The sequence below is a fragment of the Hyperolius riggenbachi genome, chromosome 10, assembly GCF_040937935.1.
Source record: "Hyperolius riggenbachi isolate aHypRig1 chromosome 10, aHypRig1.pri, whole genome shotgun sequence".
NCBI classification, from domain to species: domain Eukaryota; kingdom Metazoa; phylum Chordata; class Amphibia; order Anura; family Hyperoliidae; genus Hyperolius; species Hyperolius riggenbachi.
In genome coordinates, this window is record NC_090655.1 from 52,805,889 (window position 1) to 52,950,067 (window position 144,179).

Genomic DNA, 144,179 nt, shown 5'->3' on the forward strand with positions numbered 1-144,179 from the left:
GTCTTCCTCTTCCATCTTCCTCTTCCGTCTTCCTCTTCCGTCTTGTGTCTTCCTCTCCTGTCTTCCTCTTCCATCTTCCGTCTTTCTCTTCCGTCTTCCTCTTCCGTCTTGCGTCTTACGTCTTACGTCTTCCTTTTCCGTCTTGCGTCTTCCTCTTCCATCTTCCTCTTCCGTCTTGCTTCTTCCTCTTCCGTCTTCCTCTTCCGTCTTGCGTCTTACTCTTCCGTCTTCGTCTTCCATCTTCCTCTTCCGTCTTGCGTCTTCCTCTTCCGTCTTGCGTCTTCCTCTTGCGTCTTCCTCTTGCGTCTTCCTCTTCCGTCTTCCCCTTCCGTCTTGCGTTTTCCGTCTTCCTCTTCCATCTTGCGTCTTCCGTCTTCTTCTTCCATCTTCCTCTTGTGTCTTCCGTCTTCCTCTTCCGTCTTGTGTCTTCCGTCTTCCTCTTCCGTCTTGCGTCTTCCTCTTCCGTCTTTCTCTTCCGTCTTGCGTCTTCCTCTTCCGTCTTCCTCTTCCGTCTTCCATCGCCTTTTTCTGTCTTCTGTCTTCCGTCTCCCGTCTTGCGTCTTCCGTCTTCCTTTTCCTTCTTCCTTTTCTTTCTTCCTCTTCCTCTTCCGTCTTGCGTCTTCCTCTTCTGTCTTCCTCTTCCGTCTTCCTCTTCCATCTTGCATCTTCCACCTTCCTCTTCTGTCTTCCTCTTGCATCTTGCATCTTCCACCTTCCTCTTCTGTCTTCCTCTTCTGTCTTCCGTCTTCCTCTTTCGTCTTGCGTCTTCTGTCTTCCTCTTCGTCTTCCATCTTGCGTCGTCTTCCTCTTCAGTCTTCCTCTTCCGTCTTGCATCTTCCACCTTCCTCTTCCGTCTTCCGTCTTCCTCTTCCGTCTTGCGTCTTCCGTCTTCCATCTTGCGTCGTCCGTCTTTCTCTTCTGTCTTGCGTCTTCCTCTTCCGTCTTCCTCTTCCATCTTGCGTCTTCCTCGTCCGTCTTGTGTCTTCCTTCTTGCGTCTTCCGTCTTCCTCTTCCGTCTTCCTCTTCCGTCTTGCGTCTTCCTTTTCCGTCTTCTTCTTGCGTCTTCCTCTTCCGTCTTCCTCTTCCGTCTTGCGTCTTCCTCTTCCGTCTTCCCCTTCCGTCTTGCGTTTTCCGTCTTCCTCTTCCATCTTGCGTCTTCCATCTTCCTCTTCCGTCTTGCGTCTTGTGTCTTCCGTCTTCCTCTTCCGTCTTGTGTCTTCCGTCTTCCTCTTCCGTCTTGTGTCTTCCATCTTGCGTCTTCCTCTTTAGTCTTCTGTCTTGTGGCTTCCGTCTTCCTCTTCAGTCTTCCGTCTTGTCTTCCTCTTCCGTCTTCCTCTTCCGTCTTCTGTCTTCCTCTTCCGTCTCCCGTCTTGCGTCTTCCTTTTCCTTCTTCGTTTTCCGTCTTCCTCTTCCGTCTTCCTCTTCCGTCTTCATCTTCTGTCTTCGTCTTGCGTCTTCCTCTTCTGTCTTGTGTCTTCCTCTTCCGTCTTGCGTCTTCCTCTTCCGTCTTGCGTCTTCCTCTTCCGTCTTGCGTCTTCCTCTTCCGTCTTGCGTCTTCCTCTTCTGCCTTCCTCTTCCACCTTCCTCTTCCGTCTTCCGTCTTGCGTCTTCCGTCTTCCTCTTCCGTCTTCCGTCTTCCTCTTCCATCTTGCGTCGTCCGTCTTCCTCTTCTGTCTCGCGTCTTCCTCTTCAGTCTTCCTCTTCAGTCTTCCTCTTCCGTCTTGCATCTTCCACCTTCCTCTTGCGTCTTCCTCTTGCGTCTTCCTCTTGCGTCGTCCGTCTTCTGTCTTCCTCTTCCGTCTTCCGTCTTGCGTCTTCCGTCTTTCTCTTCCGTCTTGCGTCTTCCGTCTTTCTCTTCCGTCTTCCTCTTCCGTCTTCCTCTTCCGTCTTGCGCCGTCCGTCTTCCTCTTCTGTCTTGCGTCTTCCTCTTCCGTCTTTCATCTTCCGTCTTTCTATTCCGTCTTCCTTCTTGCGTCTTCCGTCTTCCTCTTCCTCTTCCATCTTGCGTCTTCCTTTTCCGTCTTCTTCTTCCGTCTTGCGTCTTCCTCTTCCGTCTTCCATCTTCCTCTTCCGTCTTCCTCTTCCGTCTTGCGTCTTCCTCTTGCGTCTTCCTCTTCCGTCTTGCGTCTTCCTCTTCCGTCTTGCGTCTTCCTCTTCCGTCTTGCGTCTTCCTCTTCCGTCTTCCTCTTCCATCTTCCTCTTCCGTCTTCCGTCTTGCGTCTTCGTCTTCCGTCTTCCGTCTTCCTCTTCCGTCTTCCTCTTCCGTCTTCCTCTTCCGTCTTCCTCTTCCGTCTTCCTCTTCCGTCTTCCTCTTCCGTCTTCCTCTTCCGTCTTCCTCTTCCGTCTTCGTCTTGCGTCTTCGTCTTCCGTCTTCCTCTTCCGTCTTCCTCTTCCGTCTTCCTCTTCCGTCTTGCGTCTTCCTCTTGCGTCTTCCTCTTGCGTCTTCCTCTTCCGTCTTGCGTCTTCCTCTTCCGTCTTCCTCTTCCGTCTTCCTCTTCCGTCTTCCTCTTCCGTCTTGCGCCGTCCGTCTTCCTCTTCTGTCTTGCGTCTTCCTCTTCCGTCTTTCATCTTCCGTCTTCCTCTTCCGTCTTGCGTCTTCCTTTTCCGTCTTCTTCTTCCGTCTTGCATCTTCCTCTTCCGTCTTCCATCTTCCTCTTCCGTCTTCCTCTTCCGTCTTGTGTCTTCGTCTTGCGTCTTCCTCTTCCGTCTTGCGTCTTCCTCTTCCGTCTTGCGTCTTCCTCTTCCGTCTTCCGTCTTCCTCTTCTGTCTTGCGTCTTCCTCTTCCGTCTTCCGTCTTCCTCTTCCGTCTTCCTCTTCCGTCTTCCTCTTCCGTCTTGCGTCTTCCTCTTGCGTCTTCCTCTTCCGTCTTCCTCTTCCGTCTTCCTCTTCCATCTTGCGTCTTCCTCTTCCGTCTTCCTCTTCCGTCTTCCTCTTCCGTCTTCCTCTTCCGTCTTCCTCTTCCGTCTTGCGTCTTCCTCTTGCGTCTTCCTCTTGCGTCTTCCTCTTCCGTCTTGCGTCTTCCTCTTCCGTCTAACTCTTCCGTCTTCCTCTTGCGTCTTCCTCTTGCGTCTTCCTCTTGCGTCTTCCTCTTGCGTCTTTCATCTTCCGTCTTCCTCTTCCGTCTTGCGTCTTCCTTTTCCGTCTTCTTCTTCCGTCTTGCATCTTCCTCTTCCGTCTTCCATCTTCCTCTTCCGTCTTCCTCTTCCGTCTTGTGTCTTCCTCTTGCTTCTTCCTCTTCCGTCTTGCGTCTTCCTCTTCCGTCTTGCGTCTTCCTCTTCCGTCTTGCGTCTTCCTCTTCCGTCTTCCTCTTCCATCTTCCTCTTCCGTCTTGCGTCTTCCTCTTCTGTCTTGCGTCTTCCTCTTCCGTCTTCCGTCTTCCTCTTCCGTCTTCCTCTTCCGTCTTCCTCTTCCGTCTTCCTCTTCCGTCTTCCTCTTCCGTCTTGCGTCTTCCTCTTGCGTCTTCCTCTTGCGTCTTCCTCTTCCGTCTTCCTCTTCCGTCTTCCTCTTCCGTCTTGCGTCTTCCTCTTCCGTCTTCCTCTTCCGTCTTCCTCTTCCGTCTTGCGTCTTCCTCTTGCGTCTTCCTCTTGCGTCTTCCTCTTCCGTCTTGCGTCTTCCTCTTCCGTCTTCCTCTTCCGTCTTCCTCTTGCGTCTTCCTCTTCCGTCTTCCTCTTCCGTCTTCCTCTTCCGTCTTCCTCTTGCGTCTTCCTCTTCCGTCTTCCTCTTCCGTCTTCCTCTTGCGTCTTCCGTCTTGCGTCTTCCGTCTTGCGTCTTCCGTCTTCCTCTTCCGTCTTCCTCTTCCGTCTTGCGTCTTCCGTCTTGTGTCTTCCTCTTCCTCTTCCGTCTTCCTCTTCCGTCTTCCTCTTCCGTCTTCCTCTTCCGTCTTCCTCTTCCGTCTTGCGTCTTCCTCTTCTGTCTTCCGTCTTCTTCTTCCGTCTTGCGTCTTCCACCTTCCTCTTCCGTCTTCCTCTTCCGTCTTCTTCTTCCGTCTTCCGTCTTGCGTCTTGTGTCTTCCGTCTTCCTCTTCCGTCTTCCGTCTTGTGTCTTCCGTCTTCCTCTTCCGTCTTGTCTTCCTCTTTCATCTTCCTCTTTCATCTTCCTCTTCCGTCTTACGTCTTCCTTTTCCGTCTTACTTTTCTGTCTTGCGTCTTCCTCTTGCGTCTTCCTCTTGCGTCTTCCTCTTGCGTCTTCCTCTTCCGTCTTCCTCTTCCGTCTTGCGTCTTCAATCTTGCGTCTTCCGTCTTCCTCTTGTGTCTTCCGTCTTCCTCTTTCGTCTTCCTCTTCTGTCTTCCATCTTGCGTCGTCCGTCTTCCTCTTCTGTCTTGCGTCTTCCTCTTCCGTCTTGCGTCTTCCGTCTTTCTATTCCGTCTTCCTTCTTGCGTCTTCCGTCTTCCTCTTCCTCTTCCATCTTGCGTCTTCTTCTTCCGTCTTGCGTCTTCCTCTTCCGTCTTCCATCTTCCGTCTTGCGTCTTCCTCTTGCGTCTTCCGTCTTGCGTCTTCCTCTTCCGTCTTGCGTCTTCCTCTTCCGTCTTGCGTCTTCCTCTTCCATCTTCCTCTTCCATCTTCCGTCTTGCGTCTTCCTCTTCCGTCTTCCGTCTTCCTCTTCTGTCTTCTGTCTTCCTCTTCCGTCTTCCTCTTCCGTCTTCCTCTTCCGTCTTCCGTCTTCCTCTTCCGTCTTCCTCTTCCGTCTTCCTCTTCCGTCTTGCGTCTTCCTCTTGCGTCTTCCTCTTGCGTCTTCCTCTTCCGTCTTGCGTCTTCCTCTTCCGTCTTCCTCTTCCGTCTTCCTCTTCCGTCTTGCGTCTTCCTCTTGCGTCTTCCTCTTGCGTCTTCCTCTTGCGTCTTCCTCTTGCGTCTTCCTCTTGCGTCTTCCTCTTGCGTCTTCCTCTTCCGTCTTCCTCTTCCGTCTTCCTCTTGCGTCTTCCTCTTCCGTCTTGCGTCTTCAATCTTGCGTCTTCCGTCTTCCTCTTGTGTCTTCCGTCTTCCTCTTTCGTCTTCCTCTTCTGTCTTCCATCTTGCGTCGTCCGTCTTCCTCTTCTGTCTTGCGTCTTCCTCTTCCGTCTTGCGTCTTCCGTCTTTCTATTCCGTCTTCCTTCTTGCGTCTTCCGTCTTCCTCTTCCTCTTCCATCTTGCGTCTTCCTTTTCCGTCTTCTTCTTCCGTCTTGCGTCTTCCTCTTCCGTCTTCCATCTTCCGTCTTGCGTCTTCCTCTTGCGTCTTCCTCTTCCGTCTTGCGTCTTCCTCTTCCGTCTTGCGTCTTCCTCTTCCGTCTTGCGTCTTCCTCTTCCGTCTTGCGTCTTCCTCTTCCGTCTTGCGTCTTCCTCTTCCATCTTCCTCTTCCGTCTTCCGTCTTGCGTCTTCCTCTTCCGTCTTCCGTCTTCCTCTTCTGTCTTCTGTCTTCCTCTTCCGTCTTCCTCTTCCGTCTTCCTCTTCCGTCTTCCTCTTCCGTCTTCCTCTTCCGTCTTGCGTCTTCCTCTTGCGTCTTCCTCTTCCGTCTTCCTCTTCCGTCTTCCTCTTCCGTCTTGCGTCTTCCTCTTCCGTCTTCCTCTTCCGTCTTGCGTCTTCCTCTTGCGTCTTCCTCTTGCGTCTTCCTCTTGCGTCTTCCTCTTGCGTCTTCCTCTTGCGTCTTCCTCTTGCGTCTTCCTCTTGCGTCTTCCTCTTGCGTCTTCCTCTTGCGTCTTCCTCTTCCGTCTTGCGTCTTCCGTCTTGCGTCTTCCGTCTTGCGTCTTCCGTCTTCCTCTTCCTCTTCCGTCTTCCTCTTCCGTCTTCCTCTTCCGTCTTCCTCTTCCGTCTTCCTCTTCCGTCTTGCGTCTTCCGTCTTGCGTCTTCCTCTTCCGTCTTCCTCTTCCGTCTTCCTCTTCCGTCTTCCTCTTCCGTCTTCCTCTTCCGTCTTCCTCTTCCGTCTTCCTCTTCCGTCTTGCGTCTTCCTCTTCTGTCTTCCGTCTTCTTCTTCCGTCTTGCGTCTTCCACCTTCCTCTTCCGTCTTCCTCTTCCGTCTTCTTCTTCCGTCTTCCGTCTTGCGTCTTGTGTCTTCCGTCTTCCTCTTCCGTCTTCCGTCTTGTGTCTTCCGTCTTCCTCTTCCGTCTTGTCTTCCTCTTTCATCTTCCTCTTTCATCTTCCTCTTCCGTCTTACGTCTTCCTTTTCCGTCTTACTTTTCTGTCTTGCGTCTTCCTCTTGCGTCTTCCTCTTGCGTCTTCCTCTTGCGTCTTCCTCTTCCGTCTTCCTCTTCCGTCTTGCGTCTTCAATCTTGCGTCTTCCTTCTTCCTCTTGTGTCTTCCGTCTTCCTCTTTCGTCTTCCTCTTCTGTCTTCCATCTTGCGTCGTCCGTCTTCCTCTTCTGTCTTGCGTCTTCCTCTTCCGTCTTCCGTCTTTCTATTCCGTCTTCCTTCTTGCGTCTTCCGTCTTCCTCTTCCTCTTCCATCTTGCGTCTTCCTTTTCTGTCTTCTTCTTCCGTCTTGCGTCTTCCTCTTCCGTCTTCCGTCTTGCGTCTTCCTCTTGCGTCTTCCTCTTCCGTCTTGCGTCTTCCTCTTCCGTCTTGCGTCTTCCTCTTCCGTCTTGCGTCTTCCTCTTCCGTCTTGCGTCTTCCTCTTCCGTCTTGCGTCTTCCTCTTCCATCTTCCTCTTCCGTCTTCCGTCTTGCGTCTTCCTCTTCCGTCTTCCGTCTTCCTCTTCTGTCTTCCGTCTTCCTCTTCCGTCTTCCTCTTCCGTCTTGCGTCTTCCTCTTGCGTCTTCCTCTTCCGTCTTCCTCTTCCGTCTTCCTCTTCCGTCTTGCGTCTTCCTCTTGCGTCTTCCTCTTCCGTCTTCCTCTTCCGTCTTCCTCTTCCGTCTTGCGTCTTCCTCTTCCGTCTTCCTCTTCCGTCTTCCTCTTCCTCTTGCGTCTTCCTCTTCCTCTTGCGTCTTCCTCTTGCGTCTTCCTCTTGCGTCTTCCTCTTGCGTCTTCCTCTTGCGTCTTCCTCTTGCGTCTTCCTCTTGCGTCTTCCTCTTGCGTCTTCCTCTTGCGTCTTCCTCTTCCGTCTTCCTCTTCCGTCTTCCTCTTGCGTCTTCCTCTTCCGTCTTCCTCTTCCGTCTTCCTCTTCCGTCTTCCTCTTCCGTCTTGCGTCTTCCGTCTTGCGTCTTCCGTCTTGCGTCTTCCGTCTTGCGTCTTCCTCTTCCTCTTCAGTCTTCCTCTTCCGTCTTCCTCTTCCGTCTTCCTCTTCCGTATTCCTCTTCCGTCTTGCGTCTTCCTCTTCTGTCTTCCGTCTTCTTCTTCCGTCTTGCGTCTTCCACCTTCCTCTTCCGTCTTCCTCTTCCGTCTTCCTCTTCCGTCTTCTTCTTCCGTCTTCCGTCTTGCGTCTTGTGTCTTCCGTCTTCCTCTTCCGTCTTGCGTCTTCCACCTTCCTCTTCCGTCTTCCTCTTCCGTCTTCCTCTTCCGTCTTCTTCTTCCGTCTTCCGTCTTGCGTCTTGTGTCTTCCGTCTTCCGTCTTGTGTCTTCCGTCTTCCTCTTCCGTCTTGTCTTCCTCTTTCATCTTCCTCTTTCATCTTCCTCTTCCGTCTTACGTCTTCCTTTTCCTTTTCCGTCTTACTTTTCTGTCTTGCGTCTTCCTCTTGCGTCTTCCTCTTGCGTCTTCCTCTTCCGTCTTGCGTCTTCAATCTTGCGTCTTCCGTCTTCCTCTTGTGTCTTCCGTCTTCCTCTTTCGTCTTCCTCTTCTGTCTTCCATCTTGCGTCGTCCGTCTTCCTCTTCTGTCTTGCGTCTTCCTCTTCCGTCTTGCGTCTTCCGTCTTTCTATTCCGTCTTCCTTCTTGCGTCTTCCGTCTTCCTCTTCCTCTTCCATCTTGCGTCTTCCTTTTCCGTCTTCTTCTTCCGTCTTGCGTCTTCCTCTTCCGTCTTCCTCTTCCGTCTTGCGTCTTCCTCTTCCGTCTTGCGTCTTCCTCTTCCGTCTTGCGTCTTCCTCTTCCGTCTTGCGTCTTCCTCTTCCATCTTCCTCTTCCGTCTTCCGTCTTGCGTCTTCCTCTTCCGTCTTCCGTCTTCCTCTTCTGTCTTCTGTCTTCCTCTTCCGTCTTCCTCTTCCGTCTTCCTCTTCCGTCTTCCTCTTCCGTCTTGCTCTTGCGTCTTCCTCTTCCGTCTTCCTCTTCCGTCTTCCTCTTCCGTCTTGCGTCTTCCTCTTCCGTCTTCCTCTTGCGTCTTCCTCTTGCGTCTTCCTCTTGCGTCTTCCTCTTGCGTCTTCCTCTTGCGTCTTCCTCTTGCGTCTTCCTCTTGCGTCTTCCTCTTGCGTCTTCCTCTTGCGTCTTCCTCTTGCGTCTTCCTCTTCCGTCTTCCTCTTCCGTCTTCCTCTTCCGTCTTCCGTCTTCCGTCTTCCGTCTTGCGTCTTCCGTCTTGCGTCTTCCTCTTCCGTCTTCCTCTTCCGTCTTGCGTCTTCCGTCTTGCGTCTTCCTCTTCCTCTTCCGTCTTCCTCTTCCGTCTTCCTCTTCCGTCTTCCTCTTCCGTCTTCTTCTTCCGTCTTGCGTCTTCCACCTTCCTCTTCCGTCTTCCTCTTCCGTCTTCTTCTTCCGTCTTCCGTCTTGCGTCTTGTGTCTTCCGTCTTCCTCTTCCGTCTTCCGTCTTCCTCTTCCGTCTTGTCTTCCTCTTTCATCTTCCTCTTTCATCTTCCTCTTCCGTCTTACGTCTTCCTTTTCCGTCTTACTTTTCTGTCTTGCGTCTTCCTCTTGCGTCTTCCTCTTGCGTCTTCCTCTTGCGTCTTCCTCTTCCGTCTTGCGTCTTCCGTCTTCCTCTTCTGTCTTCCTTTTCCGTCTTCCTCTTCCATCTTGCATCTTCCACCTTCCTCTTCCGTCTTCCTCTTGCGTCTTCCACCTTCCTCTTCCGTCTTCCTCTTCCGTCTTCCGTCTTCCATCTTGCGTCGTCCGTCTTCCTCTTCTGTCTTGCGTCTTCCTCTTCAGTCTTCCTCTTCCGTCTTGCATCTTCCACCTTCTTCTTCCGTCTTGCGTCTTCCTCTTCCTTCTTGCCTCTTCCGTCTTCCTCTTCCGTCTTGCGTCTTCCTCTTCCGTCTTCTTCTTCCGTCTTGCGTCTTCCTATTCCGTCTTCTTCTTCCGTCTTACGTCTTCCTCTTCCGTCTTGCGTCTTCCGTCTTCTTCCATCTTATTCTTCCGTCTTCCTCTTCCGTCTTCCTCTTCCGTCTTCTTCCGTCTTCCTCTTCCGTCTTCCTCTTCCGTCTTCCTCTTCCGTCTTCCTCTTCCGTCTTCTTCCATCTTATTCTTCCGTCTTCCTCTTCCGTCTTCCTCTTCCGTCTTCATTGGCATCTAGCCCCAGCTTCTGATGAGTCAATTGTGACGAAACATGTCAGGCGGGGCCTAGATGCGGAAGACGCTACGCTTCATACAAACATGGTAGGCGTGATCCCGGGCGAGGAGGACACGGAGACCGAGCGCGCGGCGGTCAGAAATCCTTAGCTGTGAAGGGACGTGCATGTCAGCCGGCCAACAATACGGGGGGAAGCCCGTGTGGAAAAACTCCGTGCCATAGACATATCAAAAAGATTGTAAGTGCCATTGTGTTTTATACGGTTTTATTAAAAATACAGTATTACGCTATGTTGAGGCGTTTTTATTGAGTTGCATATAAAGAAGAATTGGAACACCGGAAGTGAAGGGGAATCGATCGTGAGTGGTGGGGGACGACCTGTAACGGTCCCAAAGACGGCATCTGACCTGACAGTGGGTCTTAGCACACGGTGAGTGTTGTCTCACTGGGGTGTGGTGACGGCTATCTCTATCTATGTGCCTGATGTGATTCCTGGTAGAGCAGGAAGAAGTCCAGTGTAGATGTGAATAAGACTTTTTTCATCCAGTGGAACTGTGTGGACTTTAATGTAGTGAATTACTTCATGCATATTGCTTATTGTGTATTATTCATATAGGAGAACACATTGAGTATTCAGCTGTGTACTGTGAAAGATCTTGAGCGCCAGCCTCTTATTTAATATAATTCTAAATTTTTTAAAGAGGTGGCGAACCGGCAAAACAGTTATTGGAAGAGTGTGATTTGAATCAACCCCATATCAGCGCGACGTGTGTTTTTTAAGTAAGATATTATTGTATCGCCCAGGAGGTTAAAAGGAAATAAATAAATATAGCAGCCTCCATTTCCCTCTTACTGCAGTTTTCCTTTAATTATCCTGCATGATGTCCCCCAAGAACTTGAATTGAGAGGTGTAGGCTGCCATATTTATTTCCTTTTAAACAATAACCGTTGCCTAGCAGTCCTCTTGATCCTGTGTCTTTAATACAGTAAGGCATAGACCCTGAACAAGCATGCAGCAGGTCAAATACTCTGACTCAGCTGACTCAGGTTTTACTGAATTAGCCATATGCTTGTTCCAGGGTTTTGACTCAGACACCAGCCTTGCTCTCCACGGATTAATCACGAGTAACCACGGTGGTTACGCGTGATTCAAATTAGCTCTAATTACAGCAGCTGAGCGGCTAGATGCGGCAGGGTTAATTACCCCTAATGCCGCTCTTCGTTCAGCGTTTCAATGAGGTGCAAGCGTCCGAATGGACACGTTGCAAGCCTCGCTATGGAGCAATTTCCTCTTCCATAGAGAGGCTTGCAATGCATCCAATAGTGTAATAGTGTGGCAGCGGGCTCAGGGGCCTTCAGCTTTCCCATATGGAAATGCCGGCTCTGGGTTTGTGAGGCTGAACCTGAACTTTGCAGAAGCTAAACAGATATGGGAGCTGTAGAGTTACACTGCCGGCAGATAATGCATCTTAATTGATCAGTTGTTCTGCGCTCTTGTTAGCAACCCTTAGTTGCTGTGCATTTTCATGCACATTTGTATGTACTGGGCCATAAAAAATACATGCAGTAGCGCCTTGTGAAAAGCTTTTATTTAAAGGGAATCTGAGCAGTCGTTAAAAAATGATGGTGGGTGGGCTTCCTTCAGCCCACCATAGGCTGCGAGGTCCCCTGGCTCCTCTCCCGGTCTCGCTGGTGGCTCCGTTAGCGGCGACTTTCGGGCTGAAAGTAGTCCGTATACTTCCAGGAAGTAGACACTCCGTGTCATTACACCGGCTGGCGTTTCAGTCCTGTGCATGCGAAGCTAAGAGTTAGAAACCGCGCATGCATAGGACTGTCATGCTGGCCGTCGTGATGACGCGGAGTGTGGACTTCCTGGAAGTATACGGACCACTTTCAGCCCGAAAGTCGCCGTTAATGGAGCTGCCAGCAGGACCGGGAGAGGAGCCAGGAGGACGCCGGGGGATATCGCAGCCTACGCTGGGCTGGTGGAAGCCCCACTTGAGTACCAATTTCATTTTTAATGACTGTTCAGGGTCCCTGGTTTGCACAGAATCAGCTGCTTTCAGCTATATCGCAATGTACAGCTGATGTCCAGCGCAGGTGAAGGTATTTTCCATCTTTCCCTAAAGCCCGGTAAACACTTTCAATTTTGATTGGCCAATCACTGACCAAATTTATCACCTCCATGTAGTATGAGTTTCAACAGATATTGAATTCTATGAACAGATTGCATAGGTAATCTCTCATTTCTACACCGAGATGGTAAAATTGGTCAGTGATTGGCCAATCATAATTGAAAGTCTGGCTTAAAGGGAACCTGAACTGAGTAAAATTATTTAAAATAAACACATGATGTAGCTGCAAATGAATATTACATACTTACCTCACCATCAGTTCCTCTCAGAAGCTCACCATTTTCTTCTTACAGTGATCCCTTCCAGTTCTGACAAGATTAAGTCAGAAATGAAATATACCAGTTGCTGTCAATTATATATCAGCTGCTGTCAGTTACAACTAAATGTGCAAGGTAATGTCCATGTTTCCCTATGGCTCAAGGTAATGTCCATGTTTCCCTATGGCTCAAGTGGGCAATATAACAGTTTAACAGTGTGCTGACGAGGAAGCTGTTATGGGGTAATGGCCATTTTCAAAATGGAGGACAGAGAATTCCATCGATCACAGTGGACAAACAGGACGTCACGCAGGAGAGGAGAAAGAGATTGATGAGTAGACCTCATGTGAGGTACTGTAAGTATGACCTGTGTATGTTTATAATTACTTTTTATTTTCAATTCAGGTTCTCTTTAAGGTTTAGCTTACATATATGCATTATAACTGCTGCATGCAATGCAATTGTCAATACAAAAGTGCATGAAAATGCACAGCATCTGGAAGAGAGAGCACAGAACTGATCAGTTAAAGCGTGTCAATTGTAATCAGCTGCCAGTGTAAACCCAGCCATAAAGTGAACCTAAGGGCTGGGACCCGCTATGGCATTTTTGGCATCATCAGGGCCGGCCCGCTCATGAGGCGGGGTGAAACATTTGCCTCAGGCGGCAGATGTGGGGGAGCGGCACCCGGCCGTCCATGCATGCTGGGCCGGCCGGCCCGCCCGCCCGCCGAGCTGGAGGGGTAGCTGGCAGAAAGGGGGTATTGGGCCTAGCGGTGGGGAGGGGGGTCGGACCCCCCCCCTCCCTCGCCTGGGTCCCCCGATCTGCGCTCCTCCTCCAGCGTTACTAGCCTGCATATAATGAAGAGGCAACGGGCGGGGGAATCACTCACCTCTTCCGCGTTCCATCGTGGCTCCACTGACGTCACTTCCGGCAATGCCGCCCACTGTATTGTAAGTGGACGGCCTTGCAGGAAGTGACGTCAGTGGAACGCACGATGGAACGCGGAAGAGGTGAGTGATTCCCCCGCCCATTGCCTCTTCATTATATGCAGGCTAGTAACGCTGGAGGAGGAGCGCAGATCGGGGGACCCAGGCGAGGGAGGGGGGGGGTCCGACCCCCCTCCCCACCGCTAGGCCCAATACCCCCTTTCTGCCAGCTACCCCTCCAGCTTGGCGCCTCCCCCCCCCGCGGGGGGGGGGGGAGGGCGGCGGCGGCGATTTTTTTCTCATTTTGCCTCAGGCGGCAAAAAGTCTAGGGCCGGCCCTGGGCATCATTGACAATCGCCAGCGATTCCCAAAAACTTTGCCAATGTATCTAAATAGGGCTGAACCCACTAGTGCGATTGTGAGTAGGGTTAATCGCAATCGCAGGGCATGCAGCATTTTGAGTGTGTTTGCGTTCAAGGCTAAGTATAGAAACACTGCAAAATCGCTTTGAAAGTCAATTTTGTAGAGATTTGGGGGCGAGCATTTGTAAATTTAAATGAAAGGTTTTCATCCGTAGCCCTGCCCCCTAATGGAAGAGGTCATAGGTGTTTCTCTAGGACCAATCAGAGAAGCTTCTGTGACCTCTTCTGCTAGGGGGCGGGGCTATGGGAAGAAGCCGGTAAGTATAATTAGCTTTATTTAAAATTCAAAACGCTCAGCCCCTAAATCACTGCAAAATTGCTTTTTGAAAACGGTTTCTATACATGGCATTGGGTGCCCAAAATGCTGCATGGCATGCGATTGTGATTAACCCTAATCGCAATCGCACTAGTGGGTTCCCCACTATTTAAATACATTGGCAAAGAGTTTTTTTCTTTTAATTCGCCGGCGATCTAAAAACATTGCCAAAATCCGAGCTTGGTGCACACACCTAATTTTCAATTAACCAGCCACCCTCTAATAGGATTAGCACTGTCCAAAGATCTCATTGAGGGTTGGGAACACACTAGGCGATGCGTGAAAGGTTGCGTTTTGCTGCATATGTGTTAATGCGTTTTATTAGCATTTTGAGTGCGTTTTATTTGCATTAGTGTTTACATTTTGCGCGTGAGGTTTTTTTGCATTTTACTTTGCTTGCATAGAAAAGTGCGTAACTTGAACTGCAGGTGGTCCTGTGAAGTAGTGTTACCGCGATACTTCACTTGCGGCCGCTACTATGTTCATTTACATAGTTGTAACTATGTAAGTTAACATAGTAGCAGCTGCAAGTGAAGTATCGCGATAACGTTACTTCACAGGACCACCTGCAGTTAGTTATGCGCGGTAGGCAAAGCGGGCGCTCCTTCACATTAAGCTGCGCTGCTAAGGAGCGCAGCTTGATGAATCAGGCCCAAGGGTACACAGAGCTTGTGCCAAAGTAAGTGCTTAGCTTCTGATTGGAGGAAGCTAGCGGAGGTGGGGAGAGCCTGTAATGGAGGAGAACGATCATTGACAAGCTGCAGGAAAATGCAGGTCCTATTAAGATTTAATAATTCTGCCTCGGGTTTTCTTTAAAAATGGATTTTGAAAATGTAGTGCCACTTTCATGCTTTCCCCTGCACTGACTGATATAAGTGACGCGGTTGCTATAGGCAGCATCTCTTCACTGACTAATATAACTGATGCGGTTGCTATGGGCAGCATCTCTGCACTAGCACTGAGTGATGCGGTTGCTATGGGCACCATCTCTGCACTGGCACTGACTGATACTGCGCCACCCACATGCATCATGTTACCATATAGTAGATTAGATAAAGTAGTACCAGTATGAGCTGCTGGCTGGCGGGGAGAGCACACCTGTCTGCTCAGTGGGAGGGCCCTGCAGCCATACTACAGAGGCAGTACAGGAAGCTTGGGAGGCTCCTATCACCTGTAGTGTCGGGGTTGGTATGAGCAGCACAGGCAGCCTGCGGTGGACAGTACTTCTTCCCCGCAGTGACCCACCCCACCAACACAGGCCTACCCTGCAGTCTCTGATGTACCCAGCAGCAGGGCCGGGCCGAGGCATAGGCTGGAGAGGCTCCAGCCTCAGGGCGCAGTGTAGGAGGGGGCGCACAATTCATTCAGCTGTCATTCCTAATTGTGTATGAAGCAGAAAGAAATAAAAGGGGATATATAGCAGTGACTGCAAGCCATAAAACTAGATATTAAGGTGTTGGGGAGGTTGTAGGCCCTGTGGCCCTCTTAGTCTAATAGCAATAAGTGTGTGACAGCTGAGGGGGGAGGGATAGAGGGGCGCACTTTGGTGTCTCAGCCTTGGGTGCTGGAGGACCTTGTCCCGACTCTGCCCAGCAGTCACCTTGCTTTGATGAGTAAACCCCCTATTGCACTGTTACCTAAGTAGCCTGCCATGTGCAGCAGCAGCGGCCCTGATCACGTGCAGCTCAGTCTGCAGCCACCTGTATCCATTTACAGCAGCCCTGTCCCTTCCAGCAGCCTAGCCACCTGCATCCATTTACAACAGCCTTGTCCCTTCCAGCAGCCTAACTATGGCATTACAGAGACCACCAATATACACATACAGGTTCTCGCAGCCCTCCCATAGAACTGGCTCCTAACCGCATCTATTTACATCAAGACATTCTATAGCGGCCACACGGGGGAGCTCCACACACGAGTGCAATGGACATTTTACAGTACCGGCCACAAGAGGGAGCTCCGAAAACAATGCTGCCGGCTTACATACGGGCTCCTGGATCCTGGCTGCTCAGTGTGATGCCTCCAGAGAGCGGACTCTCTTCCTCTTCAGCTGTGCAGAGCGGAGACTCCTCCTTCTCCTCCGGCTGGGAATCGCTCGAGCGTGCTGTGTCCGCGGAGGTCTGTGTGTCCCGTGCCGCTACTGCTGCTGTAGATGCCTCGCGCTGGTGACGTAGAGTTGTGAATCTCGCTCTCCTATATGTAATGCATACAATAACATTGCGTACTACAGTAATCGATGCTATATACTAGGCATAGCATACAGTATATTGCCTGTCTTTGTAAATGGGAATCTCAGCTTTATATTTGTTTCTGCAACTAGGTGTACAATACGTTTATGCTGTTACTGGGGGCTTCTCATTCTGCTGGACTAGCCTTACACTGATAACACAGTCCACTGCAGCTTATAGGAGGGCTATCTAACTCTGAGCTCACCTCCATCTCTACTGGGCTTTTATTTTCCCTGTTCCCCAGTTATCAATGCTGGTTCAGCTGTACCACAATGCAGCCCTCAGATCCCATTTGTATAGCTGCTGAGCCATAAGATATCAGCAATTCTTTTTAGCAAGGCGTGATATGCTGTGGACAGGGGCGTCTCTAGCCATTTTGTCTCTCCAGGCGAGAAAATCTGTGGTGCCCCCCCCCCCCCCCCAATCTTTCACCATAAAATAATCATAACGCAGCAATGATTCACCAGAAAATAATCGTCTGTGGCCAGTGTTCACCAGAAAATAACCGTAATGTGGCCAGAGTTCACTAGAAAATAACCGTAATGTGGCCAGCGCTCACCAGAAAATAATCGTAATGTGGCCAGCGTTTCACTAAAAATGTATAATTACCTGTAAAAAGAAAAGCATTTACTCACCTGTAGAAGACTCCTCTCCCTGGGCGAAGCTCCCCCGACTATCTTCCTGCAGCAGCGCAGCCAGCCTCCGAAAGTTCCACGCTGATGGGCAGAGCAGGGCTACAAGAAGATGGCGTCTGAAGCCCTGTACTGGAGACACAAATAGTCTCCAGTACATGGCTTCAGATGCCATCTTCCCGTAGCCCTGCTCTGCCTGCCGGAAGAGAACTATGCAGGCTGTAACAGTGAGCTGCGGGGATGAACTGGTGCGGAGTTTAGTAGACGCCGCAGCCAGTTCACCACAGGGGTCGCACAGTCTGGGGGGGGGGGAAGGTGGGCACTTCCCCTCGTCCCCCCACCCGGCGCTCCAGGCCACCGTTTGCCCTCGCCTGGTGGCTGGGATGCCTCTGGCTGGGGATATTCTGTTTAAAGAATACGAGAGCCCAAGAGAAGATGAGAAACAGGGAGGGGGATGGAAGCTGGCGAGTTTGGTGAAATTGGATGTGTGTATGCACCCTTATTAGGCCTGTTTTTCACAGGCGGCTTAAGTTCTCATTTGTCGCACAGTTCAGCCTCCTGGCTGCTGGACACAAGTGCCATTTGGTTGCAATTACATGCAGCTGGATGGAAGCGTTTGTGAACGCCACACACGTCACATTTGACATGCGATGGTGTTACCCGTCAGCCAAAATCTATCTCATTTCACCACCACCACCATGCTTATATGCGACTCCATGGGGTGCACCTCGACATGCAATAGGTGGCACAGAGGGGGACACTGTGGTTAAAGGGGGCACCGGTGACAGAGGGGGAACAGTGTTTCGACTTAAGTAGGGGTTCAGGTTAAAAATGAAGGTGTGGGTCCTAATGAAGCACATAGCTGGAAATAGTCTGCATTGTAGACTAGAGATGGTCAATGAGGTGCAATAATTGCTAGTTGATGTAGGCTTATGCAAAGTGTGAATCAATTGTAAATATATGCAGCTTGAAAAAAAATGGGCCAATCCAATCTCATGAAGGTGGAATTTGATTGGTCCACTTTCAGGCACCATGCACCTGCCCTGCCAGCACATTCATCCTCCTCCTGTCCAGTCACTGCACCATGGCAATGCTCCCAGAATGCACCTGCCTTGCCAGTGCATTCATCTTTCTTCCTGTCCAGTCACTGCACCATGGCAATGCTGTCAGCATGTAACATTGATTTCAACATGCCAATGGGAAATAATTATGTTGTGTCATCTCATTACAGCTGGAAATATTGGGAGGCTCAAACACATGACTGAACAAGTCGAGCACACTCTGCCTGCTGTTTACTTTGCAATGACTGGAAGAACGTCATTCTCAAGGGGCAAATGACTTCTTACTTCTAAGGCACGTGACTACTGAACTCGGCTACTTAGATGTGGTATCAGGTGGGGAGGTGGATACCTAAATACTGCATCTGGGGCACATAGTTCCTTCATTCTGATACCTGGGGGCACATGGCTAGTTTATTTTGGTGTCTGGGGACTGGGAAACAAAGCTGCTCAATTGTAATGTCTGGGATGTATGGCTGCTGTATTCTGGTATTGTTGGGGTGTATAGCTACCTCATTCTAGTATCTGGCAGCACATGGCTGCATATATTGTGAAAAAGAGAAAAGCACTGTTTACTTTGGGGGCTGCTTTCCTTTTTCCTGCTGCATAGTTAATACTAAGGCCTCTTTCCCACCAAGAAGTTGCGTTTTAGGGGACGTTAAGGTCGCATAAGGTGCCCCTAACGCAACGCGTGGTGGTGTTGAAGTTGGACGTCAGATTGAGCCGCGTTATGTGGCTCTCAAAGCAGCCGCTCCAGGATAGTGATGGGAAGTCCAGATCTTTTTAAGGATTCGGATCATTCAAATCAGATCATTGAAAAGATCTAGATCTGTGAACCGAATCATTTCCCTGCACTGTACATTCTGTATGTTCCTGTTTCTTCCAGACAGACATCCACTGTGAACCGAATCTTTCATTGTGATGATCCGGATGATTCGACTCACAAAAAAAGATCCGGATCAAATGAACTAATCGTTCATGATCCGGACAACACTACAAGTCCCACCAGGAGTCACCACAGTGCAGTGAATATTAATTAGCCATGTGGCTAGTCACTGATCATGTGCAAGCAGTCTAACGGGTATAATGTACAGCATGCTGTACTTTCATTTAATGTGCAGTGTTATACCCTAACACAAGGTGTGCACTTAAACAGCACATTGATTTTACAGTGCTGTGAGTTAGGCTGCGTTACTGGCTGCTGTAACATGGGATTTTAACGTCCCACTGTGAAACCAGCCTAAACATTTGTTAAAACTGTGCATTCAGGAACATCTCCAATATTTCATATATTTTTGGTTTTCAGCACTGGAACAGTTAAATGAAAAAAGATATATTTACTAGGAGTACTCCATAATTGTGAAATAATACTTTTCTATCATTCTCCCAGTCTAAAGCCTCATACACACGGGCTACAACTGTCGCCGCAACCACGTGGCACACACGTGTTGCGGCGGCAGGTCGCCCGTGTGTATGAGGCGCGCACCACGAACCGTCGCTTGTCATAGCTGTCGCCAGGCGATTGACTTGGCCAATCGCCTGGCGACCTCTGTCGCCGCAACTTCAACGCAACTGTCGCTAGTCCGTCGTGTGTATGCGGACTAGCGACAGCAACTCCATACACAATGTATGGAGCTTCCGGCGGGGGGAACAGCGGGGAGGAGGAACCTTCGGCGACAGCTTCTGCTGAATCTGTGTACCTCTGTGCGCCGTGTGTACGGCTGTTGCACAGAGGGACCTGGCGACGAGCTGTTGCTGGCTTTTTTTTTTTTAAATTATTTTTTATTATGGCTCTTGCCACAGCGGTGGCTCGTGTGTATGAGCCATTAGACTGTTTCTGGCATTGCTTGATGATTTTTAATTCACTATTAATACTAGTTCAGATGTATTTGTATATTATCATTTTTAAGCCTCACAAATTCTTATACCGTACACCCGGGGGTACACGTACCACGTGTTCAGAAAAGTTCTGCAACATTTATCTGGGATCACAGTAAGTATTGCTAAAGGATGAATGAAATAGCGTGTGTGCAGTTGCTGCAGCATACCGTACATGTAAGGAATCACCGACACTTTGTAAAAATGTACTGTATATGGCTACAGTTACAAGACTGCTATATGACAAAACATCACTGCAACCTCAACCATTATTATAATTTCTGATTATCTTCCACCCTTATTTTTTGCTCAAATAGGAAAAAAATGCCTAGCACCACTAGAGATGCTAAGTAGGGCCCTGCCCAGCCATGATGGATAGAGGTCAGCAGGAATAGTGACCTGTGAGAGGGATTACCCCCCCCCCCCCCCAACCTCCTCACTAACCAATCCACATGGTAATGATTCTGGGAATGATGAGGTGCGTTGCAAGAGATGCTAGGAAAATCTACCCCTTCCTTGAGCACGACTTACATACTTACAAAAATACACGAAAACGCATGCGAATTTGCATCTGCATTAATTTATGCATTTTTCGCAAAGAAATCTCACCGCACTAGTGGAAACGGGCCCTAAAGGACAAGATGATCTTAAAAAGTACAGCACCACTCACGAATATCTAATTAGAACACGAATCGGTCTTTATTAATACAAACAAAAGCACATAAACACTTTAAAAGCCAGGTACATGAAAAGTAGCACTGAAAACGAGTATCAACAAATAATGATAATTCCAATAAATACAGATAAATGTGATACATGGTCCTATGACTCCATGGTAGCCAACATATGGTTCAAACCCTATTGAAAGTACAATGCAATGGGCAGCACTGTGGCGTAGTGGTTAGCGTTCTTGCCTTGCAGCGCTGGGTCCCCGGTTTGAATCCCAGCCAGGTCAACATCTGCAAGGAGCTTGTATGTTCTCCCCGTGTCTGTGTGGGTTTCCTCCGGGCCCTCCGGTTTCCTCTCACATCCCAAAAAATACAGATAAGTTAATTGGCTTCCCCCAAAATTGGTCCTAGACTACAACACATATACTACATACATAGACATATGTCTATGGTAGGGACTAGATAGTGAGCTCCTCCGAGGGACAGTTAATGACACGCGCACACACACACACACACACACACTGACACACTCTTCTTTACTATGTACAGCGCTGCGTAAGATGTCGGCGTTATATAAATACTAAATAATAATACTGTATATGCGTAATTTATGCCAGCAACTTCCATATAAAGTGCAATGTGCTAAGAATATATATAGGATGAGAATGAATCCCAAAAGTATAAGTGAAATATAAATGGCAAGAAAACAAACCAAGGATCCAAAAGGGACATGAATAGTGAAGAGTGTGGGCAGCAGTGAGGGAAGTGAAGGAAACAAGGCGCACACAAGCACCGTGAGAGCAGAGCGCAAGCACCGCAACCAGATGTAGAAGCTGGGTGGAGGTGTGAGGGAGCTTATTGAGGAGAGCTAGGCGAGGCTCCTGACCGCCACACAAGAGCAATGTAAGTCTATGGGGACTTGCACACTATAGCGACACGATGCAGTGCGACGGAAGTAACTAAATTTGACACAAGGCTGCCGCAAACCCTGCAGTGCATTGCCGCATGATCCGTGCTTACCGCATGGATTACGCAACAGTGCAAGTCTATGGTGACGTGGCAAGTGTGAATCTGATTGCAGCAGTGGTGCGGCACATAGGCAGAGCGATGACATTTCAGTGACGTACTTCCTGTCCAGCAGGGAGTACATCACTGCGTGGGGGAAGCACTACACATATTACCCTGTTGGTGCACTTTGCCGCAGTGTAATATACCTGGGGAAATGGTGCACCCTGAGCTCTCCTGCTGCAGGATGACTGCACTGCACAATGGCCTTGATTCACTAAAGCTACTGCCCACAAACAGCGCGGGTTATTAGCACACAGGTGCTACGCGCAGTCCTGTCAGCAAAGCGTGTGCGCTTAACTTACGCGAGATGCTTCTAACTGCCGCGCGATGTGCTTGTAGTGCGACTGCGATACTCCGCTAGTATCTAGTATCGCAGTACCACAAATAGAAGCGTATTCATGACATAAAAAAGATAATGAGAGTGATTATGTCGGTTGTGCTACAAGCACATCGTGCAGAAGTTAAAAGCATTGCACATAAGTTGAGAACGCACGCTACGCTGACGGGACCTCGTGCTAATATTAACTGGGACTGTTTGTCCGCGGTAGCTTTAGTGAATCAAGGCCTGTATGTCAAATTGGCCTTAAAGGGTCCCTGAGATGGGGGATAGAAGAAATTCATACATACCTGGGGCCTTCTCCAGCCCCATTTGGCCTGATCCGTCCCTCGCTGCCATCCTCCGCCTTCGGAATTTACCGTGAAGGCTCCCATAAGTTTGGCCACGCACACACCCCTATTGCGCTCATATAGCTGGGAGCGTTCTGTGCCTGTGCAGTACCATGCAGTCGCAGAACACTCTCAGCCACGAGTGCAATGGGGGAGCACGCGCAACCGCACTGCACATGCGCAACTGGCCGTACTTACGGAAGCACTTAGAGGATCCAGAAGACGTAGGATGGCAGAGAGGAAGCAATCACGTTTAAGAGGGCTGGAGGAAGCCCCAGGTATGTATGAATGTTCTCTATCCCCCGGTCTCAGGTACGCTTTAAGGAACTATCTTCTAAACTGTACAGTTTCAATACTGTGTAAGTACTCAGTGGGCCTGATTTGTCAAGACCAGCACAAGGAAAACTGATGCAAAAGTGTTGCAGTTGTCCTGAGCAATCAGTCAGAATTTCTATTTTATTTGACAGTTAATCCCTGATTGGTTGCTCTCGGCGGCATAATTACTCTACTTTATATTGCATTTGTGTAATAAATCAGCCGCAATACAGTCCTACACAGCACTTCATAGGTCAGGTGCATACAGGTTATTAAGCAGTAGAAGTATGCATCAGCCTATAAGAAGGTGCCCTGGTGTATTATAGCTTTGGCTATGCCACCAGTCATAAAGGTATTGGAGCAGTATGTTACAATGTAATGCACAGCAAGTCTCAGTGTGAACCAGCCCTTAGGTAGCATCTCCAGGTAGCACCACGGAATATGCTGGCGCTTTATAAATCAATAACCCTGGACGTGTTTACATCCAGACTGAAAACCCACCTGTTCAGTTTGGTATTTGCAGAAATATAACTTTTGTTGTGTGAAAACTTCATCCTACTACCAATTAGGCCTCTTGCACACTGCAAGTGATTCCAATTCAGATTCCGCTTCTTAATCAGTTTTTACATCCGATTCAGATTCCGATTTGCAGTTTTCTCCCTGCACACTGCAAATCGGAATCGGATGTAAAAGCTGATTAAAAAGCGGAATCGGAATCGCTTGCAGTGTGCAAGAGGCCTTACTGAGTCTGAGAGAGCCTAAGCGCTTTGAGTCATATGGGAGAAAAGCGCTATGGAAATGTTATTATATTGTATTATACGTTACCTGTCCTGTAGCAGCCTCTGCGCTGTGTCCGTAACCTTCCATGTGGCCTCTGTCAGACGTTATGCACCAGTTGCGTGTATGGAGAGCCTCCCGGGGGTTACAGGCATCACGCGGAGGCTGCTACAGGACAGGTAATGTATAAATGCTCACACGGGGGGGTACACATTTATATATTAGGGGGGCAGCGGCGGGCACAGAAGATTCCCTTAAAAGGACTACTGTAGGGGGGTAGGGGACAAAACGTTGAACTTACCTGGGGCTTCTAATGGTCCCCTGCAGACATCCTGTGACTGCACAGCCACTCACCGATGCTCCGGTCCCCGCCGCCGGTTCACTTCCAGAATTTGCAACTTTAAAGTCAGAAAGCCACTGCGCCTGTGTGGCCGCATCCTCGCTCCTGCTGACATCACCGGGAGTGTAATGCGGAGGCCCAGTACTGTCTGCATCTGTGCAGTGCACTCTCGGTGGCGGGAGCCAGGACGGGACTGCGCAGGCGCAGTGGTTTTCTGACTCTAAAGTGGTAAATTCTGGAAGTGAACCGGAGGCGGGGCCCAGAGCATTGGTGAGTGGCTGCGCAGGCACAGGATGTCTGCGGGGGACCATCAGAAGCCCCAGGTAGGTTCAACTCTCTTTCTGCCTACTCCCCTACAGTAGTCCTTTAAGATTTCATGCTGAAATCGGGCGGGACTTGGCCTGCAGTATATGGGCAGCTTCAATGAACAGACACATTTATCTCTAATCAGATTTGATTAGAGTTAAATTTGTCTTTGTCGAATCTGCCCATGATCTCCTGATGTATGGGAACCTTAACAGGTTTTTTTCCAGTCAGGACCCAGTGAGACTACTGATAAGGAATTACAGCCATAAACTACTTAACTTTACTCTAGGAAGCCCAGTTCTCTGCCAGGAGAGGATAGCTATAAAAAAGGGCAATAGTTCATATGCTGTATTCTAGAACTCTGAAGGTGCGTACACATGCACTACCACCGGTAACGACGGGTCCGCCGGACCCTCCTGCTGGGCGGACGTTCCAGCCACAGTAGTGCGTGTGTACAGTCTTTCAGGCAGACTGATGAGGCTGTTTCTGAACGATACTGTCGGCTGAAGATCCGCCCAGCGGGAGGATTCGGTGGACCTGTCGTTGCCAGTGGTAGTGCGTATGTACACACCTTGAGACACAGGGACAGACTGTTAGTCAGCTGAGACAAAACAATAATTCTGCTTTTTTTTAAGTTTTTAAAATAAAACTGGGATATCTAAGTCATTTTTTTAGGAGTAGGAGGATATATACATTTGTTTACCTCTTCACTTAAAGAGGTACTCCAGTGAAAATAATGTAATAAAAAAAAAGTGCTTCATTTTTACAATAATTATGTATAAATATCTTCTTCATCGGGCTGTAGTTATACGCTATAGCAGCATAGAGGGTGATATAGCGGCTGGGAACGCGGAAAATCACTCGCGGTCCTAGCTGTCGCTGAGCCCGGAAGTAGCCGCCGGCGGGAACAGGAGAAACTGAGCGAGGCTGCGAGGGCACCATACAGCTTCAGGGGGCTGAGGGATGCCCCAGGTGAGTAAAAATCATTTTTTATTTTTGACTTAAGTATCCCTTTAAGTGTCACTTTAAATGACAGGCAGCATGTCCCCTGAATAACATCAGTATGTCTTCCAAATCAGGTGATTAAAGCGGACCTGAACCCAGAAGTCCTCTCTGCTCTAAAAGATACACAACTGCATAATAACCTTTAAACATAAAAACATTTTTCTTACAGCTGATACAAATCTCAGAATAAATCTGCATTGTTTCTACTTCCTGATTCATGGAGGCAGACATATTGTTAAGCCCCATACGCACGCTCAACAGCGTTTTTTTTATGCAGTGCTGCATAAAAGACCACTGTTCAGCATGTGTATGGTGCTTTAACATCCAGGGCTTTCAAATGGGCTTATCTGCAATCTCTGCTAATAGGCAGTCATGTGACACAGGGGAGAGATTAGATTACATCTTGTGATTATACACAAATGAGGGGGAATTAGACAGGCTAAACTCTCTAAATACATACAGGGTGCATTTCTCTGTTTTCCTTCTGTCCTGTGCAAGAGTTCAGGGCCCATTTAAGGGCCCTTTTCTACGAGCAGCTGATAGGCTGTGAAAAGGCTGTCAAACTCTCACAACTGCATGCCGCTGTGTGCTGCTGCCTGGCAACTGCTTACTAGCTGCCTGGTAACTGCTCACTGAGCGCACAGTTCAACCGCCTGTGGAAAAGGGCCCTAAAGAAAACCTAAGGCAAAAAAACAGTTTCACTTCCCTGGGGCTTCAGCCAGCCCCTGCAGCTGTCCTGTGCTCATGCCGTGATCCTGCTATGCTCCAGTCACCCACAGCCCCCTCTTTCAGCTGGATGCACAGCCCCAGTCTACGCACCTCCTTATCGCACCCCCGTGGACGGGAACTCTCTGCACATGTGTAGTGCGGGAAAATCTATACTTATGCACAGAACGCTCCTGGCAACGGAGCGCTATCGAGGATGTGAGCGGCCGGCACCGGGCATGCGCAGGGGCCACTGACTCGCTAGGTTGTCTGACTGAAAGAGGTGCATGCGGGTGACTGGAGCATCGCACAATCACAGTGCGGGCACACGGCGGCTGCAGGGGGCCGGTGGAAGCCCCAGGGAAGTTAAACTTTTTTTTATTTTCGCTTTAGGTTTACTTTAAACAGCTATATTATGTAACTATATTCTCAAAATAAAAATTTGCAATTACGTGATCACAAATGACATCACTCGGCAACATGTCCACAAATAACCTAATTAACCACCTTAGTGGTATGGATGAGCTCAGCTCGTCCATGACCGGCGCGGTGGATTGCTCAGGCCCTGGTGGGCAGATTTTTCATACGGTTTGCTTTTACACGCAGCTAGCACTTTTGCTAGCTGCGTGTACAAGCCAATCGCCGCCGCTCCGTGCCACGTTAGAGGGCGACACCGCCCCCCCCCCGCCGAGACCCCTTGCGCAGCCTGGCCGATCAACGCCAGGCTGTGCTATGGGGTGGATCGGGACTCCCCCAGACGCCATGACTTCATCCCGATCGTCGCCATGGCGACGGGGGAAGCCAAACAGGAAATGCCATTCTGAACGGGATTTCCTGTTTGCTCTGATTGCCGGAGGCGATCGGAAGGGGTGGGGGGATGCCGCTGCACAGCGGCTGTCATGTAGCTAGCGCTAGGCTAGCTACATGATTTAAAAAACATTTTTTTAAAAAGTGCTGCGCCGCCACCCTGGCGGATTTAATAGAACGCTAGGGTGGTTAAAGGACAACTTAAGTGAGGGATTTAGAGGCTGGCTCATTTGGGTCCAGTCTGGGTCTTCTGCGCATGCGCGGACCTCCCATACATGCGTAGTAGACCCGGACTGACGCGACTGAGACAGTTACCGGGGCTGAAAGCTGCTGAATGGCAGACCGCGGGAGGATGGCAAGGGCCTCAGACGACCTTATGGGGCTGGAGGAAGCCCTGGGTAAGTATCTACGCTTTAGAATGTGACGTCTCTGCTTTACTTTAAACACTCTCTCAAAACTCACTTTTTCCGTCAAGCATATGCTCTACCTTAGGCCATTTCACCTTTTGACCACCTTTTGTACTGCCTGGAGGCCTATCTTTAAATTGATATATTACTAAATTTAAAATGGTAATATGAAGGTAAATGAACCGGCAGTGGTTGCGGCAGTGGTGAGCATGCGTTGGCTCGGTAGCACACCTCCATAAACACGTGGCCGGAAGCTCTCTGCGAATTTACTCTACGTAGTCAGGACTAGAGATGGCCCGAGCGGTTCGACCACGAACTTATTCACGCAAACTTGGGTGGTTCGCGTTCGCGGCGCACCGTGAACTTTATGCGAGTTTGACCCGCCCCCTATACTACATCATTAGGCTCAACTTTGACCCTCAACATCACAGTCAGCAGACACAGGGCAGCCAATAAGGCTACACTCCTTCCTGGAGCCCCCCCCCCCCCCCCCTTATATAAGGCAGCTGCGTCGGCCATTATTTCACTCGGCGTGGCTGCAGTAATTAGAGAAGGGAGAGGAACCTGCTGTAGACATAGGGAAAGCTTAGTTAGGCTGTTGTTAGGCTTGTTAGCTTGCTCCTTGCTGATACTTATTGCTAAGAAGCACCCCAAAACAGCTCTTTTGAGAGCTAATGTTCTTTTGATGTGATTTTTTTTTGTGTGTGGCGCCCACTGACACTTGCATGTACAGCCCTGTCAGTCGCAGCTAGCCCTTGGTAATTGCTATTAGGGTTGCCGCGATATACCGGTATTACGATATATCGCGGTATGATTGTGCACGGTAACCATACCGTGCACAATCTCGGTTTATCGGTTTTAGGGGGCGGGGCGACCGGGAGGGCGGGGCGATGTAGTGGCGGGGATGCGACGCAGCGACGAGCCCACGAATAGCGGCAGGGATACAAATACTCACTTGCGAGAAGCCAGCTCTGTCCTTCACGATGTACCCGGGCTTCATTGTACTTCCTGTTCTTGCATCACATTTCCTTGAAACAGCGCCCCCTGCGTGCTATTACAAGATGATGCAAGAACATGAAGTACAATGAAAGCCCGTACATCGGTGAAAGATCTGGCTGCCGGCATGTGAGTATTTATCCCTGCTGCTGCATCCCCTCTCCCTCCCCCCGGCTCTCTGTGCTGCAGCCACCTGTTTCTGGCTACACCTATCTCTGGCTACCTATGCTGCGAGCACCTTCTACTGACTACACCCATCCCTGGCTACCTATGCTGCGAGCACCTACTGCTGGCTACACTTAACCCTGGCTACCTATCCTGCAAGCACCTACTACTGGCTACACCCTGTCCCTGGCTACCTATCCTGCGAGCACCTACTACTGACTACACCTGTCCCTGGCTACCTATCCTGCGAGCACCTACTGCTGGCTACACCTAACCCTGGCTACCCATCCTGCGAGCACCTACTACTGACTACACCTGTCCCTGGCTACCTATCCTGCGAGCACCAACTACTGGCTACACCCTGTCCCTGGCTACCTATCCTGCGAGCACCTACTACTGACTACACCTATCTCTGGCTACCTATGCTGCGAGCACCTACTACTGGCTACACTTAACCCTGGCTACCTATCCTGCGAGCACCTACTACTGACTACACCTGTCCCTGGCTACCTATCCTGCGAGCACCTACTACTAGCTACACCTAACCCTGGCTACCTATCCTGCTAGCACCTACTACTGACTACACCTGTCCCTGGCTACCTATCCTGCGAGCACCTACTACTAGCTACACCTAACCCTGGCTACCTATCCTGCGAGCAACCTACTACTGGCTACACCCTGTCCCTGGCTACCTATCCTGCGAGCACCTACTACTGACTACATCTGTCCCTGGCTACCTATCCTGCGAGCACCTACTACTGACTACACCTGACACTGGCTACCTATGCTGCAAGCACCTACTACTGGCTACATCCATCACTGGCTACCTATCCTGCGAGCACCAACTACTGGCTACACCCTGTCCCTGGCTACCTATCCTGCGAGTACCTACTACTGACTACACCTATCTCTGGCTACCTATCCTCCGAGCACCTACTACTGGCTACACCTAACCCTGGCTACCCATCCTGCGAGCACCTACTACTGACTACACCTGTCCCTACCTATCCTGCGAGCACCAACTACTGGCTACACCCTAACCCTGGCTACCTATCCTGCGAGCACCTACTACTGACTACACCTGTCCCTGGCTACCTATCCTGCGAGCACCTACTACTAGCTACACCTAACCCTGGCTACCTATCCTGCGAGCACCTACTACTGGCTACACCCTGTCCCTGGCTACCTATCCTGCGAGCACCTACTACTGGCTACACCTAACCCTGGCTACCTATGCTGCGAGCACCTACTACTGACTACACCTATCTCCTGCTACCTATGCTGCGAGCACCTACTACTGACTACACCTATCTCTGGTTACCTATGCTGCAAGCACCTACTACTGGCTACACCTATCTCTGGCTACCTATGCTGCAAGCACCTTCTACTGACTACACCCTGTCCCTGGCTACCTATCCTGCGAGCACCTACTACTGACTACACCCTGTCCCTGGCTACCTATCCTGCGAGCACCTACTACTGGCTACACCTAACCCTGGCTACCTATGCTGCGAGCACCTACTACTGACTACACCAATCTCTGGCTACCTATGCTGCGAGCACCTACTACTGACTGCACCTGACACTGGCTACCTATGCTGCAAGCACCTACTACTGGCTACATCCATCACTGGCTACCTATGCTGCGAGCACCTACTACTGACTACACTTGTCCCTGGCTACCTATGCTGCGAGCACCTACTACTGACTACACCTATCACTGACTACCTATACTGCGGCCACCTATTGCTGGCTACCTATACTGCGGTTACCTATTACTGGCTACACCTATCCCTGGCTACCTATGCTGCGGCCACCTACTACTGGCTACAGGGGGGCCCCGGGTCCAAATAATTGTACAATACCGTAATACCGTGGTATTTTTTTTGCCGGTTTTCATACCGTGGAATTTTATACCGTTGCAACCCTAATTGCTATACTGTGCAAGGTCCAGCACATTCAGTGACTACCTTTTCACTGCACCTGTGTGGGACAGCTACATATTTGTAATACCAGTCATTGCATAACTGTTCATGTTTACTGCACCTGAGTGACAGCAGCACGCAGTGTTATATATACCAGTCACTGCATACCTGTTCATGGTACCTGTGTGTGTGACAGCTGCACATTTGTAATACTATGTTCGGTAGGGTTAAGAGGCGCCTGGTCAAGGTGATGATATAAATACACTCTATATGACCCCACGCTTCTCTATACTACAATACTAGTCCAGCCCGGCCCCCCACCCAGATCCTTCCCCTCTGTGAACCCAAATACCCCCCCCCCCTTATATTACCCAACCCACACCCACAGCATAGGAGACAATCTTTCTCCTCTCTCTGCCAACATACAGCAGGAGAAAGATAATCAGATTTATCCCCTATTTTACACATTGGCAATATACCATTAGGAAGATCTATGTGCATAATTAACTCTATGCTCACCCGGGGTACACACACTTGTGTGCGCATATACAGTGGTTTGCAAAAGTATTTGGCCCCCTTGAAGTTTTCCACATTTTGTCATATTACTGCCACAAACATGAATCAATTTTATTGGAATTCCACGTGAAAACACAAAGTGGTGTACACGTGAGAAGTGGAACAAAAATCATACAGTACATGATTCCAAACATTTTTTACAAATAAATAACTGCAAAGTGGGGTGTGCGTAATTATTCAGCAGCCCTTCCTGCTGGAAGGTGAACCTCCGCCCCAGTCTCAAGTCTTTTGCAGACTCCAAGAGGTTTTCTTCCAAGATTGCCCTGTATTTGGCTCCATCCATCTTCCCATCAACTCTGACCAGCTTCCCTGTCCCTGCTGAAGAGAAGCACCCCCAGATCATGATACTGCCACCACCATATTTGGCAGTGGGGATGGTGTGTTCAGAGTGATGTGCAGTGTTAGTTTTCCACCACACATAGCGTTTTGCATTTTGACCAAAATGTTTCGTTTTGGTCCCATCTGATCAGAGCATCTTCTTCCACATGTTTGCTGTGTCCCCCACATGGCTTGTGGCAATCTGCATATGGGACTTCTTATGCTTTTCTGTTAACAATGGCTTTCTTCTTGCCATGTTCAACACTGGGATCGCAAAAGACAAATTACAATCGCCTATGGAATGTGATTGCATTTTTAACAAGCAAATGTGGCTCCATGTTGCAGTGATTGCATTTTTCGAGTCTCATTCCAGAGAATGAGAATTGCATTCTAACTGCCACCAACATGTTGCATGCAGTGCACCGTTGCTACATATGCACACCGCAGGCACTGCAAGGATTTACCACAGTGCTTTGTTGGATACCGGCTATCGGCAAAGAGCAAAAACGCACCCCAACAAAAGCACACCAAGTGTGAACTGGCCCTAGAGAGAATTTGATTAGGGATTACAAATTGTTGCAACCTGCAGTGTAATGGCAATGCAATTTACATGTTCATCGCCGTGCTGTTGCTATTGGCAAAATGGGCACGATACAATTTTTGAATCGTAACGTGCCTAATACAAAAGGCCTCTAATTAGTTGATCTCCCTCTAAGATCGTTTATTATTTTTTTGGGCAGAGTACTTTGGCTAATCCAATTGGCTAAAAGTAAATCGCATTTTGGCCAATAGGATTGTAAGCCGGCCCACCATGGCAAGGTAGACTCTTAGGGCAGGTTGGGGTAAGGGAGTAAGAGAGGTATAGGGGATGGCAGTTTTGAAGAGGGATAAGGGGGATAGATGGTCATCATGGGTAACACTCTTACACCTTCAAGTGTAAAGTCTGGAAACACGACGACCACCTGATAAATAATTGGGATCCAGTTGGTCCCCCTTAGACCTGGTTCAACATTGGGATCGCAAAAGGCAAACCACAATCGCCTATGGAGTGTGATTGCATTTTTACCAAGCAATTGTGGCTCCATGTTGCAGTGATTGCGTTTTTCGAGTCTCATTCCAGAGAATGAGAATGGCATCATAACTGCCACCGAAATGTTGCATGCAGTGCACCTTTGCGACATATGCACACTGCAGGCACTGCAAGGATTTACCACATTGCTTTGCTGAATACCGGTTATCAGCAAAGAGCAGAAACACTCCCCACCAAAAGCACTCCAAGCACCAACAAATGACTGTGCACGATACAAAGTAAGTAAAAACATGGGGTGTATTGTAATACAGAAAAATGTATATACCAAGTATAAACACACTGGCTCAAAATTCAGACTTGGTAGACAAAGTAATTACAGTGACAAATGTTACATGATGAATATAACATATAACACATTTCAAGACGCAACATGTTGAGAGAGCCTTGTCCTTGTGAGCTTACAATCTATGGGAATTGGGGGGATGGGGTAGTAAACAACATGTATACCAAGAGGTGATGTGTTTTTTGGTTTCCTAGTGAGGAGCACAACTTGGCCAGAGGCTGATGTGGGAGTGGCCTAAGTTGGAGTGCGTATGCTTGTTGGAAAATGTATCTATCAAGTGTGATGATTTTTAAGGAACATATACTAGCACAGAGTAATAATTCATAGCAGCAATTCATAGCTGTTGCATGAACTGGAGAATTGTTGCCACCCTGTCATCCTATAAATTCTAACACCAGATTACTATCAAGTGTGACCATGTTTCAGGGCGGTATACAGTCACGCTCTGTCAGTCAGTTGTAAATGGTGGAGAGAAATGACTTTTGGGTACCTCTCCCATTTGTAGAGCTGCAGGACTGTCTTACAGGATGTATTCTCTGCAGAATCCGGCACCCGGCCTCCAGTACTGCAGAGTGGCCAGGATCTGCTTTCCTTTCCGTCCTCTTCCCCAATGTGCATCCATACTAGAACAGCAGAGAAAAGCACCACCTGAGAGGGCGTGTGCCAGAGGCTCCCAGCATCCTCTCTCTATACCCAGCTGAGTATTGTGAGGTCATCAGGTAATCCTGACCAGGGCAGTTTCTAGGCAAAAATACACCCAGGGCGGGGGGGGGGGGGGGGGGTGAAAAGTGCCCCCCCCCCCCCACGTGGAGCCAGGTATAGGTGCCCGCAGTATAGGTTAGCAAGGTCTAGTTGCACTCAGTATAGGTAGGCAGCTATAAGTCCCCCCAGTATAGGTAGCCAGCTATAGGTCCCTACAGTATAGGTTAGCCAGGTAGGTGCCTCCAGTATAGGTATGCAGTATAGTTGTCCCGGCATAGGTTAGATAGGCAAGTGTTGCCGCTATAGGTTAGATAGGTAGGTGCCCCCAGTACAGGTTAGCTAGGTGGGTGGCTCCAATATAGGTAGCCAGAATAGTTGCCCCCAGTATAGCTAGCTAGGTAGGTGCCGCCAGTATAGGCTAGATAGGTAGGTGCCTGCAGTATAGGCTAGATAGGTAGGTGCCTGCAGTATAGGCTAGATAGGTAGGTGCCCGCAGTATAGGCTAGATAGGTAGCTGCCCCCAATAAAGGCTAGATAGGTAGGTGCCCCCAGTGCAGGTTAGATAGGTAGGAACCTCCAGTACAGGTTATATAGGTAGGTACCTCCAGTACAGGTTAGAAAGGTAGGTGCCCCCAGTTATAGGTTAGATAGGTAGGTATGACAAAAAGGTTAGTCAGGAGCCTCATATACAACGTATCAAAAATATTTTTGTATTCCGAAAGCATAGTGTGAACAAACCCCCCCCTCCCATTTAAAACCATAAAAATGGCTGCAGTTCCCATAGAGGATGTTAGGCCTAGCGCTAGATGAATTTGGAGTGCACTCCAATTATTCAATCATAAACAACAGTTACCAATAGCGTATTTGTTTGGGGGCCCCCTTTATGTAAACTCAGGATGCTATTAATCCTTGTGATGTTCTCTATAGGTATCCGGGTCATGTGCCATATGTCATGGATAGCATATGCTGAATAGACTTCAGCCTCTTACTTTAGCTCCACTTTTTATATGCAGAACATACCCAGCATATTTTCTAAGCAGACCGGCACTCGCCGGGACTCACCTGTCCTTTTCTATAAGCGTATTACGCTATAATGGTGGGTACTTCCGGCATTAGCAACATCCACATGCCAGGTTCCCTAGCGTGCCACTCGTCTGCCGCCGTCCGTTTATGTGCACCGGCTACTTCTGACGTTTCTGGCGTTTTGAAGCAGGAACTAGGATGCTGGGGGGAGAGAGCGAGGCCGTACACAGAGATCCGTCACATGATCGCAGCCTCACGTGACGCGTTTCACCCGGCGTCTGGTTTCTTCAGACAGGTAGGTACCTGCAATATAGGTTAGATAGGTAGCTGCCCCCAGTTAGGTTAGATAGGTAGGTACCAGCAATATAGGTTAGATAGGAAGCTGACCCCAGTATAGGTTAGATAGGTAGGTACCTGCAATATAGGTTACATAGGAAGCTGACCCCAGTATAGGTAAGATAGGTAGGTACCTGCAATATAGGTTAGATAGGAAGCTGACCCCAGTATAGGTTAGATAGGTAGGTACCTGCAATATAGGTTAGATAGGAAGCTGACCCCAGTATAGGTTAGATAGGTAGGTACCTGCAATATAGGTTAGATAGGTAGTAGAGATGGCCCGAACAGTTCACCGGCAAACGGTTCCAGGCAAACTTTCGGTGGTTCGCGTTTGCCAGCAAAGGCGAACTTTTGCGGAAGTTCAGTTCGCCCCATAGTGCAGCATTATGGTCAACTTTGACCCTCTACATCAGTCAGCAGGCACATTGTAGCCAATTAGGCTACACTCTCTCCTGGAGCCACTCTCCCCCTTATAAAAGGCAGGCAGCGCTGGCTATTACACTCACTCGTGTACCTGCAGTAATTAGTGAAGGGACAGCTGCTGGCAGACTCTCATAGTGAAAGATTAGTTAGGCTCTTGTAGGTTTGTTAGCCATATGCGTTTTGTATGCGCTTTTCAATTGCGTTTTATGCTAATCCCTAGGAAGACAACAGGAAGTGGAAATGCATCAAATTTTTTTTTTAAATAAAACATATAAAAACGCATGTAAAACGCAAACATAAAAATTGCATACCATTGCGTTCCCATTGACTTTCATTATGTGCGTTTTTTAATATTATGCAAAAAACATGCATTTTAAAAATGCAGGCTTGTAAACACATATGCGTTTTTATATGCATTTTTTCCTGCGGCCCATCAGCTTCCATTAGCGACAAAAACGCAGCGTTTGTTCTGCAACGTTAGCGTTTCTGCTAAGTGTTCACCTAGCCTGTATGTTCTCTATTCCATATACTTATTCCTCCTATATGCATCCTCTATGTATAACCAGCTGAGTACTGTGAGGTCATCAGGTAATCCCAGCATCCTCTATACCCAGCTGAGTATTGTGAGGTCATCAGGTGGGGAAAAAACAGCTGTAACTGATCAGTCAAGTTTTCATTTGGAAAGACAATTTACAGCATGTCAGGACTATTTGCATGTAATTGATAATATATTCTGTACTAGGGATTTGATTATATTTACTTCTTTTCATAATTCACACTGATGTAATGCTTCCTGAGTGAGGTTTGTTGGCCTTTTTGTATATATGGACTTTGCTTACCCTTACCCTTGCACGCACGCACGCACGCACGCACGCACGCACGCACGCACGCACGCACGCACACACACACACACACACACATACACATATATACACACACACACACCTTTTGTTAGATATTTGACAGATATATATATATATATATATATATATATATATATAGCCAGAGCCGGGACAAGGTCCGCCAGCACCCAAGGCTGAGACACCAAAGTGCGCCCCTCCATCCCTGCCACCGCAGCCGTCACACACTGATTGCTATTAGACTAAGAGGTCCCCATGGGCCCACAACCTCCCCAACACCTTAATATCTAGTTATCTGGCTTGCAGTCACTGCCATGTATCCCCTTTTCTTATTTCTTTCTGCTTCAAACACAATTAGGAATGACAGCTGAATGAATTCTGCGCCCCCTCCTACACTGCGCCCTGAGGCTGGAGCCTCTCCAGCCTATGCCTCGGCCCGGCCCTGTATATAGCCATCATTTCTGATATCATTTGGTATATCTGCTTACATTACTTTTTCTCTGGCTACTAATAAATATATATATATATATCTTTCATTACCATAATTGCTGTATTGAAATTCTTATGTGACTATGATTGTTGTTTAAATAATTAAGTACTAAAACATTCCTTCCTTCGGTTTGCGGCATCGGAGCTGCGATCAGCGGCAGAGGAGCCCTGCTCGGCTCGGCGGTCTCTAGGCGAATGCCTCGCTCCCGCACCAGAGCTTCCTTTTAAAGCCACAGAGCGGACCACGTTGAGAACAGACACAGACCCCGCGCGCCGCTGCGCCACACTTGTGCTTCTTCTCCCGCCTCTTCGCGGGGTTTTCAGGCGATCGGCGACCCCAAAATCCGGGACCACCCACATATCTCCATCTCCGGACTCCCCACCAAAGAACCGAACAGGAATCTCAGAGAAATGCCGGCGCTTTCATGTGGAAATCCCCCGATCCATGGGCGCCCCCTGGCGGTCACAGCGCTAGCGGTGGGGAGACAGCTGTTCGGGGGCAGATTGCGGTGGTGAGAGGGGGCAGAGAGGGGAGATCGCTGCTGGGGGTGGACGAAGGGTCTCTGGCAGACACGTGTAATGTTATTTGGGGCCTCCAGGGGGCGGTGATGGGGAGCTATGAGCAGTGTAGTGTGATTGAAGAAGCACAGAGGCTGTCACGTGACCCCGGAGCTGTCGGCACTGGAGGTTCAGATGCGGCTCCTCACGTGCAGAGGGGAGGGGCTCTGGCACATCCCCCTGACCCCCCCCCCCCTTGCCTTTTTTACATACAGCAAAGAAGGCTGCAAGAAGCCACGCCCCCGGCGCCGAGAAGCTCCGCCCCCCAATCTGGGACACTTTGGAGAGGCAGCCCTGACAGGAATTTGGGAGCAGGTGAGAATGTGCATCCCCCAAAGCAGCACCCACAATGACCCCCCCCCCGCCAATCACCCTCACTGACCCCTCCCCCCCCCCCCAGCACCCACAGTAGCTTCTCCTTCATCCACACACCCACACTGACCTCTTCCCCAATCACCCACACTGACCCCTCCCCCCAGCACCCACAGTAACTTCTTCCTCACCCACCCACACTGACCTCTCCCTCCACCAATCACCCACACTGCCCCCCCCCAGAACCCACAGTAACATCTTCCTCACCCACCCACACTGACCTCTCCCTCCACCAATTACCCACACGGACCCCTCACCCCCCCCCCCCCCCCCCAGAACCCACAGTAACTTCTCCCTCATCCCCCTCTCCACACACTGACCTCTCCCAACACCGATCACCAACACTGACCCTCCCCCCCCCCTCCAGAACCCACAGTAACTTCTCCCTCATCCCCCCCCACCCCCACACTGACCTCTCCCTCCACCATTCACCTACACTGACCCATCACCTCTCCCCCCCCACACACACACACACTGACCTCTCCCTCCACCCACCTTAACCTCTCCATCACCCACACTGACCTTTCCCTCCCAACAGCACCCACACTGACCTCTGCCTCTCCCACCCCCCACACTAACCTCTCCCACCCCCCACAATCCACACTAACCTCTCCCTTCCCTGACAACCACACTGACCTCTCCATTCCCCCACCACTCACACTAACCTCTCCCACCCCACAGAACCCACTCTTACTTCTCCCTGACCCGACATTGGGTATCATTCATAAAGCATTTCCCAGAAGTCTAAAATACCGACAGCTGTGTTTTCCTGCACTGATTCTCATTACCGACAACACTTATGAATGATACCCAATCACACTGATTGATGAAGTTCCCCCTGTTGGTGTCTTTTGAAGCATGCACTTTACTTAACATTGTTTGTGTCTTGTTACCTCCCTCTTGGCAACCAAACAACAAAAAATCCCCCTCCTCTCTCTTTCTGAGTATACATAAATAATGGACGCTATGCTTGTGGCGCATACCACATTTCAAACATTGAATTGGGTAGGACATGTACGCTATGCTTAGTGCCTCTTACCTGATTGGCTATATCCATATAGCTTTGCATTTACTTATTGTTTGAGTCAAACAGTAACGTCCCTTACTTGGGATGTCTCTGCTCTGCATTTCGTGCCGATTTTCCTGCTGTATTTTCAATATTATTATTTTGTTCATCACTTTATTTACATGTATATTATCCCTTGTGTAATATTGTGTGACACTTTGTGAAAAAACTGTTGTTTTTAATTTAGGGACATTGTATTCAGCCCTGGTAACTATTTGCGTTCCAAGCCGGCATAGCACTTCCTGAAGTGACGCACCTCCGTTTGACGGTGACGCACTTCCGGCTGCCGGGCTTGGTTACCCATGTGCGCTTGCCATTGATGGGCATAGACCAGCACACAGCGACATAATGGATGCGCTACAGGGAAGGGAATCACGTGGACTCTTGCGCTCCATGACTCATTTTCAACACAGCTTGGAAGGCAGATATATTTGCGCTCCAGCTGATGACGTTCTTCACTCGGACAGCTTGTCCTATCAGAGCGCTCCATCCACGAAAGTCCCCAGCTCTTAAAGGGATACTTAAGTCAAAAATAAAAAATGATTTTTACTCACCTGGGGCATCCCTCAGCCCCCTGAAACTGTATGGTGCCCTCGCAGCCTCGCTCCGATCCACCTGTCCCCGCCGGCGGCTACTTCCGGGTTCGGCGACAGCCGCTGACAGGCTGGGAACGCGAGTGATTCTCCGCGTTCCCAGCCGCTATATCATCCTCTATGTTGCTATAGCGTATAACATATACGCTTTTGCTGCATAGAGGGTGATATAGCGGCTGGGAACGCAGAATCACTCACGTTCCCAGCCTGTCAGCGGCTGTCGCCGAACCCGGAAGTAGCCGCCGGCGGGGACAGGAGGATCGGAGCGAGGCTGCGAGGGCACCATACAGTTTCAGGGGGCTGAGGGATGCCCCAGGTGAGTAAAAATCATTTTATATTTTTGACTTAAGTATCCCTTTAAGCAACTCCTTTTCTTATGATACACTGCTCCTGAGGAAGTGGTTATCTTTAACCACGACACGTGTGGAGCGTCTGGCCCTCATCTGAATGCTGCTATCAATTCTAGGACCCCCCAGTATCGGTATATGTATGCTACAACCCCATAAATAACTTTTTGAATTGCATTACTGATCCCTATATGCACTGTTCATGCACTTTTACCTGAACACTCATGTTCTTTGAACATTATATCTATCCTTATTTCCCACAGAAATAAGGAGGGCTTATTACTGTAGGGCTTATTACTGTAGCATGTCATTTTCAGGTCTTGACCCGGGTCTGGGATTGCCTTACATTGGGCTCAAGCATTGAACCCAATTTTTGACAATTTAAGCAGTTACAGGGCTGATTGTTTACATAGGTGGTGAGACACTTATTGATCATTGGTCCGCAATTGATGTATTATGGTGAGTTGCTGCTTGTTAGCTGTAGCTTTTTAAATTATTTTATGTGTTCTTTGCATGGTGTCCAATAAAGATTGTTTACATTTGGAATGGTGGTGCAGCCTGTATTTCCAAGACCTCTTTTTTCTTTTTTATGGTTAAGGTATGATGCTTTTTGTCCTGGTAGCTGCACACCAGTACTATTGAGGAGTGCGGATTATTTCTATTGCATATCAATCCCAGTCACACAGTGACCAATTGGGCAAAGTTTGAGAACCCTTCCATTAACAGTGTAAGAATGGCTGCAGTTTACATTTTCCCAGTGAATGTTGTATTTGTCTCCGCCCACTTTTTGGTTATGGGGATAAAAAGTATCCTATATGTTATTTCAGGTAATGTACTATGTGTGTGCCAAATTTCATTCAAATTCCTTCAGCCATTTTTGCGTGATCAAGTAACAAACATCCGCACTTCCCCTTTTATAATATTAGTAGGATATGCTGCATTTTATATATTAACTGCATTTTCTATATGGGCTAATGTGCTTTATTTTCTGTATGGGCTAATGTGCTGCAATTCATATATAGGCTGCTGTTTCTATATGGATTAACCTGCTTATTTTCTATATGGGCTAACATGCTGCATTTTATTAATGGACTGCATTTTGTATATGGGCCAATGTGCTGCATTTTATAGATGGACTGCATTTTCTACATGGGCTAAAGTGCTGCATTTTCTATATGGGCTAAAGTGCTGCATTTTCTACATGGGCTAATGTGCTGCATTTTATTAATGGACTGCATTTTCTACATTGGCTAACAAGCTGCATTTTCCATATGGGCTAAAGTGCTGCATTTTCTATATGGGCTAAACGTGCTGCATTTTCCATATGGGCCAATGTGATGCATTTTATATATGGACTGCATTCGGAGCAGTGCTTTTCAGCGCTGCTAGATGTGGGCGCAGCCGGCGCCACCATAGACTATTATAGGAATCACATCACACAGCGCTCAGTGAGTAACGTTGGGGCCGTCAAAAGACGGAGCTGAAGTTGCTTAAAAAACACAATAATTCGGCTTCCAGCAATCGCTGGAAGCCAAATTATATCATTCCCCCCCCCCCCCCCCTTTATCCATGGCGGCCTGGAGGGGGAATAGTAATTAACATGGCCCGGACTTGTGCAGAAGCAGGATCAGCCATGTACTGGCTGTGTCCTGCGCCCAAGTCTACCGGCGCAGATTTCACATGTATGCACTGCATTTTCTATACTGGCTAACGTGCTGCATTTTCTGATATGTGAGATGGGCCCCTGTATCGGGGGAGGGGGGTGGTTAGAAGCTGTGCCCCCACAGCTCTGGAACCCCCTGCAGTCACTGGGGCTGCTCTCTGTGGTTACACCTCTGGTGAACAGTGTGTCCTTTAGCCTTTGCCATAAACAAACACTAGTAACAGAGTATGGTATAGATATTGTGGGGACTGCTTGAGTGTCCTGAACGTAACTGCAGAACACTTATAAAGCATATACAGTATATTAGAATCTTGCTGCTTAAATACATTGTTCAAGTAGTCTGAAGTGTGTGTCCAGGTGCCCCAAATGTTCCTGGCATTCCCTTCAGCCATTGCACACTTTAGATCAGCTTTGTCTGACAGTTATCTTCTATTGTTCTTCCTACACCTCCAGCTCACCCCTTTTCCCCTTCCCTTTCCGTACAACTGAACAGGCTGCTCAGCAGATAGCCCGCTAGCCTGTCTATACAGAAATCATTCCTAAATTACCACAAAACAAGTGCACTTACCAGATTCTATCAGACCTTAATTACAGGGTCTGAAACAGGGCAATCGTACGACCAGCGGCCAATATCTTCCCAGCTGGTCTTCTAATTACTGGGCTAAGATGTCCACGCTCACTCAAATAGTAGTACCCACGGTGGTTGCATGCAAAGAATATATGAGAACTCATCTAAGCAAATCTCTCTTAAAAGCATTTATTTCAGTAAAACTCCCAATAAAGCATTTATTTCAATAAAACTCTACCCGACCGGTTTCACTGTTAAGTTTCATCAGGGGCTAAAAGAGCAAACGGCTGAAACGGCATATTTATACCTTCTAAAACTCATGCCGGTCGGGTGAGGCGGACATTTGGCTGAATGGCGTCCTGTGAGTTTATATGCTGTATATCGTCCCTGTCACAAGGGCCCTGATGTGAGTGATTGTTCAATAATGTTTATTGGGAGTTTTATTGAAATAAATGCTTTTAAGAGAGATACGCTTAGATGAGTTCTCATATATTCTTTGCATGCAACCACCGTGGGTACTACTATTTGAGTGAGCGTGGACATCTTAGCCCAGTAATTAGAAGACTAGCTGGGAAGATACTGGCCGCTGGTCGTATGATGCCCTGTTTCACAACCTGTAATTAAGGTCTGATAGAATCTGGTAAGCGCACTTGTTTTGTGGTGCAATATTGGTGGAGGAATTTGAGACTAGCGCCGAAGTTATACATCTTATTTATTGGAAGGACACTGAACTGGAGTGTTTTGAACTGTGGCAGCTTATCTCAATGAGAATTTTCTAACTGTTCAGAGTTTATTTATATGATTGCGCTGATATAGTTTATATATTCCTAAATTACCACCTTGAACTAATGTTTTTATGTGAATGGAGTAATTCATATTTTAATATCAATCAACATTTATAACAGTATTTAACAGTATTTATAAATTAAATGTACTGTTTCCATAACTCCACAGGCCTTTGTCGAATAAGTTCTGGATCGGTGGGATCAAGGAGGATTGAGAAGACTCTGAACTCTCCAGAGGCTTCCCACTACTGAGGTAAGTATTCAATTATCTTTTTTCGCTTCAGGTACCCTTGAAAGGATACATGAGGTGACATGATGAGATACAGTGACTTGCAAAAGTATTTGGCTCCCTTGAAGTTTTCCACATTTTGTCACATTACTGCCAGAAACATGAATCCATTTTATTGGAATTTCACATGAAAGACCAATACAAAATACTGTACACGTGAGAAGTGGAATGAAAATCATATATGATTCCAAACATTTTTTACAAAAAAATAACTGCAAAGTGGGGTGGGGCGTAATTATTCAGCCCCTTTTGGTCTGAGTGCAGTCAGTTGCCCATAGACATTGCCTGATGAGTGCTAATGACTAAATAGAGTGCACCTGTGTGTAATCTAATGTCAGTACAAATACAGCTGCTCTGTGACGGCCTCAGAGGTTGTCTAAGAGAATCTTGGGAGCAACAACACCATGAAGTCCAAAGAAAACACCAGACAGGTCAGGGATAAGGTTATTGAGAAATTTAAAGCAGGCTTAGGCTACAAAATGATTTCCAAAGCCTTGAACATCCCACGGAGCACTGTTCAAGCGATCATTCAGAAATGGAAGGAGTATGGCGCAACTGTAAACCTACCAAGACAAGGCCGTCCACCTAAACTCACAGGCCAAACAAGGAGAGCGCTGATCAGAAATGCAATCAAGAGGCCCATGGTGACTCTGGACGAGCTGCAGAGATCTACAGCTCAGGTGGGGGAATCTGTCCATAGGACAACTATTAGTTGTGCACTGCACACAGTTGGCCTTAATGGAAGAGTGGCGGTGCTTCTCTTCAGCAGGGACAGGGAAGCTGGTCAGAGTTGATGGGAAGATGGATGGAGCCAAATACAGGGAAATCATGGAAGAAAACCTCTTGGAGTCTGCAAAAGACTTGAGACTGGGGTGGAGGTTTACCTTCCAGCAGGACAACGACCCTAAACTTAAAGCCAGGGCAACAATGGAATGGTTTAAAACAAAACATATCCATGTGTTAGAATGGCCCAGCCAAAGTCCAGATCTAAATCCAATCGAGAATCTGTAGCAAGATCTGAAAACTGCTGTTCACAAACGCTGTCCATCTAATCTGACTGAGCTGGAGCTGTTTTGCAAAGAAGAATGGGCAATGATTTCAGTCTCTAGATGTGCAAAGCTGGCAGAGACATACCCTAAAAGACTGGCAGCTGTAATTGCAGCAAAAGGTGGTTCTACAAAGTATTGACTCAGGGGGCTGAATAATTATGCACACCCCACTTTGTAATTATTTATTTGTAAAAAATGTTTGGAATCATGTATGATTTTCGTTCCACTTCTCACGTGTACACCACTTTGTAATGGTCTTTCATGTGGAATTCCAATAAAATTGATTCATGTTTGTGGCAGTAATGTGACAAAATGTGGAAAACTTCAAGGGGGCCAAATACTTTTGCAAGCCACTGTAGACATGTCTATGTACAGCGCCAAATATACAAATAACTATGCTGTGTTCCTTTTTTTCTTTCCCTGCCTGAAAGAGTTAAACATCAGGAATGCAAGTGACTGGCTTGGGACTGGATGGGACCACAGCGTAACCCTCAGTGATAAGGAATTACAGCCATAATACAGAAAATGGCTTCTGAGATCAGAAAATAGATTAAAAATGGTCAACAGTTCATAGACTTTAGCTCTGGCATACTTCAATGAAGGGTTATTGAGCAGAGACAACGAAACAGTAAAAACTTAAAAAGTAGATTTAAATATAAAATAAAACTTCTGCCGCTGAGGGAGTCATCAGATACTCACTTTGCCCATGCGCTGCAGCTACAAACTTCTTCCTGCTCTTGTGTTCCATCTCACATTAAGAGTGCTTCCTAGGGGACGCTCTTGCTGTGAGATGGAACACAAGAACAGGAAGAAGATTGTAGCTGCAGCGCATGGAGCATGGCCGAAGTGAGTATCTAATGACTGCTGAGCAGCTGCTGCTGCGTCCCCCCTGATCCTGACTACCTATACAGAGGCATCTAATACTGACTATCTATACAGCGGCATCTAATACTGACTATCTATACAGAGGCATCTAGTACTGACTATCTATACTGAGGCATCTAATCCTGACTATCTATACCACGTGTCAAACTCTGGCCCATGGGCCAAATTTGGCCCGCAGCGCCAGAAAACTTGGCCCGCAAGTGCTTTCCTGATTTTACATTGATTTTGGCCCGTGGCCATGCTCCCGGCTCCGCTCCCTCCCACAGTAAGTTTGCGCTGCCCTCCTTCCTTGTATGAGTGATAGAGCGTGATTACGCTCAAACACTCGCTTGCTCCGCCTAACTAATAACATGAGGGGTTTTACTTCCTGGCGGCCGCTTCTTTACCTCCTGGAGTCGGCGACCCGTCCTGCACAGAAGTCTATTCCCCTGATGCTCTTCACATGCCCGGCGCCATGGCATGCAGCAGTGATGTAAACACAGCAGGGCGGCTCCCCCAGTAACATCGCGTATACAGGAAGTACTTCCTGTATGTGCGCCTTCTGTGTCGGAGCCGCTCTGCTGTGTTCACATCACTGCTGCATGCCATGGCGCTGGGCATGCGAAGAGCATCAGGGGAGCGGACTTCTGTGCAGGATGGGCCGCCGACTCAAGGAGGTAATGGAGCGGCGGCCAGGGAAAAAGGGGCGGCAGGCTGGCTACCTACAGGGAACAGCTACCTATCTAATCTATACTGGGGGACAGCTACCTAATCTATACAGGGGGAAAGCTACCTATCTAATCTATACTGGGGGACAGCTACCTATCTAATCTATACTGGGGGACAGCTACCTATCTAATCTATACTGGGGACAGCTACCTATCTAATCTATAATGTGTACAGCTACCTATCTAATCTATAATGTGTACAGCTGCCTATCTATCTAATCTATACAGAGGACAGCTACCTATCTAATCTATACAGGGGACAGCTACCTATCTAATTATACTGGGGGACAGCTGCCTATCTATCTAATCTATACAGGGGACAGCTACCTATCTAATCTATACAGGGGACAGCTACCTATCTAATCTATACAGGGGACAGCTACCTATCTAATCTATACTGGGGACAGCTGCCTATCTATCTAATCTATACTGGGGACAGCTACCTATCTAATCTATACTGGGGACAGCTGCCTATCTAATCTATACAGGGGACAGCTACCTATCTAATCTATACAGGGGGCAGCTGCCTATGTAATCTATACAGGGGACAGCTACCTATCTAATCTATACAGGGGAGAGCTGCCTATCTAATCTATAAAGGGGATAGCTACCTATCTACTCTATACAGGGCCAGGGACAGCTACCTATCTACTCTAAATTACAAGGGACAGCTACCTATCTAATCTGTACAGGAGACAGCTGCCTATCTAATCTATACAGTGGACAGCTGCCTATCTAATCAATACAGGGGACAGCTACCTATCTAGTCTATACAGGGAACAGCTGCCTATCTAATGTATACAGGGGACAGCTGCCTATCTAATCTATACTGGGGGGCAGCTACCTAGCTAATCTATACTGGGGACAGCTACCTATCTAATCTATACTGGGGGCAGCTGCCTATCTAATCTATACAGGGGACAGCTACCTATCTAATCTATAAAGGGGACAGCTGCCTATCTAATCTATACTGGGGACAGCTACCTAGCTAATCTATACAGGGGACCGCTGCCTATATAATCTATACTGGGGGACAGCTGCCTATCTAATCTATAAAGGGGACAGCTGCTTATCTAATCTATACAGGGGACAGCTACCTATCTAATCTACTGGGGACAGCTACCTATCTAATTTATACAGGGGTCAGCTGCCTATCTAATCTATAAAGGGGACAGCTGCCTATCTAATCTATAAAGGGGATAGCTACCAGGGACAGCTACCTATCTACTCTAAATTACAAGGGACAGCTACCTATCTAATCTGTACAGGGGACAGCTGCCTATCTAATCTATACAGTGGACAGCTGCCTATCTAATCAATACAGGGGACAGCTACCTATCTAGTCTATACAGGGGACAGCTGCCTATCTAATGTATACAGGGGACAGCTGCCTATCTAATCTATACTGGGGGGGGGCAGCTACCTAGCTAATCTATACTGGGGACACCTACCTATCTAGTCTATACAGGGGACAGCTACCTATCTAATCTATACAGGGGACAGCTACCTATCTAATCTATACAGGGGACAGCTACCTATCTAATCTATACTGGGGACAGCTACCTATCTAATCTATACAGGGGACAGCTACCTATCTAATCTATACTGGGGACAGCTGCCTATCTAATCTATACTGGGGACAGCTGCCTATCTAATCTATACTGGGGACAGCTACCTATCTAATATATACAGGGGACAGCTGCCTATCTAATCTATAAAGGGGACAGCTGCCTATCTAATCTATACTGGGGACAGCTACCTATCTAATCTATACTGGGGACAGCTACCTATCTAATCTATACTGGGGACAGCTACCTATCTAATCTATACTGGGGACAGCTACCTATCTAATCTATACAGGGGACAGCTGCCTATCTAATCTATACTGGGGACAGCTGCCTATCTAATCTATACTGGGGACAGCTGCCTATCTAATCTATACTGGGGGCAGCTACCTATCTAATCTATACAGGGGACAGCTGCCTATCTAATCTATAAAGGGGACAACTGCCTATCTAATCTATACAGGGGACAGCTGCCTATCTAATCTATAAAGGGGACAACTGCCTATCTAATCTATACTGGGGGCAGCTACCTATCTAATCAATACAGGGGACAGCTGCCTATCTAATCTATACTGGGGACAGCTACCTATCTAATCAATACAGGGGACAGCTGCCTATCTAATCTATACTGGGGACAGCTACCTATCTAATCTATACAGGGGACAGCTACCTATCTAATCTATACTGGGGACAGCTGCCTATCTAATCTATACAGGGGACAGCTACCTATCTAATCTATAAAGGGGAGAGCTGCCTATCTAATCTATACAGGGGACAGCTGCCTATCTAATCTATACTGGGGGGCAGCTACCTAGCTAATTTATACTGGGGACAGCTACCTATCTAACCTATACTGAGGACAGCTACCTATCTAACCTATACAGAGGTCAGCTACCTATCTAATCTATACAGGGGACAGCTACCTATCTAATCTATACTGGGTCAGCTACCTAGCTAACCTATGCTGGGGAAACCTACCTAGCTAATCTATACTGGACGCACCTACCTAGCTAATCTATACTGGGGAAACCTACCTAGCTAATCTATACTGGAGGTACCTACCTACCTAGCTAATCTGTATTGGGGACAACTACCTAGCTATCCTATACTGGGTGCACCTATGCGTGACTAACCTATACTGGGTGCACCTATGCTGGTCTACCTATACTGGGCCACCTACCTGACTAACCCATACTGGGGGCACCTACTTAGCTAACCTATACTGGGGGCACCTATGCCTTACTAACCTATACGGGTTGCACCTACCTAGCTAACCTATACTGGATGCACCTATGTCTACCTGAACTGGGAGTACTTACCTGGCTAACCTATACATGGGGCACCTATGCCTGAATAAACTATACTGGGGGCACCTATACCTGGCTTCCTATACACTCCAGCTGTACCTGTCTACCTACCTATACTGAGGGTGTTTTTTTTTTCTTATTGTCTCACCATAGCTATAACATGCGGTACACTGTCAGGTCTGTGCGATCATTCCAAATGGGAAAGGAAGGGGGGGGGGGGGGGGGGGGTAAATATGACTGTTGGCCCTCGACCTGGTCTAAGTTCTAAATTTCCGCCCTCTGTCTATTTGAGTTTGACACCCCTGATCTATACAGAGGCATCTAATCCTGACTATCTATACAGAGGCATCTAATCCTGACTATCTATACGGAGGCATCTAATCCTGACTATCTATACAGAGGCATCTAATCCGGACTATCTATACAGAGGCATCTAATCCTGACTACCTATACAGAGGCATCTAATCCTGACTATCTATACGGAGGCATCTAATCCTGACTATCTATACAGAAGCATCTAATCCTGACTACCTATACAGAGGCATCTAATCCTGACTTTCTATACAGAGGCATCTAATCCTGACTACCTATACAGAGGCATCAAATCCTGACTACCTATACAGAGGCATCAAATCCTGACTACCTATACAGAGCCATCTAATCCAGACTATCTATACGGCTCTGAGCTTAAGCCCTGTGTTATGGATTTAGCAGCATCTTGAGACCAGATAGGAAGTGGTTGTCCAGCGGATGGGTGAGAGACTTCTGCTGTACAACGGTAGCTTTGTCTCTGGACCACAATGTCTTGTGTTTATACATGCTGCATCGCTTGCTTTTGTACACTCTTCATGGTGGCATATTCCATACTCAAGAGTTCTAACTGATTCAACAACTGCGATTGAGTTGTGATCTGGACACTCTGCTGGAATAGTGTGGACACTGCTGGAATTATTGCAATGGCAATTGTTTGAGGAATGAGCGCATCAGTTTAAGGCGCCAAGCATCATTGCTTTTCCATTATGAATTGTGCTTGATGCTATTACCAAATTAATATCTGGGAATTGCAACCAGGGATACCTGTTCTCTGAACTGTTGCTCATAGCTAGTAGGTGTAGTCCAGCGGACCATTCCTGGCAGGTAGTTGTAGATAGTGTGTGAATGTCATTACAGCATGGGCCGACCATATTGTTTTTAATATTTTGACAAATCTGTCAGATATTTTACTAGATGTTCGTCTGACTATGCACTTTAACTTTTTCTAATGCAGTAATAAAGTGACAACACAGTGGTGGACATACACGCTCATTAGAGTGTTATTTTTTCCCCTTACCTTTTTCAATTACCTATACAGAAGCATCTATTACTAGCTACCTATACAGAGGCATCTAATCTGGGCTATTTGTACAGAAGCATCTAATCCTGGCTACTTATAAAGAGGCATCTAATCCTTGCTACCTATACAGAGCCATCTAATCCTGACTATCTATACAGAGGCATCTAATCCTTGCTACCTATACAGAGCCATCTAATCCTGACTATCTATACAGAGGCATCTAATCCTTGCTACCTATACAGAGCCATCTAATCCTGACTATCTATACAGAGCCATCTAATCCTTGCTACCTATACAGAGCCATCTAATCCTGACTATCTATACAGAGCCATCTAATCCTTGCTACCTATACAGAGCCATCTAATCCTGACTATCTATACAGAGCCATCTAATCCTTGCTACCTATACAGAGCCATCTAATCCTGGCTACCTATACAGAGCCATCTAATCCTGGCTACCTATACAGAGCCATCTAATCCTGGCTACCTATACAGAGGCATCTAATCCTGGCTACCTATACAGAGGCATCTAATCCTGGCTACCTATACAGAGGCATCTAATCCTGGCTACCTATACAGAGGCATCTAATCCTGGCTACCGATACAGAGGCATCTAATCCTGGCTACCTATACAGAGGCATCTAATCCGGACTATCTATACAGAGGCACCTAATCCTGACTATATATACAGAGGCATCTAATCCTGACTATCTATACAGAGGCATATAATCCTAGCTCCCTATACAGAGGCATCTAATCCGGACTCCCTATACAGAGGCATCTAATCCTGACTATACAGAGGCATCTAATCTCGGCTACCTATTCAGAGACATCTAATCCGGACTATCTGTACAGAGGCATCTAATCCTGACTATCTACACAGAAGCATCTAATCCTGACTATCTATACAGAGGCATCTAATCCTGGCTACCTATACAGAGGCATATAATCCTAGCTCCCTATACAGAGGCATCTAATCCTGGCTACCTATACAGAGGCATCTAATCCTGGCTACCTATACAGAGGCACCTAATCCTGACTATAAATACAGAGGCATCTAATACTAGCTCCCTATACAGAGGCATCTAATCCTAGCTCCCTATACAGAGGCATCTAATCCTTGCTACCTATACAGAGGCATCTAATCCTGACTACCTATACAGAGCCATCTAATCCTGGCTACCTATACAGAGGCATCTAATCCAGACTATCTATACAGAGGCAGAGGACTATCTATACAGAGCGGTTGTCCAGCGGATGGGTGAGCGACTTCTGCTTTACAACGGTAGCTTCATTTGTCTCTGGGCCGCAATGTCTTGTGCTTACACATGCTACATCGCTTGCTTTTGTACACGCTTCATGGTGGCATATTCCATACTCAGTTCTAACTGATTCAACAACTGCGATTGAGTTGTGATCTGGACACCACAAGTTTTCGCACCGGGTGCCACCAACCCTAGTAACGCCTCTGATACCAGGCATGGGCAAACTTGGCCCTCCAGCTGTTAAGGGAACTTCAAATCCCACAATGCATTGCAGAAGTGTGACAGCCACAGTCATGACTCATAAAGGCAAATGCATTGTGGGACTTGTAGTTCCTTAACAGCTGGAGGGCCAAGTTTGCCCATGCCTGATCTATACAGAGGCATCTAATCCTGACTATATATACTGAGGTACCTATTGCTAACTATCTATACAGAAGCATCTAATCCTGGCTACCTGTGCAGAGGCATCTAATCTGGGCTATCTGTACAGAGGCATCTAATCCTGGCTACCTATAAAGATGAATCTAATCCTGACTAACTATACAGAGCCATCTAATCCTGGCTACCTATACAGAGGCATCTAATCCAGACTATCTATACAGAGGCATCTAATCCGGACTATCTATACAGAGGCATCTAACCCGGACTATCTATACAGAGGCATCTAATCCGGACTATCTATACAGAGGCATCTAATCCTGACTATCTATACAGAGGCATCTAATCCTGACTATACAGAGGCATCTAATCCTGGCTACCTATACAGAGACATCTAATCCGGACTATCTATACAGAGGCATCTAATCCTGACTACCTATACAGAGGCATCTAATCCTGACTACCTATACAGAAGCATATAATCCTGACTATCTATACAGTGGCATCTAATCCTGGCTACCTATGCAGAGGCATCTAATCCTGGCTACCTATACAGAGGCATCTAATCCTGGCTACCTATACAGAGGCATTTAATCCTGGCTACCTATACAGAGGCACCTAATCCTGACTATCTATACAGAGGCATCTAATCCTAGCTCCCTATACAGAGGCATCTAATCCGGACTCCCTATACAGAGGCATATAATCCTAGCTCCCTATACAGAGGCATCTAATCCTGACTATACAGAGGCATCTAATTTTGGCTACCTATACAGAGACATCTAATCTGGACTATCTGTACAGAGGCATCTAATCCTAGCTCCCTATACAGAGCCATCTAATCCTGGCTACCGATACAGAGGCATCTAATCCAGACTATCTATACAGAGCGGTTGTCCAGCGGATGGGTGAGCGACTTCTGCTTTACAACGGTAGTTTCGTTTGTCTCTGGGCCGCAGTGTCTTGTGCTTACACATGCTGCATCGCTTGCTTTTGTACACGCTTCATGGTGGCATATTCCATACTCAGTTCTAACTGATTCAACAACTGCGATTGAGTTGTGATCTGGACACCACAAGTTTTCGCACCGGGTGCCACCAACCCTAGTAACGCCTCTGATACCAGGCATGGGCAAACTTGGCCCTCCAGCTGTTAAAGAGGAACTGTAACGACAAAACGGCCCCTGGGGGGTACTCACCTCGGGTGGGGGAAGCCTCAGGATCCTAATGAGGCTTCCCACGCCGTCCTGCGTCCCTCGGGGGTCTCGCTGTAGCCCTCCGTACAGCGGTGACGCAATATTTACCTTCCTGGCTCCTGCGCAGGCGGTCTGATGGCTGTCGGCGCCGAAGTAGGCGGAAATACCCGATCGCCGTCGGGTCTGCTCTACTGCGCAGGCGCAAGTTTCCGGCGCCTGCGCAGTAGAGCGGACCCGACGGAGATCGGGTATTTCCGTCTATTTCCGTGCTGAAAGTCGCCACAGCGCCCCCGCTGGAGCCAGCAAAGGTAAATATTGAACTGACAGTCGGCACAGTCGCCGGCTGTTCGGAGGGCTGCGGCGAGACCCCCGTGGGACAGAGGACGGCGTGGGAAGCCTCATTAGGATCCCGAGGCTTCCCCCACCCGAGGTGAGTACCCCCCAGGGGATGTTTTTCATGTTACAGAGTCTCTTTAAGGGAACTTCAAATCCCACAATGCATTGCAGAAGTGTGACAGCCACAGTCATGACTCATAAAGGCAAATGCATTGTGGGACTTGTAGTTCCTTAACAGCTGGAAGGCCAAGTTTGCCCATGCCTGATCTATACAGAGGCATCTAATCCTGACTATATATAGAGAGGCATCTAATCCTGACTATATATAGAGAGGCATCTAATCCTGACTATACAGAGGCATCTAATCCTGATTATACAGAGGCATCTAATCCTGGCTACCTATACAGAGACATCTAATCCGGACTATCTATACAGAGGCATCTAATCCTGACTACCTATACAGAGGCATCTAATCCTGACTATCTATACAGTGGCATCTAATCCTGGCTACCTATACAGAGGCATCTAATCCTGACTACCTATACAGAAGCATCTAATCCTGACTATCTATACAGTGGCATCTAATCCTGGCTACCTATACAGAGGCATCTAATCCTGGCTACCTATACAGAGGCATTTAATCCTGGCTACCTATACAGAGGCACTTAATCCTGACTATCTATACAGCGGCATCTAATCCTAGATCCCTATACAGAGGCATCTAATCCGGACTACCTATACAGAGGCATCTAATTCTAGCTCCCTATATAGAGGCATCTAATCCTGACTATACAGACGCATCTAATCCTGACTACCTATACAGAGGCATCTAATCCTGACTATCTATACAGAGGCATCTAATCCTGGCTACCTATACAGAAACATCTAATCCTGACTATCTATACAGAAACATCTAATCCTGACTATCTATACAGAGGCATCTAATCCTGGCTACCTATACAGAGGCACCTAATCCTGACTATCTATACAGAGGCATCTAATCCTGGCTACCTATACAGAGGCATCTAATCCTAGCTCCCTATACAGAGGCATCTAATCCTTGCTACCTATACAGAGCCATCTAATCCTGGCTACCGATACAGAGGCATCTAATCCAGACTATCTATACAGAGCGGTTGTCCAGCGGATGGGTGAGCGACTTCTGCTTTACAACCGTTGCTTCATTTGTCTCTGGGCCGCAATGTCTTGTGCTTAAACATGCTGCATCGCTTGCTTTTGTACACGCTTCATGGTGACATATTGCATACTCAGTTCTAACTGATTCAACAACTGCGATTGAGTTGTGATCTGGACACCACAAGTTTTCGCACCGGGTGCCACCAACCCTAGTAACGCCTCTGATACCAGGCATGGGCAAACTTGGCCCTCCAGCTGTTAAGGGAACTTCAAATCCCACAATGCATTGCAGAAGTGTGACAGCCACAGTCATGACTCATAAAGGCAAATGCATTGTGGGACTTGTAGTTCCTTAACAGCTGGAGGGCCAAGTTTGCCCATGCCTGATCTATACAGAGGCATCTAATCCTGACTATATATACTGAGGTACCTATTGCTAACTATCTATACAGAAGCATCTAATCCTGGCTACCTATACAGAGGCGTTTCCTTCCGGGTACCATGTGACAATGACGTCCATGCCACCTGAATCAGCGTGTAGCTGCATACGGAGGTCCACCGTGTTTCATCCACCCAGTGCTCACTGCGGATGGGTGAGAGACTTCTGCTTTACAACAATAGCTCTGTTTGTCTCTGGGCCGCAATGCCTTGTGCTTACATATGCTGCATCGCTTGCATTTGTACACGCTTCATGGTGGCATATTCCATACTCAAGAGTTCTAACTGATTCAACAACTGCGATTGAGTTGTGATCTGGACACTCTGCTGGAATAGTGTGGACACTGCTGGAATTATTGCGTTGGGAATTGTCTGAAGAATTAAAGTATCAGTTTAAGGCACAAAGCATCATTGTTTTTGCATCATGAATTGTGCTTGATTCTATTAACATTCAAATGAATATCTGGGGATTGCGACCAGGGATACCTGCTCTCTGAACTGTTGCTCAAACCTAGTAGGTGAAGTCCAGCAGACCATTCCTAGCACTGCCATGGCATGCAAGTCCCGAGGTAGTGACCAAAAATAACAATACAGGATGACTTCCGAGGCCCTGCTGTATGAAACTGATAGACTGTACTACCTTTAACGAGAATCTGTTATGGAGGGCAAGTCTGCCATCCATTCAAGTGAAAGGTATGCACTGACTGCAAACAGCTGTTTGTGTAGTGACGGCCGTGCTGGACTGGTGCGCACCATGACGAGAGTGCAGGTGATGACGGCTTTCCAGCCCATATGGTCGCCGGGCTGAGGTAGCTGGAATGACAGAACAGTGACTGTCCAGCTGATCAAATTTGGTCTGTCCACAATGTATCAACGACCTTATTATCGTTTGTGTGCCACCCCTCGAGACACTCCTATAGCTGGCGGTCATTGCTTCATTGTGATATGCAAGCCCCTTCACTGCGGCAAGGTAATGATCACGAAGGGAAATGGGCACATGTTCATGCCTTTTGTTTTGTTGTTGCAGCTGCAGTGCAGCCAGAAAAATTAGGCAGGCATGTACACGCACCAGAAAAAGTATTCTAGCTGCCGCTGCTAGCAGCAGCCTTAAAAATTCAGGAATCCGCCTGGAGTCCTGGACACTGTTGGTGGTGGCGGAGAAGGCAGTCAAGCGGCCTGTGGGCAGAGGTGCTGTGTGGGGAGTGACTTAGTCTTGGGGCAGGCAGTCACACGGCGTGCAGGCAGAGATGCTGTGAGTGGGGACTGACTTAGTCTTTGGGTGGACAGTAGCCCTCCGGCATCCATGCCTCATTCATTTTGATAAAGGTGAGGTACTGAACACTTTTGTGACTTAGGTGACTTCTCTTCTCAGTGACAATGCCTCCACCTGAAGGTCCTTTCTGACAGGATGCTTGAGGCAGGGCAAGACAGAAGTTGGATGGCAAATTGGGACAGCTCTGGCCACAGGTCGAGTCTGTGCACCCAGTAGTCCAAGGGTTCTCCGCTGCTCACAGTGTCTACATCCACACTTAAGACCAGGTAGTCGACTACCTGCTAGTCCAGGCGTTGGTGGAGGGTGGATCCGGAAGGGCTAAGGCGAGGCGTTGGAGTAAAGAATGTCCGCATGTCCAACATCACCATGAGATCGCTGGAGCGCCCTGTCCTTGCCTGCGTGGACATGGGAGGAGGATTACTGGCAGTGGTACCTTTATTGTGTTGTGCTGTGACATCACCCTTAAACGCATTGTAAAGCATAGTTGCCAGCTTGTTCTGCATGTGCTGCATCCTTTCTGCCTTCAGGTGAGTTGGTAACATGTCCGCCGCTTTGTGCCTATACCGAGGGTCTAGTAGTGTGGCCACCCAGTACAGCTCATTCCCCCTGAGGTTTTTTTATACGGGGGTCCATCAATAGGCTGGACAGCATGAAAGACACCATCTGCACAAAGTTGGATCCAGACGTACTATCCATCTCCTCTTGCTCTTCCTCAGTGACATCAGGTAAGTCCTCCTCCTCCTGGAACCTTGCAGAGGGACAGAGGAGAGAGAGTTGTGTGAAACGTCACCCTGGGATACCGTAGAAGCGCTAACACCTTTGGACTTATATAAAGTCCTCCTCCTCCCCCCAGCCACGAACAATACCACGGGAACGTCGAGCAGCACAAGCCCCCTGCGACTACTGCTGCGGTTGTTCTTTTGCCGACACCTCCTCCTCCAAAGAAACACCTTCCTCATCATCCGAGTCTGACTCCTCTTCCCCACACGACTCTTCCTCCTCAACCCCCTGTGCTGCCGCAGGCGTTGAGGAAATATCTTGTTTTGATGAAAATTGCTCCCACAACTGCTCCTCCCATAACTGTTCCTGTTCACGCTCCACCACAGCTTTATCCACCACCCTACGCATGGCACGTTCCAGGAAGTAAGCGTACGGGATCAAGTCGCTGATGGTGCCTTCACTGTGACTCACCAGGTTGGTCACCTCCTCAAACGGCCGCATGAGCCTGCATGCATTTTGCATCAGTGTCCAGTTGTTGGGCCAGAACATCCCCATCTCCCCAGATTGTGTACTTTTACTGTAATTGTACAGGTACTGGGTGACGGCTTTCTCCTGTTCTAGCTGGCAAGAGAGCATGACCAGGGTCGAATTCCAGCGAGTCAGGCTATCACGTATCGAGCATCTCACCGGCAAGTTGTTTCACCGCTGAATGTCCACAAATCGTGCCACTCCACAAGGGAGTGGCTACAATGTGCCTGCTGACTGTGATGTAGAGGGTCAAAGTTGACCCTATTGGTGCACTATGGGGGCGAACCACCGAAAGTTCGCCTGGAACCATTCGCCGGCGAACCGTTCGGGCCATCTTTAGCCATACATAGTGACGGTTGTATGAAAAATCACGTGGCAACATACAGGAAATTGCACTTAGAAATCACTGCGAATCGTGATCAGATTTACAGCATATTTATTAATCGAAAAATGTTCACAGTGGAAAGGGGCTATAAGAGGGTACCCACCTTCTGACAACCATTGGAAACTTTATTTTTTTTTTACATTTGTGGTATTTTTTTCATGTCACATTGTAAGCTCTGCTTATTTCAATGTCTGTGTTGTGTCCTCAGGTCTACAATGCTCCAAAGCCAAAAATGGAGCCAGGTATCTGGAAGAAGATTGCAGAACTGGGGTTAGTATTATCTACCAAGCCTCTACACTTAACATTTGGTGCTCGGGCCTTTTTCTATGCAGCCCCTACTCTATGGAACTCACTTCCACAATCAGTACGAGAGGCTCCTTCTCTGGACAGCTTTAAAAAAAGGCTAAAAACTCACCTCTTTTCCCGAGCCTTTGAGACTGCATAATGCAGGGTCACAGCGCTTTGAGTCCCCAGGGAGAAAAGCGCTATATAAATATTATTGTTATTGTTACATACAATTACATTGTGCACCTCTTCGTTTGTCCAGATTACATACTGGTTAATGAAGGAATACGAACATCTTTATAACTCTGAGTATTCTGACATCTTTATAACAAAACTGAGAACACCCTCCTTTTTTTTTTATAAAATATTTTATGAAATCTTTTTATGGGACGATACTGAAGATATGGCACTTTGATTTAATGTAGTCAGTGTACAGCATGTATAATGGTGTAAATATGCCGTTCCATCAAAATAACTCAACACGCAGCCATTCATGTCCAAACCACTGGCAACAAAAGTTGAGCACACCCCTAAGTGAAGAATGTGACAATTGTGCCCAATGTGTCAGTATTTTGTATATATTTTTATATATTTTGCATTATATTTCAGCACTGCCTTAAAGGATACTCGAAGTGACGTGTGACATGAGACAGACATGGGTATGTACAGTGCCTAGCATACAAATAACTATGCTGCATTCCTTTTTTTTTCATTCTCTGCCTGAAAGAGTTAAATATCAGGTATGTAAGTGACTGACTCCGTCCTGACTCAGACAGGAAGTGACTACAGTATGACCCTCACTGATAGGAAATTCCAACTATAAAACCCCTTCCTAGCAGAAAATGGCTTCTGAGAGCAGGAAAGAGATACAAAGGGTCAATAGCTCATAGATTTTAGCTTTGGCATACTTCAATGAATGTGTCATTGAAGAAAAAACATAACAGTCAAATTTAAAAAATAAATTTAAACATAAATAAAACTGTAAAATATATCTTAAGTCATTTTTATATGAAGGAAGATAGATACAATAGTTGTTTTCATTCGTTTATTTTCGCTTCGGGTGTCCTTTAACTCTCTTGGGCATGGAGTGGGGAGATGGTGGACTGGTCTGGAAGGCAGTGGTGGAGACTGGCTGGAGAGCTCTATGCAGTCGTCGTCCTCTTCATTCTTTCTCTTGTCATTCTGGTTGTGCTGTCCCTCTGCACGTCTCTCAATGGACTCAACTTCTTCACTCACAGCTCAGCTCCTCCTACACCCCAGCAGCCCACATACGGGGACAGCACTGGTTGCTACTCTGATTGGCTGGCAAGGGAAGTGTTCAGGCGGGAGTGATGAAAATAACAGCAAACGGTCTGCTAGGTTATCACACTGTGTGGTCCTTTCTTGTGGCCGGTCTCTCTTTTGTGCTCCTCCTCCACATGGCCGTGCATAGCAACCACTGCCGGGAACATACTGGGCATGCGTGGTTACTAATGACTCGGAATCATGCATGCTCACGATGCACTTAGCCATGGCTGCTGTGCAAAGCTGTTTGGGGACATGATCCATGGGGGTGCATGTTGTGGACAGGGCATGCGTCCTGCTATGACTAGAACCAGTCAGATATGTGAATGGGAGGGGAGGGGGGGGGGTGGACAGCTGCAGTACAGAGGGGAGACCGGTCACAAGGAGGGCCACCAAGTGTCTGATAATATAAAGAATAAGCAGGTAGCTATAACTAAAACACACTAGTTTCCAGTTTTCAATGAACTGACTGATTAGTTTTAGCTGGTTTTCTCAAATTGCTTTTTTCCCCATCACTCCATCTGGGATTAAGAAAGGCAACCCACCCTCATATTCATCTCGGTGACCCCTTTACTTTGTGGGCCATGACCTCCCCCCCCCCCCTTTTCCCAACCACTGAACAGAATGGGAGGAGGGGTGGTAAGTGGCTGCAACAACCATCACCCCACAAATAGGCCACAGAGGGTAGGAGGTGGTGGGTGGGGAATAATGAGTGTAGATTAGAGTACAAGGCTGCAGCCAATGCTGGATGCTTCATGTAGCGTTCAAGACGAGACAACACCACCAAAAGCTGCCACTGTTTAAAAAACACTTCCATTTATTTGAATAGAATGGCAGTAGATACCTTTTATGGCCTGCTGAAACCAACGCGTTTACCGCCTGTGTGAATCAGCCCTTAATTGCCTAAGGGGTGCTGCTCCTCTGGCCCCCTTGTCTATACGGGATCAGCCATATTCCCCAAGGAGGGAATGCAGCTGCAGAATTCTGAAACTCCTAGCATGCCTTTCACCCCCACAATGCATGCTGGGAGTTGGTTCTTTGGGTCTTTCCACACTATGCACATTGTAATAGGGTCCCAACACAACAGTGGCAAAAAAGTATCTGCGATAGATGTGTGTTGGGACTATGCAGTGAAGCATACAATACAATGAAAACATGCTTCACGGCCACCGTAAATGCAGAATGCGTCGGGTAAATGCACAACATGCTCTGTATTACTTCAGTGGAACTTGCTGCACTGCACTAGATGTGAACGTACCATAAAAATACCACTACATCGCATTGGAGTCCGATTATGTTGTCCATTGTGATGGAATGCATTGGATTCGGTGAGAAAGAACCTTCAGTCCATACCACTGACATGTGCTGTTACTTCACCCTCCCAAATTTTTCGTTATTGGTAAAGCAGAATTTAATACATTGCAGATTAGTATATAGTCCACACAATATGCACCATGTACAAAAGCCTCTTCCCCTGCAGATAGCCGTTATAAAAAACCTTTGCTTTGTGCCCCCGATATAGAAGTGTTACTTTATTCCCCCTCTTCCCATAAGATGTGTGTGCAAACAGCCCCAATCCAAACAAGAACTATTACTACCGTCCACATCCCCAAATCATCCCCACCCCCCCTTTAAAGTAGACCTGAAGTGTTGCACATGACAGAAGAAAACAGAGAAATGCACCCTGTAGGTATTTAGAGAGTTTAGCCTGTCTAATTCTCCCCTAGCTGTGACTAATCACAAGTAGTAATTTGATTCCTTAGCTATGTCATCTGACTGCCACAGCAGAGATCTCATTTGTAAACACAATGTTAAAGAAAACCTGTAATAAAAAAAAATCTCTCTAGGGGATACTTGCCTTGGGAGGTGGAAGCCTCTGGATCCTACCGAGGCTTCCCCCGTCGTCCTTCATCCCTCCGTTTAGCCTGCCGGGACCCCCGAAGTGCGGCAATGTAAATATTTACCTCTCAGCGATCTTGTGCAGGCGTACTAGCGGCTTTTCATTCGGGTAAGGCAGAAATAGCCTAACCGGATTGATCCGCCCTAATACGCAGGCACGAGTCCTTTTGCGCCTGCGCAGTAGAGTGGATCGAACGGTTTCAGCTATTTCTGCCTTACCCGAATGAAAAGCCGCTAGTGCGTCTGCGCAGGATCCCGGAGCCTTGTCAGGGTTGTTGGGGGAGCCAACGCTGGATTCCCTGCGGTTACAGGGTTGCGGGAAGCCTTATTGGGACCCTGAGGCTTCCCCCTCCCAAGGTAAGTACCCCCCACAGGACTTTTTTTTTTTTTTTTTTTTTTAATACAGGGTCTCTTTAACTACTAGCCGACCGCGTGACGCCGATGGGTGTGGCCACAGTGGCAGCCCCAGGACCGCCTAACGCCGGCGTAAAGTCCTGGGCTCTGTTTTGCAGGAGATCGCGCACAGGCTGCGCGCACATCTCCTGCTTGGTGGGCGGGCGGAGCTCCGTCTTCAGTCTCCGAGCACCTATCGCCGCTCAGGAGACTGTTAGATGGCGTAACTACCGTCTAATTACACGTACAGCGCTGCGATCTGCAGCAGCGCTGGGGACAGCCGTGTGACACGTCCCCTCCTGAGACACAGAGGTGATCAGCTGTCATAGGCTGAAGACTACGACAGCTGATCACGGGGATTGGCTGGTGGGAGGGTTACAGTATAAAAAAATAAACACTTATTTTTATAAAAAAAAAAAAACACAAATAAATAAACAAACAATCATTGGGGGGGGGATCAGACAACGCCAACAGAAAGCTCTGTTGGTAGGGAGAAAAAAAGGGGGGGGGGTGGTGGAATCACTTGTGTGTTGTGTCGAGTGGCCCTGCAGCTTGGCCTTAAAGCTGCAGTGGCCAAGTTAATGCAAAATGGCCTGGTCTTTAGTGGGGTTTAACACTGAGGTCCTCAAGTGGTTAACAATATGTCTGTGAAAGCGGAGAGTGGACCAACTGCAGATTTATTGCAGACTTTGTATCAGATGTAACAAATGTTTGTTTTTTCTTTAAAGGTTATTTTGCTGCTGCTTATCTTTTTAGAGCATATAGTAAATTCTGAGTTCAAGTCTGCTTTAAGTATTACCTCCCGGTGGTGGGGCCCGACTTGTTAGATGTTCTCAGCTTGGGGCAGCATGGTGGCGTAGTGGTTAGCGCTCTCGCCTTGCAGTGCTGAGTCCCGGGTTCAAATCCCAGCCAGGTCAACATCTGCAAGGAGTTTGTATCTTCTCCTTGTGTCTGTGTGGGTTTTCTCTGGGCACTCCGGTTTCGTCCCACATCCCAAAAACATACAGATAAGTTAATTGTCTTCCCTCTAAATTGGGCGTAGACTACGATACATACACTACACAATATATACATAGACCTAGTTACCAGGTAGCAGCAGCAAGCAGTTGCCAGGCAGCAGCAGCAAGCAGTTGCCAGGCGGCAGCAGCAAGCAGTTGCCAGGCGGCAGCAGCAAGCAGTTGCCAGGCGGCAGCAGCAAGCAGTTGCCAGGCGGCAGCAGCAAGCAGTTGCCAGGCGGCAGCAGCAAGCAGTTGCCAGGCGGCAGCAGCAAGCAGTTGCCAGGCGGCAGCAGCAAGCAGTTGCCAGGCGGCAGCAGCAAGCAGTTGCCAGGCGGCAGCAGCAAGCAGTTACCAGGTGGCAGCATGCAGTTGTGAGAGTTTGAGAATCATTTCACTGCTTATCTACTGTCTGTAGAAATGAGGCCTTAAGCAAAACTTGATATGCATGAGAGATCTCATACTGGTGACAAACCTTATTCTGTGCTTAGTGTGCGAAATGTTTTTATACAGAAATTTCATTTTCTCACACATAAGACTCCGAGTCCTCACACCGAGGAGAAGCTGCGCTTTGAGTGTAATAAAATGGTTGATTTACTTCTGAAACCTTGCCATACATGAGTGATGTTGCACTACTGAGTGGCCCTGTTTATGTTCTGAGTGTTGGAAATGTTACAGAGGTAAAGCAAACCTTGTCATGCATGAGCGATATCGCATAATTGAGAAGCCTGTTGTATGTGCTGAGTGTGGGAAATGTTAGAGGTAAAGCAAACCTTGTTATGCATGAGCGATCTTGCATAATTGAGAAGCCCTATTTATGTCATGAGTGTGGGAAATGTTTGAGGTAAAGCAAACCTAGTCATACATGAGAGAGAGCACATATACCAGGCTTCTCAATTGTGTGCGGAGTGTGGGAAATGTTTCAGAGGTAAAGCAAATCTTGTCATATATGAGTGATCTTAAACTATTGAAAAGCTCTATTTATGTGAGGAGTGAGGGAAATGTTTTAGAGGCAAAGAAAATCTTGTCATATATGAGACATCTCACAATGACAGACATTTGCAATGAGTATGAGTCGAGTGTCATGTCTGTCATTGTGAGATGTCTCATATATGACAAGATTTTCTTTGCCTCTAAAACATTTCCCTAACTCCTCGCATAAATAGAGCTTTTCAATAGTTTAAGATCACTCATGTATGACAAGGTTTGCTTTTCCTCTGACATATTTTCAACACTCAGGACATAAATAGGGACACTCAGTGGTGTAAGATCACTCATGTATGGGCAAGGGTAGCTTTATCTCAAAAACATTTCCCACACACTCAGCACATACAGCAGGCTTCTCAATTGTGTGAGATCTCTTGAGTAAGACAAGGTTTGCTTTAGAGGTTAAGCACACCTTGCCATACATGTGAGATGTCACACAATTGAGACATCATATTTATGTCATATTTATGTCATGAGTGTGGGAAATGTTTTAGGGGTAACACAAACTGTCATACCTGAATGATCACACACTACTGAGATTTTATGTGCCAAGTGTGGGAAAGGTTTTGGAGGTAAAGCAAACCTTATACATGTGTGAGCACACACTATTGAAATCTCTATTTATGTGATGAGTGTTGGAAATATTTTGGCATAAATCTCCACTTGTTAGACATTTGCAATGAGTATGAGTCGAGTGTCATGTCTAACAAGTGGAGATTTATGCCAAAATATTTCCAACACTCATCACATAAATAGAGATTTCAATAGTGTGTGCTCACACATGTATAAGGTTTGCTTTACCTCCAAAACCTTTCCCACACTTGGCACATAAAATCTCAGTAGTGTGTGATCATTCAGGTATGACAGTTTGTGTTACCCCTAAAACATTTCCCACACTCATGACATAAATATGACATAAATATGTCTCAATTGTGTGACATCTCACATGTATGGCAAGGTGTGCTTAACCTCTAAAGCAAACCTTGTCTTACTCAAGAGATCTCACACAATTGAGAAGCCTGCTGTATGTGCTAAGTGTGTGGGAAATGTTTTTGAGATAAAGCTACCCTTGCCCATACATGAGTGATCTTACACCACTGAGTGTCCCTATTTATGTCCTGAGTGTTGAAAATATGTCAGAGGAAAAGCAAACCTTGTCATACATGAGTGATCTTAAACTATTGAAAAGCTCTATTTATGCGAGGAGTTAGGGAAATGTTTTGGAGGTAAAGAAATAGTCATATATGATGGATATCACAATGACGGGCACGATACTCTACCCATACTCAAATCAAATGTCTGATAAGCAGAGAGTTATGCCCAAAACATTTCCCACACTCGGCACATAAATAGAGCTTTTCAGTAGTGTGTGCGCTCTCTTATTTGACAAGGTTTGCTTTACCTCTAAAACATTTCCCACACTCAGCACATAAACAGGGCCTCTCAGTAGTATACGATCACTCAGGTATGACAAGGTTTGCTTAACCTCTAAAACATTTCCCAGACTCGGCACATAAATAGGGCCTTTCAGCAGTGTGAGATACTTGTATATGACAAGATTTGCTTTACCTTCAGAACATTCCCACACAGCATCATATGTGGTCATGTCAGAGATAGCCTGATAGCAAGTGGTACAGGATAATGAGAATGCACCTAGGGGCTTCTAAGTAGTGTGAGAGCAGCAGCTCGCCAGCAGCCTAGCGCTGTACTGAGCAGCAATTCCATCAACTTAGTCACATTTCTGGAACAGTAACCCATCACCACTCCTGTCCTGAAATAGTGCTTTTACATATAAAGTCACCCAATCAGTGTAACCCCTTACCTCCCAGCACAGCTATTCCAACCCCTCTGCACACTTTTCATGTAGATATTTCTTCAGTGCCGACACGTCTGATGAACAATTCTCCAGTTGATTAACATCTATATGTCTTTTTGTTTCCCCCAGGCTGTGTGTATGTCTTTTTGTTTCCCCCAGGCTGTGTATAAGAGAGATGACCCTGAACCTCTCAGGAAGGATTGGCACATTGGGTCACATGCAGCATCGGGAGCCTTACAGAGGATGCAGTAGACCGGTGCCTGGAGATCTGGTATGTTTCCACTGCGTACCGCTCTGCATTAGTGGGAGAGAGGTATTGGGGGGGGGGGGGTTAGTGTCGCACGGAGACCCCCGATTACTGGAATGCATAAGCAACCAGTATTACACATATCCGGTCTCAGGCAATCCCCACCTGTGCAGCATAATAGAGGCTCTGCTGTATCTGTATAAGCAGAGTATCCGCTTTTAGTGCTATTTTACACCATCTGTGTTCCCATACGAATAGCAGATTCCTTAGCAAAATAGAAATTGCGGCAGATATTTTTCACCAGAGCATTTCTTTTATTCAAATCCAAATGGTGCCTTTGCTGCATTTTTCCATGTTTCAGCTAATTTAGAATTAGGGGAACAAAAATTTCAAACACAAAAAAATAAAATAAAAAAGCATGCTAATGCAATTGTGATTTTGGTGTAAAAGGGCCCCTACTGTGTATACTGGAGGTGTCAAGCCAGTATTCGAATACAAGGCAAATGCATATTATTGATCTGAGATACTTTAAAGGATACTACAGCCGAAAGGCTGCAGAGATAAAACCTGCATTGTGTAGGTAAAGAAAAGGACATACTCACCGCTCCCCTCACTCCCTGCCGTCGGGTCCCGCTTGTCAGCCACAGCTCCCGGTACTGGCCGACTCTCCTGACCCTGACATACTGCGCCGCACATGCGCAGTATGTCCTGTAATCTTCGCTTCTGGTGTCGCATCATGACGCCAGAAGTACAGACACTCCCCCGCCTCCTGCGTGTGCGCTCCAGCGGCTCCACTATAAAGCTAGCATGCTAGCTTTATGTTGGTCCGCTAACTTGTGACAAAAAAAAAATCTTCTGTGAACTCACCATACTCCTAACGGAATACCTTGGGGTGTCTTTCTAAAATGGGGTCATTTGTGGGGTTCCTATACTGCCCTGGCATTTTAGGGGCTCTAAACCGTGAGGAGTAGTCTTGAAACCAAATGTCGCAAAATGGCCTGTGAAATCCTAAAGGTACTCATTGAACTTTGGGCCCCTTAGCGCAGTTAGGCTGCAAAAAAGTGCCACACGTGGTATCGCTGTACTCAGGAGAAGTAGTATAATGTGTTTTGGGGTGTATTTTTACACATACCCATGCTGAGTGGGAGAAATATCTCTGTAAATAGACAATTGTGTGTAAAAAAAAAAAAAATTGTCATTTACGGAGATATTTCTCCCACCCAGCATGGGTATGTGTAAAAATACACCCCCAAACACATTATACTACTTCTCTTGAGTACGGCAATACCACATGTGTGGCACTTTTTTGCAGCCTAACTGCGCTAAGCGGCCCAAAGTCCAATGAGCATCTTTAGGCTTTACAGGGGTGCTTACAATTTTGCACCCCCCAAAATGCCAGGACAGTGAACACACCCCACAAATGACCCCATTTTGGAAAGTAGACACTTCAAGGTATTCAGAGAGGGCTATGGTGAGTCCGTGGCAGATTTCATTTTTTTTGTCGCAAGTTAGAAGAAATGGAAACTTTTTTTTTTGTCACAAAGTGTCATTTTCCGCTAACTTGTGACAAAAAATAAAATCTTCTATGAACTTACCATGCCTCTCAGTGAATACTTTGGGATGTGTTCTTTCCAAAATGGGGTCATTTGGGGGGCATTTATACTATCCTGGAATTTTAGCACCTCATGAAACATGACAGGTGGGCAGAAAAGTCGGAAATGCTTCAAAATGGGAAAATTCACTTTTGGCACCATAGTTTGTAAACGCTATAACTTTTACCCAATCCAATAAATATACACTGAATGTTTTTTTTTTTATCAGACATGTAGCAGAATAACTTTCGCGCTCAAATGTATAGGAAATTTTACTTGATTTGAAAAATGTCAGCACAGAAAGTTAAAGTAATTTTTTTGACAAAATTCATGTCTTTTTTGATGAATATAATAAAAACTAAAACTCGCAGCAGCAATCAAATAGCACCAAAAGAAAGCTGTATTAGTGACAAGAAAAGGAGGTAAAATTCATGTAGGTGGTAGGTTGTATGAGCGAGCAATAAACCGTGAAAGCTGCAGTGGTCTGAATGGAGAAAAAGGCTCTGGTCCTTAAAGGGAAGGTTCAGGGAGGGTGAGTAAAAAATAAAAATCAATTTCCACTTACCTGGGGCTTCCTCCAGCCCGTGGCAGGCAGGAGGTGCCCTCGCAGCCGCTCCGCAGGCTCCCGGTGGTCTCTGGTGGCCGACCCGACCTGGCCAGGCCGGCTGCCAGGTCGGGCTCTCCTGCGCTCCAAGGCCCGGAACTTCTGCGTCCCACGCCGGCGCGCTGACGTCATCGGACGTCCTCCGGGCTCTACTGCGCATGCGCAGTAGTTCTGCGCCTGCGCAGTAGAGCCCGGAGGACGTCCGATGACGTCAGAGCGCCGGCGTGGGACGCAGAAGTTCCGGGCCTTGGAGCGCAGAAGAGCCCGACCTGGCAGCCGGCCTGGCCAGGTCGGGTCGGCCACGGGAGACCACCGGGAGCCTGCGGAGCGGCGGCGAAGGCACCTCCTGCCTGCCACGGGCTGGAGGAAGCCCCAGGTAAGTGGAAATTGATTTTTATTTTTTACCCACCCTCCCTGAACCTTCCCTTTAAGGGGCGAAAAGACTGTGGTCCTCAAGTGGTTAAAGTATTAGAGACAGAAGATCAGCAGAAAGCCATGAAACTGGTATTGCCTAAAAGAAAATAAATATGGCAGCCCCCATATACCATCTAGCTTCAGATTAAGTGAGATATATTGGCTGTGAGACCAATGCTACCCCCTAATACATCTGTAATTTGCACTGTTATGTTAGACACAACATAGATTTTCATAGCAGCTGTACCTTCACCCGGGTTGTGGGGGGTGAAAGGACAGTAGGACTGCAGTCACAGAAATAACACTGCATGTAAAACTACCATTTCAACCCCGTCATAGTGAAAGTACAAATTGTTTTATGCTATGGTTCTGCAGATCTCTCTGGTGATAGTCTCAGACAACAAAATACAGGGTGCATAGCTGCTGAATGAGCAGGTCAGAAAAGTGTTCCCCCTACACTAGTTTTACCTGGACATCATGTCATTTTGTTTCCATAAACCCCTTGAGCAGAGAGAGGAGCCTAAGCAGGGTTGTAGTTTCATAATGCATCACTTCTGCTCAGTGGTAAATATGCAAAATATTCCCTAATGTCCCTGTACGCTAGACACAAGTCCAGAGTGGCTGATGAGAAGTGTACCTGTTATTTTACACAACCATTCTAATCCAACTTGGAAACAAAAGCTGTTTCAGGCTAAATTGGCCTTCATCAGTGCAAGGCATGGATTAATACGGCTCTACAGATACAACTTGGAACCCAGTCTTTAAAGTGCCCCCGAGGTGAGTTATATGGAGGCTGCCATATTTATTTCCTTTTAAAGGGACCCTGAACAATTTTAAAAATGACAATTTCCACTTACCTGGGGCTTCCTGCAGCCCACCATAGGCCGCGGGGTCCCCCGGCATCCTCCTGGCTCCTCTCGCGGTCCTGCTGGCAGCTCAGTTATTCAGCAACTTCCTCCTGAAAGTCGCCAGTCTTCTTCCTGGCCGGCACAGGTCATCAAGTCGCCCGGCGTGAGAGTCCTGTGCATGTGTGGTTCAGAATTAGAGAGCTGCGCATGCGCAGGAATCTCACGCCGGCCAACTTGGTGACACGTGCTCGGCCAGGAAGAAGACTGGCGACTTTCAGGAGAAAGTCGCTGATTTATGGAGCCGCCAGTGGGACTGGGAGAGGAGTCAGGAAGATGTTGGGGGACCTCGGGGGCCTATGGTGGGCTGGAGGAAGCCCCATGTAAGTGGAAATCATTATTTTTAAACCTGTTCAGGTTCCCTTTAAGCAATGCCAGTTGCCTGGCACCCCTGCTGATCCTCTGCCTCTAATACTTTTTAGCAAATCTGGTGTTTGACAATATTGTACAATCTGACAAGATTAGCTCCATGCTTGTTTCTGGTGTTATTCAGACACTATTGAAGCCAAATAGACCAGCAGGGCCGACGACAACTGGTATTGTTTGACCTGGATGCTGCCAGATTTATTTCCTGTTATTCTCACCTCGATTTCACTTTAACCAGCTGAGCGGTCTGGACGAGCTCAGCTCGTCCAACACCGCCAGCGGCTGCCGCTCAGGCCCTGCTGGGCCGATTTTAATGAAATAAAAAGCAGCACACGCAGCAGGCACTTTGCCAGCCGCGTGTGCTGCCTGATCGCCGCCGCGAGCAGCGGCGAAAGAGGGTCCCCCCAGCCGCCTGAGCCCAGCGTAGCCGGAACAAAAAGTTCCGGCCAGCGCTAAGGGCTGGATCGGAGGCGGCTGACGTCAGGACGTCGGATGACGTCACTCCGCTCGTCGCTATGGCGACGATATAAGCAAAACAAGGAAGGCCGCTCATTGCGGCCTTCCTTGTTTATTCTGGGCGCCGGAGGCGATCGGAAGATCGCCTCCGGAGCGCCCTCTAGTGGGCTTTCATGCAGCCAACTTTCAGTTGGCTGCATGAAATAGTTTTTTTTTTATTTAAAAAAAACCCTCCCGCAGCCACCCTGGCGATTTAATCAGAACGCCAGGGTGGTTAAGCACTGCATAGTCTTCAAACAGCCTTAGAAGTTGGCCTTATCACTGCGAGTACTGCCAGCTGATTGGTTGAGGCTGCTGGTTACTTGAGTTCCAGATAACTAGGATAGCTGTATATGCTTGGTAAAGAGGTTTTTAGTCTCTTACAAAATCCCCAATAAATGAAGTCATTTGGCTGCTGGCAATAGCCGGTTTCTGAATTACGTGTTCAGAAATTGCGACAACTCCGAATGAGATTAACACCAGAAGTTTCAGCGGGCCTAGGGTGAGGCGTCTTTCGATATCACCCTGCTCCGAAATTTGGCCCTGGCCATTTTCAATGTACTCTAAAATCCTAGTACTTGTGGTACGCCATGACTTTACTCTGCGTCTCCTAAATAGTCCCATATTTTACAATCTCATGCTTAGGGGGCCAGCCAGGGGTTGTCATTTTTTTTTAACCATAAATGCCCATACCAAATGCAGGCAAAAACTAGCAATGCCGCCGGCTAACTACATATAAGTTCAATTCCCGCATGCACGTGTGCTTTAACATAATGCTTTTATATTGAATGTTATTAACAGCCCTTTAGAATATTCTCTCTGTGTGATTAGACATTAACTTGTTATCTCTCGTACAGCTTTTATTGTATCAGCTGTGAACCATATTTACTGCAAATCACGGGGGACATTAAAAAACAAAACGAAAACAACCAGAGCAGCAGCAGGGAAAAATAGCCCCGGCTGCATACAAATATACTGCATATGTATTTCATCTGATGCAAAAACAAAAAAATAGTAATAATTCAGCCTTCAGGATGGGCAGAAAAATAAAACGTTAGATAATTAGGAGCAAAGCAAGTACCGTTATTTACGATAGAAAAAAATATATATTGTTTTTAAAAAATCCTCAGAATGCCGTAATCTGTGCGAATGGCAGCATTGTCTATAAATAGAATTTTACTTTTGTAGAAAACAAGTCATTTTTCTTGTGTCCGCAGGTCGCCTGTTTTAAGTTTTTTTTCTATAAAAGTGAAACGGTCGGACGCAATCGATGGCCACAGTAAAGAGTCGCTGGGAGTCTCCGGTCGGTCATAGTAGGCACTATTTCTGTGCAGAAATTCCAGCCGTGGTTTGACAACAGTGCCACACCCAGCAGCGGGAAAAGGGTGGAGCCAGCGACTGCCGTGCAGCGTCTTCAGAGCCATGAAGTTGACGAACTCCAGGAGTTTGCGGCGGTTGCTCTGAGGTAGGAATGTGCTGCTCAGCTCCAGAACGTTGTTGCGGTTTTCTCTGGAGACTTGAAAGACCTAAAGAGGAAGGGGAGAAGTCAGATGATATTTTAAAATATTACCATTATTTTTAATATTAGATATACATGTTCTATGTACATGAACTAAAAAGCTGCATTGTAGCGTGGAATGTCACCCTTCAAAGCAACACCTATGAGACATTCAAAGTGTGTCCGACTTTTCCATTGCGTTGCATTCCTACTTTTACAGGGAAAGAAACGCAACACTCACTGTCCACCGAGCAGAACGCTTGTTCATCTTTCTAATATGTGAACATCTGAACTTCAAAGTTGAAAAACTCAAAGCTAACCCATTGTTCTATCCAATTGAAAAATGCTTTTTGATGAAGGTAAAGGATGCATTGTTGCTGTATACTCTGAAGACCACTTGTGTGTTATATTTTACTTTGAAATGTTATCAGATCTGATTGCTATAAATATTGTAATCACATCTATACTTAAGATTCTTAATATTGTGTTTATATCTACAGTATGAAAATACATTAATACACAGTATACAGACTGGAATCATTGTCTTCATTTCATAGAGGAATAATATAAATTAAATTATCCATTTAGATCTTCTGTGGGTACCATGAGGATTACCTCGCCGCCTCTGGGGGAGTTGGGATGTGTACAGTTAGGATGAATAATGAGATGCAAATTTCTCCTTGCATTCAATTTTCATGTAAACTATATGCAGCTTGAAATTAAACCAGTCAGAATAATTTCCTGTCAATTTGTATTGGTCCAAGTTCAAGCTGCATAACATGTACATGAAATTTGAATGCAAGGAGAAATTCTCATTGATCATCCCCTAGACCAGTGATGGCTAACCCTGGCACTCCAGCTGTGACAAAACTACAAATCCCATCATGCCTCTGCCTCCCCGGGTTATGCTTAGAGCTGTCAGAGTATTGCAATGCCTCATGGGACTTGTAGTTCCACCACAGCTGGAGTGCCAAGGTTAGCCATCACTGCCCTAGACTGCAGTGTTCCCTAACCTGGTCCTCAAGGCCCACCAACAGTGCATGTTTTGTGGAAAGCCACAGAGGTAGTTAATCAGCTCTGCTGAGACACTAATTACCTCACCTGTGCATGTTTGTGGTTTCCTGCAAAGCATGCACTGTTGGTGGACCTTGAGTACAGCAGTGATCTGCAAACGTAGCTCTCCAGCTGTTAAGGAACTACAAGTCCCACAGGAGTGCATTGCAGGAGTCTGACAGCCACAATCATGACTCATTAAGGCAAATACATTGTGGGACTTGTAGTTCCTTAACAGCTGGTGAGCTAAGTTTGCAGATCACTGCTCTAGAGCAGGGCTTTTCAACCCTGTCCTCAAGTACCACTGCGGCCTAGTGCACACCAGAGCGGTTCGGTTGCGATTTTAGGAACGCTTGCGGCGGAGGAAACGCTTGGGTAATGTATTTCAATGGGCTGGTGCACACCAGAGCGGGTCGGTTTTAGCTGAAATGCAAACTCCCGGGCTGCAGCATTTTTTGGATTTCGGAGGCATTTCTGCCTCCAATGTTAACTATAGGAAAAACGCAAAACGCTTGATAAAAACGCCAGATCAGAGCGGTTTTCCAGGCGGTTTTGTTACAGTAGCTGTTCAGTAATAGCTTTACTGTAACAATATCTGTAATCTGCTACACAGAACGCTTCACTTTAAGTAAAAAACACTACACAAAACCGCAAAACGCTTCATAATAAGAAAAAAACGCTTCAAAAACCGCTAGCATTTTGCGGATCTGCTAGCGGTTTTTGGTGTGCACTAGGTCTACCAATGCATGTTTTGCAGAAAACCACACAAACATTCACAGGTGAGGTAATTAGTGTCTCAGCAGAGCTGATTAACTGCCTCTGTGGATTCCCACAAAACATGCACTGTTGGTGGTACTTGAGGACAGGGTTGAAAAGCCCTGCTCTAGAGCATGTACAGCTGTACCGGTATCTCACTAAAAGATCTGTGGTGCCAGATAGGGCTGAGCTCTCGGATTCTGAATTTCGAGTTTGCCATCGGAATTTGGCAGTTCCGAGTAAGCACTCGAAACTCGAAAATTCGGCAATTCCGAGTACCGAATTCGCGTTTACATTGAAGTCAATAGTGCTAAATTCCGTGGTTAATTGTTAAGCCCCCTTACATGCTATCATCACCAAATTTGGCATGTATATTAAGCAGATGCGTAGGAACATGGTAAAAAAAAAATTGTGAAAAGACCTTACAGTTTTTGAAATAAACGATTTTAAAGTTTCATAGGAAAAATGGTTTTTAAACTGTGTAAAATGACACTGCTGCAGTACAGGTTACTGCATTCCGAGTTCTGTATACATATTGTATACATTTCATGAAAACAGACAGCGTGGGGTCCCCCCCCCTCCCAAGCCTCCTTAACCCCTTGTCCCCCATGCAGGCTTGGATAGCCAGAAAGTGGAGTCCCGGCCACGTGGGGCTTCGCACCCTGAGCTATACCAGCCCGCATGGTCCATGGTATGGGGTGGCTCTGGAGGAGAGGGGCAGCCAACCTCCCCCTCTCCCCCAGAGCCCTTGTCCAATCCATGGACAAGGGGCTCTTCCCCACCTCCGGTGCCCCAGGAGGAGGTGGGAGCCGCCGACGTCCTGGGGGGTTCATGGTGCCATCTGGGGTTCCCCTTTAACAAGCGGACCCCGGAAGCCGCCCCCTCCCCAGGAGAAATGAGTATAGGGGTACACGGTGCCCCTTACCCATTTCAGCAGAGAGTTAAAGAGACACTGAAGCGAAAAAAAAAATATGATATAGTGAATTGGTTGTGTACTACGAATAATTACTAGAAGATTAGCAGCAAAGAAAATATCCTCATACTTTTATTTTCAGGTATATAGTGTTTTTTCTAACATTGCATCATTCTATAATATGTGCAGATTACACAACACTCAGCATTCAAAATGAGTCTTTCAGAGCAGTCTGAAGTAATGACCTCTCCTCTAGCAGAGAAAAAGTAAACAGTTCACTTACAGTTGAGATAATAAAAGTCAGATAACAGCCCTCTCCAGGACTAAGACTAAAGCTGGCCATACACTGGCCCGATTTGCCGCCGTTTCGACAGCAGATTCGATCACTGGGATCGAATCTGCTGCCAATCGTTGGCGCTACACGCCGAATTTCGATCCATTCCGTCGATCGCACCGTGCGGAAAATAACAGTCGATCGCCCGCGGGTAAAGAGCGCATCGCTAGCGGCGTTCGAGTGCCCGACGACCGACGCAATAGAGCGGCAATACATTACCTGCTCCGCTGGCGCGACTCCCGGGTCTCCGCTCTTCATTCTCCGCTCTGGTCTGGTCTCCGGCATGCTTCCCTTCTTCCTGTCCCGGCAGGAAGTTTAAACAGTAGAGGGCGCTCTACTGTTTAAACTTCCCCCAGACAACTAGTTTATACACACAGGGGTCGTGTCACTCAATTTCATCTCATATGGGACCAATGGGAAAACAGGAAATAACTCCAACTGCTGTTATCATGCGTCTGCCTCAGTATTGCATAACACTGCATGACATTCAATATTCTGAACTGCAGTAAAATACCAGTACCTGCTGTAATAAAGTCATGCAGTGCGGCTCTTTTATTGCACATAATCCCCCTTATCTGTAATAACCTGCACCTTGCCAGAATGTTAATTTGCAAAATATTAATACCCCATTGGAATGTATCATTGATTGCAATAACTCTGTATGGTTGTATCCCTGCACGTTCTTCAACTTCCATCCTGTTGCTAATGCATTGTTGCCTGTACTTACCCTATATGCTTCAATAAACTTTGTTGGTTAAAAAAAAAAAAAAAAAAAAAACTTCCCCCAAACAGGAAGAAGGGAAGCATGCCGGAGACCAGACCAGAGAAGAAGAGCGGAGATCCGGGAGTCGCGCCGGCGGAGCAGGTAATGTATGCGGGATGGGGGGAAGCGGCGGCAGCACCACCACCACCACCACAGATTGTGAACGGTTTCAGGCTGAAATCTGTTTGCAGTAAAGGTAGCCATACGATCCCTCTCTGATCAGATTCGATCAGATAGGAATCTGATGGCAAATTGACCAGTGTATGGCTACCTTTAGTCGGAGAGTTAATGGCTTGTTTGCATCGAGATAACAACTGGAGTTTCTTAACTCTTTCTGTACTGGAAACAATTAGACTGATGTATCTGATCTTAATGTTTTATTTTTTAGCTGTACTACACATACAAATCATAATATCATAATTTTTTTTTCGCTGCAGTGTCTCTTTAAAAAAATAAATAAAAACACGACAACGAAAAAAGTCCTTTATTGCTCTGGATTAACCAGGGATACTTACCTTGCAATAATCCCACGCCAGTATCCTCAGGAGTGGTCCCAGGCACCCGCCCAACTCCCGGGGCTAAATGGCTATAGACAGCCTCTGCAATCTGTATTGCATAAGCTAGAAACACGAAAATTGTTTGCTAAAACAAGAATTTTCGGCAAACAGTGTCATAAACAAAATGGCTGCTGGGGAATTCCCGTTCCCCGGAGGCCACCTCAGAGTGTCAGATTGAGCGTTATTTCACATAAATAGGTGGGTCCAGGGGACCAGGGCACCTCCTGCTCTGGTCCCCTGGACCCACCATCTATGTGAAAAATGGCTGGTTTCGCCACTCTAGTGTGGCCTCCAGCGTTCCGGGATTTCCCAGTGGCCATTTTGATCGCATAACTGTTTGCCGAAATTTCTTGTTTCAAAGGCAACATTTTTGTGTTCATAGCCTCTGCTATACAAGGTAAGGTAAGGTAAGTCAGCAGTCAAAAACATGAGGAAAAAGTCTGGCACTATAGTGTTTAATGTACAAAAATGATGTCACATCAAGTGAATATAAAGTGCATCAGCAAAGCTTAATGGACAAAGATAGAGCATGCAGTAAAAAACACACATACCGGCATGGTATCTTCGTACTCACTGGGTACAAGTGGGAGGCAGCAGTGGTGGGTGCCAAAAGGTGCACGGCCCAAGGTAAGGTAAGTATCCCTGGTTAATGCAGAGCAATAAAGGACTTTTTTCGTTGTCGTGTTTTTATTTCTTTTTTTAACTCTCTGCTGAAATGGGTAAGGGGTACCGTGTACCCCTATACTCATTTTTCCTGGGGAGGGGGCGGCTTCCGGAGTCTGCTTGTTAAAGGGGACCCCCGGATGGCACCATGAACCCCCCAGGACGTCGGTGGCCCCCACCTCCTCCTGGGGCAACGGAGGTGGGGAAGAGCCCCTTGTCCATGGATTGGACAAGGGCTCTGAAGGAGAGGGGGAGGTTGACCGCCCCTCTCCTCCAGAGCCCCCCCCCCCATACCATGGACCATGCGGGCTGGTATAGCTCAAGGTGTGAAGCCCCACGTGGCCGGGACTCCGCATTCTGGCTATCCCAGCCTGCATGGGAGACAAGGAGTTAAGGAGGCTTGGAAGGGGGGACTCCACGCTGTCTGTTTTCATGAAGTGTATACAATATGTATACAGAATTTGGAATGCAGTAACCTGTACTGCAGCAGTGTCATTTTACAGTTTAAAAACCATTTTTCCTATGAAACTTTGAAATCTATTTGCTCAAACTATAAGGTCTTTTCACAAAATTTTTTTTACCATGTTCCTACTCATCTGCTTAACCACCCTGGCGTTCTATTAAGATCACCAGGGCGGCTGCGGGAGGTTGTTTTTTTTTAATAAAAAAAAAAAACTATTCCATGCAGCCAACTGAAAGTTGGCTGCATGAAAGCCCACTAGAGGGCGCTCCGGACGCGTCATTCTGATCGCCTCCGGCGATCAGAATTAACAAGGAAGACCGCAATGAGCGGCCTTCCTTGTTTTGCTCACCTCGTCGCCATGGCGACGAGCGGAGTGACGTCATGGACGTCAGCCGACGTCCTGACGTCAGCCGCCTCCGATCCAGCCCTTAGCGCTGGCTGGAACTGTTTGTTCCGGTTACGCTGGGCTCGGGCGGCTGGGGGACCCTCTTTCGTCCGCTGCGGCGGCGATCAGGTAGCACACGCGGCTGGCAAAGTTCCGGCTGCGTGTGCTGCTTTTTATTACATGAGAATCGGCCCAGCAGGGCCTGAGCGGCAGCCTCTGGCGGTGATGGGACGAGCTGAGCTCGTCCATACCGCCCGGCTGGTTAATATACATGCCAAATTTGGTGATGATAGCATGTACAAGGGCTTTACAATTAACCGCAGAAGTTGGCACTATTGACTTCAATAGAAATGCACTCGGAACACGAAAATTCGGAACACGAAATTTGGTTTTCGCATGCGGTACACAAAATTTCGACGAAATCGGAATTCAGCTATTCCGATCAGCCCTAATGCCAGATCATCTCATGCGAGCACAGAGCTCCTCTCTTGATCCTACCCACTGTCCCAGCAAGCCCCAAGGTATCCTCATCCCTCCTCTATAGTATCCCAGGGTGTCACTATAGCAATAGTACATAGATCTTAGACCAGGCAAAGCTGTAGATCAGTGTTTCTCAAACCTGTTGTAATGACTTCCCCACGGTGCATGTTTTGCAGGCAACCTCACCTATGCACAGGTGGGGTGATCAGTGTCTCCGCTAGGTGGGTTCTATGTAGCTGAGACACTAATTGTGCCACCTGTGCATAGGTGAGGTTGTCTGCAAAACATGCACCATTGGAGAGTCACAGAGAATGATCAACCTCTATCCTTCCTGGTGACACTAAGGGTGCATACACACATCAGACCATAGTCTTTGGAAAATGAAAGATCATAGACCAATTTTACCCCCTTCCATGTAGTATGAGAGCCATACCTACACAGTCTATTCTATGGAGCTGAACTCCCCATCAGATAGAAATCTTTGCAAGATGCTGAACAGAAAGATGCAGGCTGTACACATTCAAAAGATCAGTATCTGCAAAAGATCTGTTCCTGCAAAATGTATTCATAGTCTATGATATCTGCAGATCTCAATACACACCTTGTTTAACAGACATTCATCTGCAGATCAGATCCACCAGGATGGATCTTCAGATCTGCAGATGATTGTCTGTTAAACAAGGTGTGTATGAGGATCTGCAGATATCATAGACTATGAATGCATTTTGCGATCTTTCATTTTCCAGAGACTACAGTCTGATGTGTGTATGCACCCTAAGGGCTAGTTCACAGTGCAGTTGCAGAATAATTCTAATAATAATTCTTAATTGCCCATACAATTCTATGTGCCTGTTCACATCTCTGCGCTGTAACAGATCTTGTTATCCTAACTGGCTGCATGCAGGTTTTGTATTTAAGTTTATATCCAGTCCCCATTGCAGCTCAGTCATAACAGGTGCATTATGCAACTGACCACTGTGAATGCAGAAGGTGTGTACGCACCATCTCTGTGGCAGACAAGACACCCGGGTACACACCTAAACTAAGGATATGAAAACTACTTTTACACTACTGTAGTACCCCGATACTCATTATACAGGTGGTAAAATGACATGTAAATCTGTTCTGCAGCTTCCATAGCCATGTTTTTCTCTACAAGTGGTCAATAAACCCCACTGTAAACATCTAAAGATGAAGTGATGGTGAACAGAAGCTTCAATGGCTTCTACTGAAGACACCAATAAAAAACAAACGTAAGCAACAAGTATTTTTTGATGCTTTGACAAACAGATGTATTTGCCTTGTTGTCAATGTGGGGATAGGTACAACACCAGCAACAAATGAGGGGTAAGTGAGAAATGCTGAGAACAACAAAGAAGCAATGGTCTATCACAAACATACAAGTGGCCAAAAGTCAAACAGAGATTATCATCAACACCAAAAGTGTTACTGAAGCATTTCTAGAGATGTAGAAGTATCTCCAGTGAGAAATCGGGATATTTAATAAAGATCTGCTGTTAAAGGACAACTGAAGTGAGAAGTATATGGAGGCTGCCATATTTATTTCCTTTTAAGCAATACCAGCTGCCTGGCTATTCTGCTGATCCTCTGCCTCTAAAGGCTCATACACACATCAGACCATAGTCTTTTGAAAATGAAAGATCACACACCAATTTTACCCCCTTCCATGCAGTATGAGAGCCATACCTACACAGTCTATTCTATGGAGCTGAACTCCCCATCAGACAGAAATCTTTGCAAGATGCTGCACACAAAGGTGCTGTAGACATTCAAAAGATCAGTATCTGCAAAAGATCTGTTCCTGCCAAAGATCCGTTCCTGCAAAATGCATTCATAGTCTGATATCTGCAGATCATCATACACACCATGGCCGTTTCTATGGCCGTGCCGCCGCCCGGGGCGCTGCTGGAAGGGGGGCGCTGTGATGGAGGGGGAGCTGCAGCCGCGGCGAGGGCAGCCCGACTTCTCCCTCCCTTCCTCTCCCCGGGCCGCCCTCCGTGCGATCCCCCCTCGGAGTGCAGAGTAATGCAGCAGGGAAGCGCTATGCAAAACTACTCACCTCACTAGCTCCAAGCGCTGCTCTCTTGCCGCCAGTCTCCTCTCTGCCTACACGCTGATACACACACACGCTGCTAAACAGGAAGCGGCGTGTGTGTGTATCAGCATGTAGGCAGAGAGGAGACTGGCGTCGAGAGAGCAGCGCTTGGAGCTAGCGAGGTGAGTAGTTTTGCATAGCGCTTCCCTGCTGCATTACTCTGCACTCCGAGGGGGGATCGCACGGAGGGCGGCCCGGGGAGAGGTCGGGCTGCCCTCCCCGCGGCTGCGGCTCCCCCCTCCATCATGGGGGCACCTACCTAACCTATCCTGGGGGCACCTACCCAATCTATCCTGGGGGGCACCTACCTATCTAACCTATCCTGGGGGGCACCTACCTATCTAACCTATCCTGGTGGGCACCTACCTAATCTAACCTATACTGGGGGGCACCTACCTAACTAACCTAAACTGGGTGGCAGCTACCTATCTAACCTATCCTGCGGGGCGCCTACCTAATCTAACCTATACTGGGGGCGCCTACCTAATTTAACCTATACTGGGGGGCGCCTACCTAATCTAACCTAAACTGGGTGGCACCTACCTAATCTAACCTATACTGGGGGCACCTACCTATCTAACCTATACTGGGGGGCACCTACCTAATCTGACCTATACTGGGGGGCACCTACCTATCTAACCTATACTGGTGGGCACCTACCTATCTAACCTGGGGGGCAGCTACCTAATCTAACCTATACTGGGGGCAGCTACCTATCTAACCTATACTGGGGGGTAGCTACCTATCTAACCTATACTGGGGGCACCTACCTAACCTATACTGGGGGGCAGCTACCTATCTAACCTGGGGGGCAGCTACCTATCTAACCTATACTGGGGGGCACCTACCTATCTAACCTATACTGGGGGGCACCTACCTAACCTATACTGGGGGGCAGCTACCTAACCTATACTGGGGGGCAGCTACCTATCTAACCTATAGTGGGAGCACCTACCTACCCACCTACCTACCTAGCTAGTCTATACAGGTGACAACTATACTGGCTACCTATATTGCAGGCACCTACCTAACTAACCTATACTGGGGGCATCTACCTATCTAACCTATGCTGGGGGCAACTATTCTGGCTACCTATATTAGAGGCACCCACCTAGCTAACCTGTACTGGGGACACCTACCTATCTAACTTGTACCGGGGACGCCTGCCTATCTAACCTATACTGTGGGCAACTATACTGGCTACCTATGCTGGAGGCACCTACCTGGCTAACCTATACCGGAGGCAACTATACTGGCTCACCTATGCCTGGCTACCTATACTGGGGGGACCTATAGCTGGCTACCTATACTGGGGTGCCTATTTTGGGGGAATCTATACTGAGTGCAACTAGACCTGGCTAACCTACACTGCGGGCACCCATACCTTGCTTCGGGGGGGTTCGCAATTTTTACACCCTCGCCCTGGGTGCATTTTAGCCTAGAAACTGCACTGATACACACCTTGTTTAACAGACATTCATCTGCAGATCAGATCCACCAGGATGGATTTTCAGATCTGCAGATGATTGTCTGATCTGCAGATGAATGTCAGTTAAACAAGGTGTGTATGATGATAGACTATAAATGCAATTTGCAAGAACAGATCTTTTGCAGATACTGATCTTTTGTGTCTGTACAGCATCTGTGTGTGCAGCATCTTGCAAAGATTTTTTTCTGTTGGAGAGTTCAGCTCCATAGAATAGATTGTGTAGGTATGGCTCTCTTACTACATGGAAGGGGGTAAAATTGGTCTGTGATCTTTCATTTTCAAAAGACTATAGTCTGATGTGTGTATGTGGCCTAATACTAGAACAAGCATGCAGCAGATCAGGTGTTTAACATTGTCAGATCTGACAAGATTGGCTGCAGTAGTGTCTGAATAACAACACCAGAAAAAAAGCATGCAGCTAAATAGACCAGCAGGACTGCCAGGCAACTGGTATTGTTTAAAAGGAAATATGTGCTGTGCAGCAGTACAATGCACTTGCGTACTGCTACATGCATTCTGCCCGCAAGCGCAGAGCTTAACTATTCACTGAAAAAATGGGATCAGCAGCGGGTAGCAGCGCAGATGGCATGCGATCACACCCGTTGCGTTCCGATCACACGGCCATCTGCACTACATAGATGTGAACGAGGCCTAACATTAATGTGCTGATAAAAATCGGACAAAAGCGCACTAACTGGAAATGAGGCCTTAACCTTTATAAAAATTAAAAAAAAAAAGGAAATAAAGAGGCCGCTGTCCTCGGGCAACAGACTTCAAAGGAAGCGGGGGAACCAAAGAAGGGGCTGCTACTGGAACAGGATGAGCTCGCTGGAAGCTTTCTTTATTTATGAAGTATTATTTTGATTTGAAGTGCTGGAATATAGTTTTTCTGGGAATAATTACTAATCTGACTCTCCAGCTAAAATGTAAATCTCTGCATGTAAAACCCCCATCATCCAGCACCAACAGGGATTAGCTGATGCCAGATAAGTGTAGTTTCCAGTTGCTTGACAGTCAATGGTCCTGCTACGGCTCCGGTAATCCGGCGACTTCAGCTGAAGGTGCGCACCCTCGCGTCATCAAGCCGGTTGCTGTAAGAGTCCTGCGCATGCGCAGTTCACTAAAGACTGAACCGTGCATGTGCAGGACTCTTACGGTGACCAGCGTGATGAGGCGTACGGTGCGCACATTCAGCCGAAGTCGCCAGATTACCAGGACCATGGAAGGGACCAAGAAAACGCTGGGGGACCTTGCGGGCTATGAGGGGTTGGAGGAAGCCCCAGGTACGTCCGGATTTCATTTTTTCCTTACTGCTCAGGGTACCTTTAATGTAACACTGTATAAAGAAGTATAAAAGTAGTTTATGCATCCTGCAAGGCCAGGATATTTTTCTGGTTAACCGAGTTATGGATAATGGGGGTTTTACTGTACCTTGCAACTAAACTTAGATACCATAGATTTTTCCTCACTTTCTGTCCCACTGACATTCGGAACACCATTGTGTCCATGCACAGAGCATGGGAGACCATAATGAAAACTAGACAGAGGGTATAACTTTTATAGCTGTCTTTGCCTCTGCTGCATAGACTGTCCCTGTTACACTTGTAAGCATCAGGCATGATATCTGCCAACAGGGACACGGACAGCAATAACTTTCCTATAGAGCTTCAAACCCTTCCCTCATTCAAAACTACAATGTAACCTTTTTCAAAAGCTAAAGGACGAGTGTGCACATATGTACTAAACCATCCCCAGATGAAGTCTCTACAAATAACATAATAATGCAATACTGAACTTCCCCAGCTACCTACAGTTTACTAGAACTTCCACAGCAGCCTGTGCACTGCACACTAGTGGTAATATCTGTGTACCTTACCAGATTCTCCATGCCTCTTCCAGCAATCCCCACTACTGCCCAACACTTTGTAAAAGCTGTACTCACATCTGAGATCTGTAGTTCTGCCTTATCAGTGCTTCCTGCACATCACTTCCTGTTCCTGTCTGTGTGCAGGAAGCAGGAGGGGCAATGGCCGGGAAAGAGCAATCATATCTGATCTACTAGTCATGTAACAACCCATACACAGCGAATGGGTATATAACACAAAGGGCTCTATTCCTAAAAAAAAATTGTCGCGAAAAAACTCGGAGGGAAAATACTGCAGCGGTATTTTAGACTTCTGGGTGGTCATTCATAAAAATGTTGGCAGCTGCGATGCAAGTGCGGAGATCTCCTGCTGAAGGCTGGCGGTAAGCTGTCGGAAGGCATGCGGAAACACTTAAGTCGGCAGAGTCTCTCCGTGCGCTGCTCTCTCTGGGAGGTCTGTCCCATTCACTTTCATGTAATCCGAATTCTTCTCGCTACATCAGAGGAAGCGGTATTTCCCGTCCTCATACCGCTTCCTCTAACCTTTATGAATGGACATTTTGTTACTTTTTCTAGATAAATGTAGAAAAACACAGCACATGGCGGAAATTTCTCGCTCTGCTGGGGAATTGTAGCTTATCATGCGGAAACAGCTTTTATGAATGCCCACTTTGCTAAATGGTCGGGAAAGTCCGCTGTTTTGAGCGGAAAACTTGCGGTAAAGTTTTATGAATAGAGCCCAAAGTCAGAGTAGTCGCAGGGTTCTCACATCTCCTCTGTGGAGAAATCAGTAATATATTTTAATTGGAATTATGAGCAAGGAATAATCTGAGGCTGCTTTATCACAATATCAAAAGCAGACTCAGCATTCCAGCTGTAGGCTTGTTTTCATGGAGAATGTTGTGCATGTTATACAATGCTGACAGAGGGGAATCCTAGAACCATTCTGATTATGAGCCACAGCTGATCAAGCTCTTCCATCCCGTTACACATAATTTCACCTGCATTATTGGACAATGGAATCTGTATTTTGTGTGGATTTCTATCTTTGCAACACTAGTAGAAAAAAATGTACACTCACCCCCAGATCCACAAAGGTCTTCACAGCATTTTTTACAAGACACAAGGTGGCGCTCTCAGCTAGGAGGAAAAGAGAGAATAGAATAAATAAAATATGTGTCAAGATGGGTTACAGACACAAAGCTAACATTAAATGCTAGGGACACACTTCTTATCAGATCGAGAGGTCGCACCAATTATATCAGACTTATCCGATCTGCTCTAGATCAATTACAGGATCTATTTTATGAAGTAATGATCTGAAAAATAAATCCCGTTATCAATGGTGAGCAGTTTGGACATGTACACCACATAATGTAGCCCCCCTTCAGATTACCTGTCGCTCTAACAGGAAATTGTATTGAGTGCACCCAGCATTACACACAGGAGTCTAGTCCTGGGAAAAGAGGTGAGTGGACTCACCTGGAAAACCTGCGCGGTCAAGAATAATGTGGGCGTGGTCATGGGTGGGGCCAAATATACATGACCTTAGCAGTGATGTAAAAGGTCTGCCGGGGAAGTTTGAGCTCTGCCGTAGTGTATCCCCCCAAAATAGATGTAATCTGACAGCATTTCACCAAAAAGACACATAATCTGGTAGAAGTTCCTCCAAAACACAGATAATATGGCAGTGGTTCCCCCAAAATAGACAATGTGGCAGCAGCAGTTCCCCCAACATACACATAATTTGGAAGCAGTTCCCCAAAATACGCGAAACCTGGCAGCGGATCACCCAAAATACACGTAACACCCAAAATACATATAATCTGGCAGCAGTGGTCCCCCAAACATACACAATCTGGCAGCAGTTCCCCAAAATACGCGTAATCAGGCAGCAGCCGTTACCCTAACATACACAATCTGGCAGCTGTTCCCCAAAATACATAACAGCGGTTCCACAAAAATGAAGATAATCTGACAGCAGTTCCCCCAAAATAGGTACCCCCAGCATAGGTAGCCAGGTCTATAGGTGTCCCCAGTATACGTAGCCATGAGTATAGTAGTCCCCAGTATATGTAGCCACAGGTATATGTCCCAGTATATGTAGCCAGGGGTATATGTGCCCAGTATATGTAGCCAGGGGTATATGTGCCCAGTATATGTAGCCAGGGGTATATGTGCCCAGTATATGTAGCCAGGGGTATATGTGCCCAGTATATGTAGCCAGGGGTATATGTGCCCAGTATATGTAGCCAGGGGTATATGTGCCCAGTATATGTAGCCAGGGGTATATGTGCCCAGTATATGTAGCCAGGGGTATATGTGCCCAGTATATGTAGCCAGGGGTATATGTGCCCAGTATATGTAGCCAGGGGTATATGTGCCCAGTATATGTAGCCAAGGGTATATGTGCCCAGTATATGTAGCCAGGGGTAAATGTGTCCAGTATACAGTGGGTTGCAGAAGTATTCAGCCCCCTTGAAGTTTTCCACATTTTGTCACATAACTGCCACAAACATGCATCAATTTTATTGGAATTCCACGTGAAAGACCAATACACAGTGGTGTACATGTGAGACGTGGATCCAAAATCATACATCATTCCAAACATTTTTTACAAATAAATAACTGCAAAGTGGGGGTGTGCATAATTATTCGGCCCCCTCAGTCAATACTTTGTAGAACCATCTTTTGCTGCAATTACAGCTGCCAGTCTTTTAGGGTATGTCTCTACCAGCTTTGAACATCTAGAAACTGAAATCCTTGCCCATTCTTCTTTGCAAAACAGCTCCAGCTCAGTCAGATTAGATGGACAGCGTTTGTGAACAGCAGTTTTCAGATCTTGCCACAGATTCTCGATTGGATTCAGATCTGGACTTTGACTGGGCCATTCGAACACATAGATATGTTTTGTTTTAAACCATTCCATTGTTGCCCTAGCTTTATGTTTAAGGTCGTTGTCCTGCTGGAAGGTGAACCTCCGCCCCAGTCTCAAGTCTTTTGCAGACTCCAAGAGGTTTTCTTCCAAGATTGCCCTGTATTTGGCTCCATCCATCTTCCCATCAACTCTGACCAGCTTCCCTATCCCTGCTGAAAAGATGCACCCCCAGAGCATGACCGGGACACAGCAACTCCAACACAGCAGGTCTTGCAAGGTGTCCCTGGTATCCACTGGTTGATGCCTATGAAAAGTGGTCCAAGGAAAGACAGCTGGTCAACGGATAACATGCCATGGCTGCCCAGGGCTGGACAAGGTTTGTGGGGAAATGAAGCTAGCCCCTGTGGCCTTATCCCACTACTGCAGCACGGACTTCTGGAAAACGTATTACTGGTCACGAGCCAACAGTATCCTGACATTGCAGCTTGCTGAATATGGGGCTGCCTATGGGGAAGATCCCATTAGGCCACTGAAAGCACCTACCATGGGCACATGAGTCAGAACTGGACCATAGAGCAATGGAAGATGGTGACTTGGTGTTTGGTTTTGAAATTCCAACAGAACATCTGTGGGATGTGCTGGGAAAACAAGACCCATCCATGCAGACCCCACCTCACACCATTACAAGCTAGGATATGCTGCTAATTTTAACTTTTTTGCCGACTGCTCCATGTCAATTGGCGTGAACGCAGCGGCAGCTCCAGGACCGCTCAACGCCAATTGGCATGAAGTCCTGGGGGCGGAAATTGCAGGGGATCACGTGCGCCAATGAGATCGCCGCTAGGAGACTGTTAGATGGCAAAACCACCATTTACATGTTGCAGCGCTGTACTGGGGACAGCCGTGTGACACGGCTGCCCCCCTATGATGCTCAGGAGCGATCCGCTGTCATAGGCTGAAGCCTATGACTGCCAATCGCTGCCACTGGCTGGCGGGGGGAGGGAGGGGGGGAAAAAAAGGAAAATTTATCAAAAATGTATAAACAAATAAAACAAAAAAAAATAAACATGCTGGCAGCGATCAGAGGCTACCAACAGAAATCTCTGCTAGTGGGCAGAAAAGGCAGGGGCAGGTTGAAATCACTTGTGAGCTGAGTTGTGCGGCCCTGCAGCAAGGCCTTAAAGCTGCAGTGGCCTAATTTGTAAAAAAATAGCCTGGTCACTAGGGGGGTGTAAGCCTACAGTCCTTAAGTGGTTAAACACACTTAAAGCGGACCTGCACTCAGAACTTCCTCTCTGCTCTAAAAGATAACCAACAACATAATAACCTTTAAAGAAAAACAATTCTTTATTACAGCTTACGGGGCTCCAACAATAAATCTGCAGTGTGTCTACTTCATGCTTTTAAGAAAGCAGAGAAAGGGTTAACATCCCATGTTTACATATTAGCTGTGTCTGTGGAGATTGACGAATTCCTGGGCTGACACAGCTGAGAGATTAAATTACACTTGTGATCACTTGAATGAGGGGACATTAGGCGGGCTCTTTTCTCTAATAACACTCAGGGTGCATTCTTCTCTGTTTTCCTTCTGCCCTGCGTAAGAGTGCAGTTCCACTTTAAGTATATTGACACTTTAAAGTGAGGAAGAGGAAAGTCTCTGAATCCTATAGAGCAGGGGTCTCAAACTCAATTTACCTGGGGGCCGCAGGAGGCAAAGTCAGGATGAGGCTGGGCCGCATAAGGAATTTCACAATCGCGGCCCATCGCCGCCTCTCTCACTCTTCCTTCACAGAGAGGGGCGGGGAGAGGCGGCGATCCGTGCGGCGATTGACGTCAGGAGGGGCAGAGCTGAAGCTGAAAGCTCTGCCCCTTCCAGGAAATGCCGGCGGATTGCCCCCAGGGCGATTTGGGGGCTCTGCAGCCCTCGTTTAGCGGCGGGGATGCAGTGGATTACCTGGGAGCACTGAAGCAAACTATAAGGAAGCTTTTGCCGGCGAGGGCCACAAAATATTGTATCGAGGGCCGCAAATGGCCCACGGGCCGTGAGTTTGAGACCCCTGCTATAGAGGCTTCCCGGATCCTCTTGGCTCCAGCCGCAGCTCGCCGGGACCCTCAACATCTGGGCTGCCCTCATCTTCTAGCTTGAGTGTGGCCGTACTGCAACAATAGGCGCAGTACACCCCCAATTATGCCTGAATTAGGTGCGCAGGCCTGATGTTCCTACCATAAAGCCCTCTTCCGAGAGCCTGCGTTTGGCAACAGGGGACTGGAGCCTCTACAGCAGGAGTGTCCAAACTTTTGAGGCCTAGGGCCATATCGCTGTTCTTGAGAGTGCTAGGGGGCTGAACTAGCAAAATTAAACTCATTTTTGCTGATTGCCGCTAAGTACACCCCTGCATGCGGCACCGCAGCTACAGCCTGTGGGCCACATGGAATTAACAACTGCAAAGAGCTTTGGGAGACACCAGAAATGGCTCGGCGGGCCATATGTGGACCCCGGGTCAGAATTTGCAAATTATTGCTCTATAGGATTCAGAGGATTCACCCTTCTTGGGTAAGTATGCGCTATTGCTTCAGGTACACTTTAAGGTCACGTTGTGCTTCTCTTGAAAGCTGGAGGAGCAATTAATAAAAGTATTAAGCTGTTACAATATAAAAGAACTGCTGTGATTTTTATCACTCAACCAAGTGACGATTGATTGGATCCTGGCCTTTTGTCTGTTTGAATCTCACTATTCACACAGATAATAGCGGCTTCAGGCCTGATCTACCCTCTCTGGCATTAAAAACATCCTCTTCTTGGCCAGAGTTTAGTGCTTTGTTTAAGGACGTGTTTGACCACTGACGGGTTTTTCCCCTTTAGGACCAGAGAAATTTTCACCTTTCAGCGCTCCTCCCTTTCTTTCACCAATAACTTAATCACTACTTATCACAACAAATCATCTACATCTTGTTTTCTTCACCACCAATTAGGCTTTCTTTGAGTGGTACATTATGCTAAGAATTATTTTATTCTAAATGCATTTTAATGGGAATAATAATAAAAAAGTGGAAAATAAATATATTTCCGTTTTCGGCCATTCCAGTCATAAAATAAAACGTTCTACTGTGGATAAAAGCCACACATTTTATTTGCCCATTTGTCACGGTTATTGCAACGTTTAAAATATTTCCCCATTTCCATTTGCCGGGCTGTCCTGCTGGTCGTCTGCCTCTAATATTTTTAGTCATAGACCCTGAACAAGCATGCAGATTAGGTCTTTCTGACTGGATTATCCACATGCTTGTTGCAGGTGTGTGATTCAGACACTAGTGCAGCAAAAGTGATCAGAAGGACTGCCAGGCAACTAGTATTGTTTAACTACCTAACAACCGCGTCGGCAGCCCCAGGACCGCCTAACGACATTTCTTGGGGCCGGCTACTGCAGGAGATCGCGGGCGCATCTCCGCTTGGAAGGCGGAGCTCCGCCCAGCCTTCAGTCCTCGAGCAGTGCTGTAGTGGGGACAGCCGTGTGAAATGACTGTCCCTCTGTGGGACACAGGAGCAATCGGAAGTGATAGGCTGAAGCCTCTCACAGCCAATCGCTGTGATAGGCTGGCCGGGGGAGGGAGGAAAGGTTGGAAAAATGTAAGAAAAATACACCTTTTTATTAAAAATAAATATTTGTCAAAAAAATAAACATCTGGGGGCGATCAGACCCCACCAGCAGAGCTCTGTTGGTGGGGAGAAAAGGGGGGGGGGGATCACTTGTGTGCTGTGTTGTGTGGCCTTGCAGCGAGCCCTTAAAGCTGCAGTGGCCCTTTTAGTAAAAAATGGCCTGATCTTTAGCACTGTGGTCATCAAGTGGTTAAAGTGGACCTGAACTCTTGAACAGGACAGAAATAAAACAGAGAAATGCACCCTGTATGTATTTAGAGAGGTAAGCCTGTCTAATTCCCCCTCATCTGTGTCTAATCACAACTGTAATTTGATCTCTCCCCTGGGTCAGCTGACTGTCTGCAGATAAGGTCATTTGAAAGCACAGAATGTTAAGAAGTAGAAACACTGAAGATTTATTGTATGATTTGTATCAGCTGTAACAAAGAAACACAAGGGGGAACGAGGAGCCCAAATCTTGATAACACAAATTTGTTGTCATTTGTGAGCAACAAATTTGTGAGCGCTGAGTGGATCTGTAAAAAAAAAAATCTGCCGACAAGACGTCCTGCTGTCGGCAGAACGTCCGCCCAGCGGGAAGGTCTGACGGACCAGTCGTTTGTTACAATAGAACGTGTGTACACACCTTAAAGAGACTCTGAAGTCTCAAGAAAAAAAAACGTATTTTTATTTAATAAACATGTTTAATACTTTAGCCCTAGTTAAACCGCCGCTCTGCGCTATCTAAATCCCCCCAAACTTCCCGGGGGTCAATCCGGGGAGCGCTTCAGTGTGAGGCAGGGGTATGAGCTGCAGCCCTGCCTCACGCGTCTGTCAGCGGCGGATCGCTGCCTCTCCCCCGCCCCTCTCAGCCTTCCTTCACTGAGAGGGGCGGGGGAGAGGCGGAGATCTGCCGCTGACAGACACGTGTGAGGCAGGGCTGCAGCTCATACCCCTGCCTCACACCGAAGCTAATGATGGCAACAAAAACCACGACCAAGAAAGTCGTGGATTTTGCAGGGGAGAGGGAGGGCACGTAAGGGGGGATTTAGATAGTTTAAAGCGGCGGGGATGAGGCGGTTTAGTTAGGGCTAAGGTATTAATCATAATTCTTAAATAAAAATACGTTTTTTTAGAGACTTCAGAGTCTCTTTAAGGGGCCAGTGAGTGTCTCCTCTTAACCAAATAGCCGTGAGTATGCTTCTATGCATACCCACGGCGTCTGATAAGGGTGCCTGTAAAGCTGACCTGAACTCAGAACTTCCTCTATGCTCTAAACGATGTACAACAGCATAACTTTTAAAGAAAAACATTTCTTTGTTACAGCTGATACACATCCTGCAATAAATCTGTTTCTACTTCCTGATTTCATGGAAGCAGACATGTAATTATCCTGTGCTTTCAAATGATCTTATCTGCCGTGGCAGTCAGGTGACACAGGGGATAGATCAAATTACAACTTGTGATTAGACACAAATGAGGGGTAATAAGTCAGGCTAAACTCTCTAAATACATACAGGGTGCATCCTATATAATAAACCCTAACCGTCCTTGCGTCATCCTCCTCCTGTCCATGTTTTCTGGCTACTGCGCATGTGTAGCCAACAGGAGGAGGAGGACAGGGGGGCGGGCGGCTTATTCAGAAAGAGCCAAGCGCCCGTCTGTAAACAGGCCTTATGCCTAGTTTCTATATGTTTTTCTTCCATCAAGTGCAAGAGTTCAGGTCCACTTTAAAGGGAACATGACAGTGGTGGGGGAAAAAAGTCATACATACCTGGAGCCTCCTCCAGCCCCTTGGCTCCTTTGCCATCTTCCTGACCTGCCTCAATCTGCTACTATGGTCCTCTGCACATGCGCGGCTCGGCCACATTCCCACCCACATCGTGCTCCCGTCACCAGGAGCATACAGTGCCTGCGCAGTACTACTGTACAGGTGCAGAACGCTTCTGGAGTTAGGAGTGCGATGGCGGTGAATGCAAAGCTGAACTTCAGAGGATCCTAGCAGCAGATCGAGGTGTCCCGGGAGGACAGTGAGGAAGCCTCAGGTATGTATGAATCTTTCCCCCTCCCCAGTATCAGGTACACTTTAACCACTTGAGGACCCACCCTTTACCCCCCCCTTAAGGACCAGCGCTGTATTATGTGATCTGTGCTGGGTGGGCTCTGCAGCCCCCAGCACAGATCAGGGTGCACGCAGAGCGATCAGATCGCCCCCCTTTTTTCCCCCCTATGGGGATGATGTGCAGGGGGGGTCTGATCGCGTCTGTGTGCAGGCATGTTGCGGGGGGGGCACCTCAAAGCCCCCCTCCGCGGCGACATTCTCCCCCTCCCTCTCCTACCTCCCTTCCCCGGGGATCCGGGCTGCACAGGACGCTATCCGTCCTGTGCAGCCAGTGACAGGTCGTCCCCTGTCACATGGCGGCGATCCCCGGCCGCTGATTGGCCGGGGATCGCCGATCTGCCTTACGGCGCTGCTGCGCAGCAGCGCCGTACAATGTAAACAAAGCGGATTATTTCCGCTTGTGTTTACATTTAGGCTGCGAGCCGCCATCGGCGGCCCGCAAGCTATTCACGGAGCCCCCCGCCGTGATTTGACAGGAAGCAGCCGCTCGCGTGAGCGGCTGCTTCCTGATTAATCAGCCTGCAGCTGGCGACGCAGTACTGCGTCGCTGGTCCTGCAGCTGCCACTTTGCCGACGCACGGTATAAGCGTGCGGTCGGCAAGTGGTTAAACATGTTTTCCGCATGCAGAAAATAACTGACAGCAGAGTGCAGCACTGTGTGTGTTTTTGCTATCAATTACATTAGCAGCTTAAAAAAAAAAGCGCACGTTATACCACATGCAAGCACACATGGAGTTTTATACATACCTGGGGCTTCCGCCAGCCTCCTCCATGCAGATCGCTTTTTTTTTTTTTAGCTCACAACTGTCCTTTTAAAGAGAATCTGAAGTCTACTAAAAACAAGGTTTTTACTATAAAAACCTCTTTAACCTAATTGCCCCTCCTAAAACGCCATAAATCAGCCCAAATTACCTTGGGGACATCGCGGGGCTCCCTCCGCATAGAGGAAGAGATTTCAACTGCAGCTCTGCCTCCATGCGCATCCATCAGCGCGGATCGCCGCCCCTCTCAGTCTTCCTTCACTGAGAGGCGGAGATATGCGCGGATTGACGCGCATGGAGGCAGAGCTGCAGCTGAAAGCTCTGCTTCCTTAGGGCAGCAACATCCACGACCTAGAAAGTCATGGATTTTGCCGTAAGGGATTAGGGGTGATTTATAGCGTTTTCAGGCGCGCACAAGCTTGTGCTGACTTATGCAATAAAATTAAAAACTGCGTTGTGATGATGGTGTGCTGACCTAAATTCATTTGCAACTATTGACATTTGGGTGACATGGCTTAGCACCCAGGTTCAGCACCCAACACTCGGGCAAGGTGTGCCACTCCAGAAATGTTTGTGCACCATTCCAGTGCTGGGTCCCTCTTTGGTCCAATGTTTCTTCACTGTGCAACCATGGCCGTGGGTGAGTATGTCTGTACTGGGCATGTGCAAAAAAGGATCGATCATGCATGCCAAGTAGAACTGATGCTGAGAATACATGGTTAGATAGTTGCGCCGGTGTAATGCCGATTTATGCTTCCTATCGAGACATGCTGAAATCCGATCTGGGCATGTGCACCAGCACTTCAGCTCAGTTTGCCTGATATCCTTCCGCCGGCTTGTCGATACTAACTACTAATAAGCATCCCATAGGAGCAGGTTAGGAGAGGTTGTATGTTAGTGTTAGGAGTAGAAAAGGGAGGTTAGGATTAGGAGAACAGATGGGAGGGTTAGTGTTAGGATAGGAGAGGGGGTAGAGTTAGGGTTAAGAGTGGAGAAGGGTGAGTTGTTAGGCAGGCCAGTAGCATATCCCGATAAAATTGTATATTTAGACACCTTGACTAATCGATTGACGCTACCAGATTAAACCTGGTAGTACATTTCGACAAAGTAGGACAACTCGGCACTACACCGCCCTAACCCTCCTGCTATACGTTTGATAGTGAATGTAAGCTGATTCGACGGGTAGGTTATTTCGTCGGTACACCTCCCTTGTGCACTGAACAAGCCTATTCAACCAGAAGGGGACCCAGGTCACCACATACTCGGGCTGTAAAGCAGCAGAAGGTATTCCCAGCAGGCACATCTGCTCCTCCGGGCAGCGTGATATCTTCTCTCTTATCTGCACAGGAGAGGCTGCACTGAAGAGCCCTCTCCACTGTCCAGTGAAGGGGTTACTATGCTATCCCGGTGGTAGAGAGGGGAGAGAGCATCCTAAACTGTGCAGGGAGATGTCGCCCTGCGGCCTCCGTCCAGCCGCTGCAGGCTTCCATCAGCTCAGCAAACTCTCTCCTGTGTTCCTGTCTCAGGACGGGCAGCAGTGTGGACGGACTGTGGCTGCCGTGTGTCTGTGGCAACCTGTGCAGCTCCCCATCCGCCTTTAGCAATTTCCCACCCCAGGCACCGTCCTATGTTGACTTCCCAGAAATCCAGCCCTGACCCTGTGCATGCCAGTCACTCACATCACATCCTCATGTTTTCACACACTTGTCGTTCACTTCTCTTTGGCTGCTTGCAGGAGATTGTCTCATGTGGGGGCGGGGCCAAAACGGAGGGAAAAAGAAACTGGCGACATCATTGGCCAAGGGGAGGGGGGAGACAAAGGCTGAGGCTAAGCTGCGCTGATTGGTTTAGCAGAGCTGAGGGGCGGGACTATTGTCTGCAGGCTCAGCAGGAAACACATATTTATGGACATTGCAGCGATTAGTACAGAAATCGCGGACACAAAAAAATAACACTATTTATAGAAAGTTTGTTAATTAACATGGTTGGCAATGTGTTGTGGGCGGGGTTTGATGCTTACATCATCATCATGTAGCTCAGCCTGCAGCTATCCTTATGGGCTGAGGCTGAGCCTGTCACACGAAACCCCATCGCCCCCTGGCCAATCACTGGCAGGGGGCGTGGATTTGATGTGAAAAGGTGGGAGGTTTGAGTAGTACTTCTGTGTTCATGGGGATCAGCTGATATGGTCTGGCGTGTAGTACTCACAGCCTCCCTGTCATCCTATGCGTCCTCCAACAGCAGAAGCCAGCCTCCTGCCTCCTCCAGCAGCAGCAGGAGTCAGCCTCATGCCTCCTCCTCCAGCAGCAGCAGAAGCCAGCCTCATGCCTCCTCCTCCTCCAGCAGCAGCAGAAGCCAGCCTCGTGCCTCCTCCAGCAGCAGCAGAAGCCAGCCTCGTGCCTCCTCCAGCAGCAGCAGAAGCCAGCCTCGTGCCTCCTCCAGCAGCAGCAGAAGCCAGCCTCGTGCCTCCTCCAGCAGCAGCAGAAGCCAGCCTCGTGCCTGCAGCAGCAGAAGCCGGCCCCGTGCCTCCTGCAGCAGCAGAAGCCGGCCCCGTGCCTCCTGCAGCAGCAGCAGCCGTCCCCGTGCCTCCTGCAGCAGCAGCAGCCGTCCCCGTGCCTCCTGCAGCAGCAGCAGCCGTCCCCGTGCCTCCTGCAGCAGCAGCAGCAGCCGTCCCCGTGCCTCCTGCAGCAGCAGCAGCCGCCGTCCCCGTGCCTCCTGCAGCAGCAGCAGCCGTCCCCGTGCCTCCTGCAGCAGCAGCAGCCGTCCCCGTGCCTCCTGCAGCAGCAGCAGCCGTCCCCGTGCCTCCTGCAGCAGCAGCAGCAGCCGTCCCCGTGCCTCCTGCAGCAGCAGCAGCCGTCCCCGTGCCTCCTGCAGCAGCAGCAGCAGCCGTCCCCGTGCCTCCTGCAGCAGCAGCAGCAGCCGTCCCCGTGCCTCCTGCAGCAGCAGCCGTCCCCGTGCCTCCTGCAGCAGCAGCAGCAGCCGTCCCCGTGCCTCCTGCAGCAGCAGCAGCAGCCGTCCCCGTGCCTCCTGCAGCAGCAGCAGCAGCCGTCCCCGTGCCTCCTGCAGCAGCAGCAGCAGCCGTCCCCGTGCCTCCTGCAGCAGCAGCAGCAGCCGTCCCCGTGCCTCCTGCAGCAGCAGCAGCAGCCGTCCCCGTGCCTCCTGCAGCAGCAGCAGCAGCCGTCCCCGTGCCTCCTGCAGCAGCAGCAGCAGCCGTCCCCGTGCCTCCTGCAGCAGCAGCAGCAGCCGTCCCCGTGCCTCCTGCAGCAGCAGCAGCAGCCGTCCCCGTGCCTCCTGCAGCAGCAGCAGCAGCCGTCCCCGTGCCTCCTGCAGCAGCAGCAGCAGCCGTCCCCGTGCCTCCTGCAGCAGCAGCAGCAGCCGTCCCCGTGCCTCCTGCAGCAGCAGCAGCCGTCCCCGTGCCTCCTGCAGCAGCAGCAGCCGTCCCCGTGCCTCCTGCAGCAGCAGCAGCCGTCCCCGTGCCTCCTGCAGCAGCAGCAGCCGTCCCCGTGCCTCCTGCAGCAGCAGCAGCCGTCCCCGTGCCTCCTGCAGCAGCAGCAGCCGTCCCCGTGCCTCCTGCAGCAGCAGCAGCCGCAGCCGTCCCCGTGCCTCCTGCAGCAGCAGCAGCTGCCGTCCCCGTGCCTCCTGCAGCAGCAGCAGCTGCCGTCCCCGTGCCTCCTGCAGCAGCAGCAGCTGCCGTCCCCGTGCCTCCTGCAGCAGCAGCAGCTGCCGTCCCCGTGCCTCCTGCAGCAGCAGCAGCTGCCGTCCCCGTGCCTCCTGCAGCAGCAGCAGCTGCCGTCCCCGTGCCTCCTGCAGCAGCAGCAGCTGCCGTCCCCGTGCCTCCTGCAGCAGCAGCAGCTGCCGTCCCCGTGCCTCCTGCAGCAGCAGCAGCTGCCGTCCCCGTGCCTCCTGCAGCAGCAGCTGCCGTCCCCGTGCCTCCTGCAGCAGCAGCTGCCGTCCCCGTGCCTCCTGCAGCAGCAGCTGCCGTCCCCGTGCCTCCTGCAGCAGCAGCTGCCGTCCCCGTGCCTCCTGCAGCTGCCGTCCCCGTGCCTCCTGCAGCTGCCGTCCCCGTGCCTCCTGCAGCAGCGGTCCCCGTGCCTCCTGCAGCAGCGGTCCCCGTGCCTCCTGCAGCAGCGGTCCCCGTGCCTCCTGCAGCAGCAGCGGGCCACCGTGCCTCCTGCAGCAGCAGCGGGCCACCGTGCCTCCTGCAGCAGCAGCGGGCCACCGTGCCTCCTGCAGCAGCAGCGGGCCACCGTGCCTCCTGCAGCAGCAGCGGGCCACCGTGCCTCCTGCAGCAGCAGCGGGCCACCGTGCCTCCTGCAGCAGCAGCGGGCCACCGTGCCTCCTGCAGCAGCAGCGGGCCACCGTGCCTCCTGCAGCAGCTGAAGCCGGCCTCGTGCCCCTTCCAGCAGCTGAAGCCGGCCTCGTGCCCCTTCCAGCAGCTGAAGCCGGCCTCGTGCCCCTTCCAGCAGCTGAAGCCGGCCTCATGCCCCCTCCTCCACCATGTACCGCAGCAGAAGCCGGCCTTGTGCCCCAGTTGTCCTCACGGTTAGTAGCTGAGCTCACTCACTTGCTTTTAAAGGGAAACTTAACTGAGAGGGATATGAAAGTTTCCTTTTAAACAATACCAGTTGCCTGGCAGTCCTACTAATCTCTTTGACTGCAGTAGTGGCTTAATCACACCAGAAACAAGCATGCAGCTAATCCAGTCTGACTTCAGTCAGAACACCTGATCTGCATGGTTGTTGAGGGGCTGTGGCTAACAGTATTGGATACACAGGATCATCAGGAGAGTTAGGCAACTGGTATTGTTTTAAAAGAAAAAATCTATATCCTTCTCAGTTTAGGTTCCCTTTAAACAATACCAGTTTCTTGGCTATCCTGCTTATCATCTGCCTGTAATCTTTTTAGCTATTGACCCTGAAAAAGCATGCAGCATATCAGGTGCTTCTGACATTGGGCTCTATTCTCAAAGACCAAACTTTTCCACAAAATTTTACCGCTATATTTCCGCCAGCGGTAAACTAATTTTTTCAGCATTCTCCTAATATTTTCCGCATGTTTGCCGCATGCGGAAAAAAAGATGCAGAAACAGCCATTATTCATGCGGGAATCATGCGGTAAAAAGGTTGCATGTAAAAGTGTTTAAAAAAAAAAGTTAAAGTCCAGCAAGCACAGCCCTTAAGCCTCCAGACTTCATTAAAGTCAATGGGATGCGGAATTTATCACCTACTACTTGTAGGTGATAAAAAATCGGTAATTAACGACGAAATGATGCGCCTGAACATTTTTGAGAATTGATCTTTTATTGCGGAAAATACCGACTTTTGCGGAAATTTTTCCGCATGAATCCCGCACTTTTACCACACTTTTTCCGCATGCGGAAAAAACATGCGGAACATTTTGAGAATTTCAATGTGGCGGTGTTTTGGTCGGTAACTTCCCGCATGCACTTTACCGCATGCGGGAAGTCTTTGAGAATAGAGCCCACTGTCACTTCTGACAAGATTATTTGATGTTTGTTTCTGGTGTGATTCAGTCACTAGTGCAACCAAATCAGCTGTATAGCAAAACAAATGATTTTGTTTAAGGGAAATTACGTTTTGCAGCCCCCATATCTCTTGTTGCAGCCTACAGGCCCCCTGGAGGAAGTACTCAGGTAAGCATAAATGCTTGTAGTTCTTTGGTTTCCTTTAGGCCTCTTTCAGACGGTGCCCAGCTGGTGCTGGAGAGCAGCTGACAGGCAGTGAATGAAACGCCTGTCTGAAAGAGGCCTCAAGCAGCTGCAGGCCCAGTCTGTAACAGCCAGCCATCCTGCAGCACAGCAGGTCACCCAGCATAGCATCCCCAGGTCAGCTGGTCACTTGGCTGGCACAATACAGTCAGCATCACCAGGCTGTTAAAGGGAACCAGAGACGTTGGGGGGGAGCTTTTATACATGGGGCTTCCTCTCGCCCCATACGCATGGATCGCTCCCACTCCGCCGTCCTCTGCTGCCTGGATCCGCCGGTACCGGGTCCCATCATTGCTGCGAGTCGGCCGGCAGATGCGGCCAATTGTCCGCATCACACGGGGCTCCCTCCATATACGTACGCATGAGGCTGCTTACTGCGCAGCCTTATGCGTATGGGTATGGAGGGAGCCCCTGTGATGCAGATAATTGGCCGTGTCCGCCGGAAGTGACGGGACCCGGTACCGCCGATACAGGAAGTGGAGGATGGCGGCGTGGGAGCGATCCAGGCTTATAGGGCTGGAAGAAGCCCCAGGGATGTATAAAAGCCTGTTCTATTTTTTTAACAACTCTCCTCTCTGGTTCCCTTTAAGCAATTCAGCTCAGTACCACCAGCTCGTTATGCCAGCAGAGCATCCCCACCAGCCAACCCAGCTCACATGACTGCCAGGCCAGCCCAGCACCCAGGCCAACACAGGAACTCTGCCTATTATTATAACATTCTAGCCGTTTATGGTATTTCTGTGTGGGAACACAACTGCTGCTATTTTGTGGTAACGCGCTGCAGAGGGGCTCCTGATCTCCCAGGACCCTAACAACTCCCCTGGTCAATGAAATGGTAACCATTCCCTGATGTCAATTTTATGCTAATTGTATGCAATGTTTGCTGGTTCGGATTGGAACAATAAAATCTAGCCAGTTTGTTGTAGAGCCCCTGACTAGGGATCATCAATGATAAGCAAATCATTCCCAGCTGGTGCAGGATTATGCAAGTTTTACACACAAATGTATGAAGCTTGAAAATGGCCCATCACCTTGGCAGAATTAATTTGTCCCATTTCCAAGCTGCATATATTTGCATATAAAATTGCATGATTCTGCATTAACTTGGTAGTATTTGCATCTCATTGCCCATCCCTACTACTGCATTGTGGGAGTTCCTGCCCCTGCACACTGGTGGGTGGGCTCCTTAGCTCAGCCTGTAGGCTGTTTTCTGACCACAGACCATCAGCCTGGTGTGAAGTGCATTCCTGAAGGCTTGGGTGTAAGTTCTTGGGATTTTTTTGGAGGGGTAGGTTATCAAGAAGAATACATGGTGGTTAACCACCGGTCAGTAATATATTTGTGTATAATGTGTAATCCGCTTTCTATTAGTTGTAGATGTTCCAGGCTTGCATAGGGATGAGCAGGCAAAGTTCTGTAACTTGATTTTGTATGGTGTGTGGGGTTGTGTGTGGGTTTCTTTTTTTTTTTTTTTTTTCTCTCTCCTCCTCTCGCATTGAAGTCTATGGGGTGGGGCTGATTGTTGTGATTGCAATAAATTTACTCATTTGACACCAAATTTGGTCTGTATATCAAGGGTAACCCAGGGAGCATGTTGAAACTTTTATTTTTTGTGTTTGTAATGGCCACTCTGTAATGCACCATGTGACATTTGCAGTGTGTTGTGGTATAATAATGTGTGGCAGCATAACCCATGGCACAAAATGCATGCTGTGACAGTAAAGCATACTTTTCATTGCCTGTATGTGACGCAGCGTGGGGGTCCTGTGTAGCACTGCTTTTCTGTTTGCTGTAGCAATGGGAACACAATATCAGATGTGAACTAGCATGAAAGACTTTTTTACATGAAAGGTGTACATAATTAAAGAGAACATGAAGTAAGGACTATTAAGAAAAATAAATACATAAAAAAAAATATATACATTGTGTATTTTATTTTTTTGTTAATACCAGTTGCTTGGCAGAGCTGCTAATTAGGAGTGATCAATCAGATGCAAATTATTTTGAGTTGGTGCAGTTAGTTTGTTTTACCCCTGTAATATCTATATTTGTTATTAAACCTTTAATGACTGCCGCCTGTAGGGATCAGTCATTATTGCTAAGGCAATATTTTTGAGGCCCAGTGCTCTATAGATGCATTGCTTTGCCATTACCTAGTGATGCATCTGTACAGCACTGGGGCCCCTGACCTGTCGCCCTAGCAATGGCATCTGATCACTACTGACATGCAGGCTGGGGGTAATGGTTTGCAGCATGCCCAGCTAATAGTGAAATAAGGTATCATTGTAATCAGGTAAGGGCCAAACTGTGGCATTTGTCATGTGGAAACTGAAAGTGTTTTCTCTCCCAAATTGTACCATTATTGGTCACCTTTTTAAAGACTTGCTAATCCTCACTTAAGTTAGATAGCCAATGTTCCCATTTTGAGGTGTTTGGTTTTTTTTTTTTTTTTTTTTTTTTTTTTTTTGTCCCATCCAATTGGGGTAGGAATGTTTTTCCAGAGCACAATTTGACATGTATTTTGGTTTGCAGTCATTTCTTGCCATACAATGTTTAACCACTTGAGGACCTAGGGCTTTCTACCCCTTAAGGACCGGCCACTTTTTTTCCATTCAGACCACTGCAGCTTTCACGGTTTATTGCTCGCTCATACAACCTACCACCTAAATGAATTTTGGCTCCTTTTCTTGTCACTAATAAAGCTTTCTTTTGATGCTATTTGATTGCTCCTGCGATTTTTACTTTTTATTATATTCATCAAAAAAGACATGAATTTTGGCAAAAAAATGATTTTTTTAACTTTCTGTGCTGACATTTTTCAAATAAAGTAAAATTTCTGTATACATGCAGCGCGAAAAATGTGGACAAACATGTTTTTGATAAAAAAAAACCCATTCAGTGTATATTTATTGGTTTGGGTAAAAGTTATAGCGTTTACAAACTATGGTGCCAAAAGTGAATTTTCCCATTTTCAAGCATCTCTGACTTTTCTGACCCCCTGTCATGTTTCATGAGGGGCTAGAATTCCAGGATAGTATAAATACCCCCCAAATGACCCCATTTTGGAAAGAAGACATCCCAAAGTATTCACTGAGAGGCATAGTGAGTTCATAGAAGATATTATTTTTTGTCACAAGTAAGCGGAAAATGACACTTTGTGAGAAAAAAAAAAACAAAAAAAAAAAAGTTTCCATTTCTTCTAACTTGCGACAAAAAAAAAATGAAATCTGCCACGGACTCACCATGCCCCTCTCTGAATACCTTGAAGGGTCTACTTTCCAAAATGGGATCATTTGTGGGGTGTGTTTACTGTCCTGACATTTTGGGGGGTGCTAAATTGTAAGCACCCCTGTAAAGCCTAAAGGTGCTCATTGGACTTTGGACCCCTTAGCGCAGTTAGGCTGCAAAAAAGTGCCACACATGTGGTATTGCCGTACTCAGGAGAAGTAGTATAATGTGTTTTGGGGTGTATTTTTACACATACCCATGCTGGGTGGGAGAAATATCTCTGTAAATGACAATTTGTTAATTTTTTTTACACACAATTGTCCATTTACAGAGATATTTCTCCCACTCAGCATGGGTATGTGTAAAAATACACCACAAAACACACTATACTACTTCTCCTGAGTACGGCGATACCACATGTGTGGCACTTTTTTGCACCCTAACTGCGCTAAAGGGCCCAAAGTCCAATGAGTACCTTTAGGATTTCACAGGTCATTTTGAGAAATTTCGTTTCAAGACTACTCCTCACGGTTTAGGGCCCCTAAAATGCCAGGGCAGTATAGGAACCCCACAAATGACCCCATTTTAGAAAGAAGACACCCCAAGGTATTCCGTTAGTAGTATGGTGAGTTCATAGAAGATTTTATTTTTTGTCACAAGTTAGCGGAAAATGACACTTTGTGAAAAAACACAATTAAAATCAATTTCCGCTAACTTTTGACAAAAAATAAAATCTTCTATGAACTCACCATACTCCTAACGGAATACCTTGGGGTGTCTTCTTTCTAAAATGGGGTCATTTGTGGGGTTCCTATACTGCCCTGGCATTTTAGGGGCCCTAAACCGTGAGGAGTAGTCTTGAAACGAAATTTCTCAAAATGACCTGTGAAATCCTAAAGGTACTCATTGGACTTTGGGCCCTTTAGCGCAGTTAGGGTGCAAAAAAGTGCCACACATGTGGTATCGCCATACTCGGGAGAAGTAGTACAATGTGTTTTGGGGTGTATTTTTACACATACCCATGCTGGGTGGGAGAAATACCTCTGTAAATGGACAATTGTGTGTAAAAAAAAATCAAAAGATTGTCATTTACAGAGGTATTTCTCCCACCCAGCATGGGTATGTGTAAAAATACACCCCAAAACACATTGTACTACTTCTCCCGAGTACGGCGATACCACATGTGTGGCACTTTTTTGCACCCTAACTGCACTAAGGGGCCCAAAGTCCAATGAGTACCTTTAGGATTTCACAGGTCATTTTTGTTTCAAGACTACTCCTCACGGTTTAGGGCCCCTAAAATGCCAGGGCAGTATAGGAACCCCACTAATGACCCCATTTTAGAAAGAAGACACCCCAAGGTATTCCGTACGGAGTATGGTGAGTTCATAGAAGATTTTATTTTTTTGTCACAAGTTAGCGGAAATTGATTTTAATAGTTTTTTTTCACAAAGTGTCATTTTCCGCTAACTTGTGACAAAAAATAAAATCTTCTATGAACTCACCATACTCCGTACAGAATACCTTTGGGTGTCTTCTTTCTAGAATGGGGTCATTTGTGGGGTTCCTATACTGCCCTGGCATTTTAGGGGCCCTAAACCGTGAGGAGTAGTCTTGAAACCAAATGTCGCAAAATGACCTGTGAAATCCTAAAGGTACTCATTGGACTTTGGGCCCCTTAGCGTACTTAGGGTGTAAAAAAGTGCCACACATGTGGTACCGCTGTACTCAGGAGAAGTAGTATAATGCGTTTTGGGGTGTATTTTTACACATACCCATGCTAAGTGGGAGAAATATCTCTGTAAATGACAATTGTTTGATTTTTTTACACACAATTGTCCATTTACATAGATATTTCTCCCACCCAGCATGGGTATGTGTAAAAATACACCCCAAAACACATTATACTACTTTTCCTGAGTACGGCGGTACCACATGTGACACTTTTTTGCAGCCTAGGTGCGCTAAGGGGCCCAACGTCCTATTCACAGGTCATTTTGAAGCATTTGTTTTCTAGACTACTCCTCGCGGTTTAGGGCCCCTAAAATGCCAGGGCAGTATAGGAACCCCACAAGTGACCCCATTTTAGAAAGAAGACACCCCAAGGTATTCCGTTAGGTGTATGGCGAGTTCATAGAAGATTTTATTTTTTGTCACAAGTTAGTGAAAAATGACACTTTGTGAAAAAAAACCAATAAAAATTAATTTCCGCTAACTTTTGACAAAAAATTAAATCTTCTATGAACTCGTCATACACCTAACATAATACCTTGGGGTGTCTTTTTTTTCTAAAATGGGGTCACTTGTGGGGTTCCTATACCGCCCTGGCATTTTACAGGCCCAAAACCGTGAGTAGTCTGGAAACCAAATGTCTCAAAATGACTGTTCAGGGGTATAAGCATCTGCAAATTTTGATGACAGGTGGTCTATGAGGGGGCGAATTTTGTGGAACCGGTCATAAGCAGGGTGGCCTTTTAGATGACAGGTTGTATTGGGCCTGATCTGATGGATAGGAGTGCTAGGGGGGGTGACAGGAGGTGATTGATGGGTGTCTCAGGGGGTGGTTAGAGGGGAAAATAGATGCAATCCATGCACTGGGGAGGTGATCGGAAGGGGGTCTGAGGGTTTGGCCGAGTGATCAGGAGCCCACACGGGGCAAATTGGGGCCTGATCTGATGGGTAGGTGTGCTAGGGGGTGACAGGAGGTGATTGATGGGTGTCTCAAGGTGTGATTAGAGGGGGGAATGGATGCAAGCAATGCACTGGCGAGGTGATCAGGGCTGGGGTCTGAGGGCATTCTGAGGGTGTGGGCGGGTGATTGAGTGCCCTAGGGGCAGATAGGGGTCTAATCTGATAGGTAGCAGTGACAGGGGGTGATTGATGGGTAATTAGTGGGTGTTTAGGGTAGAGAATAGATGGAAACACTGCGCTTGGGTGGTGATCTGATGTCGGATCTGCGGGCGATCTATTGGTGTGGGTGGGTGATCAGTTTGCCCGCAAGGGGCAGGTTAGGGGCTGATTGATGGGTGGCAGTGACAGCGGGTGATTGATGGGTGGCAGTGACAGGGGGTGATTGATGGGTGGCAGTGACAGGGGGTGATTGATGGGTGATTGATAGGTGATTGAAAGGTAATCAGTGGGTTATTACGGTGGAGAACAGATGTAAATATTGCACTGGCGAATTGATAAGGTGGGGTCTGAGGGCAATCTGAGCGTGTAGGCGGGCGATTGGGTGCCCGCAAGGGGCAGATTAGGGTCTGATCTGATAGGTAACAGTGACAGGTGGTGATAGGGAGTGATTGATGGGTGATTGATGGGTAATTAGTGGGTGTTTAGAGAAGATAACAGATGTAAACGATACATTTGGGAGGTAATCTGACGGCGGGTTTGCGGGCGATCTAATGGTGTGGGTGGGTGATCAGATTGCCCGCAAGGGGCAGGTTAGGGGCTGATTGATGGGTGGCAGTGACAGGGGGTGACAGGGGGTGATTGATGGGTGATAGGTGATTGGCAGGTGATTGACAGGTGATCAGTGGGTTATTACAGGGAAGAACAGATGTAATTAATGCACTGGCGAATTGATAAGGGGGGGGTCAGAGGGCAATCTGAGCGTGTGGGCGGGTGATTGGGTGCCCGCAAGGGGCAGATTAGGGTCTGATCTGATAGGTAAAAGTGACAAGTGGTGATAGGGGGTGATTGATGGGTGATTGATGGGTAATTAGTGGGTGTTTAGAGGAGAGAATAGATGTAAACAATGGATTTGGGAGGTGATCTGATGTCGGATCTGTGGGCGATCTATTGGTGTGGGGGGGTGATCAGATTGCCCGCAAGGGGCAGGTTAGGGGCTGATTGATGGGTGGCAGTGACAGGGGGTGATTGACGGGTGATTGACGGGTGATTGACGGGTGATTGACGGGTGATCAGGGGGATAGATGCATACAGTAAACAGGGGGGGTGGTCTGGGGGGGGGGGTCTGGGGAGAATCTGAGGGGTGGGGGGTGATCAGGAGGGGGCAGGGAGCAGGGGGGGGGGATAAAAAAAAAATAGCGTTGACAGATAGTGACAGGGAGTGATTGATGGGTGATTAGGGGGGTGATTGGGTGCAAACAGGGGTCTGGGGGGTGGGCAGGGGGGGGGTCTGATGGGTGCTGTGGGCGATCTGGGGCAGGGGGGGGAGAAATCAGTGTGCTTGGGTGCAGACTAGGGTGGCTGCAGCCTGCCCTGGTGGTCCCTCGGACACTGGGACCACCAGGGCAGGAGGCAGCCTGTATAATACACTTTGTAAACATTACAAAGTGTATTATACACTTTGTATGCGGCGATCGCGGGGTTAACATCCCGCCGGCGCTTCCGTATAGCCGGCGGGATGTTGCGGCGAGCGAGCGGTGACAGGCGCCGGCGGAGGATCGCGTCACGGATGACGCGATCGCTCCGCCCATGCCCTTAAATGGACCGCCGCCTCTGTGGGTGAGCCGGTCCTTAAGGGCTCCACTTCCCGGCCGCCGCTGTGCGTTAGGCGGTCGGGAAGTGGTTAAGCTACTGTATATACCTTGCATGTGCTTGCATGCAAGACTTTCAGCATCATTTTTTGATGACGTGATGTTTATGCTGCTGCTGGCAGTCCTTGCACTTGCTTGTGATGTTTTGGTGTGATTTGAATGCATGTTTTTGTTTTACAAATGGAAAATGTAATAGGCCATTAACCACCCTGGCGTTCTATTTATTGTGGTGCTGTGGCCGCGGGTGGCTTTTTTTTTCCTTTTTAAGTAGCCACACTACCACCCCCAGGCGGCTGGGAGCGCACATGTCCTCCTTGATGTATTTATACGTCACGGAGGACTAAGTGGTTAAAGGACATCAAAGGTGAAAATAAACTGAGAAAAACAATTGTATATAGCCTCCTCCTAAAAATGTTTTTTTTTTTTTTTTTTGGTACTTATCCGTTAGCCGGGCGCATTCGGCAGGTGGCGCTAATTACTATTCCCCCTCCAGGCCGACATGGATAGTAGGGAAAGATGTAACTCTGGTGGAGTTTTGTCGCCACCTAGAGGATGCGCCCGGCTAACGGATAAGTACACTTTTTTTTTTTTTTTTTTAACTGTTTCATTGTCTCTGCTCAATTGCACCTTCATTGAAGTATGCTAGAGCTCAAATCTATGAATTATTGATCCTTTTTATCTCTTTCCTGCTCCAGGAAGCCATTTACTGACCGGAAAGTGTTTTATGGCTGTCATTTCTTATCAGCGTGGGTTATGCTATAGTCTGACCCGGACAGAGTGTCACTTGCATACCTGATGTTTAACTCTCTCAGGCAGAGAAGGGGGGGGGGGGGGGGGAAAGGAAGACGGCTTAATTATTTATGTGCTTGGCACTGTACATATACATGCCCATTTCATCATGTGACATGTCACCTCGGTTGTCCTTTAAGGGGTGAAGCAAGTACAAATGGCGCCTGAGGTTTTGGCGTTGCCATAGGCCGTAACAGGAATTACAGCTAAAGCGCCGCTCTGACAGTAATTTGGGTGCCCTCAAGACGCAGGCCAATTTAGTTTGATAACTGTGTAATTTGGCTGTCAGCAGTAGCTTGCAGCCGAGTTGTGCATTTCCCCACTGTCCACGGCGACCTGGAGGGGGAATAATTAATTCCTCCAGATTGTTTGCAGTAGGCGGGTGAGCAGTTACTTTACCCTGTGCCAAAATTACCTGCTGGCTTAATTTATGTGCGTTAAGGGGTCCACCTGCCACCACCTCACTCCCCCCTCTCTCCACTACAGCTTATCATAAAGGCCACAAGGGGGTGCTAAATGTAATGGGGCCCTAGGCAAGGTAGTTTAATCTGATTAGACGTAGTGAATGTGTAGATTCAATGTAATTTTAAAGTCTCAGTGTCACAAACAATACTGTGTCAAGCAGTGAAGTGTACAAGAGTGCAATTCACCAGGATTTTCATTTGTGGACAGAAAATGTATAAACTTCCTGAAATCAAATCTATGCCTGTACTGGTGTTGGGATGCACTACTGCTGCGTAGGGGGAACATAATCACCCAGCTGATTCATGTAGGCTCCCCCAGCCTACATAAACCGTTCTTAACAAGCGCTGCACTTGGAGACTCCTAAGTGACTCAGCTGGGTGAGAGGCTGGTTATGCTCCCTCTACATAGCAGGAGTGTGTCCCAATGCCAGAACAGGCACAGGATTGATTTCAAGAAGTTTAGCGTGTGTGTGTCTATATCTATCAGAGACTAACAAATAGAATGAATTGATACTTGCCTGGGACTTCCTCCAGCCCCATAAGCACATGTGATGTTGTGGTCTGCCGTTCAGCCGCCATCAGCCCCATTAACGGTCTCAGTCATGTCAGTCCAGATCTATTGCACATGCGTGGAAGTCCCATACTGGACCTGACCGAGCCAGTTACCAGGGCTGAACGGCAGAGTGCGGGAGGACAGCGAGGGACTCAGATGTGTTTATGGGGCTGGGGGAAAGCCAGGGTAAGTATAGATTTGTTCTATTTGTTAGTCTCTGGTACAATTTAAGGAAAGGGACACACTTGTCTTTCAGTTTTTCCTGTGTGGTTTTTCTGCATGCCATGTGGTGTGTGTGTTTTTTTTTTTTTTTTTTTTTAATGCAGGATTTTTTTTTCTCCCTCTCACAGCCATTCATGTAATTGTTAAAAAAAAGTTCAGAATCGTACTGCAGGTTTTTTTTTTTTTTTTTTTTTGCTGCTTGTGAAAAATGCATTGTGTACTATCAATTGATTACCAAGTTCCTCAGAAGTCTTTCAGAAAACACACATGAAAACCGTTGTGTCCCCTGCCTCAAGGCTACTCACACTAAGGCATTGTGACAGATACATTTTACACTGAAGCATAACTGCATCAAATGTCACACTGCATGTAATGTGCAATGGAGGGGAAGCCAATACCAATTGCTTGGTAGCCCTGCTGATCTATATGGCTTCAGTGGTGTCTGAATAACACCTGGTGCACACCAGAGCGGTTGTGAATCGTTTTTACAGCACAGCACAGCACAGCACAGCACAGCACAGCACAGCACAGCACAGCACAGCACAGCACAGCACAGCACAGCACAGCACAGCACAGCACAGCACAGCACAGCACAGCACAGCACAGCACAGCACAGCACAGCACAGCACAGCACAGCACAGCACAGCACAGCACAGCACAGCACAGCACAGCACAGCACAGCACAGCACAGCACAGCACAGCACAGCACAGCACAGCACAGCACAGCACAGCACAGCACAGCACAGCACAGCACAGCACAGCACAGCACAGCACAGCACAGCACAGCACAGCACAGCACAGCACAGCACAGCACAGCACAGCACAGCACAGCACAGCACAGCACAGCACAGCACAGCACAGCACAGCACAGCACAGCACAGCACAGCACAGCACAGCACAGCACAGCACAGCACAGCACAACACAACACAACACAACACAACACAACACAACACAACACAACACAACACAACACAACACAACACAACACAACACAACACAACACAACACAACACAACACAACACAACACAACACAACACAACACAACACAACACAACACAACACAACACAACACAACACAACACAACACAACACAACACAACACAACACAACACAACACAACACAACACAACACAACACAACACAACACAACACAACACAACACAACACAACACAACACAACACAACACAACACAACACAACACAACACAACACAACACAACACAACACAACACAACACAACACAACACAACACAACACAACACAACACAACACAACACAACACAACACAACACAACACAACACAACACAACACAACACAACACAACACAACACAACACAACACAACACAACACAACACAACACAACACAACACAACACAACACAACACAACACAACACAACACAACACAACACAACACAACACAACACAACACAACACAACACAACACAACACAACACAACACAACACAACACAACACAACACAACACAACACAACACAACACAACACAACACAACACAACACAACACAACACAACACAACACAACACAACACAACACAACACAACACAACACAACACAACACAACACAACACAACACAACACAACACAACACAACACAACACAACACAACACAACACAACACAACACAACACAACACAACACAACACAACACAACACAACACAACACAACACAACACAACACAACACAACACAACACAACACAACACAACACAACACAACACAACACAACACAACACAACACAACACAACACAACACAACACAACACAACACAACACAACACAACACAACACAACACAACACAACACAACACAACACAACACAACACAACACAACACAACACAACACAACACAACACAACACAACACAACACAACACAACACAACACAACACAACACAACACAACACAACACAACACAACACGTTTGGAGGTTCTAACTAGAACATTAAACAGCAAGGCCTGGAGGCCCCTTGCAGGACCCGTCCCGCGGTCCGCTGCGTCGGGGCCCCAGGCCTCCGGCCTGGAGGCCCCTTGCAGGACCCGTCCCGCGGTCCGCTGCGTCGGGGCCCCAGGCCTCCGGCCTGGAGGCCCCTTGCAGGACCCGTCCCGCGGTCCGCTGCGTCGGGGCCCCAGGCCTCCGGCCTGGAGGCCCCTTGCAGGACCCGTCCCGCGGTCCGCTGCGTCGGGGCCCCAGGCCTCCGGCCTGGAGGCCCCTTGCAGGACCCGTCCCGCGGTCCGCTGCGTCGGGGCCCCAGGCCTCCGGCCTGGAGGCCCCTTGCAGGACCCGTCCCGCGGTCCGCTGCGTCGGGGCCCCAGGCCTCCGGCCTGGAGGCCCCTTGCAGGACCCGTCCCGCGGTCCGCTGCGTCGGGGCCCCAGGCCTCCGGCCTGGAGGCCCCTTGCAGGACCCGTCCCGCGGTCCGCTGCGTCGGGGCCCCAGGCCTCCGGCCTGGAGGCCCCTTGCAGGACCCGTCCCGCGGTCCGCTGCGTCGGGGCCCCAGGCCTCCGGCCTGGAGGCCCCTTGCAGGACCCGTCCCGCGGTCCGCTGCGTCGGGGCCCCAGGCCTCCGGCCTGGAGGCCCCTTGCAGGACCCGTCCCGCGGTCCGCTGCGTCGGGGCCCCAGGCCTCCGGCCTGGAGGCCCCTTGCAGGACCCGTCCCGCGGTCCGCTGCGTCGGGGCCCCAGGCCTCCGGCCTGGAGGCCCCTTGCAGGACCCGTCCCGCGGTCCGCTGCGTCGGGGCCCCAGGCCTCCGGCCTGGAGGCCCCTTGCAGGACCCGTCCCGCGGTCCGCTGCGTCGGGGCCCCAGGCCTCCGGCCTGGAGGCCCCTTGCAGGACCCGTCCCGCGGTCCGCTGCGTCGGGGCCCCAGGCCTCCGGCCTGGAGGCCCCTTGCAGGACCCGTCCCGCGGTCCGCTGCGTCGGGGCCCCAGGCCTCCGGCCTGGAGGCCCCTTGCAGGACCCGTCCCGCGGTCCGCTGCGTCGGGGCCCCAGGCCTCCGGCCTGGAGGCCCCTTGCAGGACCCGTCCCGCGGTCCGCTGCGTCGGGGCCCCAGGCCTCCGGCCTGGAGGCCCCTTGCAGGACCCGTCCCGCGGTCCGCTGCGTCGGGGCCCCAGGCCTCCGGCCTGGAGGCCCCTTGCAGGACCCGTCCCGCGGTCCGCTGCGTCGGGGCCCCAGGCCTCCGGCCTGGAGGCCCCTTGCAGGACCCGTCCCGCGGTCCGCTGCGTCGGGGCCCCAGGCCTCCGGCCTGGAGGCCCCTTGCAGGACCCGTCCCGCGGTCCGCTGCGTCGGGGCCCCAGGCCTCCGGCCTGGAGGCCCCTTGCAGGACCCGTCCCGCGGTCCGCTGCGTCGGGGCCCCAGGCCTCCGGCCTGGAGGCCCCTTGCAGGACCCGTCCCGCGGTCCGCTGCGTCGGGGCCCCAGGCCTCCGGCCTGGAGGCCCCTTGCAGGACCCGTCCCGCGGTCCGCTGCGTCGGGGCCCCAGGCCTCCGGCCTGGAGGCCCCTTGCAGGACCCGTCCCGCGGTCCGCTGCGTCGGGGCCCCAGGCCTCCGGCCTGGAGGCCCCTTGCAGGACCCGTCCCGCGGTCCGCTGCGTCGGGGCCCCAGGCCTCCGGCCTGGAGGCCCCTTGCAGGACCCGTCCCGCGGTCCGCTGCGTCGGGGCCCCAGGCCTCCGGCCTGGAGGCCCCTTGCAGGACCCGTCCCGCGGTCCGCTGCGTCGGGGCCCCAGGCCTCCGGCCTGGAGGCCCCTTGCAGGACCCGTCCCGCGGTCCGCTGCGTCGGGGCCCCAGGCCTCCGGCCTGGAGGCCCCTTGCAGGACCCGTCCCGCGGTCCGCTGCGTCGGGGCCCCAGGCCTCCGGCCTGGAGGCCCCTTGCAGGACCCGTCCCGCGGTCCGCTGCGTCGGGGCCCCAGGCCTCCGCATTTTGAGTTGGTTTTTAAGCATTCTAAAAGAATGTGAACACCTGCAGTTTGCTTTCTGAACTCTTGGAGTGCTGTAGAGTAGAGAGGCAGTCCATAAAAAAGGCTATTTTGTGCTGTGTGTCTCTTTAAACGAAACCTTTGCTTTCCAGTCTCCACTGCTTGTCACCATTGGTTCTCACCTCTCAATCTCTCAGTTCTACAAATCGCCTCTAACCATGCTCCAGCGGGCCAGAGTCCGTCACATTGTTGTGACAGTTAGTACGGCACGGTCATATTAGCAAATTAGTAGTAATTACAGCCTAACTCACTGAACCGCATGGCAGCAGCGGCCAGCTCTGTAAGGGCTAGTTCACTATGGGACTGGGAGCAGAAATCGTGAATCAATTTTTGTGGTTCATTTTTACTCTAATGTGAGTCCCATTCAATAGAATAATCACAGCTCCCCTGTGTTGATGTGATGCCTATGAGAGATCTATCAGAGACCATCAAAAGAAAGGCCTATTCGTGTGAAGAAATGGATGTAAGATTCATTTGTGTGCTAAGTTGTATGGCCCTGTAGTGAGCTGTTAAAGCTGCAGAGTGCAGAATTGTGAAAAATTGCCTGGTCACGAGGGGGGTTAAAGCTTCAACTGGTTAAAGCATTTGCAACAGCTGTTGTTGTTATTATTATTTAGAATTTATATAGCGCTGACATATTACGCAGCGCTGTACAGTGTATATATGTATATAGATATAGATATAGATATAGTCTTGTCGCTAACTGTCCCTCAAAGGAGCTCACAATCTAATCCCTACCATTGCCATATGTCTATATTATGTAGTGTAAGTACTGTAGTCTAGGGCCAATTTTTTTTTTAGGGGGAGCCAATTAACTTATCTGTAGGTTTTTGGAATGTGGGAGGAAACCGGAGTGCCCGGAGGAAACTCACGCAGACACTGAGAGAACATACAAACTCTTTGCAGATAGTGCCCTGGCTGGGATTCGAACCAGGGACCCAGCGCTGCAAGGCGAGAGAGCTAACCACTACGCCACCGTGCTGCCCCCACTACGCCACCGTGTAATCTACTCAACAGGTGAAAACAGTGGCTCTCTGCAGTTGGTTTGTGGACAGTCATGGCTAAGACAAAGGAGCTCAGTGAGGACCTGCGGCTGCACATTGTGGCTGTTCACAAGAGCTACAAGGCCATTTCTAAATGTTTGCAAGTTCCAGTGGCTACAGTGCAAAGTATTATTAAAAAATACAAGATGTTCCAGAAAATCTCAGAGGATGTGGTCGGAAGCCAAAAGTGACGCCTGTGCTGGCCTGGAGGATAGAATGGTGATAAACAATCCAAGGATCACCACCAAGGCCATCCTGGTCAATCTGGGCTCTGCTGGTGGCAATGTCTCAAGGCAGACAATCCAAAGGACACTGCACACTGCTGGCTTCCACAGATGCAGACCAAGGAGGACGCCACTTCTCCTCCAGATAAGGCACAGAAAAGCTTGCTTGGCCTTTGCAAATGCTCATCTTGAGAAAGATGAAGACTTCTGGTCTTCTGTGTTATGGTTCTTATATGTAGATAGCGCTCCACTTCAGTAGATAGATGAAAGGTAACTTGTCCCCTTTAGGACCGCACTCCCCCGTTCAGATGGACCACTGTCAGACTGGTCAATGAAGCTTAAGTATTGCTCCTCCTTAGCATCCGTCCGGGATGTCCTCAATGCGTTGTCCGTCGGTTGTCCGTGTAGGGGTATGGATCCTATGCGGATAGATAACTCCAGTATGTCTAGACGCTCCTCATAGAGGGTATATGTCTCCAATGTACCTCATAGAGGGAATAAATAGACCATAGCGTAACCCCATAAAAGTTAGAAAAATGTATTCCTTAAAATGTACTCACAAGCATGAGGTTTGGTACAGGTGTTTAGAGTAATTAACGGGCTCTCGCCCGTGCCTCCCGGGTAATGCCTATAGAGGTTCACCGTTCCACTTGATTCTCGCCATTCGTTTCCGCGTTAGAGTTGAATTCCTGGTATGTCCTGTGGCTCCACCCGACGCGTTTTGTCACGCGCGTGACTCATCAGGGGCGTGGCTAGCCACAGGACTCCAGGATGCTTTATAGGTAGCCACCGTCCCTGCTAATGCCCCACTTCCGGCTTGTTCGGCCGGCCATGGGGATATTCCGTCTGCTCCAAGATGGCGCCAGTGCGCCGTATTGACGCTACATCCGAGTGCGCTCTCCGCTGCGTAATGAGGCGGGGGAGGAAGTTTGAATTGTGCGCTCCACCGTGGTTACAAGGCGGGGGAGGACGTTTGGATTGTGCGCTCCACCGTGGTTACGGGCTATGGGCTGAGAGTCCGTTTTACATTGTCACAATTATAAAAAATTAACATTATCTTGAGTATTGTAAATTGATTTAAAGAGAACCCAAGGTGGGAATTACTAATACTATTGGGGCACAGAGGCTGGTTGCGCACACTAAGACCAGACTCTGTTGCCCCATCGTGTGCCTCCATGTCCCCCCTGCTCGCCGCTATAGACCCCGCAGTGCTGGCGACACGCAGCGTGTCGCCAGCACAATGTTTACCTTAGCGCTGTCTGTCAGCGCCGCTCTTCCGCCTCCTCCGCATCGGCACACCCGCCCGTGTCCCTTCCCTCCCGCTGATAGGAGGGAAGTGACGCGGGAGGGTAGCGGCGATGCGGGGGAGCGGCGCTGACTGACAGCGCTTAGGTAAACATTGTGCTGGCGACGCGCTGCGTGTCACCAGCACTGCGGGGTCTATAGCGGCGAGCAGGGGGGACATGGAGGCACACGATGGGGCAACAGAGGCTGGTCTTAGTGTGCGCAACCAGCCTCTGTGCCCCAATAGTATTAGTAATTCCCACCTTGGGTTCTCTTTAAGACACGTTGGTAAAAGATGCAATATATTGTTTAAATTAAAAATAACAATAACCTAGTAGCATTCCACAGATCTACCATCCTCAAGCCCCACTCTGCCATCTTGTATTTGATATACACACCACTTCTGTGTTATGGTCAGATGAAACAAAAATTCAATCGTTCAGTCACAATTTGGTTCTTTCATTTAGCATCAAAAAGGAGAAGCCTTCAACACAAAGACCATCCCCACTGCTAAGCAAACATGGTGGTGGGAACCTAATGCTTTGGGGGTGTTGTTTAGCCAATGGATCAGGGAACCTAATCACAGTAAACAGCACCATAAAAAGAGAAATGCATGAGAATTCTCAACGACCATATCAGGCAGTCTGCAGAGAAATTTGGCCTTGGGCACCAGTGGGCATTTCAGTCCATGACAATGACCCAAAACACACAGCAAAAGTGGTGAAGAAATGATTAACAGATAACATTAATGTTTTGGAGTGGCCCAGCCAGAGTCCTGACTTGAATCCAATTGAGAATCTGTGTAGGGAGCTAAAGATCAGAATGATTGCAAGACCCTCCAACCTGAAAGATTTGGAGCTTATTGCTAAAGATGAAGATCAATGGGCAAACATACCTGTGGAGTCATGCAAAAGGCTGGTCTGCACTTATAGAAAATGTTTGCTGTAATAGTCAATGAAGGCTTTTCTATTGATTATTGAGAAGGGTATGAATAATTTTGGACTGGACAAATGTAAAGCTGAGATGTTTTTCCCACAACAAAGCTTCTTGTACATCGCCATCTTATCTTTTTGGAGACACCTATGTCCTTTCCTGTCAAAAAATTACTTGCTGGTTGAATGAAAGTAACTAAGTCAAAATTTGTCAGGGGTATGAATAATTATGGACAGCACTGTATGTATCCATCTTTATCCCAGGGACACGGGCGGGTGTGCCGATGCGGAGGAGGCGGAAGAGCGGCGCTGACAGACAGCGCTAAGGTAAACATTGTGCTGGCGACACGCTGCGTGTCGCCAGCACTGCGGGGTCTATAGCGGCGAGCAGGGGGGACATGGAGGCACACGATGGGGCAACAGAGTCTGGTCTTAGTGTGCGCAACCAGCCTCTGTGCCCCAATAGTATTAGTAATTCCCACCTTGGGTTCTCTTTAAGACACGTTGGTAAAAGATGCAATATATTGTTTAAATTAAAAATAACAATAACCTAGTAGCATTCCACAGATCTACCATCCTCAAGCCCCACTCTGCCATCTTGTATTTGATATACACACCACTTCTGTGTTATGGTCAGATGAAACAAAAATTCAATCGTTCAGTCACAATTTGGTTCTTTCATTTAGCATCAAAAAGGAGAAGCCTTCAACACAAAGACCATCCCCACTGCTAAGCAAACATGGTGGTGGGAACCTAATGCTTTGGGGGTGTTGTTTAGCCAATGGATCAGGGAACCTAATCACAGTAAACAGCACCATAAAAAGAGAAATGCATGAGAATTCTCAACGACCATATCAGGCAGTCTGCAGAGAAATTTGGCCTTGGGCACCAGTGGGCATTTCAGTCCATGACAATGACCCAAAACACACAGCAAAAGTGGTGAAGAAATGATTAACAGATAACATTAATGTTTTGGAGTGGCCCAGCCAGAGTCCTGACTTGAATCCAATTGAGAATCTGTGTAGGGAGCTAAAGATCAGAATGATTGCAAGACCCTCCAACCTGAAAGATTTGGAGCTTATTGCTAAAGATGAAGATCAATGGGCAAACATACCTGTGGAGTCATGCAAAAGGCTGGTCTGCACTTATAGAAAATGTTTGCTGTAATAGTCAATGAAGGCTTTTCTATTGATTATTGAGAAGGGTATGAATAATTTTGGACTTTACAAATGTAAAACTGAGCTGTTTTTTTCCACAACAAAGCTTCTTGTACATCGCCATCTTATCTTTTTGGAGACACCTATGTCCTTTCCTGTCAAAAAATTACTTGCTGGTTGAATGAAAGTAACTAAGTCAAAATTTGTCAGGGGTATGAATAATTATGGACAGCACTGTATGTATCCATCTTTATCCCATCATGTCACTTCCATTCAGGGACTATACCACTTTACTAACCAATACACTTAGTAGCATGAAAGAGTCCTAAGGATTTAAATCTGCTTCCTTCTGAGAAAAGTGTGTAAAAATACTTACAGCCAATAAATTTCCCACATTGAACACAAGTGTCTTCTAAGCAGTGACTTACACAGCAAACATTTGCCACATTCAGTACATGAATGGTGCTTTTTATCAGTGTGAAATCTGTGTGTGAAGCTGGGATTTCAGAAAAAAAACTCTTACCACACCCAGCACATGAATATGGCTTCTTGCCAGTGTGGGATCTCTTATGAACATGAAGAGCTGATTTTGAAACAAAGCATTTCCCACACTCAGCACATGGATAGGGCTTCTCACCAGTGTGGGAAATGCTGTTTCAAAATCAGCTTTTGTTGTTCATAAGAGATTCTCCCCCCCCATACACACAAGCACATGCACTCACACTCTGTTTAGAAGCTCTATTCGTGTGTGTGTGTGTGTGTGTGTGTGTGTGTGTGATGTTTTGCACAGAAATCACACACTAGTGGGAAGCCCTATCCATGTGTTCTTATATTTGGCAAGGTCTTATTTCTGTGCAAAACATTTCCCATTTTCGGCACATGGATAGGACGTCTCACCAGTGTGTGATCTGAGTGTGTGACAAGGTCTGATTTTGGGGCAAAACCTTTCCCATACTCACAACATGAATAGGGCTTTTTACCAGTGAGAGATTTCTTATGCATGAGAAAATTTGATTTACTCCCACAACATTTCCCACATTCATACATGAGACCTCCCACTTGTGAGAAGCCCTATCCATGTGCTGAGAACTGATTTCTGTACAAAACCATTTCTTACACTCAGCAGATGAATAAGTGATTCTCACCAGTGTGAGATCTCTCAGGCCTGACAAGAAGTGATTTATAAACAAAACATTTCCCACACTCAGCACATGAATGTGGTTTCTCACCAGTGTGAGGTATCTCTTGTTTGACAAGGTTTTCTTTATCATTAAAATATTTCCCACACTCTGAACATTTCTACAAAGAGTTAAAATTCAATAAAACTGCAACCACGGAAAAGTACTTTAACCATAAAGTACTTGCCTTTCCTAACTTCCATTAGACTCGAGTATCCTCAGAAATGGTCCAGGCCATATGCTCTTGATATTTGACGAACAGAGCACCACATATCTCAATCCCATTCTCTGCTCTGGACTAAGTATAGCAAGCCCCAGAGCAATGACATTCTGAATGCTGCTGCAGGATGTCTTTTTGCTGACTTTTAAGGACATCAAGGTGAAAAAAAAATGAGCTAAACTATCCTTTCTCCCCCCCCCCCCCCCCCCCCCAAAAAAAAAATGTTCTGCTCTCAGAAGACATTTTCTGCCAGGAAAGTGGTTTATGGCTGTAATTCCTTAACAGTGAGGGTTACGCTATAGTCCGACCCGGTCCCAAGCCAGACAGAAACTGTCACTTGCATACCTGATTAACTCTTTCAGGCAGAGAAAGTAAAAAAGGAACATAGCCCAGTTATTTGTGTGCTTGGTACTGTACATACACATGTCTATCTCATCATGTCACCTCGGGTGTCCTTTAAAAGAACATTTTATTCCTGCGATGGTGCTGTGCTCATACAGAGGTCATTCAGCTGTAACTAGCAACATAATGGAGGCTCAGGAAAGCCTATGTTCTGTGTGCTTAGGTGGGAGCCGTGAGCGTCTCTAGTGCAGAATCATCACGATGGCGGCAGACAGCGCTGAGCGAGAGGAAGATGACAGCCCGGAGATTGTATTGAGCGGTAACATCTTGGGATCTTTTACGGAGCACAAAGAGGCACGAGACCTGATTGTGAACCTGCAGATGTCCTGTATGAACAGAGAGGTGTGCGCACAGAGGTTTATAGGTGAGAGAACCACTAGATCCATATGTGACTATGGGACATAGTGAGTCCTGCTGATCCAGAATCTGGGGGTAGAGGTGGAGGGGGGATTGCTGGGATAATAGCTTGAACTCTGTGCTTTAGGATTAGGCAGGGGTAGGAGAAGAGAAGCCTGTATGTCCCTTGTCTGAGTCTCATCATCTTCTCTTCTTTCTTTGTAGTTATTCTGGACAATTATCAGGAGCAGCCTCACCTTCTGGATCCACATCTAGGTAAGTTATTTTCAAAACAATAGACAATGGTGAGAAATGTTGCTGATGTTAATAACCGTGTGGAGCCAGTCGACACTTCACTTTGTAAACAGATCCCTTTGTGAACCTGTCGGGGGCCACTATATCAGGATCTTGGCTTCAAAGTGATAGGTTCAGATAAGGTTCATGGTCTCCCATTAGGGTCAGGGCTCCAGTCAATGGCTCAGATCAGTCATGCCGTTGAGTCGTGGGTTCAGATCAGGGTCATGGCTACCGAGTCGTGGGTCCAGATCAGGGTCATGGCTACCGAGTCGTGGGTCCAGATCAGGGTCATGGCTACCGAGTCGTGGGTCCAGATCAGGGTCATGGCTACCGAGTCGTGGGTCCAGATCAGGGTCATGGCTACCGAGTCGTGGGTCCAGATCAGGGTCATGGCTACCGAGTCGTGGGTCCAGATCAGGGTCATGGCTACCGAGTCGTGGGTCCAGATCAGGGTCATGGCTACCGAGTCGTGGGTTCAGATCAGGGTCATGGCTACCGAGTCGTGGGTTCAGATCAGGGTCATGGCTACCGAGTCGTGGGTTCAGATCAGGGTCATGGCTACCGAGTTGTGGGTTCAGATCAGGGTCATGGCTACCGAGTCGTGGGTTCAGATCAACAACAACAAATAACATTTGTAAAGCGCTTTTCCCCCGTAGGACTCAAAGCGCATAAGCATGGCTCCGACCATCGTGGTACAGGAAGAATTTTATAAGTCTGGAAATGCCAGGCTAAACAGGTGGCTTTTCAGTCTGGATTTGAATAGCTCCAGAGATGGTGCTGTCTTTACTGGGTGTGGCAGGGAGTTCCAAAGAGTAGGGGCAGCATGACAGAAGGCTCTATCTCCAGATTTTTTGAGGTGTACTCTGGGAGTGACCAAGTTTATAGAACTTGCTGATCTGAGGTTGTGAGAGGTGTGGTGCAGCTTCAGCAAGTCCTTCATGTATCCAGGGACCAGATTGTGCAGGGATTTGAATGTCAGCAGTCCAATCTTGAAGAGTATTCTCCATTCTACTGGTATCCATTGCAGTGAGCGAAGGATTGGTGTAATGTGACAGTGGCGAGGCTGGTTTGTTAGCAATGTGGCAGCAGCATTCTGCACTAATTGCAGGTGACGCAGGTCCTTTTTGGGGAGGCCAGCATAAAGGGCATTGCAGTAGTCCAACCGTGATGTGATGAAGGCTTGGACTAGGGTTGGCAGATCCTCTGGGGGAATCAGATGTTTAATCTTTGCAATGTTCTTCAGATGAAAGTAGGAAGATTTAACTACAGATGAAATTTGGTTTCTGAAACTCAATTTCCCATCGATTAGTACGCCAAGGCTGCACACAAGGTTGGAGCTGTTTATTCCTGAATTCCCAATCCTGATTGGTGTTGCTTTAGGATAGAGCTGTTTTGATGGCGAGTGCTGGCTTTGGACAAACAGGACCTCCGTTTTGTCAGCATTCAGTTTCAGCCAGTTATCATTCATCCATGCCTGTAGCTCAGCTAAGCAAGAGTTTATTTTTGGAGTAGGGTCTGTTTCACCAGGTTTGAAGGACAGGTATAGCTGTGTGTCATCGGCGTAGCAGTGGTCTGTCAGGCCATGACGTTGGATAAGTGTACCGAGTGGCAACGTGTAGATTGCAAACAACAGAGGGGATAGGATTGATCCTTGTGGCACTCCAAATTGTAGAGGTGAAGGTTTAGACATTATAGGACCTAGGGATACTCTCCGTGTTCTGTCAGTCAGGAATGATCTGAACCACTGGAGGACTGATCCACTGATGCCACAGTACTCCTGCAGTCTATTAAGCAGGATTTTGTGGTCAACTGTATCAAAAGCCGCTGAGAGATCCAACAGGATTAGGATGGAGCATTCCCCTCTGTCCCTTGCCATGAGCAGATCGTTGCAGACTTGGATGAGGGCTGTTTCACAGCTGTGGTGTTTCTTAAAGGCAGATTGTAGAGGGTCCAGGATGTTGTTTACTGACAGCCTGGTTTCAAGTTGCAGATAGACAGCCTTTTCAATGTCTTTACCTAATCAGGGTCATGGCTCCCGAGTCGTGGGGTTCAGATTAGGGTCATGGCTCCCGAGTCGTGGGGTTCAGATCAGGGTCATGGCTCCCGAGTTGTGGGGTTCAGATCAGGGTCATGGCTCCCGAGTCGTGGGGTTCAGATCAGGGTCATGGCTCCCGAGTCGTGGGTTCAGATCAGGGTCATGGCTCCCGAGTCGTGGGTTCAGATCAGGGTCATGGCTCCCGAGTCGTGGGTTCAGATCAGGGTCATGGCTCCCGAGTCGTGGGTTCAGAGCAGGGTCATGGCTACCGAGTCGTGGGTTCAGAGCAGGGTCATGGCTACCGAGTCGTGGGATCAGATCATAATGGCGTTTAACCACTTCCGACCGCCCAACGCACAGAGGCGGCCGGGAAGTGGAACCCCGCAAGGACCGCCGCATGCACAGAGGCGGCGGTCCTTGTACGGGCATGGGCGGCGCGATCGCGTCATTCGTGACGCGATCGGCCACCGAGGACTGGCTCCACACGCCTTGCGCTGTAACCCGCCAGCCGTTCGGAAGCGCCGGTGGGTTTTACTAGCACCCGGATCGCAGCATACAAAGTGTATAATACACTTTGTAATGTATACAAAGTGTATTATACAGGCTGCCTCCTGCCCTGGTGGTCCCAGTTTCCGAGGGACCACCAGGGCAGGCTGCAGCCACCCTAGTCTGCACCCAAGCACACTAATTCCACCCCCCCTGCCCCCTGATCGCCCACAGCACCCCTCAGACCCCCCCCCCTCCCTGCCCAGACCCCTGTTTGCACTCAATCACCCCCCTAATCACCCATCAATCACTCCCTGTCACTATCAGTCAACGCTATTTTTTTTTTTTTTTTTTTTGCCCTAAACTCCCCCCTGCTCCCTCCTGATCACCCCCCCCCCTGTGTACTGTATGCATCTATCCCCCTGATCACCTGTCAATCACCCCCTGTCACTGCCACCCATCAATCAGCCCCTAACCTGCCCCTTGCGGGCAATCTGATCACCCACCCACACCAATAGATCGCCGTCAGATCACCTCCCAAGTGCAGTGTTTACATCTGTTCTCTACCCTAAACACCCACTAATTACCCATCAATCACCCCCTGTCACTGCTGCCTATCAGATTAGACCCCTATCTACCCCTAGGGCAACCAATCACCCGCCCACACCCTCAGAACGCCCTCAGACCCCAGCCCTGATCACCTCGCCAGTGCATTGCTTGCATCTATTCCCCCCCCCCCCCTCTAATCACACCTTGAGACACCCATCAATCACCTCCTGTCACCCCCTAGCACACCTACCCATCAGATCAGGCCCTAATTTGCCCCGTGTGGGCTCCTGATCACTCGGCCAAACCCTCAGAACCCCCTCAGACCCCCTTCCGATCACCTCCCCAGTGCATTGATTGCATCTATTTTCCCCTCTAACCACCCCCTGAGACACCCATCAATCACCTCCTGTCACCCCCCCCTAGCAGGGCCGGCCCGCTCATGAGGCGGGGTGAAACTTTTGCCTCAGGCGGCAAATTTCTAGGGGCGGCATCCGCCCGTCGGAGGGTGCGTGGAGCCGGCTGCCCAGCTGGAGGGGTAGCGGGCAGGACGGGGGTATTGGGCCTAGCGGCGGGAAGGGGTCGGACCCCCCCCCCCCTCCCTCGCCTGGGTCCCCGTCCTCCGCTCCCCTCCAGCCTCAAATACATCAGAACTAGCGCAACTCGTAAGAGGCAGTGGGCGGGGAGGACTCACCTCTTCCTCGCTCGATCCAGCGTGCGCTCCACTGACGTCACTTCCTGCACGCCGCCCACTGTATTGTAAATGGACGGCGCTGCAGGAAGGGACGTCAGTGGAGCGCACGCTGGAGCGAGGAAGAGGTGAGTCCTCCCCGCCCACTGCCTCTTACGAGTTGCGCTAGTTCTGATGTATTTAAGGCTGGAGGGGAGCGGAGGACGGGGACCCAGGCGAGGGAGGGGACCCCCCCCCCTCCCCGCCGCTAGGCCCAATACCCCCGCCCTGCCCGCTACCCCTCCAGCTCGGCGGGGGGGGGGGGGCGGCGGCAGCAATAATTTTTTTTAAAACTTGCCTCAGGCGGCAAAAAGTCTAGGGCCGGCCCTGCCCCCTAGCACTCCTATCCATCAGATCAGGCCCAATACAACCTATCATCTAAAAGGCCACCCTGCTTATGACCGGTTCCACAAAATTCGCCCCCTCATAGACCACCTGTCATCAAAATTTGCAGATGCTTATACCCCTGAACAGTCATTTTGAGACATTTGGTTTCCAGACTACTCACGGTTTTGGGCCCGTAAAATGCCAGGGCGGTATAGGAACCCCACAAGTGACCCCATTTTAGAAAAAGACACCCCAAGGTATTCTGTTAGGTGTATGACGAGTTCATAGAAGATTTTATTTTTTGTCAAAAGTTAGCGGAAATTGATTTTTATTTTTTTCACAAAGTGTCATTTTTCACTAACTTGTGACAAAAAATAAAATCTTCTATGAATTCGCCATACTCCTAACGGAATACCTTGGGGTGTCTTCTTTCTAAAATGGGGTCACTTGTGGGATTCCTATACTGCCCTGGCATTTTAGGGGCCCTAAACCGTGAGGAGTAGTCTAGAAAACAAATGCCTCAAAATGACCTGTGAATAGGACGTTGGGCCCCTTAGCGCACCTAGGCTGCAAAAAAGTGTCACACGTGGTACCGCCGTACTCAGGAAAAGTAGTATAATGTGTATTTTTACACATACCCATGCTGGGTGGGAGAAATCTCTCTGTAAATGGACAACTGTGTGTAAAAAAAAAAAATCAAACAATTGTCATTTACAGAGATATTTCTCCCACCCAGCATGGGTATGTGTAAAAATACACCCCAAAACACATTATACTACTCCTGAGTACGGCGGTACCACATGTGTGGCACTTTTTTGCACCCTAACTGCGCTAAGGGGCCCAAAGTCCAATGAGTACCTTTAGGCTTTACAGGGGTGCTTACAATTTAGCACCCCCAAAAAGCCAGGACAGTAAACACACCCCACAAATGACCCCATTTTGGAAAGTAGACACTTCAAGGTATTCAGAGAGGGGCATGGTGAGTCCGTGGCAGATTTCATTTTTTTTTTTGTTTGTCGCACATTAGAAGAAATGGAAACTTTTTTTTTTTTTTGGTCACAAAGTGTCATTTCCGCTTACTTGTGACAAAAAATAATATCTTCTATGAACTCACTATGCCTCTAAGTGAATACTTTGGGATGTCTTCTTTTCAAAATGGGGTCATTTGGGGGGTATTTATACTATCCTGGAATTCTAGCCCCTCATGAAACATGACAGGTGGTCAGAAAAGTCATAGATGCTTGAAAATGGGAAAATTCACTTTTTGCACCATAGTTTGTAAACGCTATAACTTTTACCCAAACCAATAAATATAGGCTGAATGGTTTTTTTTTAATCAAAAACATATTTGTCCACATTTTTCGCGCTGCATGTATACAGAAATTTTACTTTATTTGAAAAATGTCAGCACAGAAAGTTAAAAAAGATACATTTTTTTCCAAAATTCATGTCTTTTTTTTGATGAATATAATAAGAGGTAAAAATTGCAGCAGCAATCAAATAGCACCAAAAGAAAGCTTTATTAGTGACAAGAAAAGGAGCCACAATTCATTTGGGTGGTAGGTTGTATGAGCGAGCAATAAACCGTGAAAGCTGCAGTGGTCTGAATGGAGAAAAAGTGCCTGGTCCTTAAGGGGGGTAAAGCCCACGGTCCTCAAGTGGTTAAATTTCGGATCTATCTGACACCTATTATTATAATTTGCGTGTAATCAAAAGTAAACCAATTCAAGTATAAAGTTTTTATTATTACTATTTAGTATGCATGTAGCTCCGACACCTTGCGCAGAACTGTACACAGTACATTGTCTTGTCACTTAAAGAGACTCTGAAGCGAGTCTAAATCCGTGTTTTTAACTGATGTTTATGTTAAGCACTACAGCTAGTGCTAAAACGCTGCATCCCTGTGGCAAAACAAGGGGTTTATACCCCCCAAATCCCCTTGTCTAATTGCGGGGAGAGCTTCCTGCTTGAGGCAGAGCTTAGTGCTGTAGCTCTGCCTCTTCACGCGTCAATCCCCACTGATTGCCGCCTCTCCCGCCCCTCTCAATCTTTCTTCACTGAGAGGGACTGAGGGGAGGTGGAGATCCGCGGGCTGATAGACGCGAATGAAGGCAGAGCTGCAGCTCAAAGCTCTGCCTCCAGGAGCAGCAAAATCCACGACCACGAAAGTTGTGGATTTTGCCCTGTGATTTGGGGGGTATAAACCCCTCGTTTTGCCGTGGGGATGCAGCCTTTTAGCACTAGCTATAGTGCTTAACACAAATAGCAGTTTAAAAACGTGAATTTAGACTCTCTTCAGAGTCTCTTTAAAAAGGGACGTTAACCAAGGAATGAACTCCATTCCAGTCAGTAGCTGATACCCCCTTTCCTATGAGAATTCTTTGCCTTTTCTCTAATACATCATCAGGGGAGTCTGTATGGCTGATATTGTGGTGAAACCCCTCCCACAGTGTAATGTCAGGGCCATGGTCCTGACTGTTTGCTCTCTGAGAACCTCGTTGCATTGTGGGAAATGACAGCTTTTTCCAACTGCCAAGCAAGCAGTATTTCACTCTGTGCATAGAACTCTCAGTAATGAACATTCCGTACAGATCACCTGGCAGAACTAAACAAATCACCACCAGTGACACATTTCAGAATGTTAATCGGGAGAGGAAAGTTTTTTTTTTTTTTTTTTTACAGTGGGCAAGCACTGACTAAATCTGTAAATAATATTGTAAACCAATGTTTATCAAACCTGTCCTAGTGACTCCCAGCGGTGCATGGTTTGCAGGCAACCCCACTTATGCAAAGGTGGGGTAATTAGTCTCAGCTACATGGAATCCACCTAGCTGAGACACTAATTACCCCACCTGTGCATAAGTGAGGTTGCCTGCACACCATGCACCGCTGGGAAGTCACGAGGACGGGTTTGACACTCTCTGTTGTAAACGATGAGTAATTTTATTGTTATTTTCACTACAATTCCTCTTTAACTGTCCCTCAGAGGGGCTCACAATCGAATGATTACCATAGCCCCATGTCTATATTGTGTAGCGTATGTATCATAGTCTGTATGTTTGTGGGATGTGAGAGGAAACTGGAGTGCCCGGAGGAAACTCATATAGACACTGGGAGAACATAAAAACTCTGTCCTTTTGTTATAAGGTTACTGAATGGCCAATAAGATGCAAATAATTCATAGATGCAGAATTACGCAAAGTTCTGGTTAGTTCATTTAAAATGCATATATTTGCATAATTATGCATAATCTGTTTTATTTGCATCTCATTAACCACTGACCCATCTATAGCCTTTCATTTGTGAGGGTTGTATTTTATCTGGAGTATTCACACTGGCAGGGATGACACACCTTGCATGGAACGTATATTTACCATTTCCTGTATGGATGTGGAGTTGAAGGAGGTTGGAAGTGCTGTGGGTAAAGAAATCGGAGTTGGGTGTTTTGTGTGTCCGTAGTCCTGCATAGCAGTGTGCTGATAGGTGCATTACTCATGTTTTACCACTAGGAGCTGTCATTGGCTCAGTGCAGTGATAATAATCCTGCTTTGTTTTGCAGAGTGGATGTTGGAGTTACTGCTGGAAATTATTATACAGGATAAATCCTCCTCGCCTGATCTCTTCCTCCTGGCCTTTAAATTCCTCTTTATCATTTCTAAGGTAAGTCAGACAAACCCTGGCCTGGGAAAGCTCTCTGAAGGCCGGTGACACTGATATAGACTGTAGAGTATCGTACCATGTCAGCCATCAGTAAAAGCAAGAAGATTTGAATCAGGATGATTCTAATTACAGTGCGGCCCATAATTATTCATACCCCTGACAAATGTTGACTTAAAGTAAGTCATTTTTTGATGCAAAATGATATAGATGTCTCCCAAAAGATAAGACCATGTACAAGAAGCATTATTGTGTGTGTGTGTGGGGGGGATAGTTTCTCAGCTTTTATTCACATTTGAGCAAAAAGTGTCCAGTCCAAAATTATTCATACCCTTCTCAATAAGCAATAGAAAAGCCTCCATTGGCTATTACAGCAATTAAACGCTTCCTATAATTGCAGACCAGCTTTTTGCATGTCTCCACAGGTATTTTGCCCATTCATCTTTAGCAATTAGCTCCAAATCTTTCAGGTTGGAGGGTCTTCTTGCCATCACCCTGATCTTTAGCTCCCTCCACAGATTCTCAATTAGCTTCAAGTCAGGACTGTGGCTGGGCCACTTCGAAATGTTAATGTTGTCTGCTAACCATCTCTTCACCACTTTTGCTTTGTGTAGGTCATTAAGTTTATCTGCAGACTGACTGATGTTGTCGTTGAGAATCCTCATGTAATTGTTTTTTTTCATGGTGCCGTTTACTGTGATTAGGTTCCCTGGTCCATTGGCTGAAAAACACCCCCAAAGCATTAGGTTCCCACCACCATGTTTGACAGTGGGGATGGTGTTCTTTGAGTTGAAGGATTCTTTTGTTATGTCATCATCACATCATTGTGACCTAACCATTTAATTTTTGTTTCATCTGACCATAACACAGAAGACCAGAAGTCTCTTTTCTTTGTCCAGATGAGCATTTGCAAAGGCCAAGCGAGCTTTTGTGTGCCTTATCTGGAGAAGTGGCGTCCTCCTTGGTCTGCATCTGTGGAACCCAGCAGTGTGCAGTGTCTGTTGGATTGTCTGCCTTGAGACATTGCTACCAGAAGTGCCCAGATTCCCCAGGATGGCTCTGGTGGTGATCCTTGGATTGTTTTTTTGACCTCTCTCACTATCCTCCTGGACAGCACAGGTGTCACTTTTGGCTTCCGACCACGTCCTCTGAGATTTTCTACAGTGCGGAACATCTTTTTAATAATACTTTGCACTGTAGCCACTGGAACTTGAAAACCTTTAGAAATGGCCTTGTAGCTTGTAGCTGCAGGTCCTCACTGAGTTCCATAGTCTTATGCTGCATACACACTTGAGATAAAAGTCTTTACAAAAGGCAAGATCACAGACCAATCTTACCACCCTTCATGTAGCGTGAGAGCCATACTCTACACAGTCTATTCTATGGAGCTGCACTCCCCATCAGATAAAATCTTTGCAAGATGCTGCACACAAAGATGCCCGTACACACTCAAAAGATCATTATCTGCAAAAGATCTGTTCCTGCAAAATATCCATTCCTGCAAAATGCATTCATAGTCTATGATGATCTGCAGATCATCATACACACTTGGTTTAACAGACTTCATCTGCATATCTGGCAATCATCTGCAGATCTGAAAATCCATCCTGGTGGATCTGATCTGCAGACGATCTGCAGATGATTGTCTGTTAAACCAAGTGTGTATGATGATCTGCAGATCTCATAGACACTGAATGCATTTTGCAGGAATGGATATTTTGCAGGAACAGATCTTTTGCAGATAATGATCTTTTGAGTGTGTACGGGCATCTTTGTGTGCAGCATCTTGCAAAGATTTTATCTGATGGGGAGTGCAGCTCCATAGAATAGACTGTGTAGAGTATGTCTCTCATACTACATGAAGGGTGGTAAGATTGGTCTGTGATCTTGCCTTTTCCAAAGACTTTTATCTCAAGTGTGTATGCAGCATTAGTTATGACTGTCCACAAACCAACTGCAGAGAGCTGCTGTTTTTCACCTGTTGAGTTGATTAAAACAGCTGTTCCTAATTAATCAGGGTAATTAGGAAGCTTTAGAACAGCTTGGACTATTTGGAATGGTACTGAACTTTGGATTTCCCCACAGACTGTGACAGTTTGTAAAGGGTATGAATATTTTTGGACTGGACACTTTTTGCTTAATTGTAAATAAAAGCTGAGAATTTTTATTTTTTTCCCCTCCACAATAATGCTTCTTGTACATCATCTTATCTTTTGGGAGAAACCTGTGTCATTTTCCAAAAGTAACTTTGTCAAAATTTGCCAGGGGAATGAATAATTATGGGCAGCACTGTATTGGCAGCCGATCGATGGCCCAGAGGGTTGCATTGGATCGAATGGTGCAACACTGCATTTTATTTGAATTTCAATAGATTTAATTCTGAAATCTATTGAAAATCGATTCCTACTGTGTGGCACACATCAGATACATTCCTGTCAGATTTTACCTGATAGGCATCTGACAGAAATCTATCTGATGGTCGAATCTGCTGCAATTCTATAGGTGTATGGCCACCTTTAGATATTGGCTGATCAGCCTTGTTCAGAATTTATTACAGGAACACAGTTATTTTTTTCCTTTTAAGTTAGCCAATAAATGGTATCGTCCTCATTTATAACTGATGTAGACAGTAATTGTGATTTCTGGTGATTTGTTGCCCATACACTACTCAATGTTCCTGCTAGATCAACCATTCCATCATTTTATCGAATCAGAGGAGAATAGATTATTTTCCATTGTGCTTGATTGATGGAATTTGACAGATGTATTGTCAAATCAACTTAATCAGGCAGGATGGAAAATATTGGTCGACCGCAATGGAATCGGCTAACGTTCACATGATTTCGATACACAAATTGAATTTTTGGTATTGGAGCAAGGAGGCAACACATGGTTCAGCTTGATTAGTGAAGGAGAATCATATAAGATCTTGCTCGTAGTGTGTGGGGACCTAGTAAATCTACTTTCCATCAACCACACTGTAGTTGATTACTTGATGGAAACTCGAGTAATGTATGGGTACCTTAAAGTGAACACGAGGTGAGTGATATGGAGGCACACCCAGTTAAAGCTCGCAGAGGGAGGGTGCAACGCGTCAGTGGGCGGGGCTACACCCAGTGGAAGTCTGGTGGAGCGCTCCCCTTACAGCATATGGCTTGTCTGTTGCCATTGTGGACCGTGTGAACACAGATGGATCTGCGGATCTCTCTTGGACTATAGAGACATTGCCAGACGCTATTTACCCCGTGTTACATCCAGCAGGGCAAGTTGTCCGCAGGAGTGAAGTCCTGGATGTCCCAGGAGAAGATTTATGCGGCAACAATCCCTTGGGACCTGGTGAGGCAGTACCTGTATGGCTTGGTAGTAAACAGGCATTTTCGTGCAGCCACTCCACAGCAGATGTGCTTCTCTCTCGCTGTCGCCAGGAAGACACTGAGTGTGTGAATGCCGGTACCGGCAAGGGGAGTGAGTGTATGGTATGTGCTGTGTACTGGTTTAGGTGGAGCGCTCTACCTTTCATTTTAAATAGTTTTATATGTGTATTTTGGACGTTGTGATACTGAATTCCCAAAAGTTCGCTTTTTGTATTTTTGCATATCCCAGAGTGATGGCACCTTTATTTGCATAGTACTTAAATGGTGTTTTGGTAGCCGTCATTTCTGCAAGCATTGCAGTGTGTGGGTGCATTACTTGTGGTTGAGCATGTGCATTTTTGCTAATTTTCTAGAGTGATATGGAGGTTGCCATATGTATTTCCTTTTAAAGGATACCAGAGCCCAACGTCCTGTTATTAAAAAACGTTGTTGTGTAGGTGGGAGGGTGTCATACTTTACTCACCGCTCCCTCTGTTTCAAGCTGCGTGGCTCCATTTCCCCCGTTTCAAACCCCCATTGCAGCTCCCGACCAGAGCGTCCAGTATGGAAATACTGCCCCGTGCATGTGCAGTATTTCCTTTCTTCTGTCCTGTGAATGCGCTCCTCCGTCTTCCCTACTGCAGAGGGCTGTGAAGCGCGCAGATGCCTGCAGGATGGGAGCGAGTGGGCGTGACTAGGAAAGATGGAGGAGCGTGTTCACAGGGCAGAAGAAAGGAAATACTGCACATCGGGTATTTCCACCTATCTCCGTACAGTTTGCCGCAACAGCGCCCCCGCTGGAGCCAGGAAAGGTAAATCAGCGCTTGTCGGGGGAGGATTCCGGGACACTTCGGGGGAGCCAGCGCTGGACTTCCTGCAGCTACAGCAAAGGGGGAAGCCTCATTGGGACCCTGAGGCTTCCCCCTACTAAGGTGAGTACCCCCAGGGGACCTTTTTTTTTTTTTTGTTTGTTTTTGTTACTGAGTCTCTAAGCAATACCAGTTGCCTGTCCTGCTGATCCTCTGCCTTTAAAGGGGAACTGAAGTGAGAGGTATACAGAGGCTGCCATATTTATTTCCTTTTAATCAATACTAGTTGCCTGACAGCCCTGCTGGTCTATTTCTCTGCAGTAGTATCTGAATAACACCAGAAACAAGCATGCAGCTAGTCTTGTCAGATCTGACTTTAAAGTCTGAAACACCCGATCTGCTGCATGCTTGTTCAGGGGCTATGGCTAATAGTATTAGAGGCAGAGGATCAGCAGGGCTGCCAGGCAACTGGTATTGCTTAAAATGAAATAAACATGGCAGCCTCCATATACCTCTCTCTTCAGTTCCCCTTTAATGCTTTTAGCCACAGAACCTGAACAAGCATGCAGCAGATCAGGTGTTTGATATGATTGTCAGATCTGACAAGATTAGCTGTATGCTCCTTCCTGGTGTGATTCAAACACTACTGCAGCCACATAGCTCAGCAGGGCTGCCAGGCAACTGGCACTGATTAACAAGAAACAAATGTGGCAGCCTCCATATCACTGTCACCTCAGGTTCACTTTAAGACCTGACAATAAAATGCATGATTTTTTAGAAAGGTCGCAATATAAGCTCAACCCCAAAAATAAGCCCAGTTTGCAATGTCATTGTGGTCACAGGAATACGCAGCATACATTGCGCACACAGTAAATAATAATTTGATTAGAGATGAGCGAAGTCATGGCTGGCAGTTTTGTGAACTTTTCATGGAACTTCCATCCGTTGTCAAGAATCTCATAAATCGGTTTATCTAAACTGGGGATTTCAATTAGACAAAACGTAAAAGTGAAACTATAAATCACGTCTTTTGATCAATATTAAGGGCTAAAATTGAAACATTTCGCTTTGAGTTAGTTGTTTACGGCTAAAAGGATTTTTCTTGCTTTGATGCGGCTACATGGGAAAACATTTAGATGATTGTATCGGTACACGAGCAAGGCAGGGAGTGCACGTGGTGTTGGGATTTTAGGTTTTTCAAGCATTTTCTTCCTTTTACAATTGTGTTTTCCACACGTGGTTTTCAGTGGTTTCTTTTATTACAGCATAATCTTGTTATAATAAATTCGAGTATAGTAAACTACCTCTCCAGGTCCCGGCCAATCTCCATTATAAGTCAATGGGAGCAACGCCTGGTATAGTAAACTCTGATATAATAAAACTTCTGTTACAGTAAACATGTTTTTTGGCCCCTACATGATGCTGTCTCTGGATATAGTAAACAGTGGGCGGTGCATGTATCATATGTCAGTGTGTCACCCATGGTCTGCTGCCCTGTTCAGTCTGGTGCTTCAAGGCACGTGTTGCAAGTCCCACCCCCGGAGGTATCTGAGCCACTCACAGGAAGCGAGTGGCTGCCTCTATTCAGTAACTGCTGCAATTTTTAAGGAGCCATGGATACTGTACCAGCAATTTGTCCAGCCAGGCTATGCAGCCCTAAAAAGCTGGGCACTTTCAGTAACTTCCATTCTGTTAGTGCCTGTGGTAGCCAAATTCCTGTGCGGGGCCCTCGCGGCACCCAAAGAGTGCACAGTAAATTTGGTGTCGCTGCGACTTGCGGTTTGCCAGATATGGCCTTTTTCTCCCAGACTACTTTGCACCACATGTTGGACAGTCTCCTGCTCCGAACATTATGGGAACAGTTTGGGATGGGCCCCTTCCTATTCTGATAGGTCTATGCACTAGTGCATGTAGCATGGTCCATAAAGACATGGATGACTGGCATGCATGGAGTCCGGATCTTAACCCCACAGAGAGCACCTTTGGGATGAAGTAGGGACTGTGAGCCTTGCCGCCTTATCCAACATTAATGCATGTGCATTAAATGATTGTTGTATAATTAATAATAATAATAATTGCAGTATTTGTATAGCGCCTTTCTCCTGTCGGACTCAAAGCGCTTGCGAGGCAGCCACTAGAGCGCACTCAGTAGGCAGTAGCAGTGTTAAGGAGCCTTGCCCAAGAAACTCCTTACTGAAATAGGTGCTGGCTTACTGAACAGGCAGAGCTGAGATTTGAACCCAGTGTCAGAGGCAGAGCCCTTAACCATTACACTATCCAGCCACTGCCAATTAAAATATAAAAAAAACTTTGAATTAAAAACAGGGTGGCATTTAAGTTTACTTGTGTGTAAAGGCAGTCAACAGCTCAACACATTTTGTGATCATTGGGGGTTTTCCTTTTGCGGTCAAATCTCTATAATTACTAGAGATGGCTGCATGTGAATCTTGCAGTAAATTAGCTTTGAGGTACCATCGAAGTCCTCAACCCATCAGAAGTTCCAAGAGTCATTGCAGCTGATTGTTCTATGTTGCACGGCCAAGTAGAATCTGCTTCTTTATTTACACAGGTTTGCTTGGTTTGCATACCCATATAGAGATGGCCCGAATCTCCACTTTTCGGTTCGCGAACCTCCTGCGAAAGTTCGGTTCGTGCGAACTTTCGCGAACCACAATAGATTTTAATGGGGAGACGAACTTTGAAAACTAGAAAAAATTATGCTGGCCACAAAAGTGATGGAAAAGATGTTTCAAGAGGTCTAACACCTGGAGGGAGGCATGGCGGTGTGGGATACACGCTAAAAGTCCCGGGGAAAAATCTGGATTTGACGCAAAGCATCATTTTAAGGGCAGAAATCACATTGAATGCTAAATTGCAGGCCTAAAGTGCTTTAAAACATCTTGCATGTGTATACATCAATCGGAGTGTAATTCTAATACTGCTTCACACTGACACACCAAACTCACTGTGTAACGCACCGCAAACAGCTGTTTGCGTAGTAACGACCATGCTAGACTGATGCGCACCATGGCGAGAGTGCAGGCCGTGGTGGTTTTCAAGCCCATATGGTCATCGGGCTGAGGTAGCTGAATGACAGAACAGTGACTGTCCAGCTGATCAAATTTGGTCTGTCCACAATGAAGCAACGACCTTATCTTTGGTGTGCCACCGCCGAGACACTCATATAGCCGGCGGTCATTGCTTCATTGTGATACGCAAGCCCCTTCACCGCGGCAAGGTAACGATCACGAAGGGGAATGGACACATGTACATGCCTTTTTGTTTTGTTGTTGCAGCTGCAGTGCAGCCAGAAAAATTAGGCAGGCATGTACACGCACCAGAAAAATTAGTATAGCGGCTGCTGCTAGCAGCGGCCTTAAAAATTCAGGAGTCCTGGACCCTGTTGGTGGTGGCGGAGAAGGCAAGCGGCCTGCAGGCAGAGATGCTATGTGTGGGGACTGACTTAGTCTTCGGGTGGGCAGTAGCCCTCCGGGAGCCATGCTTCATTCATTTTGATAAAGGTCAGGTACTGAACACTTTTGTGACTTAGGCGACTTCTCTTCTCAGTGACAATGGCTCCAGCTGTGCTGAAGGTCCTTTCTGACAGGACGCTTGAGGCAGGGCAAGACAAAAGTTGGATGGCAAATTGGGACAGCTCTGGCCACAAGTCAAGCCTCTTAGGAACCTATGTGGGTTTGCTTGCCTGATACCTCTAAAACTGCACCAACAGCAGGTACTTCATCATCATCCTCCTCACACATTTCGTCCATACTGTCACCTAACTCACACATATGAGGTGGTGTAACTTGCTTAGCGCCTTCATCTTGTTGTTGCAGTAGTGGCTGTGAATCAGTGATTTCACCACCAAATAACTCCTGTGAAGTGTCAAATGCAGCGGATGTGGTGCTTGTAGTAGCGCTGGTGGCTGCGGAAGATGAGGTGTTTTGTGTTAAATGGTCAACCACGTCCTGACAATCTTGGGAGTTGATGGCACGTGCCTTCTTCTGAGCACTATACTTTGGGCCAGGGCCGCATGAAATCGCATCAACATGACCTCGCACAGACATGCCGGGTGGCCTTCCTCTGGGTCTGCCTCTACCTCTACCTATTTTGTCCATATCTGGGGGGATGAAGTGAAAGGTATGCACTTACTTGACTAATACAATGTGCAGTCAAACAGGTGCAGTTAATAGGTATGCATGGAGTGGTATATCACACTGCGTGCACTCACGTAGGTAGGTGTATATCACACTGCGTGCACTCAAGTAGGTATGTGGGTTCACTGAACACAACAGGTAGGTATATGCAGTAGAGAGTATTACAATGTGCACCTGTCTCACACACACAGGTAGTCACTGAATGTGCTGGGCCTGGCTGGCAGTGGCACACACACAGTATGAATTAGCAAGGCTGTCTATGCAACACAAGTGTCAGTGGGACACAAAAAAAAATAGATCACACGAACAAGATTAGCTCTCAAAAGAGCTGTTGTGGGGAGCTATTTTAGCAATAAGAAATCAGCAAGGAGCAAGCCAACAAGCCTAAAAGAGCCTAACTAATCTTTCCCTATAAGAGTCTACAGCAGCTGTCCCTTCTCGAATTACTGCAGGAACACGAGTGAGGGTAATGGCGGACGGTGCCTACCTTTTATAAGGGGGGAGTGGCTCCAGGAGTGTGTGTAGCCTGATTGGCTACAATGTGCCTACTGACTGTGATGTAGAGGGTCAAAGTAGACCCTAATGGTGCATTATGGGGGTGAACCGAACTTCCAGAAAAGTTCGCAGTTCTCCGCGATCGCGAACCCCGGAAGTTTGCCACGAACCATTCGGGCCATCTCTATACCCATATAAACTGCTTAGTAGTTGGAAATTTTCTCGTTATAATCATACACATTTACCATGTTTACTGCACTTTTTCATATGTTCTGTCTGCAAACATCTACAAGCTGTATTGCTACATGCACCACACTCCATACTCCTTTCCCCTGTTCTGCTTTCCTCACCTTGCTCAGTTTCTCATGACCGGTTAGCTCTCTTGAAATCTCTCGCTCCCGCCTGCAGCTCAAAAAACTTCCAAACATTTAAATCTCATTCATATTTGCGTACTCTCTCCCTCCTGATCTGGATGTAAAGGATGTTGTCAACATTACAGCGCCACTCGGTGGTTGGAGACGAGCCAAACCTGCTTGCAGTTTAGGTTAATATTGTGCTCCCTTTGCCGCTTTGCTGGGGGAGGCAGCCCGTATATAGCCGGTTGCAGCAGCCCTGTCCCAAGCTTTAGTACACAACATAACTCACATGGGGCTGCTAAAGGGTTAATAAGGAACACTGCTAGGGATAGTCAATGAGATGCAAATTTCAAAGCGATGCAGCATTGTGTAAATGTATGCAGCTTGAACATGAACCAATCAAATCCTGCTGAGGTAAAATCCAGTTGGTTCATTTTCTAGCTGCATACATTTGCTTGCAAAATTGGCATAGTCCCACATCAACTGGAAATGATTTGCATCTCCTTGACCATCCCTACACTGTACTAATATTAGGTATCACCACAGTGGCCTGCTTTTCACATGGCAATGTATCCTCGCGCATTGAGGGTAAGGTTAGAGAGGGGAGGATTTGCCTGGTGTTGATGGGGAGAGGACCCGCACCAGTGCTGTAGCAGCACACAGGCTCTTGGAATACAGCGTGGCGATATGGGAAGGTATTTGTGGATGGGTCTGTACTGATCAATTCCAAAGTGGTTGGCGGTTTTTTGGCTATGTGGACTGTGTGGCCAGGAGGTGGAGTCCCCCAAAAATGAATGCCCTCAGAGGTGAGAAGGGAGACTTTGAGAAGGGGTCACAGTCTGATCTGTAAGGTGAGGCTGAGGCAGGGTATAGTGCACTCTAATGGGCAGGGAGACTCAAAGGGTTCAAATTGATGGACGTAATTTTTTTTTCAACCTGGTAAACACAGCAGCTTCTGCTGTAATAAAATGTCATAAACAATCATTGGAGCGGTCAGAACAGCTGTGCATATTCTCTGCAAATAGCTCTAGCTTTAAGTAACCTTTTTTTTTACAAACCATTTAATTCGTGTACATCTATAATTACAGCCAGCAGCAGTAGTAGTCCTTTTTTATATGGCTGTTAAGTTACCTACTCAGTGAGAAACCCTTCACCTTGTGAAAGTGACATCATGCCTCGGAGTGTTTGCATGTGCGGACATATGGCTTAGCCACTGATGGATCGCAGTGCTGTATAAAGAAAAAAAAAGTTTTTTTTCCTTCTAACAGCCTGCTAGCTGCAATCACGGGCTAGCAGGCTTTCTACAGAGCGGAGACCCATAATTGAAGCAGGAATATGCGTGTAATCCCTGCTAATCTCCTCCCCCAGGACTTGACACCAATCAGCGTTAGGCAGTACTGGGGGAGCCACCTTGCGGCTGCCAATCAGCGTTAAAATCGCATATGATTTTGCACAATGTGAAATGCACGTAATTCTTTACAATGGCGATGCACTTCTGATCCTTTCTCCAGACCTTATTCACTGTTGTGATCGGGGGTGTCCTTTACAGCAGCATAATGGACAAGCATTTGCATTTATACTGGAAACTAAACCTCGCTCACATATGGGTCAACTTCCCCATCTTTAAACATATAGAAAGTAAGAATAACTCTATTGGCAGTAGGAGGCCAAATGGCCTATAGCAAACCTGAAGTGGAAATGAAAATGGTAAGTGAAATATAACCTAAACCAACTGGGATGCGGAATGGTTCATGGGCCGTTTGCAAACCGATTTCCGGAAGTTTGTCCAGCACTAGTCAGGAGAAACAATCTAGGGAGTGGGCAACTCCAGGTGTATTACACCTATCTGGAACTTGCTGTGCATTAAAGGGCAACTGTAATGAGAGGGATATGGAGGCTGCCATATTTATTTCCTTTTAAACAATACCAGTTGCCCGGTTGTCCTGCCTCCTAATACTTTTAGCCATAGCCCCTGAACAAGCATGTGGCAGATCAGGTGTTTCTGACATTGTCAGATCTGACAAGATTTGCTGCATGTTTGTTTCTGGACACTACTGCAGCCACATAGATCAGCAAGGCAACTGGTATTATTTAAAAGGAAATAAATATGGCAGCTTCCATATACCTCTCATTTCGGGACAAGGCAATAATCATAAAAAAGTTTAATACCTATTTTTATCATCCTTAGGGGACGCAATACGTGCGTATGAGAGGTATCTGCGAAGGAGACTTGGGCGCAGGATACAGCCGATATATGGCTGATCCTGCTGTTGCACAAGTTCCTGGCCGTATTAAATACTATTCCCCCTCCAGGCCGCCATGGATGGTGGGGAATGATATAATTTGGCTTCCAGCATTATTGTTTTAAATAACTTCAGCTCCGTCTTCTGAAGTTACTACCTGTGCGCTGCTATAGCTGTAATACCTATTACGGCCTATGGTGGCGCCAGCTGCACCCAAGTCTCCTGCGCAGAATTAAGTGTTCGATCCGTGCCCCCCCCTCATCTCATTCCGCTGTGTCTGTATTGTAATTCCTAGGCTACTGCTGGCTCCCGGCCCGATCCCTCGGGTCGTCCTCAGCTGCCCCAATTAAGATGGCCGCCAAGTCCTGCCGCGGCTGCACAGTTCTCATAGCCGCAAGTGCGACTGTGCAGCTCTAAGTCCTCCTCCAGCTCTGTTTTCGTTCCCGGCTGTCTCGCGTGCTCCCTAAGGATGATAGAAAACAATAGGTATTTTTTTTTTCTTTTTTTTTTTTTCTTTATGATTTTCACCTCGTAAGTCCTTTAAGCTGTCCTAAGTTATCCTGGAATGCCAATTTTGCCAGGAGACCATTGAGAAAATAAACCTCTGACCTGACTGCAGGGAGGCAGTTGAGCTGTTCCCCGGAAACGGAATGTTGCTTCGCCCATACCTGCCCTGACAGGGAAGGTGGGCGGGGAGCTAAGTCACTGTGAGGCATGGGTGGAGTAACTTCCTGCTTACAGGGTACAGATAAACCTGCTGGTAGGTCAGAAGGCTAATTTTCAGGATGAGCTCCTGGCAAAACATGGCAGCATTTCTGGATAAAATTAAATAGTGATCTAGGTGAGTTTTTTTTTTTTATTTTTTTTTTATTTATTTTTTAATATAAGCTCTCTAAGGCACGGTTCATTTAGGAATTTTCTAATTAGGTACTTTTCACACGCTATGTTCACACTTGGTGCCATTCTGTCAGGAAGCATGGCAAGGTATTAAGCTGTGGATGGACTGATCTGTGAGGTCTTATAAAATGATGCGGCTATATCAGGCTTGGCATCTGTAAGGTTGTGTGAGATCAGTCACTCCCTCTAACTGGCTCTGTTGTCTCCTCTGCAGGCCTTAGAATCCAAGCTTGCTGCATGCAGGAACTTTGCCAAGGACCAGGCGTTGTGCAAGTCTTGCGTTCCAGGAAGCATGAACAGCAGCAGCACAAACCACATACTAAGCAGCGGAACAAAGTTCTCCCAGGCCGGGCACACTACGTTCTTTGATAAGGGGTACGTAGGAGCGATATTCACAGATGCTTGTATTGAGAGCTCAGTATCACTTCACACTCCTGCCACCTGTTCATTTCCTCTGTTGCCTTCACTGCACTACTTCATTCACTCTTCATTCCTATACTATCTGATTCTCAGATCTGTCACCCCTGGTACAGCTCGTGACGAGTGTCTGCCAAGTTATGACTGCAAATACTAAAAAATTCTTATGCACTTAGAATCAAATTTAGGCCAACTTGCAAACGTGGTTCGCGTTCCAAAATTGTTGTGTTTAAACAATCAAAAGTCAATAAAGTAAAAGTCCGCGCTCTGAAACATAGACTGACAATACAGAAAGTCCTCACTTCCCTTATTCGGGTCTTTTGTAGACAGTCCAAAGAAAGGGGTTAACTGTATCAGTAGCTCCAATCCGTACAGGTCATGTTCCACGTTACATGCAAATAAAAAAACACATAGTGTGTATCTGCGAGGCTCAAAGCATCCCAGCACCTCTCCACAGTGCTCGGTCCGTCACCCCACACTACACCAACAGTGCTGGGACACCCCCCCCCCCCCCTCAGTGCCCGCACTCACCCAAATGTCCTCCAAACTATCCGGAGGTTGGAATGATAGCCTTTGGGGGTTAGCACGCTCTGTTATACATATAGTCCTCTCCAGATTACACTCTCCTCTTCAGTAAACACTAGGACTAAAACAGGCTGACAAAGTGTAAAACCGCGGAGGGCGGAGCTACGACATACGTGACCAGCAAGGAAGTCCTGAGAGCACACGGCGGTGTGCGGAGTAGCGTGCAGCGGGATTCTGAGGCGGCATCAGCTGGGACAGTCACCCGGGGACTGCATCTGTAACTGATATGCTGGCATGAAATCTTCGCTTGTGAGTGCAATATCTTTTAAAACTTATTAAATTAGACGGTTTTACACTATGTCAGCCTGTTTTAGTCCTAGTGTTTACTGAAGAGGAGAGTGTAATCTGGAGAGGACTATATGTATAGCAGAGCGTGCTAACCCCCAAAGGCTATCATTCCAACCTCCGGATAGTTTGGAGGACATTTGGGTGAGTGCGGGCGCTGAGGGGGGGTGTCCCAGCACTGTTGGTGTAGTGTGGGGTGACGGACCGAGCACTGTGGAGAGGTGCTGGGATGCTTTGAGCCTCGCAGATGCACACTATATATGTGTTTTTTTATTTGCATGTAACGTGGAACATGACCTGTACGGATTGGAGCTACTGATACAGTTAACCCCTTTCTTTGGACTGTCTACAAAAGACCCGAATAAGGGAAGTGAGAACTTTCTGTATTGTCAGTCTGTTTCAGAGCGCGGACTTTTACTTTATTAAGTTATGACTGCAGTCAAAGGAGCGAAGCCTGTATTATTCCATCAACCGATTCAACGTAATACGCCTACATTTAGCTCTTTACCGCATTGTCCACAGATGAGCTTCTAAAGCATTTTGGATGATTTATATGAATGAATATGAGATTGTAAGCAGTGTGTAATCCCTTTCTTTTAAGCTAGCACACATTAGATTTTCATCCACCAGTTGTCAGCATAAAGCGTTATTCACACACCAGATGGTTCTCGCCTAATTTGGCCAGTGGGGGCTGCCTATGCCAAGAATCTGGCTTGTGTATTTCAGCCACCGATCCTCCCTAGTGTTGTCACTGTTATGCCGGGTCTACACGGCACGATGTGTCTTATCAGCGGCTTGATTGATAAGATCCGACAGGTCCGCTCTCGCCGCAGCCAATTCCCCGCAAGCGGGGAATCGAGGGGAAGATAAGCGGGGATAAGTGGGTATCTAATCCGACGGACGAGCGGGGATGCGGAAGAGTCGATCCGGCGGCTAATCGAGCCGCCGGATCGCTCTGTGTAGACCCAGCTTTAGATCTGGAGTGGTGGGTCATCTTATCTGAGCGCTGACCAAGAGCATTGTTCTCCTTATCTTTGTGTCCTGCGTCATCATGCCTCCTCCCTTCTCCATATTATCTGGTCTGATTTCCTACAGTCATGACAAGGTGAGGTCATCAGGTGGACATGTTGATGTTGATGATGATGATGATGTTTAAAGAGAACCTGAGGCCAAAATGTATTCTAAAAACATACTTAAAGGGAACCAGAGACGAAGCACCCATTGTGTATTTTACCATATATATCAGTAAGCACATTAGAGAAAACACCATGCTCTCCGTTTCATCCTCACTGCTAAAAGTGTCTGTTATCAGCTGTGATAAGAATCCCGGACTGAGCATTCAGTCTGGCTTTGCAGGGAATAATTATAGCTGAGTCATTATAGCCGAGCCACAAGGGGGCAGGCTTGGGCTTGAAAAGACACCAGAGAAGTCAGACTCCGCTATAATCTTTCCGTAGCAAAGCTAGACTGAGTGCTCAGTCGGGGATTCTTATCAGAGGTGATAACAGTCAGATTAAACAGTGAAACAAAGAGCAGATTAGGTGTTTACTGTGTTCCCACTGATTTATAAGGTCAAATACAAGAGGGTGCTTCATCTCTGGTTCTCTTTAAGAAGCCTTACTTAAGCCTAAGAAGTGGGAAGCCTCTGGATCCTAATGAAGCTTTCCTTACTGTCCTCTGGTCCCCTGTTGCCGCATGCGGACTCTTCAGCTGATCAGAGCCACACTCCTCTTCCTGCATGTGGCCTGTCTGTGCCGTAGCACGGAGCCCATGCAAGAGTGCCTTATCGCTCAGGCTTGGTCGATCTCGCACAGGCGCTGTATGGCCACACTCGTGCGTGAAGAGGGGCATGGTCCAGGTCCAATTACCAACAAGGAAGGCAGGGATCCATCCTCCTGCGTCGTCAGGTGAGTATTCAGCTTTACTATTGGGAGAAACAAGTGGAGGATTCCAACAGGGCATTACCTTTTTATTCATTATTTGTTAAATATACAGTATATTTAAATATATTTAAAGTACTTAGAAAATGTCAGATAATTTGCCTATCAATGCGCAATGGCAAAAGATGTTCTGCGCCGTTTGTCCGTCTGGAAAGTGACAAAGGACCTGACAGACGTAAGGACACTGAAATGTGACGTGAGGCATCTTTGATCCAGCATACCCACCATCGGAAGCTGGTAACAGCAGGCCACGGCACCGGGCAGACAAACTGTGCAGGACATCTCCGCCATTCCGTTGCATTGATAAGTGAACTGTCTTCATAAAAAAAAAGATAAAAAGCACTTACTAGATGCCTGAATTGTGAAAATAAATGGTAATACCCTATTGGAGCGCTCCTTCTTTGCTGTAGTGTGTGATCAGAACTGGACTTGGAGGAGCAGGACAGAGTGGGCATTACAGTGGGCTTTTATATATAGCCCACATCATTGTTTGCCCATTTGAAAACTTACAATGGAACGCAGATATTTTTTGGGCAAATCTTATGTCTCTGGCAGTAAGCGGGCATCCCAGGGTGCCCTGGCAGTAAGCGGACATCCCAGGGTGCCCTGGCAGTAAGCGGACATCCCAGGGTGCCCTGGCAGTAAGCGGACATCCCAGGGTGCCCTGGCAGTAAGCGGACATCCCAGGGTGCCCTGGCAGTAAGCGGACATCCCAGGGTGCCCTGGCAGTAAGCGGACATCCCAGGGTGCCCTGGCAGTAAGCGGACATCCCAGGGTGCTCCGACATCCCAGTGTCGCATATTTCATGTCTGATCAGTTGATTTTTGCAGGTAAAACATTTCCCACACTCAGCATATCAATGTCTTTTTACCAGTGTCAGATATTTCATGGCGGATCAGCTTATTAATGCAGGTCAAAAAATTTCCCATACTTATCTAACCATAGCGAGAGGACATATAGATATGCTATTTCATGTCTGATCAGCTTAATATTGCTGGTCAAAACATTAGCCACACAGCATATCAATGTATTCTCACCAGTGTCAGATATTTCAGCTCTGACAAATCTATTATTTGCAGGACAAAACATTTCCCATACTCGGCATTTCAATATGCCCTCTCACAAGTGTCAGATATTTTATGTCTGTTCAGTTTATTATTGCTGGTCAAAACATTTCCCACACTCAGCATATCAATATGCTTCTTACCAGTGTCAGCCATTTCAGCTCTTACTAGCTGATTATTGGAGGTTAAAACATTTCCCACACTTGGCATATGAATGGGCTCTATTCACAAAGGGCAGTTCGGTAAAATCATTTTGGTCGGTAAAGGACCTCATTCAGTATTTTACACTTTTTTTTTTTTCCAAATTCATTAAAGATTTTCCACAAAAGGCAAAAAAAGAAAAGCCCCCCCCCCCCCCCCCATGTCATATTGGCTGCCTGGCTCTCCCTAAAGGCTGTCTGTCAAATGTACCGCACAGAGAGTTCATGAAGAGAGTGAGTTATCGGCTGCTATGAGCTGGAGAAAAATACCAAACACTTTTGCCCTGTAAATCAAATTCGGTAATTGTGTAATTTCTTGACATTTCCTGAGGCATTTATCTCACGAAGTCAGTAATTTATCTCACTAGTTAGTATTAGTGTTGGGCGAACAGTGTTCGCCACTGTTCGGGTTCTGCAGAACATCACCCTGTTCGGGTGATGTTCGAGTTCGGCCGAACACCTGATGGTGTTCGGCCTTTTAAGTTCGGGTTCGTCCCGAACTACTGAATGGCCGCCGAACAGGGCCGAACAAGGCCCCTGTTCGGCCGAACAGGGCCCTGTTCGCCCGAACATGCCGCAATACGGCCCCCCTATGGGGTCGCAGGCATAAGGGGGGAGCATGCCCCGATCGCGGGGGGGGTCGGAAATTCCCCCCACCCCCTCCGCTAGCGCTCCCCCCTCTGCCCGCTTCCCCATACAAAAGTTTAAGGCAAGTTAAATAGTACTTGGTGGCTGGCGCTGGCAGTGGAGTGAGGAGGAGGAGGAGTCCGAGTAGCAGAGTGACGCGTTGAGGCCAGGCAGCGGGCGGTTCAGCGGTAGTACCCTTGTGGTACTTCCGCCCTTTCTCTGACCTCCCGTCCTCTGCATACGAGGGTACGCGTCACGCGTACCCTCGTATGCGTCATCACGTAGAGGACGTGAGGTCAGAGAAAGGGCGGAAGTACCACAAGGGTACTACCGCTGAACCGCCCACTGCCCGGCCTCAACGCGTCACTCTGCTACTCGGACTCCTCCTCCTCCTCACTCCACTGCCAGTGCCAGGCCAGCCACCAAGTACTATTTAACTTGCCTCAAACTTTTTTTATGGGGAAGCGGGCAGAGGGGGGAGTGCTAGCGGAGGGGGTGGGGGGAATTTCCGACCCCCCCCCCCCCCCCCCCGCGATCGGGGCATGCTCCCCCCTTATGCCTGCGACCCCATAGGGCCCCCAAAATGGGCATGTTCGGGGGTCCCATTGACTTCCATTGAGTTCGGCGTTCGGGCCGAACATGCCGAACATCTGGCCCATGTTCGGCCCGAACCCGAACATCCAGGTGTTCGCCCAACACTAGTTAGTATTATTAATTTTTCAGTGCGGTAACAGGTTTAGTGAATCATAATTACGGAAGGTGATCAGTAAAATCAGCTGTTTTCAGCATGACCAAATGCGGTAATGCTTTGTGAATAGAGCCCAATATGTCCTTTCATGAGTGTCAGATATTTCAGCTCTTACAAGCTGATTATTGCAGGTCAAAACATTTCCCATAATCAGCAAATCAATATGTCCTCTCACCAGTGTCAGTTATTTCAGCTCTGACAAGCTATTTGCTGGTCTAATCATTTCCCACACTCAGCATTTCAATGTCTTCTCAACAGTGTCAGATATTTCAGTGTTGACAAGCGGATATTTGCTGGTTAAAACCATTCTCGCACTTAACATATCAATATGTCCTCTGACCAGTGTCCTATAATTCATGGCTGATCAGCTTCTTATTGCAGGTAAAAATATTTCCCACACTCAGCATATCAACATGTGTCCTCCAGTGTCAGATATTTCACATTTGACCTGCTGGAATTTGCTGGTCGGAATATTTCCTACACTCAGCATGTCAATATGTCCTCTCATCAGTGTCAGATATGTCTTGTCATTGCAGGTCAAAACATTTCATAC

General features: G+C 47.9%; 2 long non-coding RNA genes across 4 annotated transcripts; one reads left to right on the top strand and one right to left on the bottom strand.

Annotated features, from left to right (window-relative positions):
* The first annotated feature begins 15,346 nt into the window (after positions 1 to 15,346).
* Positions 15,347 to 70,355, top strand: LOC137534259 (uncharacterized). Of its 3 annotated transcripts, none has more exons than XR_011024348.1 (7): positions 15,347 to 15,521; positions 17,414 to 17,576; positions 41,490 to 41,573; positions 56,318 to 56,379; positions 57,004 to 57,053; positions 63,898 to 64,039; positions 69,609 to 70,355. It is a non-coding gene; the product is annotated as an uncharacterized lncRNA (long non-coding RNA). The 3 variants fall into 3 exon arrangements; XR_011024349.1 differs by having other exon boundaries at positions 15,348 to 15,521; positions 17,414 to 17,535; XR_011024347.1 differs by lacking the exons at positions 15,347 to 15,521; positions 17,414 to 17,576 and adding an exon at positions 35,966 to 36,241.
* LOC137534260 (uncharacterized) lies at positions 69,153 to 92,904 on the bottom strand. Its single transcript, XR_011024350.1, has 3 exons — positions 92,803 to 92,904; positions 82,807 to 82,865; positions 69,153 to 69,917 (listed from the first exon to the last, which is right to left on the bottom strand). It is a non-coding gene; the product is annotated as an uncharacterized lncRNA (long non-coding RNA).
* Between the last annotated feature and the right edge of the window lie 51,275 nt (positions 92,905 to 144,179).